General features: G+C 54.1%; 1 protein-coding gene across 1 annotated transcript; it reads left to right on the top strand.

Moving 5' to 3' along the window:
* Positions 1–3,375: 3,375 nt before the first annotated feature.
* On the top strand, positions 3,376–89,746 carry RTN4R (reticulon 4 receptor). Its single transcript, XM_050980721.1, has 2 exons — positions 3,376–3,649; positions 87,887–89,746. The coding sequence occupies exons 1-2, from the start codon at positions 3,628–3,630 to the stop codon at positions 89,311–89,313; spliced, it is 1,449 nt and encodes a 482-aa protein (XP_050836678.1). The 5' UTR covers positions 3,376–3,627; the 3' UTR covers positions 89,314–89,746.
* The last annotated feature ends 50,953 nt before the right edge of the window (positions 89,747–140,699 follow it).

A 140,699-nucleotide genomic window follows, 5' to 3' on the forward strand; every position in this document is an offset into this window, starting at 1 on the left:
GAAATGGGAAGCACAGGTATCACACAGGGAAATGGGAAGCAGAGATGTCCCTCAGGAATGGGAAGCAGAGATGTCACACAGAGAAACAGGCAGCACAGCTGTCCAGCACGGGCACACAGAAGAGCCAGTTTCTGTGCCTTGCCACACGGCCTGGAGGCAGGGCTGGCCCGAGGACACCCTGCAGCATCGCTGCATGCCAAGGTCACAGCCCAGCTGCCTCACAGTGGCCTCTGTGTCACAACTGCTGGGTCAAACAGCCCGAGGAGGGGCAGGGATCTGCAGCAAGAGTCAGCCCCAGCCCTGTACAGATGTGTTCTCTCCATTTCCAGATTAACCTTTCAGAAATGTCAGCCAAACAACCGCTGCCTCCCTGGTACAACCTGGAATTTTCGGACCTGTGACTAGAGCTTCAATTAACTCCTTCAGTGCTCCTGCTCACCTTCCAGACCTCTCCCAGGAAATTCCAGCTCTAGGGCCCTTTCTTCTGCAACTATTTTGATGCCCTGCACGTTTGTGACCTCTCTCTCCTGCTGCACCACTTGGGATGGTGGAGTCAAAGGGCACTGCTGAAACAGGAGTGCTTGCAGGTGTGTTCAAAAGGGAGGAGCAGCACATTCCTAACCTGTGCTAGCTGGGCTGCCACTGCAGCAATAGCAGGGCAGGGTGGGATCATCCTCCCTCACAGAAGATGCTCATAAACCAACAACAGAGTGTGCTGCAGCAGACTGCACAGCAATGTTCCTGGTCTCTTCCCAGAGCTCACCTACCCTGGCATTCCCAGAAATCCCTTTTATTCCTTCAGAGCACACCTGCCATGGACTGGCCCAAGCACCCAAGAGTGGCCCAAGTGTTCCAGGTGTGGCCCAGCTGTGGCCCAGCTGTGCTCCTCTGGCAGCACATTCATCAAGAGCTCTCTTGTTCATGAAGTGTGTACAGGGCTCCTGGAAAATCCAGGATGGGCAGGATGCAGCTGGGAGTCACCCAGAGCAAACAGAGGGAAGGGGGCAGGCAAGGCAGAAGGGGCAGAGGAGATCAGGGGATGCCTGAGCTGGGCTGGAGGTGTGGGAAGGAAGAGGATTAGGGAATCATCTCTGCACCTCTGCACTCTGGAGAAAGAGGGAGACCCCTGCCCTTCCCAGGTACCACCTGCCCTCCCCAGAGGGCTGAAGGAAGGGGCTGCAGCTCTGGGCTGCACAGAACTTCACACGGGCAGCTCTCCTGGATCATTTTCAGAGGGGGTTTCAAGGACCTATTGAAGGTATCCCTGCCCATGGCAGGGATCAGAACCAGATGAGCTTTAAGGTCCTTCCTAACCCAACCCATGCTGTGATTCTGTGATTCAGAGCTCAGCACCTCAGGCCAGCTGAGGCTGTTGGCACAAATAAGGCCCACACTGAGTAAATCACCCCCAGCTGCCCCAAGTGTCCAGCTGGGTGCCTTTGGTTGAGTTTCTTTGTTCCATAGATGATTGTGGGCTGGGTCAGTGTGAGGCACCCTCAGCCTCTGTGTGTGTGGGGGGTGCACACAGGAGAAACTGAACCCTGACTCAGCTTGCAGTGATGCCTATGTGGAAAGGGGGAAACTGGGCAGGCCTTGGAGGGATGTAGTTGTGACAACAACCCTGAGGGCAAGCTGGAGTGATGGCCAATATTGGGGTGACAAACTCAGTGAGGCATGAAGGCTCAGTAGCATTTCTACACCCAGTGTACCCAGGTAAAGATAAATACACACAATGTAGAGTGTCAGAATGGATTGGGCTGGAAGGCACCAGCTCTTCCAGTGCCACCCCTGCCATGGCAGGAACACCTTCCACTGTCCCTGGCTGCTCCAAGCCCCAGTGTCCAGCCTGGCCTTGGGCACTGCCAGGGATCCAGGGAGCAGCCAGAGCAGGGAGCAGCCAGAGCAGGATCCAGGGATCCAGAGCAGCCACAGCTGCTCTGGGCACCCTGTGCCAGGGCCTGCCCACCCTGCCAGGGAACAATTCCTTCCCAATATCCCATCCATCCCTGCCCTCTGGCAGTGGGAAGCCATTCCCTGTGTCCTGGCACTCCAGTTCTTGATGAAAAGGCCTTCCCTGGCTTCCTTGCAGCCTCTTCAGATCCTGGAAGCTGCTGTGAGGTCTCCACACAACGTTCTTTTCTCCAGGCTGAACAATCCTAGCTCCCAGCCTGGCTCCACATGGGAGGGGCTCCATTCCAGACCTGCTCCCAGAGTTTCATGTCCTGTATGTTGGGGGCGCCAGGACTGCATGCAGAGCTCCAAGTGGGGTTTCACATGGATACAGACATATCCACACATTGTCCATGGATCGGGTGGCAGCTGAACCTCTGACTAGCAGGGACAGAGCCACCACCTCCCCATCTGGTGGATGTTCAGCTTTCCCCGGCATAATCCTTCCCTCCTCCTTTCCTCAATGAGCAAATGAGTTCACTTAATAAAAATCCATCTTTCTCCTTCCCAGATGGGACGGCTGCAGATGGGATCTGCCTGTGCAGGAGCCCTGGTACCTCCAGGTCAGGGAGTGGGGGCGGAGGGCTCAGCAGGGTGGGAATCCAGCTTCACCCTGCTTCAGCTACAGTGTAACCCTCGTGCTCTGTAGGTAAACTGAGGCGAGCCGCCGTCCTTCCTGCCCGCGGGAGAGCGATCCCAAAGGGCAGGGATGGCGAGAGGGCTCAGCCACGGGGAGGAGTCCTCCTTCGGGCCGTACCCTGAGGGCTCTCTGACATCCTTCCCTCGGGAAAGCAGCGGCTCCGCACCCGCAGCAGCCGAATCTGGTGAGGAAGAGCAGGCACCGCAGGTTCGGATGTCTCTCGCCGCCTCCCCGGTGCGCAGATCCAGAGCCGGGGAAAACACCCGCCGAGGTCTCCGGTGCCTCCCGAGGGGCTCCGAGCCGCGGCCCCCGCGGTCCCCGGGGCGGTGCGGGCGCGGCTGCGGCGGGAGGTGGGGAGGAGGGAGCGGGCCCGGTGCCCGCCGCCGCCCGGGCGTCCCTCTCTGCCGCTTCCTTTAGGTGGCACCTCTCCTCCAGGAATGAGGCTCCCGGCCCCGCGCAGCCCTGCCCGGGCCGCGGCCGCGCACCGCGGGGGCTCCGCCGCGGAGCCGCCGCCGTCGGAGCGGCCCCTCCTCCCCTCGCCAGCCCGTGCCCGGCTCCCCCGTCCTCCCGCTCACTCCTCCAGCCAGTAAATCCGATCTAGGCTGATTCCTCTCACGTCAAACCACATGATCCCATAAAACATTCATCGCCTCTCCATCCCCGCTCGCTCGCCGCTCGTTCCCGGGATACAGCGCAGCCGGCTCCGCTCCCCGCCGCCGGATCCGCCGCAGCCCCGGCCCCGTGCGTGCGGCGGGCGGGCGGACGGAGGGAGGAGGAGGCAGGCGAGGCGAGGCGAGGCGAGGCGAGGCGAGGCGAGGCGAGGCAGGGAGGGGGAGCCTCGCCTGGATGCTGACTCCAGCTCGGGGGCTGCTCATTCCCCCGATGAGCGAGGGCACAGGGAGCGCCCCCCCCTCCCCGTGCGCCGCCGCTCCCCGCTCGGGCTGAAGTTTGGCTCCGGGATCTGCCCCGCTTTCCCAGGGATTGTACTGCTGCCGCTCCACTTTGCGCCTCCAGACGTGCCTTCCCCGACCCCTAAGATGAAGAGGGCGATAGCTGAAGGTAGGTGCGCCCCGGTCTCCCTCCGCCGCCGCGGCTCCTCAGGGCAGGGCACGGCGGCCGCGGCCCCAACTTCGCCCGGTGCCGGGAACTTCCCTCGCCGCAACTTTTTTCCCCCGTGGGGTCTTCGGGAGCGGCCAAGGTCCCACGAGGAGAAGAGGGGCCGGGCCGGGAGCTGGGGCCGGGAGAGGCGGCGGGGAGGGCGCGGGGGGAGCGGGACCGCCGCGGCTGCGGGAGCGGAGCGGAGGCGAGGCCGGAGGGGGAGCGAGGACCGGGCAGGGCTCAGCTCCAGCCGCGGAGCACGGCAGAGGGATGGAAGGAGGACAGAGGGATGGTGGAAAGGGAGCAGTGGGGTGGAAGGAGAGCAGCGGGCTAAGCCCCCTCCAGCCGCCGCCCAGCCTGGCTTGGCTCAGATCGGCCTTGGGGTGACCGGGCGAAGTTGGTGCCTCCGGGGAGTGTCCCCAGCCCGCATCCCGCATCCCACGGCGGAGGGGCCGGGACAGGCGGGAGAAGGGATGGGGCAGCCCGGCTTCCCCCGCTCGCAGCCCTGCCGCTGGAGGAGCCCCGGCCCCGCTCCCCGAGCGCTTCCCGCTCGCGGAACCTCCGGACGGGGAAGTTCCCGGAGGGTCGGGGCGCCCCGCAGGGACAGCGGGTCCCGGGGTGCGGTGGAGCTCCCCGCAGAGCCCTCCCTTAGGGTCCCGCCGCCTCGTGTTCGGGAGCCAGAGGCTGGGAAGGGCTGGGGGTGCGGAGCTGGACCCCCTTTCGACTCGCTCGCAGCGTCGGGAGAGAGGCGCGGAGCTCGCAGCCTGGCACGGCCGGACTCTGCCTGAACCTTTTCCATGCACTTTGGCGATAACCTTTGCTTCCCCACCCCGTGCGCAGGCTGGGGCTGGGGCAGGGGGCTGCGGCTCCTCCCGGAGCCCCTCGGTCCTGCCGTGCCGTAATCGCTTGCTGGGGCTCCGGGGGCACCGCGAAGCGGCCCCAGCTCGGGAGGGACACTCGCTGCCGGGCTCAGCCTGCTCGAGAAGCGTGTGCCGCCCAGGTGTGCTCGCTGGGAAGCCAGCTCACGGATTGCAGTTTTGCCCATCGTGGGAGCTCCAGGGCTGGCCGGGCGCTGGCCAGGGGAGGTTTGGGCATGCGGAGCCTCTGCCCGCTCTGACTCTGCTCCGGGCTGTGCCATCTCCAGCTCGCTTCCCGTTCCCGTCAACGACACAGATATAATTCTCTTTTCCTTTCTGTTTTGGAGGGCACTCTGGCTGATTTATTTGTGACGATCAAAGGACACATCCAAGCTGTGATCCACACCGCACACTGCCTCCTCGAGAGGCTTTGTGTCGATCTGAAACGTGAAATGGCCAATTTATTCCTGTTTGGGGAACACCTCGGGAGCAGGCTCGGCTACCAGCTTCTCCCCGGGCCCGGAGAGGATGCTGACAGCCGAGCCTCCATTTGCCGGGGCGCAGGGGCTGCCATCGATCCGAGCCCGGGGCTCGGTGCCCTCCTCAGCCGGTGCCGGGCTGTGCCCGGGGCTCTTTGTCACCCGCGGTGCCGGCAGAGCCGTGCAGGTACTGGGTGTGCCCCGATCCCCTGCGCTCCATCCCCGCTGCTGCTGCAGCGCTGCTCTCCCCACGCACTGACACTCCCGGCTGCCGCCAGCATCGTGTGGAATAACACAGGGGATAATGAAATATAAAAACTGTCTTACAACGGCTTTATTTATAGAACAAGGCTTGGAGGAGTTTGGGGTTGAATTATTTGCTTTTTTGCTGCAGTTTATGAATTGCTCCTGTGAGAGGCTGCCTTGCTGGCAGGTTTGGCTGGAAAGTCCTGAGGAACCTGGGGGATTCTGTTTAGCTGAGTGTCCATCCTGCTGGATCTGGACTACATTTCCCACTGTGGGCTGTCAGGATGCTTCAAGTGCCTTGTAAGCCAGAAATAGCCACCAGGGGCGGTTGGACAGGCAGAGCTTTCCCTGGTCTCAGCACTTGCTGCCTTATTAACACGATTCATTTTTACTGAAAAAGGGCTTTCTATGCTTATTCCTTTTTTTTTTTTTTAACCCGAATACAAACCCCTGTAATATGAGAACCTACATCGACATCACAGATGTGAGAGCAGATCTTTTTTTTCCTCTTGAGAGAAGACACCATTCATTGCATTATTCTGTATTTCCTGTCTTTATAATGTAAATTTTTTATCAAGGGCCCGCTGCATTTTCTGGGCTTTGTCCCCCCTTTCCCAGCCCGCGGCACAGACCTCAGACCGGTATTCCATGGGCCCATCAAAGGCTGTGTTTGGAGAGGTTTTCTAAGGAGGAATGTGCTTAAAGAGGAATTTTAGGGCAGAAAGGTAGAGGTGCTGTTGCACCACTCGGTGCCTGGGCGTTGAACTGGTGCAGACATCGTTGTTCCCTGCTGGATCTGGGATGTTTTCCTAGACAAAACTGGGCCAGAGGAGGAGTTAATGAGAAGCAGTGAGGAAGTGTGGAGGGCTGTGGGCAGCACGTGCTGAACCAGCCGGGCCCCTCATGAATTCCCTCAATGCCGAGCTCAGGAGCTCAGGAGCTCCAGGCTTGGCTTGGGAAAACCTCCCGGGAGCCTGGTGTGTCCATAAAGGAGTGGGAAGGAGAGGGAGTGGCTGGTGGGAAAGAGCAAAGGGATATTTGTCACACAGCATCTCTCTCTGCTCTGCCCTGCTCTAGGGTCTGGAATGCAAGGGCAGGAGAGTGGCTCTTGCTCCATCCGCTCATCCTGTGGAGTGGAAGCTGGCAAGGGCCATGGGAATTCCCAGCCCAGATGCCACATTCCCTGTGCCAGGCTGTGCCTGCTGCCACAGGCCTTGTGTAATCTTCTTCTGACCCCAACAACGACTTGGGCCTCAGCTTTCCAAAGGAACAACCAGAATCCAGCAGCATAGATGGGAATTTTCCACATTTTTCATCTCAGAAGCAGCAAGGAGCCTGTGAGCTGGGGGCAGGGCAGGGGAGGATGCCCGAGGCTGCTGCATCTCTGCGTGTACAACCCTGCCCAGCCCTGCCCAGCCCAGCACAGCCCTGCTGCCTGAGGGCACTGGGACCCCTTCCCTTCCCTTCCCTTCCCTTCCCTTCCCTTCCCTTCCCTTCCCTTCCCTTCCCTTCCCTTCCCTTCCCTTCCCTTCCCTTCCCTTCCCTTCCCTTCCCTTCCCTTCCCTTCCCTTCCCTTCCCTTCCCTTCCCTTCCCTTCCCTTCCCTTCCCTTCCCTTCCCTTCCCTTCCCTTCCCTTCCCTTCCCTTCCCAAACCTTCCCAAACCTTCCCAAACCTTCCCTTCCCAAACCTTCCCAAACCTTCCCAAACCTTCCCTTCCCAAACCTTCCCAAACCTTCCCAAACCTTCCCAAACCTTCCCCCTGAGGCATGCACAAGGAGAAGGCAAATGGCCTGAGCCCGAGCCTGCATGCAGAGCAGGACAAGGCAGAGTGCCCAGAGCTGAGCTCTGGTTTCTGCTCGGCCCTGCCCTGCTGGGGCAGCTGCAGCCGGGATTCACCTGCAGGGGCCAGGGAGGAGCCGCTCCTGCCAGGTGTTTGTCCTCTTCCCCTTGGATTTGCAATGCTCTCTGCTGCTGTCACCTTCAGTGAGACAGATCTCTGAGTGCCAGGCACCTCTTTTGATGTTTCTGAAAAGGTTTTCTCTTTATGCAGGGGGCACAGCCCCCGTGGAACAGGAGCACCCTGCACCACTGCACAGGGGGGCTGTCATGGGCAGCAGCTCAGCCTGGGGCCTGCAAGGGCTGCCACTTTCTGGGAGGGCTTGTCCCTCCTGGCTGCATGGGAAGCTCTGTGCTGTGTCCCAGAGCCAGGTGGATCTGTCTGGGATTTGTGAGTAGCAGGGTGTCAGGTCTTCCCCATCACAGACACCCAGCACTGAGGGAGGAAGGAATGAGGCTGATGAGACACAAAGCCCACCTTCTCCTCCCCTTTCCTGCTGTGGCTGCAACTCCTGGAGGTTTCCAGAGGCTGAGGGAAAAGGGGACAATTGTACTGAAAAGTCTTAATCAGCTGAAAGAGGCTGAGGGTGGATCCTGCCGTGCTTGCGCAGAGGTGCAGGAGGAATTCGTGCAGAGTTTGCTCAAATGTGCAAACTCACCTCAGCCTGAGCCGTGTGTGCCTGACACTGCTGGGACACAGGGGAATGGGGGGCTGGGGGGGGCTGCTCCTCCTTTGGGTGGTGTTCAGAGGGGTGTGTGGGCTCAGGGCAGGTGACATGGCTGCTTCCCTTGGGCTGTGGGCAGAGAACATCTGTGGTGTGGCACAGCCCCTGACCTGCTGCTTTGCTTTTGGAGTGCTCCTAGAAGGCCTCTGGAGTCTGCTCTTAGCCCTGCTTTGTATCCTTGACCAGGTCAATGAGCCTTTCTGTGATGTAGTCTCAGCTTTTCCAGCACTGTCCTCGGAGATGATGCTGAGTTATGTCCCAAGGGACCCAGGATATGCTTAAACTCAGCCCAGAGCTGAGGTGAGGAGGCTGAGCAGTCCCTGATCACCTCCTTAGCTGTGCCACAGTGGCAGGTGACAAGACTGATGATCTCCTGAGGGCTGTTGCTGCATCCACAGCAGGTTTGTGTCTCTGGGCTGGCCCACCTTCCTCCCAACCTTCACACTGCAGATTTCACAGCATTTATTGTCCCTCTCCTGGAACCAGGAGATTAGCAAAGCACTTGAGTTTTATTTGGAATCCTCCCTGGTTGTCAAGGAAAGCAGAAACGCTCCACAAGCACATGCAAAGCATCAAGGAGACTGGAAACAAAGAAACACAAACACTCCAATGCTGGGGTTTTCAGTTCAGTTTCTGGAGAGCTCAGCAGTGTGAGGCATCACCCTGATGACTCTCACGGAGCAGTGTTGGGTCCTGTCTGCATGGCTCAGGCAAGCCAGGCTCAGAATAATTGCTTTCATGAAATCATGGAATGTTTTGGATATTATAATCTGGATACACCTGGAGCACCTCTGGAGGTATCTAAAGTACCTCTGGCTCAAAGCACAGCTGATTTCAAAGCCAGATCTGGCTGCTCAGGGCTTGTCCTGTCCAGCATGGATGTCTTCCCAAGGATGGAGATGCCCTGTCCTCCTCCACAGCCTGTCTGGCAGCCCAAGCCTTTCTCACCTGACCTGGGGCAGCACCATGGGTGCTCCCTGTACCGTTGGTGACCTGGGGGTGCCTGGCTCTGTCCCTGGGTGTGGCAGGGCTGGGGCAGGAGCGATGGGGGATTTCGTGCTGGCTCCCTGTGAGGTCAGAGCAGGTGCTGGGGAGGTATCAAAGAGGGGTAAAAGCAGGGGTCACAGCCAGGTGCCATGGGAGGGACACTCAGGGGGGCAGCAGGGACACTCACGATGGCAGTAGGACACTCAGGGTGGCAGCAGAACACTCAAGGTGGCAGCAGAGACACTCAGGGTGGCAGCAGGACACTCAGGGTGGCAGTGGGACACTCAGGGTGGCAGCAGACCTTGCACACAGCTGTCCTGTGCCTGTTTTGCTGTGTGGCTGCTCCTGGGGAAGGAGCCCCTGGCCAGTTTGATGTGGCCTGGTTCCAGCCCCCCCAGCCTGCTGGCCCACATCAATGGTAATTAAACAGAGCTCCCCTGCAGCTCTGCAGTCCTCAGATGCTCCCTGTGCTGGGAGCCTTTCCTGACACCCTGTGGGGACAGGGGCCTCTCTGAGGACACACAGACCTGGCCAAATCCCAAAACCCTGGCGGTGCTGGCGGGAGGGGCTACTGCATCTCAGCTCAGCTCTGCTGTGGGTTTCTGCTGTGGATTTCTCTGTCCAAGCTTTGGAAGGCTCCAATGATGGAGCCTTGCTGGCCTTTCCCAGTACTGGAGCTGATGAAAAAGCTTTTCCTGATGTCTGAACTGAAGCTCCCAAGGTGCAGTTCTTGGCTGTGGCTCCTTGCTATGACACCTGGCCACACAAAGGTGTGCTTTGCTCTGCCATCCTTTCAACTGCCCTGGAGTAGCTGGACGCTGGAATTAAATCTCCCTTCACCTTCTCTTTGCCTAGCCCAACCATCATAATTCCCTCTGCCTGACCCTGTAGGACATATTAGGACATATATTGGGCAGAAATTGTTATCTGTGAGGGTGGGCAGGCCCTGGCACAGGGTGCCCAGAGCAGCTGTGGCTGCCCCTGGATCCCTGGCAGTGCCCAAGGCCAGGTTGGACATTGGGGCTTGGAGCAGCCTGGGACAGTGGGAGGTGTCCCTGCCCATGACAGGGGTGGCACTGGGTGGGCTTTAATGTCCCTTCCCACCCAAACCATTCCATGGATCTGTGGTTCTCTGGTTCTATGACATCCTATAGGCTTCTGGTCATCCTGGGCTGTGGCAGCCCTGGGGTGGCAGCAGGAGCAGGGCAGTGCCCATCCCCTGAGCTGGCACTGCTGGGATACCTCCAGTGCTGGGGCAGCTCTGGGACCCTCCTGCCAGGAGAGACCTGGAGGGGCTGGAGCGTGTCCAGGGCAGGGAAGGGAGCTGGGAAGGGGCTGGAGCCCCAGGAGCAGAACTCCCTGCAGTTCTTGCCCCACTCAGCTGTGGCTGCCCATGGGTCCCTGGCAGTGCCCAAGGCCAGGCTGGACAGGGCTTGGAGCACCTGGGACAGTGGAGTTCCAGCCCAGCCAGCCCAGGACAAGGGCTGGACATCAGCTCCTTCTTCCTTCCAGGAGCTGCATCCTGAGAAGATCCAAACCCTTGTGCCCCAAGGTGCTTGTTGACTGGAGCCGACTCCCAGAAACCTCCTTGTCCAGCATTTCTGTCTGTACTTGATCCGTGGTCTGAGAGCCTTTGTTGTCAGCTGTGCTCTGATCCCGCCCGCAGCTGCAATTCCACAGGGAAGCAGAGGGATCCAGCGGCAGAGGAAGGCTCAGTGCCTGGATGGGAGTTTCCAGCCCAGCTTTTCTCCGTCCCCCTGGAGCTGGACACCTTCCCTCCCTGGCTCTGGGAGTCCTGGTGCCTTTCCAGCGCTCCGTGCTTTGTTTTCTCTTCTCCGTGCTGCACCTTCTGCTGGAAACAAAGGGATGTTTGCATTCCAGCGTGATGCTTCCCTTTCTTCCCTGAGTGCAGGGGATAATTACAGTGCCTTGCACTAATTGATCCCTTATTAGTGATAATTGTGATTTACGTGGTGCTTTAGGAAGGGGCATTTCTTTGGCAGAAGTGATGCTCTAATGTCACACTTGTGATGTGTCACCTCATCTCCCGTGAGCTGCTCATGGGGGAAACGGGTTCACTTTTATTATTTTGTTAAAAACCAATCTTTTGCAAGAACCATCTGGCTGCTAAATTCTCCTCCCGGAGCTGTGCGGTTTGCAGGGAGTTCATTTGCGTCTTTAGCTACTAAAGAGGAAGTAAAAGTGACTGATTAGTCTGAGACTGGGACCATTCACATCAAAGTGACAGATTTTGCGAGCTGGATTTGGGGAAGTGTTTAAAACTGGTGTGTTTTCATTAAATTTTGAAGACTGTGGGCAGAAGTGCGCTCTCGGCGCTGCAGCTCAGCCCTGCACCCTGGGTTGTTGTGTCGCCGTGAATTGTGGGGCTGCTCAAATCTCCCTCTGCTTGTTTGACGACTTTAAATATTGATTTTAATTGTGCCTCTTTCTTAAGGCTGTGAGTGATGGTGGGAGCCGTGGACAATAATCCCTGAGCACAACACAGCCATGTGTACCGGGAGGGGGGAACTCAGCCTGGCTTTCTGCACAGGGCAGGGAGAGAAAGGAGAATGCCTTTGGAGCCCCCAAACTCAGCTTTCCCTGCTCCCATGGGGGCCTTGCAGGGATGTGCTGGCCAAGCTGGGCTCTCAGAAGCCCTTTGGGGGTGCTGGGGTAAGGCTGGGAGAGCTCTACACTCTCCCCTGCCCAGAGGGGTCATTGGAAAGCCTCAGAGCAAATCCAGAGTTTGGGAATGCGGGATTTGTCTGTGCAGAGAGAAATGGTTACCTGGGAGCCACTAGGACCTGTGGGACTTGCACTACAAGGATCTGGAGAGACAGGAGACAGGGAATGGCTCCAAACTGAGAGAGAGTGGGTCTAGGTTGGATATGAGGAAAGATCCTGCCCTGGGAGGGTGGGCAGGCCCTGGCACAGGGTGCCCAGAGCAGCTGTGGCTGCCCCTGGATCTCTGGCAGTGCCCAAGGCCAGGCTGGACAGGGCTTGGAGCAGCCTGGGACAGTGGGAGGTGTCCCTGCCATGGCAGGGGTGGCACTGGGTGGGCTTTGATGTCCCTTCCAACCCAGCCAATCTGGGGTTCTGGGATTGCACATCCCTGAGGCACTGGCATGATTTCAGGAGCAGTGGGAGCTGTGCTGTCCCTCTCCCTGTGCCCAGGTGCCTTCCCAAGCACACATCCTGAGGGCTCTGGCCCTGATCAATGCTCTGAGGCCGTGCAAACACGGTTAGCATTGGCTTTACACTAGAGGGCTGTCTGTCCCTTTCCCTTCTGAGAGCAGCTCCTGTGCTGAGAACCTTCCTGTGGCAGGATCCCAGTTTGATCCCGGGGTTGGGGAGTGCTGCAGGCTGCTGTGTGGCGCCCAGCTCTGCTCTCTGTGCTGCTCAGGGCAGCCCTGCCCGGGGTGCAGGGGCCCTTTGGAGCCGTTTCTGGTGAAGTGGAGCTCTCTGGCTCTGCCTCTGTCCAGCTCAGCAGGAAGCAGCAGTTTCCACAGAGGATTCTTTCCCCTCCTGCTTTTCCAGGCCCCTTTTGCTGTCAGCAGTAGAGCACTCTGGTAGCACAGAGATGCTCTGGGTTTCCAGGAGTGTGGCATTTCCTGCTGCTGCCCTGCCCTGGTGATGATCTGCAGCCCTGAACATCTGCACATCCAGCTGTGGGGTGACAGGAACTGCTCTGGAAATGGCTCTGGGGGCTGGGGGAGCCTTCAGTGTCCTAGGGTTGAAAGAGATTTGGCCGCTTCTGCCTGAAAGTTTAGCTGGGACAGCTCCTCTGGCTCTCCTGTCACCTGCAGGGCTGGGACCTCTGGGGACATTGCTACCATGAAGCCTGGTTGCTTTGGTCCCCTGCTGCCATTTGTTGCATGGAATCCCAGAATATCCTGAGCTGGAAGGACCCACAGGATCATCCAGCCCCTGGCCCTGCCCCCACCAACCCCACCCTGGGCATCCCTGGCAGTGCTGGCCAAAGGCTCCTGGAGCTCTGGCAGCCTCGGGGCCGTGCCCATTCCCTGGGGAGCCTGGGCAGTGCCAGCACCCTCTGGGGGAAGAACCTTTCCCTGGCACATCTTCCTGCTGGTTGAATTGAATTGAAATGTTTAATTCTGTCCCCACTCACCTTTAACCCAGGTAAAGACAGAACTGGCTGGAGCCTGCCTTTGCCTGACAGACATGTTGAATTCAGGCCTGCCTGGAGAATTCCAGCCCCAAACACTATCCCTCAGTGCCTGCCATGTACCTCATGCCATGCATTTGTGGCACTGCTTTTTCCTCTTCCTGGATGCCTGGGCAGTCAAAGCTTGGCTCAGTTTGGGCAAAACTGATTATTGATTATTGAGAGCAGCCCTGGCCAAGGGTGAGCAGGGCTGGGGGGAGATGAGCTGGGATGGCCAGGAGTGAGTGGAGGGGGGCACTGGTGGGTGCTGGGAGCCCTCTGGGGCTGTGCCCAGCACACACTCAAGTGCAGAGGATGGTTCTTTGGCACAAGCTGGTTGATGAGCTCCAGGCACTTCTCTCCCTCCCTCCAGGTTGTCCCTGGTGTGTCCTGAGTGGGGGTAGGGGTGAATGATGGTGATGCTGAGCTCCAAGTGGTGGCACTGACCCCAGTGATGGTAGTAGGACACTGCTGGGCCGTGGGGAACAGGTGTGGGACCTGCTCTGCATCCACCAGCCACGGCTGGCACGGGAGCAGAGCAGCAGTGGCAGCAGTGGCAGCAGTGACCCTGCTGTCCTCAGGGCTCAGGACAGGGATGTCCCCAGGCTGAGGGTCCCTTTGCTGCTCAGAGTCACTGCTGCAGGCAGCATTACCTGTCCTGTCACCCAGGGCACAGCTGGGAGATGTGGGCAGGCAGGGGGCCCCAGCTGGCCCTGCTGGCACAGAGCTGCTGTGCCCTGCCCATGTGTCAGGCAGCCAGGGCAGCTCAGGAGCCACAGAAACATGGAATGGCTCGGGTTGGCTTGGGAGGGACCCTGCAGCCCACCAGTGCCACCCCTGCCATGGCAGGGACATGTCCAGTGTCCCAGGCTGCTCCAAGCCCTGTCTAGCCTGGTCTTGGGCACTGCCAGGGATCCAGGGGCAGCTGCCCAGGCTGGGTTCATGGGCTGGAACTCTCAGCCCACCCTGCTCCCCCCCATTTACACAGCCCTGGGAAGAGCTGCTGGATCCCCCACATGACTGGCTTCATTTCAGGCCACAAAATGGATTTTAGCCCTCCTCGGGGGGGAAGCAAAGGGTTTGTTCCCCCCCAGCCTCCCTGGGTATGGCAGGAGGACCAGGCTCAGCCCCTGCAGGATCGATTTTCCAGGTTTGATGTTCCAGGTTTGAACCTTGATTTCTGACATCAGGGGTGAAGTGAGAGGAGGCTCCAGCTGGGCTTGGAGGCAGAGCCTGGCCAAGGGTGCAGCTTCATCTCCAGGTGACCTCCAAGGCCACACCCTTGGGTTTGATGTCACCCACAAGCCCATGGAGCCATTTCTCCCAAGCTTTTACCAAGACTCAGCTTCTACCTTGACACAAATTTTGCTGCTGAGGCACTGAGGGCAGTGTGGGGTCTGGAGATCAGACAATGGTTGTTTAAACATTGTTCCCACTACTCCTGTTTTCCTGAGGCTGTGTCCTCTGCTGGGTGCAGAGTGGTCCCAAAGCCCTGGGAAGGGGCTCTGGGAGGGGCTGGGGGTGCTGCTGGCCTGGCATCATGTCCAGTCCCTGCCCCCTTCTCTCCCAGGCTGGAAGGGAGCCCCAGGGGACAGCCCAGCCAAGGAGAGACATTTGTACCAGTGGCACCATAAATGACACCCAGCTGCCTTGGGGAGCCAGCCCAGGAGAGCCTTTCATTGGCCATGGTGTTTCATGGGAAATGCTTTGCTTTCTCTGTGTTTATTTTTGGCTTTCCTGGAGTTTCTCAAAGCTTACAATTAATCCTGAGCTTTGGGGTGGCCAGCTGGGCTGCAGGGACAGAGTCTGCCTCAGAACACTGCGTTTGGCCGTTTCCTGGGGAGCTTGGGTTCACTGGGAGCTTGGAGAAGTTTAACCTGGGGACACCTGGGGCAGGTGCAGTGTGCTTTGCATGGAGACACAGCTGGGCCAGGGGAAGTGTCCCTGCCCATCGCAGGGGTGGCACTGGATGAGCTTTAGGTCCCTCCCAATCCAAACCATTCCAAGGTTCTGTGATCCTGTTTTTATAGTCACGAGGACCCCCCAGATCAGCCTGTGCCTGCTCCAGCCCTGCCCCATCCCAGCTTTAGGTGCCACCCAAGGCAGCTCCTGGGTGCTGAGCCCTCTCCTCTGGAAGTGCTGGGACTCTGCTGGTTTTACCTGCATTTCTGAGTGCTCCAACTTGCTCCTCTCCTCCTAAAATTAAGGCCTCAGCGTGGCCCATATGAGCCCATGACTCCTTTGCTGTGACATTTCTGCCCCAGCCCTGCTCCTGAAGCCACCTCTAAGGCTGGGGGTGGGAGCACTGCTGTGACAGCCCCTAAAGCTCCGTGGGATGTCTGGGTGTGTTCCACCCCTCTGTGGCTGGGGGATGTGTGCACTGGGGCTGTTCTTGCCCTGGGGTCGCTAGGACAGGGGGGAGGGCCAGCCCTGCTGTCCAGACCATGATTTAGTGACAGAGGGGCCAGCAGCCCCCCGGCACCTCCCCTGTGTGTGCCAGAGCACCAGGCCCTCCCAATAAATCCCTGCCAGCTTATCCCAGCCTGTCTGCCCACTGAGGAGGGGACACCAGGCTCTGAGTGCCCCTGCCTGTCCCCATGCCCCCTGCTCGGGCTCAATGTCCCCAGGGGTAACCTGGTGCCCTGTGGCACTGCAGGGACGGCAGCAGCTGCTCTAAACCAGGGGCTGCAGCTAAAAAAGCCCTGGGAGCCCTCCCTGCTCAGGGTTGGTGTTTGCTGTACTCTCTGACCCAGAGAGATCTGTGAGGGAAGGGCACGAGCCCAGCACTTGGCATGGGCAGAGGTGGCAAGGGACAGCGGAGACAGGGCTCCAGTGGAACTGGAAATGTCACCGTGCTGGGAGCCAGAACCTGCCTGGGTGTGCAGAGAGGACCAGGAGTGAGCAGGGATTGCCAGGGCACCCACAGCTCCTGGGACAGAGCCTGAGCCACCTGTGGGGCCACCCTGCCAGAACAGCTGCCCTGGTGCCCTGCAAGGAGCAGGGACGGACACAGCCCCTGGCCAGGCCAGGCACAGCCCATGGGACCCAGCGTGGAGAGGCCAAAGTCCCAGAGCAGGGACATGCCAGGTTGGGGGACACTGGGGTTGGGTGTGTGACACTGGGGTTGGGTGTGTGACACTGGGGCTGGCTGTGTGACACTGGGGCTGGCTGTGTGACACTGAGGTTGGGTGTGTGACACTGGGGCTGGCAGTGTGACACTGGGGTTGGGTGTGTGACACTGGGATTGGGTGTGTGACACTGGGGCTGGCTGTGTGACACTGGGGTTGGGTGTGTGACACTGGGATTGGGTGTGTGACACTGGGGCTGGCACTGTGACACTGGGCTGGGTGTGTGACACTGGGGTTGGGTGTGCGACACTCTGCACACATGTGGGGAGCAGGCAGGGCATGGGGACAGCTGCATCGGGGGCTGTCCTTCATCTGTTGTGGTATTTTCTGGGTCCCCCATCACTGGGAGGAATGAGTGAATCAGACTCCATGTTCTTAGAATGTTATTATATTATATTATATTATATTATATTATATTATATTATATTATATTATATTATATTATATATATTATATTATATTATATTATATTATATTATATTATATTATATTATATTATATTATATTATATTATATTATATTATATTATATTATATTATATTATATTATATTATGCTATACTAAAGAAGAGAGAAAGGATACAGACAGAGTGCTAAAAGATAATAATGAAAAACCTGTGACTGACTCCTCAGGATCTGACACAGCTGGCTGTGATTGGTCGTTAAGCTAAAACAATTCACATGAAACCAAACAATGACCAGTTTGATAAACAATGTCTAGACCACATTCCAAAGCAGCAAAACAGGAGAAGCAATCGGGTAATTATTGTTTTCCTTTTTCTCTGAGGCTTCTCAGCTTCCCAGGAGAGAAATCCTGGGCAAGGGATTTTTCAGAAAATGTGACGGTGACAATCTGTCATGGGACAGGGCTGAAAATCGGTGTGGGATGGGCACACAGCTCATGAAGGTGAAGGGGACATGGCTTGTTTGTCACCCAGGAGGGATACGAAAGTCAGGGACATGATTCAAAAGCAATGAAACAAACTGGAGTGCTGCAGTCCCAAGGACACCGCTGGAGCAGATGTTGTGTTAGTAAATGCAGAGGTGGCTCCATGGCCCTTCCCAAAGTGCATCCACGCTGTCCCTCCCTGGGGACAAGGAGATGGTGCTGGTGTCCTCATCACTGCCCTGGGCTGCTCTGCAGAGGCAGGGCCACAGTGCTGTCCCTTCCACTGCCTGTGGCCTTTTGCTTTGCTGCCTCCCAGGACCATAGGCCACTGTGGAGAGTCACAGAACCATGGAATCATTAGGGCTGGAAAAGATCTCCCTGATCATCAAATCCAACCTCTGACCGACACTCCTGGCCACCAAACCGTGCCACGTCTGCTCACTTTTTGAGCACCTCCAGGAATGGTGACTCCAGCCTGCTCCAGGGCCTGACTACCCTTTGAGTGAAGAAATTGCCCCTGATTTCCAACCTGGAGCTCCCTTGGTGTGCAGCTTGAGGCCGTTTCCCTTTCCCACTTGCCCAGGAAGGTGCCTGGTGCCACCTGAGCAGGCCCCTGAGCCCTGCTGGCACAGGCTGCTGGTGCTGCCGTGTCCCAGGCTGGCAGAAGCTCCTGCTGGATGCCTGCCTGGCTCTCTGGAGCAGCACAGGGAATATGCAAATTTAACCTTTGCATTTACTGTGCTGTTCTTTTCCTGGGAAATGTCACCGGGGGCACCAAGCTGGGATCGCCTGGCACTGGGGGAAAGAGCACCAGTGGTGTGTGCCTGGCTCCTGGGGAAGATCCAGCATGGAGCTGGCTCTTCCAGGGAGAGCTCTGGGAGCTGCCCTGCCCTGCCCTGCCCTGCCCTGCCCTGCCCTGCCCTGCCCTGCCCTGCCCTGCCCTGCCCTGCCCTGCGGGATGGATGGGATGGGTTGGGATGGCATGACATAGCATGGCATGGCATGGGTGACTGGAGCCAGCTCCTGAGTGCCAGAGGGAGGGTTGTGTCCGTCATGTCCCCATGGCTGCCGGATCTGTCAGCAGTGACACATCTCCTGCTGCTGGGAGAGGCTTGGGAGCCAGTGCTGTGCTCCAGGGATGGATCCAGAGGCTGCTGTGGCAGGAGGGAGCTCCCTGTTTGCCTGGAGAGGGGAAGGAATCCCACTGGCAGAGCTGGCAGTGCCTGATGGGACTGTCCCAGCTCAGCCCAGGCTGAGGTGAAGGGCTGGGATTCCTGTAGGACAAACAAGAGGGGGGTTGCAGTGGGGACAGGACTGACTGCAGGAGGGAGAGGAATTTCAGCACCAGAATAACCAAAGCCTTTATTAACACCCCTGAAGGTGCCTCCACATTGGCTTTGTGGCTTTTGGCAGCCCCTGCCAGGATGGATGTGCTGATAACTGCACCATTCTCATGGAATAATTCCATAATTCCACTGAGGAGCAGTTGAGAGAGCTGGGAAGGGGCTCAGCCTGGAGAAAAGGAGGCTCAGGGGGAACCTTGTGGCTCTGCACAGCTCCTGCCAGGAGGGGACAGCCGGGGGGGTCGGGCTGTGCTCCCAGGGAACAGGGACAGGAAGAGAGGGAATGGCCTTGGGCTGGGCCAGGGCAGGCTCAGGGTGGATATGGGGAAAATTCCTTCATGGAAAGGGGGGTCAGGTACTGGCACAGCTGCCCAGGGCAGGGGTGGAACCCCATCCCTGGAAAAGCTCAGAAAGCTGTGTGGGTGTGGCACTGGGACATGGCTTAGTGGTGAACATGGTACTGCTGGCTCAAGGATTGGACTCAACAATCTCAGGGGTTTTTTTCCAGCCCAGACAATTCTGTGATTCCCTGTGGCTGTGCCAGCCCCAGCTGTGGGTTCTGAGATTCCCAGTGGGCTGTGCCAGCCCCAGCTGTGGCTTTGAGCAGGCAGAGCACACCTGTAGAGCCCCATGAGCAGCTCAGGGGGTGGCCCTGGTGCTGTGTCCTCTGCAGAGTGACCTCAGCTGCCACTTCAGGTCTGTGTCTGTGTGGGACAAGTGCTCAGGGTCAGCAGGAGCTCTCCAAGGACAACCAAGGCTCCCTCCAGGAGCAGCAGGGGCAGCTCTGGGCCAGCAGGACCCAGAAAAGCAGAGCAGGAGCCTTCCCAAGCAGCCCAGAAGGAGCCAGACAGGATGTCCACGTGGTGGGCTCCACAGGAGAACAGGTTCATCTCCCAGTTCCCAGAGGGGTTGGGAGACAGTAGAGTCACAAAGGGTTTGGAAGCACAACAGATGCCTTGGAGGTAACCCTGGAGCAGCCTGAGCTGGTTGGGATTGCACTCCCACCTCCAGGGGCTCTGGGAGCAGCAGGGGGCCCTGTGGACCCCTGGATCTGCTGTGCTCCTGGATTTGGGCTGCTCCTGAGGAGCAGGTGGGGCTGTGCTGTGTGTGCTGCAGGTCTGTTCACTCAGAGAGGAGCAGGTACAAACCCACCACGAGGTGTATCCAAACCTCCTCATGAATATCAATAACCTCAGCAGTCCCTGGCAGAGGGGCTGGAGTGCAGGAGAGGGCTGAGTGCAGGATGGAGTCATGGAGCAGCGCGGGGGGTGCTGCTGGTCCTCACACCCAGAAGCAGGGCAGGGAAACAGAGGGAGCAGGGCAGGATCCACGTGGGAAAGCTGCTGTTCCCACAGTGCATGAGCAACTTCCAGAGCCCTCGGCTCTGCCAGATCATGGACTGAGACAGGGAGACTGACTCAGTGATCAGAATCCCATTTTATTGTGGGATACAAACACTTATATACTGTTTTAGGGAGACTAGTAATGTGTACTGCAATGATTAGCTTAAAATCACAATCACAAACTATGCATATTACAACATCTCTTGCTTGCAGAGTTTAATGGGATTTTCTTTTTCTGGGAAATCTATTTGATTTCATCTTCTTGTAATCCAGGTCTAATTTTCAATGTTCCCTTTGCTTATGCCAAGGCATCTTGTTATCAAATCTCTTCTGTTAACCAGGTCCAAAGTCCATCATCTGTCTTGTGTCCCCCAGCATTCCAACAATGGACGATCCTGAGCTGGAGGGGATCCACAGGGATCTCTGGGTGGCTCTGGAGGGAAGGGCCCATCCTGGGACTGAACCTTGGTGCTGTCAGCACCAGCTGAGCCCAGCCCTGGGGCTGAGAGGCTGGGAGAGCCCCCAGGCTCTGTCTTGGGGGTGGGAAGCTGGGAGCAGGGCAGGGAGGGGTTTCCATTCCTGGGCAACCCCAGAGTGCCTGGCCAGGGGTGGGGCCACTCAGGGGACACTGGTACAGGCTCCTGGGGACAAGAGGGACAGAGCAGGGACAGCCCTGCCAGGGCCAGGCAGGCTCTGCAATGTGTGGGATTATTTACAGCCAGGGGAACGGCCCCAAAGGCAGCTGGGGACTGGAGCATCCCCAGCACACAGCAGGGGCTGCTGCAGAACATTCCCTGCCCAGCACCCACAGGAGCAAGGCTGTGATATCCACAGGATTTTCTGGTGCTATCCATAGGATTTTCTGATGATATTCATAGGAAACAGTGAGAACCAGGCCAGCTTCTTAATGTCTGAGAGAAGAACCTCATCCCAAAGATGAGAGCAAAATTTATCCTTTTTTTCATGTGAACCATTTTAAGGAATATCTTTAGGCTGTGTGGCAGGTGGGAATGGCCAAGGCCTGAATTATTCTTTAGTCAGAGGGTGGGCAGGCCCTGGCACAGGGTGCCCAGAGCAGCTGTGGCTGCCCCTGGATCCCTGGCAGTGCCCAAGGCCAGGCTGGACAGGGCTGGGAGCAGGCTGGGACAGTGGGAGGTGTCCCTGCCATGGCAGGGTGGCACTGGATGGGCTTTCAGGTCCCTTCCCACCAACCATTCCATGTTTCACTGGCTAATTGGGATCTTAACTGGCCCAAGGACTGGATCAGGGCTCTGACCCCTGGACCAGCTTTGGACTTTGTGTAGGCCTTGACCAGAAGAGCCTCTCAGGTCTGGGACACCCCTTCCTGGTCAAGAGTTCCTCAAATCAGCACTAACATAGAGAGTTGCAACCATACCCACATCCCCTGATCAAACCTCACCTCTGTGAAGGGGACTCCTCATTCCCTAAAAGGAGGGGACACTCAGGGCTGTGAGCAGCAGCTGTGGTCAATCCATGGTTGCCAGAAGGAGGTGGGTGCCTGGGGAGCACCCTCTGGGACCCTCAGGTGTGGTGGGATTTTGTCCCTGGCAGGCTGTGCCAAAGGAGGATCCTGATTTTACTCAGGCTCTCCCAGTTCCCTGCTGGTGCTGGTGCTCTGTGGGAGTGACGGGGGTAGGACAGTGGGGACGGATGGAGACGAGAGATCTCTGAGGCCAGGTCGTGGAACTTGGGGTTTATTGAAAAGGGCCTGGGTGCAGGGCCCTGCTGGGAGCTGCCAGCCACAGCTCAGACCAGGCCCAAGAGAAGTAAAGAGAGTGGGAAAGAGAAAGAGGGCAAGAGAGTGGTAAAGAGGATGAGAGCAGGGTTCCCACTACAATACAATAAATCTTCTTCTGTGCTGAATATTGTAATTCTCACTAACCAATCTAATAGAAGATACAAATCCTGTAGCATTTACACACAGCCTATAAGAATCATTACATTCCAATACTGTGTTACAATTTAAACCTTAAAACTCCTCTTTGGGCCCCTTCTGCCAAGTTAGCAGGGTCTGCTCTGACCCTTGGACCTGCTTGCAAGCAGAGGGTGTTGTTTGATCAAAAGGGAATTACCTTCAGCTGGCCATGCCATTGTTTTCCTGTTGTTCAGTAGCTAACGTATCTCAAAGCTTGCTTTCATTTCAATCTCACTTATAGTTTCCATATTCTCAAAATCTTTTGCCAAGCAATCATATTTATAATGCTTTCCTGTTTCATCTTCCCCAACAGTGCTGCAGCTCCTTCCGGAGCAGGAAGGGAGTTGTTCCCCTTGCCTGGGGGCTCAGAGGTCTCCCTGATGAGGTGGCTGATCCTGGTGAGGTGATTTTGGAGCTTGTTGTCCAGGCTCCCTGTGTGCCCCCAGCCCACGTCCCTGCTGTGGGACAAGGGCCCAGTGCTGAGCTCAGGGCCCAGCTGGGCTGAAGGAGACCTTGCCAGGCACAGAGGCAGAACCTAAACATTCCTCAGGTACCATCTGAGAGCCCTGGTGGCTCCAGACAGGCAGTTTCTAGAAGAGATTCTCCTCTCCACCTTCCCTGGGCAGGACACTGCTCTGTTCTCTGTTGGCGATGTGTGGTGTTTGTGAGGGTGCCCAGGAGGTGAGAGAAAAGAATCTGATTCCAAGTTCTCAGAAGGCTGATTTATTATTTTATGATATTATATTATATTAAAGAATGCTATACTGCAACTATACTAAAGAAAGAGAAAGGAGACATCAGAAGGCTGAACAAGAATGATGATGAATCTCGTGACTGACTCCTCAGAGTCTGACACAGCTGGACTGGGACTGGTCATTAATTAAAAACAATTCACACATTTGGATAAACAATCTCCAGACCACATTCCAGAACAGCAAAACATGGAGAAACTGAGGCTTCTTCTCTTCCCAGGAGAAGAAATCCTGGCAAAGGGATTTTTCAGCAAATACCACGGTGGCAGCCGTGCCCCTCAGGGCCCCCATCCATCGCTGCCCGTTCCTGTCCTTGCAGCCCCTCCAGAGCCTGTCCTGGGCAGCTCCTGGGGCTGCCCTGCAAGGAGCTTCAGTGGCTGGGAGCTCATTCCTAGGGACAGAGGCTGGGCCCTGGAGTGTGTCCTGGAAATAGCAAAATAGCCAAACTGCTGTGCTTTGGTAAAAAGCCTGTCTGGGCTGAGGCTGCCCAGGCTCCCTGGGTGTCTGCAGGGCTGAAGGAGCAGGGGCTGGAGGCTCCCACAGGCTCCTCTCCAGCTGTGCTGCCCTGGGGTGGGAAGTGGATTTGTAGGGAATTCTCAAAGCCCGACAGAAGGCCCACACAGTGTGCATCTGTGTGCAAACCTTGAGGCAAGAAATGCTGACTTAGATGGGATAGGACCATGGGACAGGACAGACATTGTTGGGAGAGAAATGGAGCTAGAAACAAGGTTCAAAGGATGGCCTTGCAAATAAGACTGGATACTTTGGAGAAACAGAACTGTGAAAGGTGCATTGTAGTGGGACCCACGAGAGGCAGTTTTAGATGATTGGTTTAAGGCATTTACAGCCTGGTGTGGCTAAAGCTGACAGGCCAAGAAATGCTGACAGTGTCTTTTAATTAGGAAATTGTTGGTTTCTGATTGTGCTGGTGTGAATTATAACATCTGTATTGTCTCACCCTTCTCATGAGACTGAAAATGGAGTAAAATTTTTAAAACACCTCTCAGTTGCCCCATCTCTGGGTCAGAAAACGGCATAATCCAAAAAACCCTGGCTGCCCCCAGCTGTTCCCAACTGCTGTGGAACACACTGAATGCCATGTCCCTATCCCAGCAAGGGGATCCCAGGGGTCACCCCAGCCCACCTCTGTGGGCACCTGTGCTGAAGGTGTCCAGCCACCACTGTCACAGATCCAGGGAATGGTTTGGGTGGGAAGGGATCTTTAGAGGTCATCTAGAGAGCCCCTGCCATGGCAGGGACAGCTTCCACTGTCCCAGGCTGCTCCCAGCCCCAATGCCCAGCCCAGCCTTGGGCACTGCCAGGGATCCAGGGTCAGCCACAGCTGCTCTGGGCACCCTGAGATTCCATAATGCATGGACCAAATCTCTGGCATTTAGCGGAGGAAGGACAGATGATGGGGGAGCCAAGTCCTGGCTTGTCTGTGCAGAGGCAGCTCCACAGGGATTAGATCTCCCTGTGCTGTGGGAATGGGAATATTTGTAATACTTGTGCCCTCCCAGCCACAGCCATGTGTGCATGGAGGACGGTGGGGTTCCCATATCTGATCACACCTCGTGGGCACACAATGCCACCCATGGCAGACATTGGAGAGGGACAGTTTATGAGGCAATGTACAGACACGACACAGGGAATGGCTCCCACTGCCAGAGGGCAGGGATGGACGGATGGGAGATTGGGAATTAGGAATTGTTCCCTGGGAGGGTGGGCAGGCCCTGGCACAGGGTGCCCAGAGCAGCTGTGGCTGCCCCTGGATCCCTGGCAGTGCCCAAGACCAGGTTGGACAGGGCTGAGAGCAGCCTGGGACAGTGGGAGGTGTCCCTGCCATGACAGGGATGGCACTGGATGAGCTTTAAGGTCCCTCCCAACCCAAACCAGCCTGGGATTCTGTGATTCTGAGCTCTGGGGCAGAGCTGTTGCTTCCCAAATTCCTTCAGGAGGAAACGAGGGCTGCTGGTGCAGATGTGGAGCTGCCCCTGGAAAGGGAGGCAGCAGAGGGTTCAGAGGCACTGCCTGTTTCCCCATCCAGGGAGAAGCATGTCCTGTTGTAATTGCCTGGCTTATTTGGAAAAAAACCCCAGTAGTTCCTAGAAATTCAATATTGAAAGCACTGAGTAGGACCCTCTGTGGATTAATTTTGAGCAGAGAAGAAGAATGAGGAATTTAATGCTCACTCTAATGAATGTCAATCTTCTCTCTTAATGAATAGGAATCACAGTTTGCTGCACGTTGTTGGGAAATGAAAAGCATCCTAAGTTCCATTCACTTCCTTTTTTTTCCCTTCCCCTTTCTTTCTTCTCTCCCCTCTTTGAGCGAGATAATGCTGTGCACAGCAGATGTGAATGTTCATTTGTGAGCACGGAGGATTTTATCTCTCCCTGTACAAGGCAAGGCTCTCCTTCAGCTGAGCTTTGTAAAATTTCCTGTACAGTCCAAACATTGCTTCAGAGCTAGATCCTTCACAGCCAGCTGGGGTGGGGTTTTCCCCTTTTTCTTGGGAAACCATCCTGAGAATGCAAAGCAGAGCTGGCCCAGCGTGTGCTTGATGTGTTCGCTGTTCTCAGCCCTGGCTTTGCTGGTTGGAGTCTCTGGTGCCACTGTCTCCCGGGAAGGGACACAAAAGGACACACACCCACCTTCCCCATGCCATCCCTTCCCTTGGCAGAGGGATGCCCAGGGTTGATGTCCAGGGGGTTTGCAGCAGGAGCTCTGGGTTTGGGAAGGCTGGCACAGGGCTGGGCAGGACGCCGGGGTTCCAGCCAGGACAGGAGAACTCCCCAGCACTGCCCAGGCCCTGGTTCTCAGCTCCTGCCTCTCGTGGGGGATGGACGGTCCAGGGCAGCAGCAGAGCACCCCCATTTCAGCAGGGGAGGGTTCTGTGAGCAGCAGAGCCCTCTGAGTGCCAGGAGCCTCCTGATTCTTGTCCTGCTCCTTGGCAGCTCCATCCCTTGGGAGAGTCACGGGCCAAGGGATCTCCTGGGAACTGCTGAGCTCCTGGCTCAGCTCTGCCAGCCTGCACCTCTGCCCTTCTCCAGGGCTCTCTCTGGATCTTGGGGATACCTCAGACCCTGGGGACAGTCTGGGGACACCCCAGCATGGGCCCTGGCACTGGAGACAGCAGCAGCAGCTCCTGGGGCTGCCAGGAGGTTTTGGGGCTTCTGGGGCTTTGGGAGGGACTTGGGCTGTACATGGGGATTTTGGGGTGTACATGGGGGCTTTGGGGTGGATGTGGGGCTTTGGGGTGTACATGGGGGCTTTGGGGTCTGTGTGAGGTTTGGGGTCTCTGTGGGGGCTCTGAGGTGTGAGTGGAGGTTTAGGGTGTGTATGGGGGCTTTGGGCTGTATGTGGAGGTTTGGGGTGTATGTGGAGGCTTTGGGGTGTCTGTGAGGTGTGGGAGCACACACAGAGGCCCCTCCTGCTGTTACCAGCACCCAGGGCTCGGACATGAAAGGGATGAGTGGCTGTAGGAGAGGGAAGGGGAATTCTGAGGAGCAGCGGGGGACAGAGCTGAGGCCTGGCCCCATCCTCCAGGAGTGAAGCCCAGGAAGCCCCTGGGAAGTGAAGTGAGGTGAGAGCAGAGCCTGGAGCACCTGAGGCAGCCTGGAATCAGTGTGAAAAACGCCAGTTACTTGTTTTTAAAAGTTTAAAAGTTTAATGATAATAAAACATCCGGGTACCTTTTCCAGGCAACAAAAGCCCCAAAAAGGACCCACGTTAACAGAGGATTAACCCTTAAAAGCAACAGCCTGTTGCCTATTCATACACCTCATCCATGATGCATCAATTCCATTCAAACACAGGATTCTGTCTGGTCAGTGTCAGCTTCTTCCTCTGAATCCTGACAGCATCTTCAGAGACGAATGAGGCAGGAAGAAGTTCATTTCTTCTGATAATGGGGGCAGTAATTACTCTTTCTCTGAAAGATTGAGGTGTCCTGTGACTGCTATCTGGTGTGAGCCCTTTCTTTGAAAAAAGGATCCTGCATAGCATAGTTTCTATTGTAACATTTTGTTACAACATGAAACTATATTTAACACACTACTTAAGAAAATTAACACAGCATAAATTTCTAAGACAACACATATAATACTCTAAATATTCAAATATTTGCAAAAAGCCAATCATAAAATAGGCATTTTTCACAGTCAGGATGCAGATCAGGAGCAGGGCCAGGGATCTCTGTGGCCATGCTTTAGGGTGTGGAGAGGGAAGGGGGCAGCCTGGCAGGCAGGGCTGCTCTGGAAGGGGCTTTCCCCTGGTCTGTTCCCCTGTGCAGATGGCTCCAGCTGGGTGGATGCTGGCTCAGTGCCAGGGGAGTTTAGAGTTGCACTGTTTTAAAATATTTATTAATGTGAAGATGTCGTTAGCACTTAAGCCGAGGCAATACCGTAGAAGTCTTTTTGCTGGAGTGGAAGTTAGTGATGCTGAAAAGCCATTAAGCTGTAAATATAAACTATATTAAGTGCTCAGGAGCAACCTTAAATATCCCTCAGCTGGTTGCTCTGCCTGTGCAAGGCTGAGTGTCTGAGAGAGGATTATTCACAGAGATCTCTCTGCACAGGGCCTGGCTCTGCCCAGGGTCTCCAGGAGGGGCCTGAGTGGATTTGCAGGTGAGATTTTCAGCTCAGGGACTGCTGCTCAGTGCCTGATATCCCCCAGAACCACAGGATGCCATGGCAGGGACAAGAAGAGAGAGTGTTCAACCCTGTCCAGCCTGGCCTTGGGCACTGCCAGGGATCCAGGGGCAGCCACAGCTGCTCTGGGCACCCTGTGCCAGGGCCTGCCCACCCTCCCAAGGAACAATTCCTGCCCAATATCCCATCCATCCCTGCCCTCTGGCAGTGGAAGCCATTCCCTGGGTCCTGTCCCTCCATCCCCTGTCCCCATTCCAGGCAGACACGCTAAGCCCAGAGAAGGAGGCTGTGGGTGAGATCCTGGGCTGGCTGCTGTCCCTGGACAAGGCTCACGATGCATTCAGCCCCTGCTGAGGCTCCTGCCCATCCCCATGGGCTCCCTGCCCAGTCAGGATCAGCCCTGATCCTCCCATCCTGCCAGATCAGGCACAAGAGCTGGGATTTTCTCAGAAAGGGCTGCCAGAGCTCAGGGAGTCAGAGACTGCAGTGGCCCTGAGGCCTCTCTGCTCACAGGGACAGAGCAGGGAGTGGGGGGGAGTGGGGCTGCCCCTGCCCTGGGGTCTGGGTCTGCCCCCCCAGTGTCTGCTCAGCATCCCCCTAAGCTGGGCAGCAGAAGCCCCTGAGCCCTCCTGTGCCCGGTGTCCTGCTGCTGTGCCAGCCCCACTCTGCTGCCCAGACTGTGCCCAACCCTCCCAGTCCGGGTTCAGGGGAGGCCATGGATGCTCTGAGGGCTGGAGCCAGGCTGGGAGAGCTGGGGGTGCTCACCTGGAGAGGAGAAGGATCCAGGGAGAGCTCAGAGCCCCTTGCAGGGCCTGAAGGGGCTCCAGGAGAGCTGGAGAGGGACTGGGGACAAGGGATGGAGGGACAGGACACAGGGAATGGCTTCCACTGCCAGAGGGCAGGGATGGATGGGAGATTGGGAATTAGGAATTGTTACCTGGGAGGGTGGGCAGGCCCTGGCACAGGGTGCCCAGAGCAGGTGTGGCTGCCCCTGGATCCCTGGCAGTGCCCAAGGCCAGACTGGACAGGGCTTGGAGCAGCCTGGGACAGTGGGAGGTGTCCCTGACTGTAGCAGGGGTGACACTGGGTGAGCTGCAAGGTCTCTTCCAACTGTTCTATAATTAACAATAATTCCATGATTCTGTGATTCCATGGGTTTTGTTAACCCCAGGGGCTGCTGGGCAGCCTGGCCATGCAGACCCTGCCTCCCTCTGCTGCTGACCCTCCTTTTGTTCTCCAGCCTATGGCTGGCACTTGATTTAGTAAACTGCCTGCACCCAGGAGAGCTCACATTTCAGTCTTTAAAACCAACCTGAATAAAGATTGCGGAAGTGAGGAGCCCCTGCTCAGGCTGCTGAGAGCACACAGTGATATGGATTTCTTAGGCAATTAAATTGCACATAATAGAGTAACTGGATTGTACAAATTTAAAGAGCACCTGGAATATGCAGGCATATTCTGAAATTTCTAATCTCATATTTCAGCTCTAGCCCATTAATCTGTCATATTTAAGGCCTTTATTTCTTTTCTGTTCACCCTGCTGCAGAGTTGGGATATTGATGGGAAATGCAGCTCTTCCTTGTCTGCCGGGATCTCCTGTTCTGCTCCTGGGCCACGCACGGCCTGAGCACCTTTTTCTGCTCACATCCTGTGCTCCATCCTGCTTTTCTGAGGAGAGTGGAGCAGGGCTTGCACAGCTGTGTGGGAGCAGGAGCACCCTCAGCAGGGACAGCCCTTCCTGGGGACAGGGGCTGCAGCCCCACGTCCCTGTCCCCATGCCCAGCCTGCCCACCCCTGACTTTTCCCTTCTTCCCCCTCCAGGCAGCCCCCCCAGCGCTGTGTGCCCCCAGGCCAGCTGCAATGTGCCATTCCCTTTCCTCTGGGCTCTCCTGGCCCAGCTCAGCTCCCTGCTGGCCCCTGATCTGCTCCTCTGCCCAGCTGGGCAGCAGGGGGGTCCCCATGGAGAGGGAGGGAGGGAGCTCAGTGCCTGTGCTGGATCCAGGAACCTCAGCAGCCGCAGCTGCTGCTTATCCTGATTATTTGGGGTCTGAGATGCAGCCAGGGGGGTCTGGGCCCTGAGTTTGGGAAGGATCTGGGGGAACACCTGAAGAAGTGGAACTCCAGCCCTGGCCCAGCTGCTCAGGGCCCGGAGGAGTCCCCATCCCTATGGATGTGGGGGAGCCATGCCCTGGGCAGTGCTGGGGGAGCAGTTGGAACTGGGGATCTCAGAGGGCTTTTCCAGCCTTTCAGACTCCATGATTGTTTGGTTTGTGCCCCCCCCCCCCCCCCCGGGTGTGGCAGCAGCGTCTGTGCCTGTCTCACCTGCACAGGTCCCTTTCCTGCCTGAGTGACAAATCCCCTGTGTGGAACATTCCAGGAGTGCACTGCAGGAACCCCACTGCTGCTGAAGCCCAGCAGGCCCCGTGCCTGGCAGTGGATGCCCCACGCATTTGTGGGTTTGGGTCATGGAGTCATCTGGGGGATTTTTTCCCTTCACAAATCCCAAGACCAGCTCAGCTCTCCCCACAGGAGATCCCTCGGGGATTGTCCTGGGGCAGCCCCTGGGGTGTGGTATTTTCTGGGTCCCCTGTGGCAGGAAGGAATGAATCTGACTCCATGTTCTTAAAAGGCTGATTGTTATGTTATGTTATGTTATGTTATGTTATGTTATGTTATGTTATGTTGTGTTGTGTTGTGTTGTGTTGTGTTGTGTTGTGTTGTGTTGTGTTGTGTTGTGTTGTGTTGTGTTTTATGTTATATTATGCTATACTAAAACTATACTAAAGAATAGAGAAAGGATACTTACAGAAGGCTAAAAGATAATAATGAAAAACCCGTGACTCTTCAGAGTCTGACACAGCTGGCTGTGATTGGTCATTAAGTTAAAACAATTCACATGAAACCAATCAAACAATGACCAGTTGGATAAACAATGTCCAAACCACATTGCAAAGCAGCAAAACATAGGAGAAGCAATCATATAATTATTGTTTTCATTTCTCTCTGAGGCTTCTCAGCTTCCCAGAAGAATCCTGGCAAAGGGATTTTTCAGAAAATGTGACAGTGACACCTGGTGTGGCTCTATGCCCACCTGCAGTGCTGGGCTCTGCTCAGCTGCAGGCTTTGTTCCAGCAGAGTGAGGGCTCCAGGCAGGGCCGTGTCCCTGGAGGCTGCTCTAGGTAACACAGGAATTCCAGCTCCTGCTCACTCCCCAAGCTCAGGCCGTGTGTGTGTGCCTGCTGGGGCAGCCCCAGCCCTGTGGCACTGAACTGTCTCTCAGCTGCCCTGGGGTCTGGTGCTGGGGCAGCCTTGGTGGCCCTGGGCCGCCTCCACCCCCCCTGACCCTGACCTGCTCCAGCCCTTTCCACAGAGACTGTGCCTGCAGGAGCACTTCCATGGGACCTGGCTTTGGGATTCCATCTGCTTGGAAAATCATAAAGTCATGAGCTGCTTTGGATTGGGATGGACGCCAAATCCAACCCAGTGCCACCCCTGTTATGGCAGGGACACCTTCTACTCTCCCAGGCTGCTCCAAGCCCTGTCCAACATGGCCTTGGACACTGCCAGGGTTCCAGGGGCAGCCACAGCTGCTCTGGGCACCCTGTGCCAGGGCCTGCCCACCCTCTCAGTATTTTCCTAATATCCCATTGTCAGGAAAATTAACCCACAAACACCAAGCAGAGGATTATGTCCAAAAAGGAGACAAAGGAGCCCTGTAACTTTATTTGAATAAAGGGAGAGCATGCGGCGTTCCCCTGGTTCTCTCACATTGCTAGAGGGCACAGCCTCCTTGTTATCCCAATTTCCCGGCTGCATTTCCCTCTCTTTCCCCACTGGTTGAGGTACCTGCAAGGTACAGACTTCCCAAATGGCCTGGTACAGGTCCCTTTCTAATGGGCATCCCCCTCCTCCTTTTTCTGAATCTCTGTTCTTGTTCTCTAAGTCCAGGGATTTAGCACAGCCTTGGGTGAGCAACAGTCTGTGTCAATTAGTGGAACTCCTCTGGAATTTATGGTTCCTCCCACTGCTTCTTTCACCTCTCAGTCTCTGGCTTTATCTACCAGCAGGCCCACAGGTTGTTTTAGAAACACCTCATTCCTTTCACCATCCATCCCTGCCCTCTGGCAGTGGGAGCCATTCCCTGTGTCCTGTCCCTCCATCCCTTGTCCCCAGTCCCTCTCCAGCTCTCCTGGAGCCCCTTTAGGTCCTGCAAGGGGCTCTGAGCTCTCCCTGGATCCTTCTCCTCTCCACGTGAGCACCCCCAGCTCTCCCAGCCTGGCTCCAGAGCAGAGGGGCTCCAGCCCTTGGAACATCTCTGGTGCCTCCTCTGGACTCTCTCCAGCAGCTCCGTGTCCCCCCTGTGCTGGGCCCAGGGCTGGGGCAGCTCTGCAGGTGGGGTCTCACCTGGGCAGGGCACAATCCCCCTGCCCCAGTCCCTGCTGGGGTTAAAGAAGGAGCCCCTGGGAGCTCAGCTGCCCCCCAAACACATCCCAGGCTGCAGGAGAGTCCTGGCCCTGCCAGCTCCTCCTGGGAAATCCCTTTGGGTACCCCTGAGTTCAGGCATCCCCAAAAGGCTCTCTCTTGTTTTTGCCTCTTTGGGGCTGCAGGAAGGTGGAGCTGGGAGCTCCGGCTGTCCCCGGGCTGGCTCTGGAAGTTCTGGGAGTCAAGGTCACGGGGGGAGCGGTTCAGGAGGCTGTGCCACACATCCCACCCTCCTGGGGCACCCACAGAGCCCTCTGGGGCTCAGGGTCTCTGCAGCCCTGTCTGACACAGCATCTCGCAGCCTCAGATGGAGCAGCACTAGCCCTGGCAGCTCCTCTGAAACCCAGCCCGAGGGAAAGAGGCAAAAACCTGACCCGCTTTTGTTTGCTGTGCACAGCCCAGGCTGCTTTCAACTCCTGGCCTCGATTAGTGAAAGCTAAATTGTTTTCCTGTGGAATTGTTTGAGAGTAAAGAGAGGTCTGGGGTGTTAATTTGCTCTTTGCTTTCGCTAGAGGAACCACGGGGGGTTGGAGCCCGGCGGCTCGGTGAGCAAGGCAGGCAGGTTTGTGTTGGTTTGTTTGCAAAACAAAGTTTCAGGGATCGACTTTGCCGAGCAGAACGAGGCAGGATGGAAGAAAAGATGTGAGCGCTCTCTCAGGAGAGCTTTAAAAGTCTGCACATCTCGCAGAAGCTTTAGAAATTCGGAGCTGACCCTGCTTGCTTTGTTTAAAAAAATTAAAATATAAATAAAATTCTGCTGCACAACTCCGCCCCCGTGGCTTTCTTTGTGAGGAACTTCTGACAGACTCGGAAATGCTCTGGCTGCTGAATAAATTATAAACCCCATCCTCGGGCAGAGGCTGCACAGCCAAAAGCAAATTAAATCCTCTTCAGCGCAATATCGAATGGAGATGTTTGCTTCAGTTTGAGGAGTGTGGGTTCAGTGTATTTACCTTTTGCTCAGGCTGCTCAGGAGGGGAATGTCTGCCTGGGAGCCCGGCTGGGGAGGGCTGGGTGGGGCAGGGAGTGTGATGCTCTGAGAGAGGGCTCAGGAGCCTTCAGAGCCAGGGGAGCCAACTGCCAGGGCTGGGCTGGCAGAGGGCAGCCCTCGGCATCCCTCGGGATGGGGCCCGGGATGTAGCTGGGCCTCCTCGGGGCAGGGGTCACCTGTAGGGGGGCAGAGCTGCCACACAAACTCCTGGTGTCACACCAGCCCTGAGGGCCAGAGCTGTCACACAAACCCCTGGTGCCACACAAACCTCTGGTGTCGCACCTCCCCTGGTGGCTGCTGGGCTTTGGGAGCAGCCAGAAATGGCTCAGCAAAGATTTGGGAAGGTATCACCAGAGTGGAGCCCAGAGAGCTTCACTGGGGGAGCCCAGCCCTGTCTCAGGGACAGGAATGCCACACTTGGAGGGGGGTGCTGCTGTCCCTGTCCCTGAGCCTGCTCAGCATCCCAGGGATCCCAAATCCATGTGGCAGGGGATGCTCCAGGGCTGCTGAGCACCTCTGAGCTGGGGGTGAGCTCCTTCTGGGCACCCAAAGAGGGAAAAAGTGTGTCCAGAGCTGCTCCAAATGTTCTGATTCCCCACAGGTGACTGGAGAGGCAAGAGCCAAAGGCTTGTACATTAAATTGTGCCAGGATTTAACAGCACTTGATGCTGCAGAGCAGTCCCAGCTCCATCCCCCTGCTGCCTGCTCCCTGCACCCACTGGGATGTGCCACTTCCAGCCGGGTCTGGCCGCAGCCTGGTGCCAGCAAAGGCTGGGAGTTCATAGGGAGCACAAAGGAGAACAGCATCCCCCTGGATCTTCTCCACGAGCAGGGGCTGTCAGAAATATTACAGATTGATCTGTATTTTATCTGGGAGGGAGGATGGCTCCTTAACATCATTAAGTGGTGACCTTTAAAACTCATCTTCTGCTGCCAGCCCGGGCAGGCAGTGGATGAAGCGGAGACGGATGGCGGCGGTGGGGAATCAAATAAATTGTTTGCTGAGATCACTGCGGGTGTGTTTGCAGTGGTGTGGAGGTCCCTGGGCCACTGCTCACTGTCTCTTTCTTTTTTACAGCAGAATAAATCCAGTTTAGTGCCCAAGATGAATTTTCAGGGCCATATGTCATGTTTTACAAGGGGCTGACAGCTCAAATTGGGGCAGAATAATGGTGCCCAGCCTGAAGTCACCTCAATGGCTTTATTAGATTCCTCATCCCCCAGCAGAAGAACAGGCTGGCCTTGGGGGGTGCTTTCTGCTGGGAAGCTGATCCTGTTTAGTTTCAGCTTTGAATGTTGGTGTGTGGGAAATGCTGCCAGGCCAGGTGGCAGCTCCAGGGCCAGGCTGGGACGTGCAGTGGCTCAGATTGGGGTGCCCCAGGTCTGGGGCCTGTCCCCTGCACCCCTGGGACAGGGGGACATCCCTCACAGCCTGGGACTGTGAAGGGGTCGGTCCCACAGGGGTCTGGGGGACTGACTTGCACCCTGTGAGCTCCTGGCAGCCAGGGGTGGTGGGGATCTGCTCCCTCGTGCCCTGGCGGGGACACCTGCTCCCTTGTGCCCTGGCTGTGCTCTCCTGTGTTTGGAGCCCCTGAAGAATGCTGGTGCTGGGAAAGCAGGATTTCCTCAGGGGTGGCAGCTGGATCACAGCTGGCAAGTGCTGTCCCACAGCAATGTTCTCATGCTGCTGGCTGCCACCTCCCAGCTCCTGCAGCCTGGCATGGTGTAAGGGGTCCCTGCCCCTGGCAGGAGGGCTGGAACCTTTAAGGTCCCTTCCAACCCAAAATTCACAATTCCAGGACTAATTGTTGGGGCAGGAGAAATTCCCAAGGAGAGGCAAGAAAGAGTGGGAAGGAATGAGATGGAAGCAGAATGCCTGTAACTCCCTGAGGGGTTTCAGCTGCCTCAGGGCACTGGGGGACTGCTGGATCCCTTTCCCCCCCCGCCCCCGAGGCTGTGGTCAAGATTGTTATTCCTGCCATAGTCTGGAGCTGGATCCAGGAGGGTAAATCCCAGTTTGGGTCCATTTCCATGAGAGTAAATCCCATGGAAATGGACCCAAACACCAATGGTCCATTTCCATTGGTGTTGCTCTCATCCCTGGGGCTCCCAGCACAGCCTGGGATGGTGTTTGGGATGGGGGGGGCGGGGAGGGAAGGAGAAGATGGCACAGGGAGCTCAGGCAACCATGGTGCAGTGAGGGTCAGCCTGGGGCTTCATCCTGAGCTTGGATGAGGAGGAGGAGGAGGAGGAGGAGGAGAGAGGGTCTATGCTGGCCCAGTGCTGCTTCTGCTCCTGCCAGGGCACAGGGCAGTGACATTGGAGGGTGAGGTGCTTGCAGAGAGGAGCAGGGAAGTGCTGCATCCTTTTCATGGCCTTTTCCTTGACCTCTGAGAGGCCAGTGACTACTCGGAGCTCATTCTGTGCACTCAATGAGAACAAACAAGGGGCATGGGGACAGAGGAGCTGCATCCCAAGGGGTGACAGGCCCTGAGGACACAGGAATAGCTCAGACAGCAGCCCTGGTCCCTCTGGGGACAGAAACTGAGGGTTTACCCAGGCCCTGGGCTGCTGGCACAGCTCCTCTGCCCCCTGGGCTGGGGTGTGTTCGTACCTTGTCCCCGGGCCCTGCTTCCAAGGGAAGTGAGGAGGACAGAGTTCCAGTGTCTCCAGCAAGGATGTGCCTGACTTTGGGATGTCTTTGCAAACTCAGACAGCTCTTAAAGCAGAAGGTTACCCTAATTTATGGGCCCTGGATTTATGGGAGATATATATCAGGCACAGTGTAATAGCTTTCCTGTAGCCCATCTCCTGGGGGGACATCCTGGAGTCTCTGGGAGCAGGGACAGCAGTGGGAACACTCACCAGTGGCACTGCTTTAACTCCTTCAGTCCTGCCACTGCCCCACACTGCCCAAAGTGCCCAGCCTGTGCTGGGGGGAAGCTGGCAGTGGGATCCAAAGCCCTTTGACTTCTGGCAGTGAATGGGAAACTTAAGAAGGGGAGATCTCCCAAAGCTCAACCCACCCAATCCGTGCCCTTCCTGCAGTGCCCTGTGCCCACCTCTGTCGCTATGGAACACGAAAGAACTAGATGCACACCACTGCTCTAAGGTGAAGAACAAAAAAAGAAGTTTATTTCCTGACTCCAACATTTATAGTTTTCTAAAAGTGACAGTGGATTGGAGGGTGACAGTGCCACCTCTCCAATGCCACTGAGCAAACCAACAGTCCATCAAGTCTCTCCTCCTCCATAAAAGAATGCAAAACAATGTGTTATCTACAAACAGTGTGTGAGAAAGTTCTCTACAAGAATGTAAACATCAGAAGGCTTAGAAAATCCTAGAAAATCAGGGCGACACACCTCTCTGCATGCCCCTGCCCCCACCAGGGGCAGTTTGTCCTTCCTGTCCCTCCCTGCTCGTACTCAGAGCTGCTGGTGCAGTTCCAGGGCTCTCTGTGCCTCCTGGCCCAGGGACCTGCCCCAAGGTGTCCCTTCAAGCAGTGTCACCTCCTGCTGCTCCTGCCCGTGGAAATGCCCCCAGTGCCCCTTAGTTGGTGGAACAGGCAGAACGCTGGAGAGGCAGATTGGCTCCTCTCTTACTTCCCATTCCCAAAGCTCCTGGGAGCAGCCCTTGGGAGGATGGGATGGAACTGTGGGGACATGCCTGTCCTCTCCTTCATGCTGCTGTGCCCCACTATCTCCCTACTGAGGGATGGCCCAGGGGCTGCCCAGGCTGGGGAGGTGCCCAGGCAGGAGAGATGAGCTGGGGGTGCTGGAACCATCTGTGGAACAGGATCCTGGGGGCAGCCAGCGGCACAGGACAGCTGGAGTTCCTCTGGGAGCTGAGGATCCCAGCAGCTGCTGGAAACCTCAGCAGGACCCAGTGGGAGCTGCTGGGTCAGCCTGGAGCAGTCGAGGGCTGGCAAAGGCTCTGCTGGGTTCGGTGCTGGGAGTGCTGGGGACTGAGCTGGGCTGGAGGAGGCTGCACTCCCTGCAGGATAAATCCCTTGGTGACTCATTCCCGATGCTGCAGGCAGGGCCTGGAGCAGCTGATGGTGCAGAGGCACCGGGAGGTGTGAGGAGAGGGAAAGAAAGGTGAGTGCATGGGCGGGGGTAGGCGGGGTCCCAGGCGCCGGCTGCTGCACCCCCGGCCCCACACAGGGTAGCACACAAACCTTCCTCACATCCCAGAAAGCAGAAATGGCTGGAGCATCTCTGCTCCCCGAGACTTTGCTCTCACTGACATCCAGAAAAGCCTGAAATCAGCAGGAATTCCTTGGATTTCTTCTCAGACCCACCAGGGCAGGCTGAGCCCTTTCCCATCCCACCGCCCCCTCCAGCTAGAGCTGGACTTTCAGAGCTGCTTTGCTGCGGCTGTAGGAGGAGGGGGGTTGAAAATCTGCTATTCCTGGGGCCCAGGCTCTCCTGTTCTTCCTCCTCCTCCTCCTCCTTCCCTGCAGTCCCTGTGTGGAAATGGCTGTGCCCACTCAAGAAGTTGGCACTGCTGCTTGAAGATGTTCTGCTTCTTTAACGGAGCCTCAGCAGTTACAAAAACTTGTCTTTAAAAATTCATGCTGTTCTGTATCATGTTAAATATTTATTCTAAAGGAACAATGCGTTCTCCCCTCCCCCCTTCTGCTATGATACCTATTTTGCATATGAGCTGATTAATTATTAAGCATCTACATTTTATTTTGACAAACAGAAGATGTGCTCCAGTCAGTTGGATGCTGTTGTGTTCTGCTGAGCTGTGAATTCACCTTCCCTCTCCTGGCACAGAGATGCTCCCTGGCTGTGTCCTGGAGCTCCCCCACACTGGGAACCCAGGCTGCTCACAGCCAGTCCTGGACCTTCGTGTCCTTAACCCTGCAGAGCCCCGGCCATGGAGAAAACTGCAGGATCCCCTTTCCCTGCTCACCCAGCAGGGAGCCAGGGTAGCTCCTCAGCCCCAGCTGTGTTTTTACCTGCCCATCCCTTGGCTGTGCTCAGGTGAAGGTGACGAACCTTTCCTAATGGGGACATCCCCCTGGGCTGGGGCAGGAGAAGGTGCTGCTGGTCCAGCTGGGCGCCCAGGGTGTGCCAGGGCAGCAGGGAGAGCCTGGTGCCAATTCCCAGCCCTGGGGACCAGAACTGGGATGCGCGGGGCCCAAGGCAGCTGGGTCCCTGCTGGGTCCCAGCACGGAGCTGCTCCATGACAAACGTGGATGGTGGCACGAAGTCCCAGGGGACACTTCCTGCAGTGGAGCTTGGAGGTCCTCTGGGGATGCCAAGACCCAAATTCCCTGAGTGATTCCTGGGGGTGGGAGGGCAGAGCCATGTCCTTGGAATAGAGAGCTGCCCTGGGGACACAAACAGGCCTGTCCTCCCTGAGCCCGCTGGGCACTGCCCTGCTGGTCCAGCTCTGGAGCTGGAGCCTTCTCCCAGCAATTCTGTGGGAGAGGGAAGCACAAAATGTGCAGCTCAGTGGGACTGGAGCCTAGCTGTGTGTTGTCCCAGCAGGAATGGGCAGAGGTGGGATAGGTGGAGAAGAAGAGCTCTGGCATCCAGGGGCCCGTCCTGCTGCAGGGGCACCCCATGGCACCGCGGCTCCGACCTTGCAAACTTGGAACAAGGGCTGAGCAAAGATCTGATCCCAGGGCAAAGCCCACTCCAGGATTATCAGGAATTAATCTTGCTTAGAGAATGGGATTACTGCTTAGGAGAGACACTGAAAATCCAGCATTTGTATTCCTTGTGAGATTCCAGTGTTAGCCCCTCTTCTCCCCGCCCCAGATTTCCCAAGGAAGAACAAAAATAACTCTGAAGTTTTCCCATGGAGATGTGATCTCGGCTGCTTTGCAAACATGGGAGCATCTCTCTCTCTGTGCTTCCCAAGCAGGCTCTGCACCAATAAAAATGCAGCCACAGGATCCATTTTGGAATTGATGCTCAGGAAAGCAGGAAAATGAAGCAAATTGGGTTGAGGTGTTAGTTTGGGGAGCTCTACCAGAAGAGATGAGATCCCTCAGCGTGTGCCCTTCTAAAGGGTCTGTCAAAAACCCCTTCCTCCTCTGGCTCCACCCTTGGGGCTGCAATCACAAAGTGAAGAGACTGGGCAAGGTGGAGATTTCCAAAGCATTTGGAGCAGATTCTCGGGGAACCTTTGTCTCGGGATGAGTTTGGGAGCTCTGTCACAGAGACTGCCCGGGGGGCTGCGGGCAGGGGCGTGCGCTGGGAAGCGAATGCTCTCATTAACAGCTGGGCAATGCTCGCTCTCATTAACAGCTTCATTAGCGAGCGGTGGCACCCCGGGGGGCGGGGGTGAAAGGCAGCACGGGGCTGGAAGGTGGCATGGAGCAGAAAGGTGGCACAGACTTGAAAGATGTCACGAGGCTGAAAGGTGTCGCGACAGCTCCGCGCTTCTGGCGCCCCGGGAGAGGCTGCAAAACCGGCCCAACGGGATCGGGATCCTGCTCGGTTCGGCAGCAATGGCCCTGGGCAAAGTGGCCATGGGCCTCGGTGCTCTGTGTGCTCCTGGGGCACATGCACAGCTGCACACCCCCGGGGTCACTCTGCCACTGGCTGCACTGGATGGAATTCCAGCAAACCCCTGGAAAGGCGGGGGTGGAGAAGGCACCAGGCCGGAGCAGGGCCCTTGTGCGGTCACTCCAGAAGGAGCTATGGGCAGTGCTGGGTTTGCTGCCTGCCCCACTCCTGCTTTTAGGGAATGTTGGCAGTCCCACCTTGAACGAGGCCGTTTTGGGGAGTCAGGCACTGGCTGGAATAGAAACAGAGCTGTGTAATCCCCTCGAGGAGCCAGAGCAGGGAGCCCTGACCAGGGAGCTGCAGGTGCTGGGTCCGGCCTGGGCCTGATCGCCTCTGAGGGGCTCTGCTGGGAGGGGGATGGAGCAGGGGTTTAACAGTGGAATGTCCCAGGGGAGTGACAGGGACACTGACATGGATTTGAGCAGCCAGAGGGCAGGGATGGATATGATATTGGGAATAAGAAATTGTTCCCTGGCAGGGTGGGCACGGGCTGGGATGGAACTCCCAGAGCAGCTGTGGCTGCCCCTGGATCCCTGGCAGTGCCCAAGGCCAGGCTGGACACTGGGGTTTGGAGCAGCCTGGGAAGGTGGAGGTGTGCCTGCCATGGCAGGGGTGGCACTGGATGGGCTTTGAGGCTCCTTCCCACCCAAACCACTCTGTGACTCGGTGTCATGGGAAAATGGGAAGACTCTGACAAAGGCAGGCCCAGAGCCCACAGCTCTGTGCCCCGGTTGTGCATTGCAGACACTGTCTGGGGGGGGCAGGGCTGCCTGGTGCCTCCTGACCAGGCTCAGGAGCAGGGCCAGCAGTTGGGCTCAGCAGGCACAGCTGCAGCCACTGGGTGCAGGAATGCAGGCTGGGTTTTGGACAGTGCCTTGGAAGGTCCCAGCTGGTCGAGCAGCTGCTGCTCCCCCCAGCCTTTGGGGCTGGGGTTGATCACTGTGACTTTCCCTGAACTGAATTCCCAGCTGGAACCTGGGTCTTGCTTTGCCACCTTCTGCTGGATTAAAGAGCCTTTGAGTGTCCACTGGTTTCCTCCCCTGGAAGTGCTCAAGGACTGTTATCAGGTCACCTTTTAGCTTTTCTTCAGGGCACAGTCAGATCAGGTGTCTTTACTTCACACCATTTGTCCTGGCCCCTGACATCATTTTAGGCTCTTCACAACTGGTCTGAGTCTTGTGCCTTTCTCTGAACTCCCTCGGGACAGATTTCCACTGGAGCAATATTCTAATCCTGCCTTCCTTCTGGTGCAGTGTGAGCCAGTTCCCTTCGGGACTTGCAGAAGGCCACCCAGGTGGGCTTAGTGGTGGAGCTCAGTCCCAGCACTGTGGCTTGAGCTGGTGCTGGCTGCAAGCTGCACTTCTTATGAGCAGTTGCTGGTTTTGGACAAACCATGGCAGACTCGTGGATGGGTGGGGCGGGAAGAGCTGGATCTGCTGTGTTTGGGCACAGAAAAGGAAGCTTTATTTTACTTTATTCCCCTCTCTGGGAACTGAATCTTGGCTCGAGGCTCATCCAAGGACATCCAGTGCAGGGTGGCAGAGGCAGGCCTGAGCTCCATGCCCACCCCTGCCCCAAGGAGTGACTGCCTGAGGCCCAAAGCCATGAACTGCATCCTGGCTGTTTGGGAGCTGCATCCCTAGGTTTCCTGGGTGAAGGGAGGGAAATGTCATTCCCCTGGAGGAGCCAGAGATGCTGGCTCAGCTGGAGAGAGAAGAGGGCCTTTGCCAGGGCCTTTGCCCACCCCAGAGAGCTGGGGACCGTGGCCAAAGCAGGGAACAGCTTGTGCAGCCCAGGCTGGTGGGATGGTGATCCTGGGGAAGAGGAGCCAGCCCCTCTTCTTTGGGCCAGGACCCTTTCCTGAGGCTGCCAGCACTGCCTGGGGCAGACTTGAGACATTGGGTGGCTTTCCTTGGGGCTTCCAGGACAGCCAGGACTGCCCTGAATCCCAGAATCCCTGAGCTGTCTTCCTGCTGCCCCTGTCCCCAAGCAGCTGGGCTGGGCTGGGCTGGGCTAGGCTGGGGGTCCTGGCTGCAGGGAGGGTGCAGAGCTGTGCTTGTGTCTGTAAGGACACAAAGCCCTGGCAGCTGGGCAGGACAGTCTGATTTTAGTCAGAACGGTCTCAAATCCTACAAATCCTCCATCCTAGGAGGGACAGCACCCACTGACCTGTGCTCCACCCCGGGGTACCTGGTCCTGTGTCCTGCTGTGCTGAGCTGTTGGGGTCTGTGTCCTTGGTCACTCTGAGCTTCACTTCCCTTGTTCCTGTTCCTCTCCAGGGATGCTCTGTCCCCAGCAGCAAGGAGAATTCCCTCAGCTGCAGGGAACTCCACATCTGATGGTGGAGATGGTCACACCACATCTCCTGATGGTGGACATGGTCACACCACATCTCCCTCAGTCAGGGGCTTGTCCTGCCCCAGGGGACACAGACAGGCAGTGACACTCAGGTCTGCACAAAGCTCCAAGCAGACACTGCTTGCTTCCCTCCTTTCCTATGCTTGGCCATGTTTCCCACAGGAATCCCCTGCCCCATGGATCCTGTAACATCCATTTTGGGTGTTCCCATGGGTTTGGGGCCAGGGAAACTCTCCTGGACACAGTGTAGGGAGGGTGATGACTCCATCCTCCCCCTGCCTGCTCCAGGCCCTCTCCCGGGAAAGCCCCCTCTGGAAATAGCAGGCTGAGTGTTTCCAGCTTGCAGAGTGCTTCAGCAAAGAATCACATCAAGGGCTCTTAATGCTCGACCTTTCCCATCTCCCTGCAGCTCCTGAGTGCCAGGCTCAGGCTGGGAAGTGCCTGGGGACACTTCTGACCCCACCCAGCCTGTGCTTGGCAGAGAGCAGAGCTGCAGCTGGACCAAGGGGCTGCTCTGCCACCCCAGCTGCTGCTGTAGGGGACACCTGGGCCACCCTCTACAGGGCTGCTGAAAGGTGCTGGCAGGCTCTGCCACGGGCACTGCCCTGGGGAGAGACACTGGTGGGTTGTACTGGCTCATACTGGGTTGTGCTGGGTCATGCTGGGATGTGCTAAGTTGTGCAGGGCCAGACTGGGTTATACTGGGTTGTGCAGGGTTCTGCTGGGTCATACTTGGTTGTACTGGGTTTCCCTGGGTCATACTTGGTTGTGCTGCTGGTTTGGGTCTCTAAATTTCCCTGCATGAAGTCAGGGGAGCCCAGTGATCGCAGAAGTGTGGCACTGGGAGCTGGAGGAGGCCTCTGGGATCCCTGCTGGGAACTCCACAACTCCTGTCAGGAGGGGACAGCTGGGGGGGTCGGGTTCTGGTCCCAGGGAACAGGGACAGGAGGAGAGGGAACGGCCTCAGGCTGGGCCAGGGCAGGCTCAGGGTGGACACCAGGGGAATTTCCCCATGGAAGGGGGATCAGGCCTTGGCAGGGGCTGCCCAGGAAGGTTTGGAGTGCCCATCCCTGGACATGGCACTCTGCTCTGGGCACAAGGTGGGATCAGCACAGATTTGACTTGGTGACCCTGGAGCTCTTTTCCAGGCTGAATGGTTCCATGACTCTGTGATTCTGATTCCACACTGCAGGAGCAGCTCCCAGCAGCACTGTGCAGAGGCAGGGGCTGTGTGGGGCAGAGCTATGGGACAGCAGCCCCAGCTCAGGTTCCACCTTGGAGCTGCAGGGCTTTGGAGTGGCTCAAGTACTGAGACACCAGAGTGCAGGGAGCTCCTGTGGTCAGGCAGGGCTTGCTGTCTGAAGTCTGTGTTTGAGGAGCAGGAGGTGCCTGCTGGGACAAGGTGGGGCCTGGGGCAGCTGGAGCAGAGGACAGAGTTGGCATTTCCCTCCTGACCAGCTGTGAGAGAGAATTCAGTCCAGGGAGTTCTGTGTGTCTGCTTTGGAGGAGGTCAGAGGAACAATTCTGTCCTCAGGCTGTGCGGTGCCTCCAGGCAGGAATGGGACAGGCTGCTGTGGCCAGCATTCCCTGCTCACCCTGGCACACTCAGGGGCTGCAGGACCAGGCCACAGCTCCATCCCTGCAAGGCTGGGCATGGGCATGGGAATGGGCATGGGGATGGGCATGGGGATAGGAATGGGGATGGGCATGAGAATGGGGATGGGTATAGGAATGGGGATGGGAATGGGAATGGAAATGGGGATGGGGATGGAAATGGGGATGGGAATGGAAATGGGAATGGGATGGGGATGGGAATGGGAAGGGTTGGAGCTGCTGGTCTTAGAGGGCTTTTCCAAGCAGACTCCATGAGTGCGTGCCCAGAGGAGGAACATCTCCCCAAAGGCACACACCTTGCCCTGGCCACTGCTCCCGGCCCTGATCCCTGGGGGATCTGGTTATCCAAACCAGCTGCAAAATCCAGCTATGCACAGAATTCCCTGGGTAGGAGGTGGCAGTGGCTGAGCTCTGGCCCCGGGCTGTTTTGTGCAGTGAAACCAGGGTAAGCACAAAGCAACTGGGGAAAAAAATTAAAAATAAATAATTTTTTAAAAAAGTTTTTAAAATTTAAATGAGTTTTATTTCTTTTCATGTTGCAAGGCTGCATTTTCTTTCCCTCATTTTCTGCTCCCTCTTAGAGGCTGGTACTGCTGAAGTGGTTGTTTTGTGCTAGTTCCTTTAATTAGTTTCTTAGAAGCTTCCCATCTTTCCTATGGAGACTTGTTCTTCTGAAGTTGATTTCTTAAGGTTAGGCTTAAAAAAAGCTCATCCATACAGAAAGACATGGAGTGAAAGGGAAAGCCAGGCTGTAGGAATGATCTAGGCACAGTGTCCAGTTCTGATGCACTGGGAGAGATCCAGGGACTGAGATTTGACCTTACAGGTCACAAAGATTGATCATCATCAGTCATCAATCACCACAGAAATGGTGAGAGGACTGAAGCACTTTTCATCTTAGGAAGGGCTGAGAGATTGGAATTACTCAGCCTGGATAAGAGGAAGCTCAGGAGAGAGCTCAGAGCCCCTTGCAGGGCCTAAAGGGGCTCCAGGAGAGCTGGAGAGGGGCTGGGGACAAGGGCTGGAGGGACAGGACCCAGGGAATGGCTCCCACTGCCAGAGGGCAGGGATGGATGGGAGATTGGGAATTAGGAATTGTTACCTGGGAGGGTGGGCAGGCCCTGGCACAGGGTGCCCAGAGCAGCTGGGGCTGCCCCTGGATCCCTGGCAGTGCCCAAGGCCAGGCTGGACACTGGGGCTTGGAGCAGCCTGGGACAGTGGGAGGTGTCCCTGCCATGGCAGGGTGGGACTGGATGGGCTTTAAGGTTCCTTCCAACCCAAACCATTCCATGATTTTATATCCAATCAGAGTTTCCAGGCTGAACTTTTTGGGACTTGGGCATCTCAAGCGTTGAAATTCTTCAGCAACCCCTCCCTGTTCCCTTTGGCTGGAGCACAGGGATGATTTTATCCTGCTCCCTTTGGAAGTGTCAGCCCCTGTGCTCTGGAGTTTTACAGCCACCTTGTGCCTTGCAAGCCAAGATCACTTTTTAATGCTAACAAGGAATCAATTTGTTTTGAATGTGCAAAGATTTTATGCCACTAAGAGAGAAGGGTTTTTAACATGGATATAATAAGCCTTATGCTATGACCATGGTTTGAATAATCCATGGATTTCTCATTGTCCTGCCTCAGAAAAGATGCTGAAGTAAAGGAAAAGCTGCTGAGAAGGGCAGCCAGGGTGATCAGAGGGCTGGGGTGGGCACAGACCCACAAAGAGGCTTTATACCTTTTTGCCAGAGGTGTCCAGGGCAGGGCAGGGGGCACTGAGGAACTGGTCACAGTTCTAACCCTGGTGGCACTCTGGGAACAGGTGAGGCTGGAACCTCACCACACATCAATCACCTGTGGAGGGCTTTGCCCCAGGGTGCTGTGGGAGCCAAAGGACAAAGTGAGTTTGAAGAGAGGAAAGGCAAAGTGGCTGTCTGGGATCCACTGTGGCCGTGGAGGGGGTGGTGCTTGTGAATAATCCCAAATCTGAAGTCTCCAAAGCTCTGCCTGTTCCCTGTGCCTGTGCCAGGGCACACTCTGCCCTGCCTCACCTGCCTTGACCCACGTGGAGCCTCTGCTGAGCCAGGGCAAGATGAAAGCCCCATGATCTTTGTAGTGCTTCAATATTCCAGTGCTTGTACAAAAAGAGAGTTTTAAACGGAATCACAGGAGCAGGCAAGGCCCAGATTCCAAGCTGCTTGGGTGCTGCAGAAACAGGGATTTTACTTTTAGAAGCTGCAGATTTCATCCTGGCTCATGTCTGCCTTTCTTCTTTTTCTTCTTTTTTTTAAATGGTTTTCTAAAATTACAAAAAGCACCCACAGATGGTAGAGCTCTGATTGGTTTATTGTGTGTGAGTGTGAAAATCCACAGCATGTTGGTGCTCCCTGCTTGGTCTCCAGAGACACACAGACCCTGCAGTTGATTGGTGAAATGAATATCACAGAATTGTGGGATAGATTGGGTGGGAAGGGAGCTTAAAGCCCATCCAGTGCCACTCCAGCCATGGCAGGGACACCTTCCACTGTCCCAGGCTGCTCCAAGCCCTGTCCAGCCTGGCCTTGGGCACTGCCAGGGATCCAGGGGCAGCCACAGCTGCTCTGTGCCAGTCATGGATCACATGGCCAGCACAAATATCCTAAATCATGTCAGGTGTTCTGAAACAGCCAGAACTCTTTTAAATGGAAGCTCCAAATAACCTCATTGACTTTGCCAGTTCTCCGTGCTCTGCTCTCTCAGCTGGAAGTTTTGCTGGGAGTGGGATGAGAACAAGAACCACCCCCCCCCCGCCAGTCTTGCTCTGAGCCAGGGCCTGGTTGTCACCTCCTGAAGACATTTCTGTGCTTAGGACACCTGATGTCACCAGTCCACAAATGCAGGGTGGTGTTGTATTTGTGGAGTGCCCCATGGCAGGAAGGAATGATGAATCTGACTCCATGTTCTCAGAAGGCTAATTTATTATTTTATGATATTATATGATGTAAAAGAATTCTAAACTAAATTATACTAAAGAATACAGAAAGGATACAGACAGAAGGCTAAAAAGATAATAATGAAAACTCTTGACTCTCTCTCCAGAGTCTGACAGAGCTTGGCCCTGATTGGCCAATAAGTAAAAACAATTCATATGAAACCAATAAAACAATCACATGTTGGATAAACAATCTCCAAACCACATTCCAAAGCACCACAACACAGGAGAAGCAAATGAGATAATATTGTTTTCCTTTTTCTCTGAGGCCTCTCAGCTTCCCAGGAGAGAAATCCTGGCGAAGGGATTTTTCCAGAAAATATGACAGTGACAGGGTGGTGATAAATCTGTCCCAGATTTCCATCCCCTCTCTGTGTGAGCTGGGGTCAGAGTCTCTCTGTCTGGACCACGTGCCACCTTCAGCAAAAGGCTGTCACTGCTGTCCTGCTGTCTGTCACCACTGTCCTGCTCTGCTATAGGACAGGATCCCTTCCTTCCTGGAGCTGGTGCAGGGCCATGTTTGGGACTTGGTGTGAGGATAACACTGAGAACACCCTGAGCTTGTGGTTGGTGCCCAGCTGTGCTCACTCCAGATCCAGGACTTCTCTGGATGCCAGGCTCTGGCAGTGAGCTAGGATGGAAGTGGCTAGGAGAGCTGACCCACAGTGGCCACAGGGATGTTCCACACCACAGAAGGTCCTGCTTGGGGTAGGAACCAGGAGAGGGGTGGAGTCTCCATCCTGCACGTGCAGATGTGGTGATGGAGGAACTGTGCTCAGTGATGGCCTGGGCAGTGTCTGGTTAATGAGGGCAGTGCTTGGGCTCCATGGCCTTGGGGGTCTTTTCCAGCCTTAACTCTGGGACTGTTCAGTGCTTGAAGGGGCTCCAGGAGAGCTGGAGAGGGACTGGGGACAAGGGCAAGAGGGACAGGACACAGGGAATGGCTCCCACTGCCAGAGGGCAGGGATGGATAGGAGATTGGGAATTAGGAATTGTTCCCTGGCAGGGTGGGCAGGCCCTGGCACAGGGTGCCCAGAGCAGCTGTGGCTGCCCCTGGATCCCTGGCAGTGCCCAAAGCCAGGCTGGACAGGGCTTGGAGCAGCCTGGGACAGTGGGAGGTGTCCCTGCCCATGGCAGGGTGGCACTGGATGATCTTTGAGGTTCCTTCCAACCCAGACAATTCCATGATTCTCTCGTGTATGCCCTTGGCAGGGAGAACTCAGAGCTCACATGCAGGATCCAGAGAAGTCCTGGGGCCTCTGGAATCCCATCCATGCTCATGCCAGACACCATCTCAAGGAGCTTTTTATTCTACTGCTGGAGCTTCCTTACACTGGCATCCTGCTGCTGCCCCTTGAGCAGCTGAGGCCCTGCTGAGGAAATGCTTTTCAGTCGATTTGAGAAGGAATCTCTTGGATAAGGAAAAGAGACCCTCAAGTGCTGATTTTCTGCCCGGTTGCCTCTTCTTGCGAGAGGCAGTTGAACTTCAGTGGGAAGAAGGTTTTGCAGCACTTTGCAGCTCACACGCTACACCAGGCCCTCAGTGTCCCCACTCATTTGAGCTCATTTTTCTCCTCCTTCCCTTTCCACAGGAACCTTTTCACTCCTTCACAAAGAACTTGCAATAAGAGTATTTCCGAAATCATTGTTTATTCAATATTTATGACAACCTTGGAATGCAAATTAAGTTGTAACAAACGAGCACACAGGTGGGTGCTTTGCTCCTACACAATTCCTGGATTACCCTCCTGGAGCCCTGATTTTCCATAGTTTCCTTGCAACGCTCTGATGGTGCCTGGGAGCTCTGTACTTCACCACTCTCTGTGAATTTCCTTCCATCCCTGCCCTCAAGTCCTCCAGCAGGAGTGGGATGTGTCCCCCTGAGCTGGACTTGACACATTTTGAGCAGGAACACAATGGAATCATGGAATGCTTTGGGTGGGAAGGAATCTTAAAGCCCACCCAGTGCCACCCCGGCCACGGCAGGGACACCTCCACCTGCCCAGGCTGCTCCAAGCCCCAATGTCCAGCCTGGCCTTGGGCACTGCCAGGGATCCAGGGGCAGCCACAGCTGCTCTGGGCACCCTGTGCCAGGGCCTGCCCACCCTGCCAGGGAACAATTCCTTATTCCCAATATCCCATCCATCCCTGCCCTCTGGCAGTGGAAGCCATTCCCTGTGTCCTGTCCTTCCAGCCCTTGTCTCCAGTCCCTCTCCAGCTCTCCTGGAGCCCCTTTAGGTCCTGCAAGGGGCTCTGAGATGTCCCTGGAGCCTTCTCCTCTCCAGGTGAGCACCCCCAGCTCTCCCAGCCTGGCTCCAGAGCAGAGGGGCTTCAGTCCTTGGAGCACTGGGATGTCCTGCTGGGCTATCTGAGGTTTCTGACTTGACATCTCCAGCAGCTTGAAGTGCCCAGGATGAGGTAACCACTGTGCCACAGCCAGGGAAATCTGTTATTTGCACCCAGAGGTTCAGGATATCAGTGTAAGCTGTCCCAGTGAGTTCTTGGTCTGGACATTTGCTGTGTAAGCCCAGGCCCAGCAAAGCCAGGTGTGGGTGCTCTGCCTTCCCTTCACCCCCCCAGTCTCCTGTGAGCACCTCTTAGGAGCCCAGCTGGCTTCTGTTCCTCCTCTCCTTGTGCACACACACAAACTCTTCCTCTTGGTCTTCCTGAGGGATCCCTTCCCCATGGCACTCCCTGGTGCCCAGGCCTGTGCTCTCCTGCCCAGGTCTGCCACCAGGGTGCCCGTGCCTCTGTGCTCACAGAGGCTCTGCTGGGAGATGCTCCCCTGCTCTGTCCTGCAGAGGCCCAGCCTGGCATTCTCCAAAGCAAACACTCAAACAGCAGCACCAAAATCATGAAAAAAATCCTGTATTTGTAGGTCCAAAACTTTGGTGCCTTCTGGGTTTCCCTCCTCTGGCAGCTGCAGCACGAACGAGATCATCAAGATTTAATTCAGCCCGTGGCTTGAATGTGATCTCTGTGCTTGTCCTGCAGCCCTTTCCCTTCTCCATCTGCCTCCCTGCCTGCATCTCAGCATGGATCAGATCCAGTCAGCTGGATGGAATGGAGCTGTTGTCCACCCAGGAGCCACCTCTCGCTCTCTTTTATTCCTTGAACTGCTTTTTAGTGCTCGGGTGTTGTGGAGAAGGAGCAGCTGTGATGTCCCTGTCCTCAGCCGCACTCTGTGCCTGCCATCCCTGGTTCCCAGCTCTTCCCTGGAGGTTGGGTTTGCAGTGTGGGATGAGGTGGCAGGAACAAGAGCTCTGAGCTCCTCCCTGTGCCCTTGCTCCAGCTGGGATGACATTTTTTCCTTCCCTCGTGCTTACCCCGTTTCCAGAGGCATTCCTGACACCTGCAGAGAGTGTGGCACTCCCAGCCCTTCCTGCAGCTCCGGAGGCTCCCAGATAAGGCAGGACTGGGGCTGGGGCAGGGGCTGCCACCCCTCCTGCTGTCAGGAACTAAACCTCTGTGGGCAGAGATTTATCCCTTCCCCTTGCTCCTGAACAAAACCCTTCCAGGCTGCCTGAAGTAAATCATATAAACATGGAATCTCCTGAGCTGGAAGGGCCTCACCAGGATCATCCAGCCCAGCTCCTGGCCCTGCCCAGACACACCAACAACCCCAGCACGGATTTCCTGTCCCAGCTCGAGTCCCTCCCTGCACCCCCAGGGCAGTGTTTGCCCTGGGGGTGCAGGGAAGTGCCTGGAGGAGATGACCAGGAAGGTGAAGGGAGACGATTTAAAGGGCCTGGAGAGCCAGGACAAGGGGAAAGGGATTCACAGTGATAAAGAGTGGGGTTAGATGGGATATTGGGAAGGAATTGTTCCCTGGGAGGGTGGGAAGGCCCTGGCACAGAGTGCCCAGAGCAGCTGTGGCTGCCCCTGGATCCCTGTCAGTGTCCAAGGCCAAGTTGGACATGGGGACTTGGAGCACCTGGGACAGTGGGAGGTGTCCCTGCCATGGTGGGGGTGGGAATGGATGAGCTTTAAGGTTCCTCCAACCCAAACCAGTCTGGGATTCTGTGCTGACTCCATGAGCTGACCCCGAGGCTGGTGGGGCAGCCCTGGCAGCAGAGACAGAGCTCCCTGGGGCACTGGACATGCCAAGGGGATGCATTCCCTTGGTGCTGGTGGATCCCAGTGTTGAGAAGGCTTGTCTCTGTGTCCAGGCAGCCAAACCCCTCATGCTGGCCCTGTCCCATGTCCTTGGATGGGCCCTGAGCAGGGCACGACATTGTGTGGCTCCTGGGAGAGCAGCGTCAGTTCCAGGCGAATATTAATCCTAACAGGAGGAGGCAGAACCATTGTTTACCCTGCTTTTGTTAATCAGTTTGTTTCCCTTCGTGATCCCAAAATGAAATTAAAAGGCTCTGTTTACATTGCTGAATTATCATCTGCTCCAGCAGGTAAAGCACTTTGGTGGAGAATTAATGGAGCCACGGAGAGATTTGTGTCAAAAATATGTGCATATTTTCCCAGCAAAGGATTTGTTTAACTGAGCTAGAATCTCATGGCTTTGTGTTTAAATAAAACATCAGCCACCAGCCACCCACAAAAGCTGCTGGAGGCTGTGGCCCTGGAATGAGTTCACCTTTAAAACAGCTGAGCTGGAGGCTTTTCTCCTGCTGCATTCTGAGGTGATGCTCCAGGAGCAAAGGCACCCTTGGAGTGCAGCTGAAGGATTTGTAATCTTCTCCAAGGAAACATCCAACCATGATGCCAAGGAAACACAAGGGAGTGTGCACAGGGACAGAGCTTGTCCTGAAGCTCTTCTGCTGAATTGTGCTGGGGGCAAGGTGGGTATTTCTGTCAAAATTCTCTCCTCTCATCCCACAGCACAACCCAGCACAGAGTTGGGCCCTTCCACCTGCCTCAGAAGGCTGAAAAATATCCAGTTCTGCTCATTTTTGCTCCTGCTGCACTAAATTTATAAGCCAGCACAAGGAAGACAAGATCTAAAAAACAATTTAGCAAAAAATAGCCTTTGCAACTAAAAATTAATGCTTGGAAAGGCCTAAATGAAGCTTGAAAATAGCTTTTTTTTTCCCTCTCCAGTCGATGATTCACGTGCCTATTTACAAACAATTCAAATGCAGTAAATTGAGAGGAAATATAAATCAGGTTCCTAAGTGAAGCTGCATAAATCCAATAAATGATTGATGAGAGAGATCCTTTTTTAAGGCGCTGCTGTCTGTCTCCAGTTCTGAGGCAGAAAATAACGGGGCCTCCTCCTCTTTGGCCCTGGCCAATGGAGCAGGGTGCAGTGTCCCCTGATCCCCTCTGTGCCCCTGGCCAAGCTGCCCAGGCAGAACTGCACAGTGAGGCTGTGCCCACCCTACGGATCCCTGTGGGCTCTCCCTGGGGAGGAGGAGCAGGGAACAGGCAGAGGAGCCAGAGCTGGCAGTGCAGCCCTGCAAAGGCTTCAGTGGTCCCCAAGAAATGTGGCACTGTGCCTTGGTTTGAAAAGCCAGCTGTCCACTAAGGCGGGCAGGAGCCTCCCCTGAAATGGAAAATGCAAACCCCTTCCCTCTGAATTTTTATCATTTTGAAATTAAGGAGCTCTCAGGCAAAGATATGGGAGCAGGAATAACAGTTCTTCATCCAGTGTGGTATAAATGGGCCTGCTCTCCCTCTGGGAATGCAGGGCAGCAGAAAGCTGCTCCTCTGGGAATGCAGTGGGCAAAGGCTGCTGGGCTGTTCCCAGGTCAGATTGGATCCAGGTAGGAATGCTTGGCTCCTGCCCTGGGTGGAGCATCTCCCCATGGGATGGTGGAATTGGATCAGCCCTGCAGGGACACTCAGTGGCCATGGACAGCAGAGATCTCCTGGAGGGAGGGTTGGCTGTGGGAGAGATAAAGAAAAAACTGCCCCATGGACAGCAGAGAACTGCCCAGCTCTGACAGATGGGGACAGAGCACACACATTGCCTTGCAATCTAGGACACACTGACTTCTCGCAAGGGCACAGAGTGATGGGACAGGGGGCATGGCTGTAACTGGGATGGAGTAGATTTAGATGGATATTGGGCAGGAATTGTTCTCTGGCAGGCTGGGTAGTTCTGGCACAGGGTGCCCAGAGCAGCTGTGGCTGCCCCTGGATCCCTGGCAGTGCCCAAGGCCAGGCTGGACACTGGGGCTGGGAGCAGCCTGGGACAGTGGAAGGTGTCCCTACCATGACAGGAGTGGCACTGGATGAGCTTTAAGGTCCCTTCCCATCCAAACCATTCCATGGATCTGTGGTTCCATGGAGCTGACGCAGTGGGTCCTCTCTGGCTCCAGGGGAAGGAACAGCCCTGTCCTGCAAGAGGAGCTGCTGGTTCTGCAGTAGGACCGTGCTGTGTCCCACTACTCTCATGGCAGGTCCTGGGGAGAAGCTCTGGTCCCTTTGTGCTCTTGTGGACACCGAGCTGTGTGTGTCCCCGGCTGGCACAGGGGAGCTGCCCAAGGGAAGCAGGAAGGGTGGCTGGAGCTGATGGCTGTGGCAGATGAATGGCAGTGCAGAGACCTGAAGACACTTCCAAAAATTCATCGAGGAGCTGCCCCAATCCAGTCAGGGCTCCTGTAGTCTGTCCTGAGACTGGTGGCATGCTATGGTATCCAAACCTCTGCTTGGAGCTCAGGGGGTAACCAGTGTCCAGCTTCAGGGTACGTCTGGAGGCACAGGGAATAGCCAGGGCATGGCACTGGTCACCAGGCAGGGGCTGTGGCCACATCATCTTTCTCACATGAAGTTCTTGGTCACAGAATCCCAGGATCACTGAGGCTGAAAAATCCCCCCCAGACCATCAAGTCCAAGCTGTGCCCAATCCCCAGCTTGTCCCCAGCCAAGAGCACTGAGAGTCCAGGCCTTCTTTGGACATCTCCAGGGATGGGCACTCCAAACCTCCCTGGGCAGCTGTGCCAGTGCCTGACCACCCTTTCAGTCATTAGAAATATTCCCTAATATCCACCCTGAGCCTGCCCTGGCCCAGCCTGAGGCCGTTCCCTCTCCTCCTGTCCCTGTTCCCTGGGAGCAGAGCCCAACCCCCCCGGCTGTTCCCTCCTGGCAGGAGTTGTGCAGAGCCACAAGGTCCCCCCTGAGCCTCCTTTTCTCCAGGCTGAGCCCCTTCCCAGCTCCGTTCCCTGGAGCCCTGGACACATTCCAGCCCCTCAAGCTCCTTCTTGAATTACAGGGCCCAGAACTGTCCCCTTGAATTGCGGGGCCCAGAACTGTCCCCAGCCCTCGGGAGCCTCAGCAGTGCCCCAGGATCCTCATTCCTGGTGCGCCAGCAGCTCCGGTGAGCACAGCTGGAGTGGGGGGGTTTGTGTCCCTGGTGAGAGCTCCTGCAGGAGGGGCAGGGCAGTCGGTGGATCCTGCTCCTCCAAAACCCCTCTAAACCCCCCACCAAACACCTCCAAAGCCCATCCCATGAGCGGGTGCTGCTGTGAGCCCAGCCTGCAGTGAGTGATGGATCTGCAGCAGCAGCTGTTGGAAAAGCCCGCAGGGCAGAGTCTGGAAATAGAGATTCCAGCTGCCAGCACCCTGCCCCCAGCATGGAGCTGAGCCCAGAGCATCCTCCCCAGTGCCCTCAGGTGCCCTGGTGCCCGTCCTGCTGGGATTGAACGGTTCCAGAGGGCTTGGCAGAGTGGGATGGGTCACAGCAGCCCCGAGGGCGCGGCAGGAGCAGCTTTTTCCATCCCCACTGAGATGGGAGCATCGGGAACAGGCCCAAGCTCAGAGGAGTCACTCTGCAGCCGTGTGGAGCTCCATCATTTTGGGGTGCCACCTTTTCCATGTCTCCCTGAGCCCTCTGAGGGACCGTGGGGACCGTGAGGGGCCAGACTGTGCCACGCCAGTCCAAAGCAGATCACTGTACAGACCTTTCATCTCACTGCCCTCATCCTGCCCCACCAGCAGCATCCCAAAAACATGAGCTGTTTAGGAGATATTGGTGCAGCCAGCAATGCAACACCAAGGTGCTGAGAAGAGCCTGAACAAAATCAGAGCCTTGGCATTGGGAGGTTCAAGTGCTTTTTCATCATGTGACAGGCCAAGGCAGCTGCCACCAGCTCCTGCTCCCAGCCTGGCATAAATCAGCAGTGGAGGAACAAGGTGACTTGTCTCCACTCCAGGTTGTCCCTCTTTGGAGCTGGCACTGACACAGTTTTCATGAAAAATTTATTTTGCAAGAAAATGGGTTTTCAATCAAAGCAAGTGTTTCTGCATGAAATACTATTTACATTGACATTTCCCCATTTTTTCTCAATGATACACTTCCCTTCTTTCCTTCTCCCACTTTCTTCCAAAGAGATAAGCCCAAAAATAATTCAGAGGCAGTGTTAATTTTTCAGTGAAAGTGTCTGGCTTTGGGTAACAGAGGACTGCATATTTTCAGAGAAAATCAAATATTTTCTCTCCAAAGTGAGGAAAAGTGAGTTTTCAGAAATGAAACCATCAGCTGGTAATGGAGTGGGGTTATCAGAATGATCTTGGGAAGGGTTTGCAGAGAGGAATGGGAGATGCTGTGTCCCAGAGCAGCCCTGAGCACGGGGAGGGGACAGCAGTGTCCCTGCCCTCGGGTCCGTCCTCCTCCTCATGACCCAGAGCCCACGATGTGCCTGGATTCCCTGTGCCCATCTCCTGCTCCTGCCAGTCCTTGGTTTGAGCCTAAGGAGGCTGGATGAGGCACCTAATTAAGGCACCTAATTAATCCACTCTGGTGGCACGGGAGGGAGGAGGCACCATTCTGGTGCCTGGGGACACCAGTTCCCAGATTCCCACAGGTCCCACATGGACTGGCTGCTGCTGGGCCCATGCCAACCCCTGGTGCCCTGGATTCAGCTTCCTCTGCCCCATTTCTGCCTGGCACATCGAAGTGCTCAGCTTTCCCGTGGTGTTCCACAGGCAAAGGCTTTGCTTCTCTCAGCCACAGTGGATCATCCCTGGCTGTGCCTGGGAACCAGAGAGCAGCACCTGCAGGTTCTGCATCCTCTGGGTGCTGGGCTCCCGTGGTCTGGGACTCAGGGTCAGCCTGGGGGACTTCAGGGGCACTTGGAATGTTCAGCTGGAGCAGAGGACACTCAGCTCAGTCCTCACCAGGGGCTGCAGCTCCTCCCGTAGGCAGCTCCAATCTCTGCTCTGGGGCAGGAACAGCACCCAGGGCATGGCTGGAGCTGGGCCAGGGCAGCTCAGGCTGAGATCAGGGAAAGGTTCTTCCCCCAGAGGGTGCTGGCAGTGCCCAGGCTCCCCAGGGAATGGGCACAGCCCCGAGGCTGCCAGAGCTCCAGGAGCCTTTGGCCAGCACTGCCAGGGATGCCCAGGGTGGGGTTGTTGGGGGGGCTGGGCAGTGACAGGGGTGGGACTGGATTTCCTTGTGGATCCCTCCAGCTGAGGGGATTCCATCATTTTGTGTCTCCTTAACCTGTGTTCCCAGAGCAGCCCTGAGCTGGGTGTTCCCTTTCCCTGAGCCAGAGGGGAACAAAGGTGCTGGAGCCAGAGAGGGTCTGAGGCCATGACCATGCAGAGCAGCTGGATCTGGAGGCACTCCCCCTGCTCCTGCAGGGATCCTGGGGATGCTCCCAGCTGCCCTTCCAAGGAGCAGAGCCAGCTCCAGAGGGGCCTGGGGGAGGCTCCCCGTGCCAGCTGTGGCTGGCAGCTGGCTGGGCATGCAGCCTTGGGAAATTCTTGCTATTTTCCAGCTCTTGCTCTTTTGCAGGGCTAGCAGAATTTCTCAGTGTGGAGACATTTGTCAATTTGCATAATTAAAGCACTGCAAACTCATCCAGATTCACAGATCCCCGAGCTGGCTCCCTGGAGACTCCCCACTCCTCTCCCATGAATTATTTATCGGCACTACTGGTTCTAACAGGGCCCTTTGTCTGCGCCTTTGCTCCACATTTCAGAGCTCCCAGGTGGAGATGAGGAGGCTCCCCTGAGGCAGAGCTGGGGACAGGAACAGATCTGTGTCCCACAGCCCTGTCCTTCCTCTCTGCCAGCTGGGAACCACGGGAATCCCTGGAAGCTGTAGGGCTGCCATTCAGAGGGAGCTGAAAGTGTTTGGTCCAAGGCTGGGCTCCATGATCTTGGAGCTCTTTTCCAGCAGCAGAGTTCCTGTGAGTGAGCTTCCTGTGGAGATGGAGATGTCTGCAGCAGGGCAGCCCCAGGGCTGAACCCACACTGCTTCAGGCCTTGGGTGCATCATCAGCTCAGGGTGCCTGGCACCTCTGTCCCCATGTCCCAGCCTGTCCCTGCATGGGACCTGGGGGCTGGGAATGTGCATCCTTATCCCCTGAGCTGGCACTGCTGGGGCACCTCCAGTGTTGGGGCAGCTCTGGGACCCTCCTGCCAGGAGAGACCTGGAGGGGCTGGAGCGTGTCCAGGGCAGGGAACGGAGCTGGGAAGGGGCTGGAGCCCCAGGAGGGGCTGAGGGAGCTGGGAAGGGGCTCAGCCTGGAGAAAAGGAGGCTCAGGGGGGACCTTGTGGCTCTGCACAACTCCTGCCAGGAGGTGACAGCCAGGGGAGTCGGGCTGTGCTCCCAGGGAACAGGGACAGGAGGAGAGGGAACGGCCTCAGGCTGGGCCAGGGCAGGCTCAGGGTGGACACAGCAGGAATTTCGTCCATGGAAAGGGGGGTCAGGCATTGTCAGGGGCTGCCCTGGGCAGTGCTAGATCTCCCATCCCTGGAGGTTTTCAACAGCCACGTGGATGTGGCACTTGGGGACAGGGGTCAGTGGTGGCCGTGGCAGTGCTGAGCTGACAGTTGGACTCAGTGGTCTTACAGGGCTTTTCCAACATTACCAACCCTGGGATTCCATGGTTCTGGAAGGAAAGGGACCGTCTGAGTGATCACTCTGACCCTGTGTGCTCCCAGTCTCAGGGGCTGCTTTGCCTCTGGTGTGAACACCAGTGATGACTTTTTCTTTCCAGAAACCACAATTCCCTGGGTCAGGCACAGGAAAAAATGGAGATAACATGAGGGAGAAGCCAAAGGGAGGGAGAAAGGCAGGAGCAAGTGGTGAGTACACAGAAACCTCGCCTGTGTTTGCAGGCTCTCCCTGCTGGAGTTGAGTGTGTGCTTGTAAATCCCACAGCAGAGGAACACAAATATTTGTGCTGCAGAAACACTTCCCATGAACTCCTGGAGCTCCCCTGCTCAATTCCTTCTAGCCTTTCACAGGCCTGTTGTCCTTTCTGGGCTGTGGGACATGGAGCTGCTTTTGCAGGGACAGGAAAGGGGTGAAAATGGTTTTAAATTTAAATAGGAGAGATATTAATTAGATGTTAAGAAGGAATTGTTCCCTGGGAGGGTGGGCAGGCCCTGGCACAGGGTGCCCAGAGCAGCTGTGGCTGCCCCTGGATCCCTGGCAGTGCCCAAGGCCAGGCTGGACATTGGGGCTTGGAGCAGCCTGGGACACTGGGAGGTGTCCCTGCCATGGCAGGGGGGGAAAGAGATGGACTTAAGGTTCCTTCCAACCCAAACCATTCCATGATTTCTCTGGTTCTCTGGATCTCTCAGTGGTGCTTGCAGAGCAGTGTGGGGCTGAAGCAAGAATGAAATCAGAACTCAGACCCAGGGCTGAGTAATTCCAGGTAAATCTGGGTGGCAGCTGCTGGGTGCAGCTTTGCTGGGCAAGGGTACAGATCCTGGGATGGATCGGGGAGCAGGGGATGATTGTGGTATTCACATGCCCTCTGAACAGAGAGAAGCTGTGAGACAAGCAGAGAAGAAGGAAATCACAATTCTTATCTCGCTTGCTGTGCCTGTGTTGTGCTAAAGGAGAATGCAATATGGAGATTGTTTGCCCAAAGTGAGGATGTTTTGTTCCCTTGGCCTATCATGGCCAAGCAGTGTGTGTGTGGGACTGTCACGGGACAGTCACGAGAGAATCAGGGATGAGTGCAGTTCTGTGCAGGTGTGAGCCAGGGTGAGTGCAGGGCAGATCAGTTTAGATGAATTGTACATAGTATAGTACAATAAAGTAATTAATTGGCCTTCTGATGATGGAGTCAGATGCATCATTCTCTCTCCCCTTCATCGGAGTTGTCTTTGATTTACAATAGATGATGCTGGCACATGGAGGGCTCCAGGGACACCAGAGTGGCACTTTCCAACCCGACAGCCCAGACTGCCCTGTCACCCTGGGGCTGGAGCTGGACCTGCTGAGGGAGTTGGCATCTTCAAACTCAGCCCTAAGAAGGTGCAGTGTGCCCAAATTCCAGGTGCCTGTGCAGTTCTCATTTCTCCCTGCTCAGGAATAGGGATTCAATAGCACCAGCACTTGTTCTGTAAGCTCCTGGGCTGTGCCAGCCCTGGGTTGCCATAGGCAGGACTGGCCCATCCCCAAAGGTGTCCAAGGCGGGGCAGGGCTTGGAGCAGCCTGGGACAGTAGGAGGTGTCCCTGCCCTGGACAGGGAGGTGACATGAGACAGGCTTTAAGGTCCCCTCTGTTAGGAAAATTCACCCACAAACACCAGAGGTTGATGTCCAAAAATGAGACAGAGGAGTCCTGTAACTTCATTCCAATAAAGGGAGGGGCCATGGGGTATTCCCCTGGGGTCTCTCCAATTTTTGGAGGACAGCCTCCTTTTTATCCCAATTTCCAGCCACATTTCCCTTCTCTCCTTCCCCCTTGGCTGAGGTACTTGAGAGGTTCAGAATTCCCAAACACCTGATACTGAAGACTTCCCTCTAACGTACAACCCTCCTTTTAATTCTTACAGAATTTAGGGGTTTTTCCTCCCCACTGTTTCTTTCATCTTTCAATGTCTGATTTCATTTATCAGCACACCTAAAGTTATTTGTAAAAGCAAATATCTTTTTCCATTCCTCATGCAGTGGAATCCTTCCCATTGTTTCTTTTACGTCCCAGTTCTGGTTTTATCTACTGGCAGACCCACAGCTTGTTTGGAAAGACAAATCTGCCATTCTTCTCACCTGCCCCTCAAACCAGTCTGGGATTGGCCTAACTGAGAGCACTGGGAGGCACTGCCTGGGAAATTCATGGTGGTTTCTTGTCATGAGCCCTTGTGGTCATGGCAGGAGGCTGAGAGGCCTCCTGGGAATGCTGGGGAGGTTTCCCTGCATGGAGAGCTGCAGGCTGGCCTCTGGGGGGCTGCAATGTTTATTTTGGCCAGCCCAGCTCCGCTGTGCTCATCACAAGGTGTGATCACGCCTGCAGAGAGAGGCCCCCAGGAATCATTTTCAGCTCCCATCCCCTTGGTTCCAGCAGACAAGGCGAGAAACGGTACAATGCAGTTGGGGGCTATTGTGAAAAGCCTCTGCAAAGGATTTCTCACAGTGTGATGGAAGCTGGAATCCTCATCTGGGCTCCTCTGGTTCTTTATTTCTATTTATTTATTTATTTATTTGGTTTTCCCAGAGCCTGCTGTTGCTGATGTATTATTTATACAGCAGGAAATTAGACTCTGAGGACTCAAGTATTCTTCAAATAAGCTTCCTAATTCTGTCAATTAAGAATGCACAGGCTGCTGGGCTTCTGGCAGGGGATGAGCTGTGTAGGAGTGAAAGCTGCCCCTGGTCATTGCTCTGATGTGCTGCTGCAGAGATTTTCAGCTGGAGGAAAAAACCTCTTGGTCCCAAAATCAAAGGTGTGAGATGCTGGGAGTGTTATATGGAGCAGCTCTGGCTGGTCCCAGGGGGAAAGACACTTCCCTGTGCTCTGGCAGGGGAATGCTGAAGTGCTGAGTGTGTGGTCACTCCTTGTTCTGCTCTGCAGTGAAATCTGGGGCTTTTCCTTGCTGGTAACAAACAGCTGCCAGGGCTGGGAGCCTGTCAGGGATGAGTTTGAGGTCATTTACTCCCTAATTAATGCAGTAATTCTTCATGTGCTCCTAGTGTAGCTCTAGAGGAAATTAGTTGATGTGTAATTAATACATAAAAGAGCATCTTCCCTCCTTCAGTGCTTTTCCTTGACCAACCACTTATAAACGAGTTTGGAATTCTCCTTCTGCACCAGGGCTGGACACAGGGCTGTTCCCACCTCCCTCAGGAAGGGGAAGGTGTGGGCCAGAGGGAGCAGGGAGAGCCTGTGTCTAACACCCAGCTGGGAGTGCTCCCTTCACCTGCAGAGTGCTCAGCCCAGCTGAGCAGAGACAGGGAAAAGCCCCGGGCTCCCTGGGCCCAGGGAGTCTCTCCAGCACATTCCAGTGCTCTGGTGCATTCCTGCACAGGAATCCAGCACGGGCAGAACTGGATGCTTGTCCTGCCCCCGGGTAGCCATGAGAAAGGTGATACCTCTGAGGGGTCACCCGTGTCCCCTCCTGCCTGTCCTGGCCTGGACAGTGTCCCTGCCACTGCAGGCACTCCCTGACTCTGCCTGAGGGAAGGAGCTTTATGGCTGCAGCACAGTTTTTCTTTTTTATCATTGCTGTGGATTTAATGTCCACTGCAAATGCAGATCTCTGCATCTGGACGAGGGGTGGAGGCTGCTCTGCCTGCTCTGCTCAGGAACTCCTCAGGAGGACACAGCCCTCAGGTGCTGCCAGGAGACAGGACAGGACTTTCACAGCTGCCCCGGGGCAGGGTGGGCTGGGTGATCCCTCTGCTCCTGGGGGACTGCCAAGGACCATTCCAGGGGAGGATGGATTCCCGAGTGCCCCTGGGAATGTGGAACCAGCTCCTGTGCAGGCAGAGATGTCCTCAGCACCCTGCAGCCCTTCCCAGTCCCCAAAGGCTGGCAGGGGACACGGCAGGGCCTGCCTGGCACAGCCTGTGCCAAGTGACCTGGGGATCCCCAGCCACAGGGCAGAGAGAAGTAATTCCCATTAAGGGTTCTGTAACCCTTTGTGCCCTTGGATCCCCCTCCCTCTCCTCTGTCAGCTAAACAAGTGTCTCCTCCCAGCCCCCTGCAGCCTGCTCCTTGTGGAAAAGGAGCAGCTGGGAGCAGGGCTGTGACTGTGGAGGCAGTTTGGGGTTCTGGTGGCAGTGCAGATGAGATGGGATGAGATGGGATATCCCAGCCCTTTGGATTCCCACCGAAGCACAGCTCCCAGCTCCCAGGACTGGCGAGCTGCAGGAGGTGCCATCAGCTGGGTGGTGCCCAGAGGTGGATGTGGGGAATGTCCTCTCCTGCTTTCCATGCAGCCAGAGCCAAAGCCTGGCTCTGTCCCTGTGCAGGCAGCTTGGCACCAGCAGCAGAGGTGCTGCTGGGTGGCAGTGACCCTGCAGTGCTGGGGGAGCACAGTGTGGCCCCTGTGCTGCTTTCCCAGCTGCTGTGGGAGGGGGAACACCCTGGGCGCAGCCTCAGGGTCCCTGGGAGCAGGGTGGGACAGAGCAGAGCCATGAGGGGAATGTCTCACCACCCCTGATCCAGGGGCTCTTACCTTTTGTGGCCCTGGCCACACCCAGCCCCTCCCTGGGGGTTTTCCAGGGCCTTCATCCCTGGGAGTCCTGCCTCCAGCGCTTCTGGCCATCTCCATCCCCCCTCAGTCCTCCCACTCCTGCCAGGACCTGCCGGTGCCTTCACTGCCTCTTGCCCTGGGCAGGTTTCCTCTGTGCTTGGTGGGGCTGGAGCAGCCCATCCTCCCCCTGGGCATCTCCTCTGGGAGAGCAGCAAATCCATAAATTGGGAGCAAACCTCAGCTCAGAACCACAAAGGCTTCAAGCCCCGGGTTGAGCAGGAAACAAAAGCTGCCAGCAGGCTCTGGCTCCCAGGCTCTCCCTGCTGAGAGCAGCTCATGGAATCTGAACCACACGTGGCACCAGAGCTCTCTGTGCCCTTCATGCTTGTGGGGGAATAAAGGCTTTTCTTCTGGGCTCTGTGAGCTGGGCCTCTCCCTCTGCACTCGTTTGCTATGGAAACCTGGCCCTGCTCTGCCAGCTCAGCCCTCAGCAGCGAGGAAGCAGAGACAGGGCTCCAGGGTGGGAGACAACAAACACCAGAGAGACTCTGAGCCTCTGCTGCACCTCACCAGGGCACTCATGGGGCAGCTCCCTGCCTTTCTGGCCTTGCTCCCACTTTGGGAGGGCAGGACTCGAGAAGGGGACGGGGTACAGGGAGGGCAGAACCACAGAATTCTCCCCATTCTGCTCTTTTCTAAACGGATCCTTTTCTTCTCAGTATTTCCCTTCTCAGTGTTTTCCAGCCCCTCCAGACAGGGATGGACAGAAATATCAGGCAGTGTTTTAAAGAGGCAGCACACTTACAAACTAGGAGATGTGTCATTAAAAGTTTGGATTATTCCTGCTTTTCTGCCAGGAGCGTGGCAGGGACCTGCCAGGCAGATCCTGGGAATGACTGACTGTGGCTGAGAGGAGGAGCTGGGCAGCTCTAGGGATCATTTTCCTGTCATTCTCAGACACCTCTGGCATGGCAGGAATGTCCTGCAGTGCTCAGGAATGGGGGAACCCAGGCTTTGCCTGCCCAGCCTCTGCTGCCAGGGCTGTCCCGAGTGGAGCAGCTCTCTGCAGAGCCAGGAGAGAGGGGAGGAGGCTCTGGAAAACAGGGGGCAAAACCTCCTCCCTCAGGACCTCACTGGGGGCTCTTGTAGGGGTGTGTGGAAAACACCTTCGCTCTCCTGGGAACATTTAAAAAATGTAATAAAGGACAATAAGGGACAAGGAGCACAGAGCAAAGGTTATTATGGCTGGGTGCATCTTGGCACTCTGCTGAGAGCACCCTGTTATCTTCAGGGTACCCCTTAAATACCTTTAATTACATCAGCCTGGTGCATATTCATAGACCCTCATGCACAGTAAACTTTCCCCCAAACCTGTTTACATGTTCCAAGATCTGTTTAGCCTGGCTCCTCCTTGGATCCACCTTTTTAGAGTGTGTGAATTCCCTGGCTTTGATTTTAGTCCTTTATTACCCCCTCCTGTTTCTGGGCCCTGGCCCACCCTGCCTTCAGACAGTGAGTGCTGATGGCTGGCAGATCTGTACAGGGCCCTCATCCTGTGCTCACTGGGTGTTATCCCATCCCAGCTGGCATTTTAACACAAGCACACTGATATCAGCTATTTCACTGCTATGTCTAAGCTTAATTAACAGCAGAAATAAAAACTATATCAAAGTTACTTTAACACTGCACAGATAAATCCATTTTAATATTTGCAAAACCCAAAGTTATGTGTATCTATAACAGGTGTCATTGCAAAAAAACAGTGGGATCAGCCCCACGGGGATGTGAAAATCCAACCTCCTTGTCCAGTGACATTTATTTGATCGTTTGAAAGTCCCTGCAGGTCCCCTGTGCCCTCAGTGGAGTCCAGGGGTGGTGTTTCCTCGTGAGCAGCAGTGTCCCAGAGTCTGGAGCCCAGAGTGATGCCCTCCCCAAAGCTGAGTGGTGAAATGCTGCAAACATCCCCCGACCTCTGGCATCTATGAGGCACAGCAAATCCGTGCTTGAACCACAGCTGGCCTCTGAAAAGGGGGAGAAGAATTCACCCTTCCATGGATCAGCACCAGGAGCCGTTCTGGGCAGTCCCGGCTCTCCAGCAGTCCCACATTTCAGGCAGGAATGCCTGAGCTGCCTCTGCGGCTACTCCAGCTCTGTAAATCACCTCCCTCCCCACCCCCCCCCCGCCCTCCCCAGGAGTGCTTAAATCAACCCTAAATGAGCTCTTTTAAGGAAATGCGGGCAATCAGCGCTGAGTTATTGCGAGGCACAAGGGCTTTCTTAAAAGCGACGAGCACTTATTGGTCATCTGCACTCCAGAAGGCACAGCCCTGTAAATCAGAGCCCGCGGGCCGAGCCTGGAGCTCAGCCTGTGCTGGAGGATTGTCGGCATTGTCCTCCCTGCCTGCTGGCTTTTCAAATCATTCTCTGTCCTGTCAAACCATTTCCTGTCCTTCCAAAACATCCTCTGTCCTTCCACACCATCCCCAGTCCTTCCACACCATCCCCTGTCCTTCCACACCATCCCCTGTCCTTCCACACCATTCCCTGTCCTTCCACACCATCCTCTTCAGTGCTCAGGCTCTGGTTTTGAGTCCTTCTCCTCCTCTTTCCACACTGCCCTGCTTAGAGCCCACACGAAATCAGAAAATCATGGAAAATGGTGCCCTGTTCCTGAGGAAGGAGTGTTGCTCTCTGCAGGGCTGGTGTGATTTGGGAGCCTGTCCCTGAGCCTTTCCTCATCCACCCTGTTTGCAAACAGCTGCAAACATCAGGAAAAGGGAAGGAGATTCCCAGAGAACACAGTTTGGGATATTTCATGCCCCTCCTTCTCTCTGAGGTTCAGGTAGAGTTCATGTTTCATCTTTTTTGCCAGAAAATAAAATAGCATCATGAAGTTGGGAGGAGCCCCTGAACCCAGAAGCTGTCACTCAAACAATGTGCTCAGCACCCTGAGATCAGTGGCAAACCCTGAAATGTGCTGAGAGCTGTAGTGTGGGAGTGCCTCACATCCCCTGCCTTGGGCTGAGCTCGGGGGGCTCCTGCCCCCTCCCTGCCTCTCCTCCTGAGCCTGAGGAGCAGGGATGCTCCAGGGATGCTCCATCCTGTGTTTAACAGGAACACAGACACTCCCCACAGCCTGATCCCATCATTTCTCTGCCGGGACTGCAGTGAGTGACAGCTCTGTCATCTCCCTGGGGGGAGTCATCCCCTGGGTCAGCCTCTGCCAAGGAAACCACAGGCCATGTTTGGAGTTCCTTCTCTGGATTCTCCTGCTTTAAAAGCATTTCAGAGTTCCCTCTTGTCTGTAATGTCAGGGGAGTGGTGATAAATGTCAACCCTCCCCAGGATATCGTACCTGCAGCCACCTGTGGGTTTCTGACAGTCTGGGGCGGATTTAGGGTGCAGAAAGGGGAGCAGGAGCTGGAGTTCAGCACAGGAAGAGGCTGCAGGAGCAGTGGGAGAGCAGAGCTGAGTGGCAGCTGTCACAAAAACAATGTCTGAGGATGACAATCCCTCGGTGACCTTGCTCTCTCCAGGGCCTGGCACTTCTCAGTGAAGTATTTATTATTGTTCCTGACCGAGTGTGCCCTCTCAGGTGCCCAAACCTGGTCATGGTCCCCTAACCAACCCCAACTCCAAGGCCTTGCAAGGGGCTCTGAGCTCTACCTGGAGCCTTCTCCTCTCCAGGTGAGCACCCCCAGCTCTCCCAGCCTGGCTCCAGAGCAGAGAGGCTCCAGCCCTTGGAGCAGCTCCGTGGCCTCCTCTGGACTCTCTCCAGCTCTGAATCCTTCTGCTGTTGGACCCAGGGCTGGAGGCAGTGCTCCAGGTGGGTCAGGGGTCAGCAGAGAATGTGAACTCCAAATAATTGGTGTCAGCTTGGTGGTGACACCTCCCTGAGCTTTGCCAGCAGGCTCAGACGTGGGGGAGCCAAGGCAGAGGCTGCAGATCGGTGGTCCAGGATGCTGCCAGCAGCCACCCCAGGAGATGGACAGGTGGGAAGGGAGAAGGGAGGGAAGTGGTGATCTGCAGCTCTTTCTTCCCATCCCAGATGCATCCAGCAGTGCAGGGATCCTGAAGGAGCAAGCAGAGGACAGCAGGAGCATGCAGGGAGGGAAGGAACCCTTTTCCCCTGCCCTTCTCAGTGGAGCATTTCTGGTTTTTAATTCCCAGCTGTGTCATGCCAGATACAGAGGAACAGTCCTCAGAGCAGGGCCTGGAATAAACCTTCTCCTTCTGCTCTCTGTCCTGCTCTCAGGTTCATCTCCTGCCTCATTTTCTGCAAGCTCTGGTTGTATTTGTCATGGCAGAACTGTTCCAATTTCCAGTCCTCCTTGACAAGGCTCCTGACCCAGCCCATTTACTGCTCTCAAATCCACTTGGATGTGGCTGTGAGCTGGACAGTTCCATGCTCAGTGTCCCCCCTTTCTCTGGAGCCTCCCACCAAGCCCTGAGATGCTCAGGGATGCACAGGCACAGCTTTAAGCTTGGGGATTTGCCTGGGAAGTGCACTTGAACACAGTTTCACAGGACACCAGGAGCCTCTCTTCTTGCTGTAATGCTCCTGCATCAACATTTTCACTGTGAATTGGTGCAGGGGCTGTCTTTTGGAAGAAACTGGTGATTTTTAACCTGCCCGTGGGGTCTGACAGCTCTGCTCCCAGGATTTATGTGCCTTGGAGAGCACCTGAGGGACAGCTCTTCTTGCCCAGCAGTTGTGGGAGTGTGTGAGAGTGTGTGTGCAGAGCTGTGGTGCTGGGACACAGCTGCAGCTGATCGTCCAAGAGGGGCTGAGTTGTTAAAAAATCATGATTTACACCCAGGGGCTTTGCTTTCCACCCTTTTAATTCACCTTCCCATTTTCCCAGGATCTGTCCCATGCTGTGCTGCTGTTAACAGTGTCTGAAATGTTCAGATCTCTTTATGAGCAAGACTTTCTCCATTTACATCTTCATTTTTGCTTGGGGATGGAGCCCAGCAGCATCTGGGGTTGTTTGTGCTGTGTTTGACACTGGGGAGTCAGGAACAGGAGTGAAGGTGACACAAACTCTGGGTCTCTCAGAAGGCTAATCCAAGTTTATTAAAAATCCATTGCTTTTTATACACCTTTCCTGATTGGTCATTTAATCAACACCTCTCACACCATGGAAAGGACGTTTTGCTCCACAAAAAGAAATATTTCAGGAGAAAAAGCTTGGGGAAAGGGGACAACAATATGTCACCTTTCCAAGGCAGAAATGTGGGCAGAGTGTGTCTGCCCCAAGTTCTGCTCTCCCCACAGTCAGAACTTCCCTGGAATCCTCCAACTTAAACCAGCTGCAGTCCAAGTGCTCTCTGAAACAGCAGTGAAAGACTAAATGACTTAAACCCTTTTCCAAAGGCAGGGAAAGTTTATCAGGCTTTCTCTCTCTACCCAGGCTGTCAATCTCCACATTCCCCAGTGTGGACTGTCACCCCAGCCTGGGGCTGGCACTGGGCTGGCACCAGCCCTGGCTGTTCCCTCCAGCCCAGGTGTCTGCAGCTGATGCAAACTTCCTGTGAAGAACGCCAGTCACTTGTTTTTAAAATTTTAAAAGTTTGATAGTAATAAAATGGTTATAAAAATAGCAATATAATCACAGTAATAAAATTTTCAGCAATTTGGATGAGGACAATGTGAGACAACAGAAACAAAGAGTTACAGACATCTGGATACCTTATCTGGGCAACATAAGCCTGAAAAAGGACCCACGTTTACAGAGGATTAACCCTTAAAAGCAACAGCCTGTTACATATTCATACACCTCATCCATGATGCATCAATTCCATTCAAACACAGGATTCTGTCTGGGCAGTGCCAACTTCTTCCTCTGAATCCTGACAGCATCTTCAGGGCTGAGCGAGGCAGGAAGAACTCGATAAGAGCATTAAATTCTCTTTCTCTGAAAGACTGACGTGTCCTGTGGCTGCTATCTGGTGTGAGTCCTTTCTTTAAAAAGTATCTTACATAGCATAGTTTCTATTTTAACATTTTATTATAACCTAAACTATATTTAACACACCATTAAAAAAATTAACCCAGAATAACTTTCTAGCATAACACATAGAATATTCTTTTTAATATTTGCGAAAAGCCAATCATAAAATACACATTTTTCCGCCTTCCCTCACAGTCTGAAGTTGTTTTCTCTGCCTGTAATGTCAGAGTGGCCGCAGAGGCCGTGCTCTGAAATGTCACATTGTTTGTGCTTCCTCCGGGGACATCGGGGCAGGGAGAGCAGCTGAAAGTCAGCTCCCACCATTCTTTTAAAGGTTGGGCCTTCATGCAAATGTTGGGAATGATCTCAGGCAGAGCTGGGGCCCCTTCCCTCGCCCTGCTGTCATCCCAGGACAGGGTGAGGGACAGAAAGCTCATCCTGGGCTCCAGCTCCACATCTCAGGTGGGCAGGAAAATGCAGAAGAGGCAGAGGTGGGGCTGGCCCTTTCAGCTAGTGTCCCACTCTCTGGAAAGCTGGTGGGACCCTCTGCCCCATCAGAGCCCATTCAGACGTTCTTTGAAGTGCCACACATTCTCAGAATCTCTGAAATCACAGTTACAGAATCCCAGAGTGATTTGGGCTGGAGGGAGCCCAGAAGGTCCCTGGTGTCACCTCCTGCTCCAGCAGGGCCATCCCAGGGCTCAGGGCACAGCAGGGTGTGCTCACAGCTCTGCCATGGCCCCAGGGAGGAGCCCCCAGAGCCTCTCTGGGCTCTGCTCAGGGCTGGCACTGCCCAGGGCAGCAGTTCTGCCTCCTGGGCAGGGGCAGCTCCTGGGCTCAGCCCTGCCCGTGGCTCTGGGGCCATGGCTGGGCCTGGAGCAGAGCCTGGGCCTGCTCTGCCCTCTGCACACAGGGACAGACACACAGGGACACACAGACAGGGACACACAGACAGGGACACACAGACAGGGACAGACACACAGGGACACAGGGACACCCAGGGACAGACAGGGACACAGGGACACCCAGGGACACAGCCAGGCCCAGCCAGGCACCCCCAGGGCTGAGGCCCCTCTCCCTGGGCTCCTCTCCAGGCTGAGCAGCCCCAGCTCCCTCAGCCTTTCCTGGCCCTTGCTCAGCTCCAGGCCCTTGCTCAGCCCCAGGAGCTCCACCCCAACCCAAACTCAGCTGAAGCCCCTTGGTCTGTCCCTCTCGCCCTGGCAGGTTTCTCCTCTTAGATTGGGTGTTTCTAAAAAGCTCATTAGTCAGAAATGCAGATTTCATGTCGTTTTTCTTTAACTCCTCTGTGGTGCTGAGTTGCTCGTGCTGGGTGAGATCTTATCAGTGGTGACACAAAGTGGATTCAAACAAGTGCTCAGGAGCTGACAGCCTCTTATTTATATATGGGTTTATTTTTTTAATCAGAGCCCTACACCACTGATTTATTAATTTCTGCACGTCTCAGATGCACCAAGGCTTACAAGCATCTCAACAGAAACCTTTTGTGTCTCTGCTTGCCAGGGCTTTTCAATTCTCTCTTTCTCATTTAGATTTTCTTCCCAGTCTCCTGTAAATGCCACTCAGCCATGGGCTTTGCTCCTATTGTGATTGTCAGGAATGGTTGAATTCCCTCCCCCAGGCAGGAGGGATCCCTTCCCTCTCCAATTGTGGGGCTGCTCCTCCCAGCATCCAGGGATTGTTTTGACAGCTTAGAGAAATTGCTTTGATTTTGTGCATTAATGCTGCTCTCAAGCCTTAACACCTTTTTTTTTTCCCTCAAAGCTTGCTTTATTGCCTCCTCTCTGCTCTTCAGGAGCTGTTTTAAGTAGTCAGACTTCCACATTTGCCTTGAATATCTTCTCTCTCTTGTTTGAACTCCCTGCCTTTGGAAAAGGGTTTAAGTCATTTAGTCTTTCACTGCTGTGGTTTCAGAGAGCACTTGGACTGCAGCTGGAGGATTCCAGGGAAGTTCTGACTGTGGGGAGAGCAGAACTTGGGGCAGACACACTCTGCCCACATTTCTGCCTTGGAAAGGTGACATATTGTTGTCCCCTTTTCCCCAAGCTTTTTCTCCTGAAATATTTCTTTTTGTGGAGCCAAACGTCCTTTCCCTCCTTTCCCTTGGAGAGGGATGACAGAAGGGAGGCCAAAGAAGCAGTGACAGGCTGACCTGTGGTGCTGTGCTGGTCTGAGGGATGATGTTACAGGCAAATCACAGAATCCCAGAATGGTCTGGGTGGGAAGGGACCTTTAAGATCATGGAATTCCACCCCTATCAGGGGCAGGGACACCTTCCACTGTCCCAGGCTGCTCCAAGCCCCTATGTCCAACCTGGCTTTGGACACTGCCAGTTGCTGAGTCCCATTGTGGACTTCAAGATGGGACTGTTTTGCCCATAATTTCCTGGATTTTTTTTTGTTTCCTAGCTCTTTGCAAGCTGCCTCCTCTCCCTCTCCTCTCCCTCCCCTCCCCTCCCCTCCCCGGAGTCCTGGAGCTCCTCCTCCTCCAGTTTAGTTATTTCACTGTCCCACACTGCTCCATCCTGTACTTCCAGGATCCTCCAGTGAAAAAAGCCACAGGGGCTGCTTCCAGATGGATAACTGGATTCCTGCAGGTTCAGGGTGCCCCAGGAAGCAGGCAGGCCCGGGTCGGCCAGCCCAGCCTTCCGGAGGCTGGGTGTCCAAAACCCGAACTGCTCTATGGCTGTGGCCACCCTTAGCAAGCTCAGTGATATTCAGCTTTTAGTGATATTCAGCTTTTAGTGATATCAGCTCTTTTCTAGTTTCAGCTCTTTAGCTTGCTAAGGTGCTCTGGCTAGCCGTGGCTTCCAGGAAAGCAGATGAGAGAGAGAGAGAGAGAGAAGGCAGCCTCCGGTGGTTCCACGGTGGTTTTATTGAGGAGTCTGTGAAGGGTTCCAACGACAGCTCCTCTGGCAGAATGGGCTAAAGTAGCCCCTGATAGAGGGTTAACAGGGCTCAGGAACTGACCAATTGTAAGGGTTAGGGCAAATAGCCCATGGGGTCACAGAAAGATAAGCGGGCCTGGAGGACTGGAGGGAAGACTTCTGGCTTAGTTCCTCTGACTTGGCATTTCCTTATCTCTAAGCCTCTGTCCTCCACGAGGCTGTAGCTAGCCCCGTGTCTGCTACACTCCAGGTCTTGGGACACACAATTAAGATATTTCCACCTGTGCTGCTCCAAGTTCACCTGTGGATAAAGCTCTTTCTCTCCCCCTTTCTCTGAGTGTCTTGGTGTTGTGGTTGAGGAAGAACATCAGCACCTAAGAGCTGCTGGAGCAGGGATCAATAACAATTGGATTCTTTCTGATCGGCTCCAGGAGCCCCAGGCAAGGAGTAACATTTGGCAGCACAAGCTCAGAGCAAAAATTCCCTCCCAGTCCCCCAGCTCTTCCCTCTCTCATTATCAGGCATCACCTCTCAGCTCCTGGCAGCTCCTCACACACAACTCTCTTATCTGCAGCCTTTCCCCTTCCTGATGAGCTGGAAGGAGGCTCATTTTCCCCATAAGGAGCAGTTTTCCAGCCTAGAACAATCTGCCAGCTCTTGCCACAGCCCTCCCTGTCACTTATCCATCCCCAGTAAAGCTGAAACCTTCCCCAGCTCAGGAGGGGCAGGTTTAATTAACCTGCTGTTTCCCGCCCTTCTCATTAGATCATTAACGAGAGTTCTAATGAGCTGGGTGTGATGGTGGCCCTGGTGGCCTGTCCCAGCACGTGTCCTTCTCTCCATCCATCAGCCACTGAACACTAGGTTGGATCTCCCAGGCAGAGAAGGGATTTCTCCATGCAGTGATGTGGACCAGGGTAGATGCTGGCAGTTGGGCCAGGGAAAGAGTCATTACTCTGGGAATTGTGAGAAACAACTGCTCACTTTGAAAATTTAAAGAGGTTTATTAAACCTTAACAAAAATACAACAAAGGACTGCATAAGGAAAAAGTTGCAGCGCTGGGAACTGTCCCTCATGGACACCACGGGGCCAGTCCCTCTTCAAGATGGATGCTCAGTCTTTTATACCCCTGGGGGTGGCATCAGCCAGCCCTGGCCCCTCCCAAAGCCCGTCAGGCAGCTCTTCTGTGCCATTTATCAGTGCAGACTGCTTTGGAACTGGGTTGGAGGGCAGGGGCTGCCATGCTGCACCCCCTGAGCACCAAGCTTTGCCATTCCCACCTGCCCCAGGTAAGGGACACCTGTGCAGCCTTGTTTACCTGTCCTGGACAACAATACAGGGGGGAAAGGGAACTGTGGGGAGAACAGAGGAGATCTAAACTACAATAACATAACTGCACATCACTAAAGCTTTTCTTAACATTCACACAATAGTCATCCCTTAATTGTGGGAGCCAGTCATCTCATTATCCATCTATAACAGAACTTTTGACAAAGTTCAGAAAAAAAATTAAAACAATCCTTAATATTTACAGCTAGTGTTTTAAATGTGTTGTTTACTTGTAAGATGTATACAAAAAAAAGTGTTATTCCTAATTAACTGATAGTATAAGAAGTATTAATTAAGAACCAATCAAGTCTGGCTTTGTCAGAGCTATCTATTAAAAATGTGCAATATCTAATAAACTGAGCATTTTACCTTCTAAAACCATAAGAATTTCTATCACTTCATTCATCCGTCCTTAATACAAGAACAACAGAGCAGTGGTTCCAGTCCAGCAGAGCTGTCAGGAAGGAGCTGCTGGTCCTGCAGCGTGGTGTGGTCCTGCCTGGGGAGTGAGAGTGCAGGGCTCTCCCTCAGGCCAGGCTCTGGAAGGCTAGAATAAACAGATCTCCCTCCCTCGTGCTGCTGGGTGCCTTAGGAATTGTTAAGGAATGGTGGCACAGCCCTGGACACCTCTGCAAGTCTCACCATGCTCAGCTGGCTAAGCAGACCCTGCATGCTCCACTGGCACCTGGGGATGGAAATGTGCACCCTCACACTGCTGGCTGGCAAGAGAATTCATGTGCCACAAAAGTGCCTGGAATTTCATCTAAATTTGACAGCTAAACTTTCCAGGGAGCTGGGATGAGTTGGAGAGGTGCAGTGGCAGCTGCAGTTCAGGTACTAGCAGCTCCTGGGGACATCTGTCACTGCCAGAGGTCCCCTTGTCCCAAGGACAGGTCACTGCTGCTGCTTCACTCATGGAGCCCCAGAACAGTCTGTGTTGGAAGGGACCTTTTAAATGCCACCCCCTGCCACTCCTGCCATGGGCAGGGACACCTCCCACTGTCCCAGGCTGCTCCAAGCCCTGCCCAACCTGGCCTTGGGCACTGCCAGGGATCCAGGGGCAGCCACAGCTGCTCTGGGCACCCTGTGCCAGGGCCTGCCCACCCTCCCAGGGAACAATTCCTAATTCCCAATCTCCCATCCATCCCTGCCCTCTGGCAGTGGGAGCCATTCCCTGTGTCCTGTCCCTCCAGCCCTTGTCCCCAGTCCCTCTGCAGCTCTCCTGGAGCCCCTTCAGGCCCTGCAGGGGGCTCTGAGCTCTCCCTGGAGCCTTCTCCTCTCCAGGTGAGCACCCCCAGCTCTCCCAGCCTGGCTCCAGAGCAGAGGGGCTCCAGCCCTTGGAACATCTCTGGTGCCTCCTCTGGACTCTGTCCAGCAGCTCCAGGTCCTTCCTGTGCTGGGGCCAGGGCTGGGGCAGCTCTGCAGGTGGGGTCTCACCTGGGTGGGGCAGAGGGACAGAATCCCCTCCCTTGGTCCCCATTCTGTAGGATCAGGCCAGGACATGCACAAAACAGAGCAGGATGTGTCCCTGGTTCCTTTGTCACCCTGATTTGCTGTCACCTTCCTGCAGAGCCCCGTGGGGTCTGAGCAGGCTGTGTACAGGGGAAGAGGGTTTGGGCTATTTTCCCAGAAAAAGAGCTGTGTGAGGGGGTGTCACCCCAAATAACAGCTAAGGAGGAAAGTAGGAAGGAAGAGGCCACAGGTGGTGAGGCAGAACCAGCAGCACCACATCCTGGGAGGAAACATTTCCACGAGCAGTGATTTAGGATTTGGGCTCTGGAACTGAGGGGAGATTGGCTGAGTTTGCTCTGGAAAAGTCCTCAAGGAAGGGAAGGCAGAGACAGAGGTATCAGAAGTGGTTCAGCAGCACTGGGCTGACACTTGGACTTGGAAACCTTAGAGGGTTTTTCCAACATTACTGTGACAATTTGGAATTCCCAGCTTCACTCCAAAGCATTCCTGCTTTTCCTGTGAGAGGTCCCATGATGCCCCCCATGAGGCTGGGAGGGGATTTGCTGGACAATTTTTGCAGTTTTGGGGTTGAGAGGTGGGAATACTGAGCAGGACTGGGAAGCAAGGCTGGCACCAGGAGCATTTTGGGAAGTGATGTCTGGAGAGCTCCTGTTGGAACCAGCAGGGCTTGTGCTCCTTGTCCTTGCTCCTGTCAGAAGCTGCACAAATCATTTCCCCAGGGAAAAGAGAGTTGGCTTTCACTTTGCCAGGAAAAAAAAAAGAGCAGGAGAACGTGAGGATATGGGTTTTTTTACTCTTCGTTTTCCTTGACTTGCATTATATGAGAAATCTCCCAAAAAAACCTTGTGAATATCCTGGGATGAGGCTTTTCCAGGCTGGAAGAGATGGGATATTCTGCTTGGAAATCAATATATTACCCCTGAGGTTCCATTTGGATGCCTGATGTTATTGCTCCTGCAGGTTTGAGCTTTCCAGTGGCATTTCTGTGATTCTGCTGTAATTTCTATTCATAATTTGACCAATTTCTTCCTTTTTTTCACTTGAGTTCATTCCTTTGACAAGATTATTCATATTTCCCCCACATCAGCAGTTGGTCCTTGGTCTCCCTTTCATGCTGCAGGAGGTGAAATAAACAAAGATGGCAAATGAAATGGAAAGAAATTCACTTAGTCCCATGAAATATTAAAAGGCACTTATGGGCAGGGAGTCCTGATGCTGTGGAAGGGCTCTGCTGGAGGGAGGGAGGGACCTGCAGGGTGGGAATTCTCTGTCCCCCTGGACACTTGTAGGGCCTGGCTATGGGATGGTGATTGTCTTCATTCAAATTGGTGGTTTGGTCCTTCAATGGAGTGTGGTGTTGTGAGGTCCCTAGCATGAGGGGAGAGATGAGAGTTTGACTCCAAGTTCTCAGAAGGCTGATTTATTATTTTATGATATGATATTAAAAGAAATATACTAAAACTATACTAAAGAAAGAGAGAGGAGACATCAGAAGGCTGAACAAGAATGAATAATAAAAACCCGTGACTGACCAGAGTCCTGACACAGCTGGACTGGGATTGGTCATTAAATTAAAACAATTCACATACTGGGTAAACAATTCTCCAAATCACATTCCAGAGGAGCAAAATATGGAGAAGCTGAAGCTTCTCATCTTGCCAGGGGAAGAAATCCTGGGGAAGGGGTTTTTCAGAAAATATCATGGTGACAATTGAGGAACGAGCCCCAGGGGCTGAACTCAGGTACAGGCTGAGCCTGTGTGCCTGGGGTGGCAGGGGAAGGACAGGTGGCCCTGCCACCAGGGCTGGAGGCGTGACAGCAACACCCAGTCCTGGGGACAAACAGCTCCCGTAGGAAGGAGAAAATACTGTTTATTCAAGGAAATCTTTCCTTTCTCTGCAACAATCCTGAATGCTCCAACAACTGTGGAGAGGGATGTCCAGCTAGGATGAGAGCCCATCCTCCGGGATGGTTTATGGACAGTAATCCCACTCCCTTTTTCAGGACTGTGTGTGGGAGCATGGCTAGAACTTGCTGGCAAGATTCTGGCTCTAATTCCTTATAAACCTGAAAACAAGAGGATTCCCAGAGCCAGGGAAGGCCAGGGAAGGTTGGAAGCAGTGTGAAAGCCCTTGAGGTGAGGAGAGGCTGCTCAGCTTGGGAGCTGTGCTGTGCAGAAAGAGGAGATGTTAACAGAGCTAAGGATCAAAGGCACAGAAATCCAGAGAAAAATACCTGGAAAAGCACTGGACCAGGCTGTCCAGGGAGTCACCATCCTTAGGAGTGCTCCAGAAACGTGTCCCAGTGGCACTTGGGGGTGTGGTTCAACAGCACTGGGCTGACACTTGGACTTTGAAATCTTAGAGGGCATTTCCAACCTTATTGATTCTACAATTCCATGAAACACCAATAATTTCCACTAGTATATTTCCCAGAATTTTTTTCTAAACCCAGTTGTCTTATTTTCTCTTTTTTTTTTTTTTCTGATGTTGTTTTTAAAGGTATTGCTGTCACAATTATTGATTAATGGCATCACCTCGATGCCAGTAAGCTTGGGCTTGGACCGATGTCCTGTTGGACGAGATGTGCACCAACTCCCCCAGCCTCTGCTCATGGATCTGGATTATCATAATACATTCAGATTTATGTCAGGAGCTAGATTTCCATGGTGGAGAATATCCTGTCTCTGGAATCAATGGACAGTTATTAAATGGATTAAGAAACAGGCAGCTTAAAGCCCTCAAAATGCGATTGTTGGTAGAGGATCAGTGTAGAACAAGCTGCTTGCACAGGAGCTTTGCAGGATTCAGCTTCCACCCTGCTGTATTTCCCTATTTTCATGAGTGATCCAGAAAATGTCTATGAATTACTGCCTGTGCAGTTGGCAGGTGGCTGGGATTTTGCCCTGAAAGATAAAGCTGAAGCCAGGGCTCCAATGCAGAGCAATGCAGCTGCCTGGGAGAGGGACAGCAGGGAACAGGGAACTGAAATCCAGCACGTGCTCGGCCTGGGAGCAAGGAATGGGGGCCTCTCCAGCAGCCTGGGAGCAGGGAATGGGGCCCTCTCCAGCAGCCTGGGAGCTGCAGGGCCTAAAACTGATTTAAGGCCCCATTGGAGAGCAGGTGATTCTGGACATTTAATGCCCTAGAGTGGGGAAATGGATGGACACAGGGAACAGGGGAGGCTGCAGGTGGAACAGGAGTTATATCCACCTGGAATGAAAAGCAGGAGGGGGCTCTCATTTCTCTGCCTGCAATGAGACCTTGAACTGAGGACCTCAGGCGTGCATGTCTGGTGTGAATTCCTGGTGGAATTCTGTGGAATCTTGGGGTGGGTGTGAGGTGAGGGCAGCTCAGCCCAGCGCCAGGGGCTCAAACCCTGCTGGGCTCCTTTCCCCATTTCTCACATTCCCAGGAAAACAGGGAGCTGTGTAATTAGCAGCCTGTTGTGTCCTTGCTCAGCTTGACACGTTTCAGAGGAATATGTTTATTTATAGAGCTGTGGGTGTCATGCTCCTCACCTCGGGAGGGTGGCTGAGTGAGCTGCACTCACCTGAGACACACACACCTACCAAAAACCAGTCCCAGCTTGATCTGGGAATGAAAGGATGAGGCAGGGATGTGTGCCAGGAGCTGCGAGAGATGCTGGGGGAAAGGAGGGTGTGGCATTCACATTTTCTGGAAAAATCCCTTTGCCCAGGATCTTTCTCCTGGGAAGCTGAGAAGCCTCAGAGAAAAGAAAAACAATTCTGATCTCATTTGCTTCTCCTGTGTTGTGCTGGTGTGGAATGTGTTTGGAGATTGTTCACCCACAGGTGAATGTTCCCTTGCATTCTGCTGGGAGTTGTTTCGGCTCTTTGGCCAATCAGGGCCAAGCTGGGTCAGGGCTCTGGAGAGAGTCAGGAGCTTCATTATTATCTTTTTAACACTGAGTAAGTATCCTTGCTGTATTCTTTAGTATAGTTTAGTTTAGTATTCTTTAATATAATATTGTGTCATAAAATAATAAATTAGCCTTCTGAGAACATGGAGTCAGATCCTTCCTTCCTTCCTTCCTTCCTGTCCTTCCTTCCTTCCTTCCTTCCTTCCTTCCTTCCGTCCTCCCTTCCTCCCTCCCTCCCTCCCTCCCTCCCTCCCTCCCTCCCTCCCTTCTCCCTTCCTTCCTCCCTCCCTCCCTCTGGGGGGAACCCCAATACAATAGGAGGGAGAGGGGGAGCATGGCCAGGCTGGAGGGGCTGGGTGTCCCAGGGGACTTGAGGAACGTCCTGAGCCTGCTGAAGGCCACTTTAAGGTGGAGACCTCATAGCTGTGTTCCTCCTGCTACAGGTGACAAACCTGGGGATATCTGGAGAGCTCAGGGCCTCCAGGCTCAGCAAGGGGAGCAGCAAGTTGTGAGCAGGACAGAGAAATCTGATCTCCAGTCCCTTGTGTCCCTCTCTCCTGCGCTCATTCCCACTGTTCTCTGGAACCGTGGCTGTGTCCAAGGCTGGGTTTGGAATGTTCTCCCCTTCCCTGTCCTGCCTGAGCTGCCTGGGGCTGTTTGCTCACTCTGCATCCACACACATGACCAAACTGAGGCCATGGGGGATGTTTGGAACAGCTTTCCCTTCCAGGCTCTTTCCTGAACTTCATTCCTGCACTCCACATGATGCAGATGCTGGGGCTGTGAGCAAAAACTGAGATAATGTTATTTCAGAGGAAAACCAAGGAAAATGCTGCCTTGGGCTAGGGGGCTCTTCCAGAAGCTGTGGGGGTGGGATTTGCAGCTGGCAGGGGGTGCAGTCCCAGATGGCTAAGGGGGAGCAGGTGTAAATTCCATCTGGAGCTTCACCTCTCCTCTCCCTGAGTCACTCACACACGGAGCAGCCACCAACGCCAGGTTTGGAGCTGCAGGAAACTCTCCTTCTTCCTGAGAAGGTTTTGAAGATTCCTGAGGTTTTTTGTGCCCCATGGGAGACCTAAATCATCTCAGGAACCTGCATTTCCTTCCTTTGCACACCTGTTTGTCCCTGATTTTTTACATAGATGTCACAGATAATCCCAACTTCTGGAGGAGCTGCTTGTGATTCACAGTGAATATTTTGTCACTTCATTCTTCCCAGCGTGAGGATGGGATGGTGGCAGGATCACACATGATCCTGCTCGTGCAGTGTGCTGGGTGCATCCCATCTGGATAGGATGGCAGTGAGGACTGGGATGAATTGGGGTGCCCTGCCCTCAGCAGAGTGCTGGAACCAGGAACAGCTTTTCTGGTCTTGTTCTTAGGGATCTGCTGGGTTTGGCATTCCTGGGCTGGGTGTTGGTTTTGGCCATGAGACTCTTGGCAAAAGGCAGCATGACAGGGACAGATCTGGGGAAAAAATCCTTCCCTTTGAGGGTGGGCAGGCCCTGGCACAGGGTGCCCAGAGCAGCTGTGGCTGCCCCTGGATCCCTGGCAGTGCCCAGGGCCAGGCTGGACACTGGGGCTGGGAGCAGCCTGGGACAGTGGGAGGTGTTCCTGCCATGGCAGGGGTGGCACTGGGTGGGATTTAAGGTCCCTTCCAACCCAGACCATCCCATAATCCTGTGACAGCTGTAACAATACCATGGCCATTGGTGGCTGTCACTTGGAGAAAGTGCAGCTGTGACATTTCATGTACCCTTGGAATGGTTTGAGTGGGAAGACACCTTAAAGATTAACCCATTCCAACACCTCTGGTTCTCCTAGGCTGTGAGGAAGGACCCCTCCCTCCTCCTCCTCCTTGGCTCCCTGTGCTCAATGTGCCTGGGCCCAGCCTGGCAGGTGCCCAGTGCAGCCCTGGGAGGTGGATCAGGATCACAGCAGCTACTCAGAGCTGTTCTCCAGGATGAATTCAGTGGGATTTGGAGAGCTCAGAAGGTGCCTGCAGCCTTTCAGGGATCTCCCCCTGCCCTGCAGCCTTCCTACCCATTCCCTTCCCCTTTTCGTTCCCATTTTTTTCCCAGGAGTGCCTCAAGTTTTCCAAATGCACATTCCAGGCCATGTGCTTTCACCTTTTCTTTTGGCTTCTTCTGCCTCTCATCCAGCTCCCACAGCCTTGGGTCCCTGCCTTTGGCACAGCTGGCCCCTGCTCTGTGCATCTCCAGGAGATTTTGCCCTCTCCTCCTGCTGTCACTGTGGAATTTGGTACCTGGCAAAAGGCAGACTCACCTGCTCTGACCCAAATCCCCACAAATCCCATGTGCTCCCAGAGCCCTGAGCCTGCTGCTGTGCTGCAGGGGCTCTGTGCTGTCCCACTGGAGGAGAGGGCACCAGGACAAGGCTTTGCATCGTGTGTTCAGGAGAGCTGGACATGTCCATGGTTATTCCAGCTCCAGACATGATCACATCCTGGAAAGGGCCACATTCCTGCAGGCACTGGGGAAACCAGTTCTGGGGAAGGAAATGGGAATATTGGGAGTTTGGGTGGGCCACCAGCATCTGAGACCTGCAGTGCTTGCACAGAAAGGAGCAGGGTTGATCTGTGTCAAGCCCAAGACTGGAATAAACCCACATAAGAGGCCTTTTCCACAGGAATTCTCCATGGTTTACTTTAAGCTCATCATTTCCTCCCTTTAAAAGGTCAGGAGCTTTCCCCTTCAGATGTGCCACAAATGGAAAGAGGTCAGGTGGCAACCATGCAGATTTGTTTGGTACTACATGAGAACAGCTGAAAATTCTGCTTGTGCTGATGGGCCTGGCAAGAGAGCCCCCCACAGGTGAGGGGCAGAGCACTGGCAGGAGCACTCACTGCAAAATGGGCTGCTGTAGCCATTGGATTTCCCAGTGCCTATCCATAGGAAACAGGAATAACTAGGTCAGGTTTTCAGTGCTTAAGAACCTCAAAGATTATTCCTGATTTAATGAAAATAATTTTAAATACCATCTTTGACCTTTGTGGGTTGGCCAAGTCCTTATTTATTGTTGCCTGTAAGGGAGGGGAGGTGCTAAAATGGAATTTCCAGAGAAGCTGTGGAACTTCTGTAAAAGTCCATCTGAAGCATTGTATACATTTGTTTAAACCTCTGCAGCTGTCCATCTAAATCTGTGCAAAATTCCATCTGAATGTCTGCAATTGTCCATCCAAAGCTCTGCAAAGTCCATCTGAACCTCTGCAAAACTCCATCTGAACCTTTGCAATTGTTCACCTGAACCTCTGCAAAATTCCACCTGAACCTCTGCAAAATTCCACCTGAACCTCTGCAATTGTCTACCTGAACCTCTGCAATTGTCCACCTGAACCTCTGAAATTTTCAATCCCAACACCTGGAAAATTCCATCTAAACCTCTGCCATGGTCCCTCTGAACCTCTACCAAACTCCATCTGATCCTCTGCAATTTTCCATCTGAACTTCTGCAAAATTCCCTCTAAATCTCTGCCCAATCCCATCCGCACCTCAGCCATGGTCTGAGCTGCTCCTGAACCCCAAGTATTGCACTGTGGAGTACAGCAAAAACATCTGGAGCAGCATTCCTACAGGACCTGGTGTTGTGGTGTAAAGCTAAGTTCTTCCCCTCAGCTGTGACTACTTCCTCCTTGCCTGTCTCCTTACCAGTAAGTTCAAAAGATGCCCCTCAGGCCTGCGGTCATCGGCCTGTCCAGGTGTCATTGTTCCCTGAGACCCTCCCCCTCCCACCTGGTTGGTAGCTCACCTGTCCTCCCCCCCCCCGACCTTCCTGTGAGCTTAAAAGGGGTTGCGGCCATGCGGTGGGGGTCTGTTCGGAGCAGTACTGAGATTCGGAACTGTAATACCTTGGAATAAACTCTGGATTTAACTCTCCGGCAGAACACACTCTCTTCCTCTTCACTATCGCCTGGACTTTTCTGCTAGAGGTAAACTGAGTTTTGCTTTGCATGGGCCTATCTCGAGTGCTTAATAGTAACTGCTTGCGAGCCGAAGGTGTCTCTGAGGAGAAATATCCCCAGTAGCCACTTGTAGCTCGAGAGAAAGCAATAACTGGCGCCCAACGTGAGGCACATCGAATTTGAATGCCCAAGAAGTAATCTCAGAACCTCGGAAAACCTTCAAGGCAGCTGAGCATCCGCTAGAGAGCTTTGAATGCATCGCTCTCAGCAAAGACTTAGGGATCAATCTCCCAGAAGAAGTCTTGTGGACTGTTCGGTACTCCTAGAAAATTAGCTCCTTTCTGGTGAGCAATTTTCCAGGGGAGAACAGGGGAGCCCCCTTTTTTTGCCCGCGGGGGTCCTGTTCCAGTGAAGAGACGTCCTGCTTTTACCGCCATCAACAACTTCGATTTCGGTGAGTATCTGTGCCCTTTAGAGGGAGTAGAATCTCAAAAAAAAAAAAAAAAAAAAAAAAAAAAAAAAAAAGTTTCTGCCGTGAAACTGTTCGCTTTTAAACAGTCTCTGCCGTGAGAACTGTTTTGACCCTGCCGTGGGTTGTTTGTTTTAATCCGGAGCGATATTGTGTTAGACATAGCTCACTGCGGTGTGTCTTTGCCACTTTTATAATTCGCGGCGCCAGTGGAAGAGCGGGAGAGCTCTCCCAACCCTTCCCTCCCTGCTCGGCACTGCGGCGTGTTGTCTCTCGGCGTGGGGGAGGGGGGCTGCTCCCTCCCGACTTAGTGTGTGGTGAGCTCTCTACACGTGGCGTGAGGGGTGGGGCTGCTCTCTCTCGGCTCGGTGTGTGGTGAGCTCTCTACACGTGGCGTGAGGGGTGGCCTGCTCTCTCTCGGCTCGGTGTGTGGTGAGCTCTCTCTCGGAGGAGGGGGAGGGTCTCAGGGAACAATGACACCTGGACAGGCCAATGACCGCAGGCCTGAGGGGCATCTTTTGAACTTACTGGTAAGGAGACAGGCAAGGAGGAAGTAGTCACAGCTGAGGGGAAGAACCTAGCTTTACACCACAACAACCTGGGGCTTGGAAGAATCCCCAGGAGGAGAAAGGAGGTTTTCTGTCTTGGTAGGGAGCCAGGGAAGCTCTGCCTCAGGCCACTGTTTGCCCAGGGCTTGGAGAAGGTGCCAGGGAAAGGCTCCCACAATTTAGAGCTGCATTCCCACCCCTATCTGCTCCTGGATCCCATCTCAGCCCAGCCCAGGTGTCCCTGGCCTGGCTCCCTGCAGCTCTTCTCACCTTCTTTTATTGGAATCAGGACTTTTCCCATTCCCTGGCCTCCCAGGGCACTACTGGGCTGTAATAATTGATAATTGTTATTGTTAACCAGGACCTGATAACTCCCTTGATATTTCCCTCAGAAGGGTTCTGTGACCTTTTCTCTGAGCAGCTCTCACACCTCCGTGCCTTGCAGCAAGCCTTGGGAATGCAGCAGCATGGAAACCCTCTGGCTACAGAACAAACTTTAATTTTTGTGCTCCTCGTTGGGTTCTCATTCAAATGGGCTGAAATACAAACTGTTCACTCTGCCCTTCTCCTTCCTCTCCCTGCTGCTGCCCAGGGAAATGCTGGCAAAGCACTAAAAGCGTAACCCTGACCAAATGTTCTTAGGCTAAACCCAGGATGCTGCCAAAATTTTGAGAGTGAGGGAGAGTCACTGGCAGGAATGGGGAGCCCCTCAAGTGGGAGCTGCTTTGGCACACGCCAGGGAAGGACGGAGCTGTCCCAGGAGGGAAGGGTTGTGCTGCCTTGAGCTCCTGGAATGAGCCGTGGAGCTCAGCCCCCAGCCGAGCTGAAGAACAAGCGTTCAAACCCCCCTGGAGGTTTGGGAGGATGGAGTGGAAGAATTGCACAAGTTATAACTCGTTTTTACCTTCTTCCCCTCAAAATATCCCTGCAATATTAAGTCTAGAAACCACATTAAGGGAGTGTGATATAAGAGGGGAAGATGAAGACCCGAAGTGAGGAGCTGGCACATGCACTGCCTGCCTCCCTGCCAGGATGCATTACGGAAATGACCTTTCAGCCCTGACCACAGCTGGGATTTTTCCTGCTCAAACCCTGTTCAGGATGTTCCAGAGGGGCTGTACTGCCAAAGGCAAGGAAAAGAACCTCAGTCCCAAAGGTTAATGGGCCTGGATGCAGTCCCAGAGGATGATCAGGGACAAGCCAGGGGTGGGGTTCAGGTGCCTAAATCGCTGCTCCCAGCAGCTCCAGGCAGGGCTGGCACAGGTCTCACATGGAGCTGCCCCAATCCTGCCGGCGGAACTCCTGCTGCCTCAGGGCCCCAGGTGTGCTCAAAAGGGAATTAGCTCCCTATTTTCAGGCTGCTGGGATTCATCACTGGTGTTCTGGTGTGAGCTGGGTTCGAGGTCCAGACCCTGGACCTGGAGCATCCCCAGCAGAGCCTGGGGAGCCATTTAGAGCCCCAGAGCTCACCAACCCCAGTGACCTCGCTGAGTAAGAGGGGTGTCTGACACCCCAAAATCCCCATGGAGATACAGAGGTGCCCCAGGACCTGCTTCAGCCCCAAAATTCTGTGCTGCAGCTGCCTGAGGGCAGCAGGACCTGCTCTGCCCCACAGCTGTGACTCTGGTACCTATCCCAGGTGTTTCATGAAGGCAAACCTTCACCCCCATCCTCTCCTCCCAGCCGGAGCCACACCAGCTGCACCTCTATGCTCCATCCATCCTCTCCGCAGCTGAAGGGAGGGAAATTCCACACTTCTCCGAGCCGATTGTCCTTCCTCACTGACCTCCCGATCCAGCTCCACTTGAAATGCATCAAAGCGCTGCCCTCTTCCCTGTGGCACAGGCACAGCCCCACCTTTGGCCACAGGACAAAGCGGGAGGAGCCAGGAGCAGCCAAGGGCGGAATTTCAAACGATGCCCACGGAATTTCAAACGATGCCCATTCCTAGTGGGGAATTCGGCAGCTCCAGTGTGTCCCTACTATAAACAAAAGCGAAACGCTGTGTGCATCAGCAAAAGGCTTTTTATTGTAAAATGTTCCCTCTTATGTCCGAGCAGGGGAGAATTCTGATGATTATTGACCCTGCACTGCAGGAAAGGCACATTAGAATATCTCCGAATCAATGGCAGAGCGGAGCAGCGGGGAGAGGCCGGGCTCTGCAAAGGGCATCACATTGCAGCTCGCTCTGGCTTCCTGAAAAAAGTTTGCAAAGCATCTGTTGGAGGCCCCCGGAGCCTTTTCTTTCTAATTGCCACGTTTGACAAGGCGATGGCCCGGGGGAGCGGAGGAGAGGTAGATAATGGACCCACTTTAATTGCTTCCAGTTCCATGAGTCAGAACACTCGGGAATGGCAAAGGGGAAGCGCTGCAGCTTCGCTGAAGGAGCTTTCTGGCTTTCAAGAAAGCTCTGGAGGAGCAAATGCTAAACTTAAAGCCAAAGTCTTGGAGGGACTGAAGGTTCCAGGTTCTGGAATTTCTTTCATGTTTTGCTTTTGACAGGAACTCTCAAGTTCAATTTTAATCCTGATCTGAAAGAGGGAGGGATGGTTTCTCAGCTAAGAGAGGAGGGGACAGGTGTCATTCCAAGAGCCTTTTCCTCAGGGATGGGCACTGAGCTGGGAGCTGAGGTGGAAGAGTCCAGCTGGAGGTGGAGGACCAATATCCATTGGTGGTGGGGACTCACGGCAGATACAGCAGTCGGGATGGATTTATCTGGAAGCTGAAGGGAGGATGCTGTTTCCCCACGGGGAGCTGAGTGTGGCATGTTCTGGGAATGGGCAGACAGGGAACCTTCGGACCTCCCTCCTGCCTGACAGCCCTGAATCACAGAATCCTGGAATGCTTTAGGTTGGGAAGGACCTTTAAGCTTATCTTGTTCCACCCCCTGACACCTTCTACTTACCCCAGGTTGCCCCAAGCCCCTTCCAACCTGGCCTTGAATGTCTCCTATCCTTCTGGCCTAAGGGCAGGGTTTCTTTTCCTGGAAAAGTGAGGAGCTCACAGCCAGAGCTGAACCCAGTGCTCCAGGAAAACAAATTCAAATATCCCTGTGCAGGGTCTGGATGGCTGATGGCACTTGGTGTCCACTGGGGTCTGGGACACACTGAGACCAGGCACAGCTGCTGGTTGGACACCACTCACTGGAGAAGGGTTTTGGAGAGGCAGGAAAAGCCATGGCAGGGTCCCTGGGGTCTCTGTCACGGCACACCCAGCCTGGCTGGGGACAAAAGGGTCACCTTGGCTTTCCATGGCTTCATCTACTCCTGCCCTTCCCCCGGCCCTGCCCTGGCTGGGACTGACACGGCTGGGCTGTGCCATGGATCAGCCAGGACACGGCTGGGCTGCACGGTGGGAAAGCCACTGGAAAAAGGCTTTGGGGGATGATTGACAGGAACTGTCTCACTGGAAGGAGCTAATCCAAGCAGCTCATGAACACCAGGTCCCTAATTAAAGCGCACAGCCTGGCCCTGCTGTAATTAATTTCCCAGCAGCTCTGAGTGCCACTGACTCAGCGCTGCTGGCAGCCTCCAGGGCATGGGGGCGGGACAGGGGGGCCGAGCCTGGCAGGAGGATGTGCCCCTTCCCTCCTGGAGCAGCCGTGCTGCAGCCCTGGGCACAGCCAGGAGCTGGGCAGGACGCTGCTGCCTGGCTGGGAGCTTCCCAGAGAAAGAGAGATCCTGTGGGTCACCTGTGCCCGCTCAGCTGTCGGGACAGCTGGCACAGGGCAGGGTGATGCTCATGGCTCACCTCTGCCAGCAGCTCTCTCCCCGTGTACACATGGATTTACATGGATTTACTGTGTCCTTAGCTGGAGCTGGGACAGGGATGGTGTCACTGTGACTCCTCTCTCGGCAGTGCGGTTTTGCATTCCCTCTGCTGTTTCCTATTTATTCCTAAGGTCTGTGGGATGCACCTGGGCTGTGACTGGATTGTCCCCAGGCCGTGGCAGAGAGGAGAAGCCTGGGGACAGCTGGATGCTGCCCCAGTGTCCCAGTCCAAGCTGTTTTGCCAGAGTGGGAGGTGTTGCATGAGGAGGTGACTCCAGTGTCACCTCCAGCCCCATCACCCAAATCACGGAGCTGACAAGGGAGGCTCCAGCAAGTCCCGTTTCTCTGCCCACGGGGTTTCATTATCAGCTGCAGAGGGATGGCCAGAGAGTGGCCAGCACTGTTTTAATTTCCCAGGAGGCTGCTCTTGGTGTGCCATGGCTGCAGCAGGGAGTCTCAGCTGTCTCATTTTACTGTGCTTCATGCAATGGGACGTGACACGTCAAAACATGACAAGGCAGCCAAAATGTGTCACAACTCTGCACTCAAACTCTGCCTTGCAGGGTTGCTCAGCAGCTGATAGCATCAGGCTCCAATTATCTCTGCATGCTGAGCTGGGGTTTTTATCCCTTGTGGAATATGATATATGGGAGTCTCCTGCCTGTATTGGATCACATCAGATTTACTAAGCACACACGGTGAATTGTTCTGACCAGACTGACACCCAAAGCTGGCATCCCGGCCTGCTCTTGCAGGAAGGAGACTTTCTCACCTCGGCTTTTCAAAGTGTTATTCCTTCAGCAAAGATTTGGTGAGGTTTCTGTGTGATTAAAATGTGTTATTGTTGGTGTTTGATGTGGTTTCATTGGCCACGTCAGCACTGCCAGGCTCTAAGGCAGGCGCAGCCACTGCCTTCAGATTCCCCCTGGAATCTGCAAGGCTGGATTTGGCTCCAGTCTTCCCAGTTCATCCCATTCTGCTCTGCTGGGCCTTCCTGCCTGGCTTTTTGCACTCTGCTTTCCCACCTTACTTTGGAATGAGGCATCAACATTCCAGAACAACGTTTTGAGTTTTCCAAAGGAAAAACCCTCCCACAACAGAGGCAAAACCCTCCCGGGCTGGAGAGTCCCAGCAGTGGGGAGGACTTGTCCTTTAGCCAGAGGTGCTGTCTGGCTACTTTCCATTCATTTTATCTCCCGTTTGGAGGAATCAGACTAATTACTGGCTGCTAATTGCTGGGAAAGCAGTGCTGGTACTTCCTCTCTTCCCACCAGTAGCAGGGAACAGCCTGGCTCCCCTCGATGTTCCTTTGGGGAAGGTGCTGCTCTGTCCATCCCCTCCCTTCTTCCAGGCTCATTCCCAGCTCTCCAGCTGGGAAATTTGGTGAACCAAAATGCTTCCCTGGGATTCCAGTGCAGCCCAGCTCCTAGGGAAGTGAGTGGGCATCACCAGGAAAAAAATTGTTCCTCTCTGGGGTTTTCCAGCCCCATGGGGCTGCCAGACTCTTGGGACACATGGAATCTGTTCCTGCCTTGCACACTTGGTGGGATCCCTGAATGAAGCCTTGCACGTGACTTTCTCCTACAACAGCACGATGGAAAATCCTGCTGTTTCCTCCTCTTCCTCAGTGGCTGAACAGGTTCAAAGGAAAAAAAAAATGGGGAGAGAGGAAGAAGGAATATGTGGCTTAAAGTTTTGAGCAGGAAAAGGAAAGGATCCTTTTGGCCCTGAGACTTCTCCAGGCTGGTCTGACTTGAAAATTATTCTGGGAATGTCTCACAGTTATTTCTCCCAGGAGATCAAATCAGTCCAAAATTATTTGTGGAAAGTCACAGTCATTTTTTGAGAGCAGTGTGGGGACACCTGCTTGTTTGGAAGAGTTGTTCTGTGACCCTGCAAAGTGAGGAGCTGGTGGCACTGCTGGGATGGGATTTGGGGTTTCCTGGTGCATCCCAGGTGCTTTTCCAGGGGCTAAGCTGTGCCAGGTGTGCCCATGGCAGAGGGAAATGCCCCAGAATTTGGTCCCTTTGCTCACAGGTAAGATCTTGGGAACAGGGCTGGTGTTGGATGTGCAAATCCAAAGCAAGATCCCACTCTTCCACCTCCGGAGGTGCAGGGCAGAGGAGGCACTGGGACGCCATCTCTACAAGTGTACATTGATTTAAGCTCTTGAGCTGAGCGACAGAATGCCATTTTTAATCCTACATTTTAACCGCTGGCTGCCCAGGTATCTGTGGTCGGTGGTTCCACACTTGGAGGGGGAATTTCAGGCTCCTCTGCCAGGAGAAGTGCTTTCCATGACCCTGCCTAATTCCCACCCTATTTCTGTCCTCAGGAAGCAAACTGCTGATTTTGGTGCTTTGCTTGAACATCCCATCAGAAGTGGAGTCCTGCCCCGGGGCGTGCGTATGCTACAGTGAACCCAAGATCACCATCAGCTGCCAGCAGCAGGGGCTGACAGCCATCCCCACGGAGATCCCCATCCAGAGCCAGCGCATCTTCCTGCACAACAACCGGATAACCCTGGTGAGGGCCACCAGCTTCACCTCCTGCCGCAACATGACCATCCTGTGGATCCACTCCAACAACATCAGCCTCATCGAGCCCGGGGCCTTCTACGGGCTCACCAAGCTGGAGGAGCTGGACCTCAGCGACAACACCAACCTGAAATCCATCAACCCCGTCACCTTCCGGGGGCTCGTGCACCTCCACACCCTCCACCTGGATCGCTGTGGGCTCCTGGAGCTCTCCACAGGGCTTTTCCGAGGGTTGTTCTCCTTGCAGTACCTCTATCTTCAGGATAATAACCTCCAGATCCTGCTGGACGACACCTTCATCGACCTGGCGAACCTCACGTACCTGTTTTTGCACGGGAACAAGATCAAGAGCTTGTCGGAGAACGTCTTCCGCGGGCTGATCAACCTGGACCGGCTGCTGCTGCACCAGAACAGGGTGAGCCTGGTGCACCGGCGCGCCTTCCACGACCTGGGGAAGGTGATGACTTTGTACCTGTTCAACAACAACCTGACCGTGCTCACGGGGGACACCATGGCCCCCCTGGTGTCCCTGCAGTACCTGCGCCTCAACGGCAACCAGTGGATCTGCGACTGCCAGGCCCGCTCACTCTGGAACTGGTTTAAGCAGTTCAAGGGCTCCTCCTCGGAGCTGGAGTGCCACCTGCCCCCTCGCCTGGCGGGGCGGGACCTCAAGCGGCTGCAGAGCTCCGAGCTGGACAGCTGCGTGGACTCCTTCAACCAGATCCGCACCAGCGTCTTCAGCACCAAAACCAGGTTGGGAAAGCTCCCGACAGGGCTGCCCCCGCTGGGCTCCCACGATGGCTCCTCCAAGTGCTGCCAGCCAGAGATGGACAAGTCCTTTATTTACGAGGCCAAGGGCAAGGCAGGGCCCTCCTCCCACAGCAGTCGCTCATCCAACAACCACCTCAAGGAGAAGGAGAACATGTCCAGGCCCAAGTACATGGAGACGGACCCTTCCAAAAATGGCAGCAACAAGCACATAAACGATTCCCCCTTTGGGACCTTCCCCAGCATTGTAGACCCTCCTTTGACCAAGTTGAGACCCGAATTTCTAGAGCCCATTGAACCTTCCACAGTCCCAACCAAAAAGAGGCAGGGCTGCTCTAAAAAGAACAGATCAAAGGCCCAGTGCCGCCTCACCCAGCAGGGGAACAGCTCCACATTACAGCTCAGCCTAAGCCTTTTGATCCCCCCCTTGGTGTGGAGCTTACTGTTATTCTGCTAAAATTAACTCTTTTCCTGGGTTGATGACACTTTAATACTCGACTTTTGCTGACCTCCATAAATGTTGCAAACAAAAGCAGGACTCCCATCCACCCTGAGAAAGCTTTGTTACACAAAACTTAACTGGATGCCTTTATTAAAACAAACAAACAAACAAACAAAAACAAAACAAGACAAAAAAGACAAATACTGAGATGTACATAATTTATTTGTCCTGAAACCTGTGAATTATACCTTTGGTCTTTGGAACTGCACTTGCCCACAAAGCAGCTTTTGCTACAGCAGATGGTAAAGAAATATGATTTATTTACAGGAAAAAAAAAAAAAAAGAAGTGTAAGAAATGCTCTGAAAAGAATGTCTAAAATCTGTTTGTAACTCACCATCTCACTGAACAATGTTGCAGGTTCCCATTTGCAGAGGTAATGGATTTGATGCTGTTTTAATCCTATGTTGATGACTCTTGCAGTTTTTCCGTCTCCATTCCATCCTTCACACCACGTTTACGGGCAGCATTTGTTAAAGAATGCTGCCTGCCCCTTCACAAGATTGCAGTATATATAGATATGCATTTTATTTTACTTGTGTACAAGTATACAAAAAAACCCTATAAAATAAAGATTTCTTTTTCCTAAGTGGTTGTCATCTGCGAGGGGTGAAGGACTGGGAGCAGCTGAAAAGCTGAAGATTTAAAAGGATGTGGAGTGTGATCTGAGCGTTTAACACCACAGTGATAAATAAGGCATTTTTGGATGGTTATGCAACATATAAGTGGTGCCAGCAAAGGGTTTAGTTGTGTGAAACATGCCCTGCTCATGCTCCTGTTTCCCTGCAAACTGTCCCACCTCCTCCCAGCATCATTCAGGTTCCAGAATGATCTGAAGAGCAGGAAATGCTGGCCCAGCCCCTCAGAGCTGGGGTAGAGGAATGTCAGAAACAAGCCCAAGCTTTGGGCAGGGCTGTTTTTCTCCTGCTCTGCACAGATGGGCTCAGCTCTGTGGTAGGTCCCGAGTGGAGCAGCACTGGAATTTAGAAATAGGGAGGTTCTCCCCAGAAACACACGGCCTGGCAGCTCAGGTGCCCAACCCTGGAGTCACTGTGCCACTGGCTTCATCTCCAGGGTGACCCTGGGATGCTGAAAAAATAAACCATTGCTGTCCACGTGCAGTGGATGCCACCCCATGGGACCTTGTGGGCCATAAAGTGGAGCTGGCTGTGCCCCCTGGCACTGCAGCCACCCCCTGGGCCAGGCTAGGAAGGGCTGGGCACTGAGCTTATCAGAAGACTGCTTTTCCTTATCAAAGCACAGAGATTGTCTGTGTCCCTCTCTCCTGCTGGGGTTTGGAGGTCTCTGAAGGCAGGAGCAGCCTGTCACACACAGGGGAGGGGGGCCAGAGAAGGGCAGTGGCACAGTGCCAAGGGAACATGCACTCCAGGATTATGTGTGGAAGACAGACTGGGAGGCTCCAGGTTGCACCCTCCCTTGGGGTTCCCACCACTGTGACTGGTGCTGAGCTTCCCAGAAGAATGAGGCCCTGCCAGCCAGGAGTGAAGGCCATCAGCAGGGCCATGGCTGCCTTCCAGCCTTGTCCTAGGCCTGGTGACTCACAAGGAAGGAGCAGAGACCATGGGGAGGAGCAGGAGGATGATTGGATGGCCGATCTCCCACCTGGGGATGCTGTGGGGCAGGGCCTGAGCCCCACCCTGGGGTGCTGCTGGCTCTTCCCACCTCTGCCACAGCCAGTTCCCAGCTGGGTGAGTGACAGCGTACCCAAAGTGCTGCAGTTGTGATCTGTCTCCAAATCCATCCCTGGGGCTGCCAAGAAGGTGTGGCACAGACCCCTGGCAGTGAACATCTCCCTTGTGCCACCACGATAGAGACAGGCCTGTCTGCCAGCTGGGCAGGAGCTGCTCTGCAGGACGGCCCTGGGATCCCAGCAGATCCCATTCCTGCCAGCCCAGCTCCATGACCCAGCCTCTGCAGAGGCTCCAGGTGTGTTTGGATGCAAATTCATTGTCCTGCCAGAAGAATGGAGCAGGAAATCAATGCCTGTGCTGGGACAGTGCTGGGTGAGCTTGCCAGCCCTGCCAGCCCTGCTGTGTGTGCCCATTTTGGGGCGCACTTGCCCACGCTCACAGGCCACTGACTGGGACCTCCCTAGCCCCTTCCTGCCATTCCTGCTTGGATCTCTCCCATCATGCCAGTATGGAAGGATTTCCCAAGGTCCTGCACTCTCTGTCTCATCCCTAAAAGCCCCATCGAGACTCTCAAAGGACTCAAACCTGAACTGGAATCTGAAGCTCAGGAGAAGAGAGCAGCTTGGTCAGCAGTGCCCCAAAGCCCGTGGAAAAGCTGGAAGATCTGCTGGATGCTGTGATGGGCTCCCATGGAACCTCCTGTTTGGGTCATAGGCTCAGTGTGATTGAGCAATATACAGCAATTAGTGAATCTTGTGGTCCAAATTCCTGCTCCTTGGGCATGAGGAAGCTAGAACAGGTGGCAAAAATTCAGGATGAATCTGGAAGGAAAAATTTGAGAAAAAAAAGGCCATTGTGACATTTCCCCCAGCAGCTGAAGGGCAGAGCTAGGAGCTGGGCTTGCCCGGCCCAAAGCAGGATCTTGGGGAGTTTGGCTCCCTGTGGACAATGCAGAGCAGACAAGGAATTCCTGCCACTCATCCTGAATGGAGCAGGAACTGTGCTCTGCCAACGCAGTGACACCATTCCTGCTTTCTAGAGCTCGGCTCTGCTGTGCTTTCAGTGGCTCCTAGGACTATACATTGGCCACAAGCCCAGGAGAGTCCCTCGTGCTAATTTCCTAGATTTCCTGCTGTCCAGATGCCAATTCCTGTGTTTACAGCCATTCAAGTGACAAATATTGGAGAAGGGGATGCAGTGGGCAAGAGGAATTCCTGTAGAAGCTTGGTCTTCCAGACGCTGAGCTCTGGAGGTAGGAAAGGAGTTCAAATGAAGGGAGTTGCACCCCAGCTTTGTGCTTTGCTGGGGTTGGCACAGTTCTTTCAGATATTACCAGACTTATTTTACACTCAGAGATTGCTGAGTTGAGTGGGATTCACCCAGCAGGGCTCAGGACCTTGTTGGCTGTTCCTCATCTCAGGATCCTTCCCCTCCCTTCCTTTCTCACTGTGCATGTCACACTCAGTTTTCTGCTCCTGTTACTGATGCCAGCAATGAAATCAAAGAGACAAAGGCAGCAGCAAGGAGCCAGGAGGGATGTGACCCCTGGGAAGAATGGGCTCCTCATCAGCAGCAGAGAGCTGCAGCACTCAGCACCCACTATGCCCTGGCACTGCCCCCACCAGACCCCTGGCACTGCTGAAGAGGCAACCACACCACAGGCCCTCAGGCAGTGGTGGGAACACACCGTGTTCATCCTTAATTCTCCAGAATTTGTCTCCATGGATTGCTGGCTGGTAGTTCCAAGCAGGAACAGAAGCAGAAGAGAAACCCTTCTTCCAGGTTTTCAGGTCCATCTGGAAGGACAACCCAGGCTGGCAAGGAGATGATTGTGCCCCTCCTTGTGGTCACACGGAAGGGTGTTTGTCCTCCGCCCCTCTCTCCCCCTTCCCATCCTCCTGCACAGGGGATGGGGCTGTTCCTCTGTCTGGGAACTGGGAACTGGATTCCAAAGTCTTGTGCAGGTGAGATTTGTCACGTCCTGAATGGGGTCCCTGGCACACAGGTGGGGTGACCCCCCCAGTGCAGGGTACCCCATCTCTGCTGCCAAGCTACCACACCTGATGTGGACAGGTTTTATGGAGAGGAATTTCATCCAACTGGTTCTGAAAGATTTTCTTTTCTTTTGCTAATGGATAACTGTGATTCACTGGGATGAAACCTTCATGGAGGGATGCTGTGGCTCTGATGTAATTTTCATCAGCGAGACCTTTCCCATCAAAGCTGGAGACAAGAAAGGGATAATGCAACGTGGAAGAAGCCCCCTGATGGCCTGATTTAGCAGATGTCCTGGCCATGGATTAGGACAATATCCTGGCCATGGATCAGGAAGGACTGAGCTGCTCTGACACCTGTGGCTCGGGGAGTTCAAGTACAAGCTGTGTTCTCCTGAGGATCCCTCCCTGTTCCTGTCCAGAGACCCTCCAAGCCTTTGGAATATGAACACTCTGAGTCTGGGCAGTGACAGAGCCCCACGGGGCTGGAGCTGGAGCTCGTGGCTGCAGCAGCTGAGTCAGCCCTGCTGGAACACCCAGCAAGGGACTGGGAGAGATGGGGAGCAGGACAGGGGCAGCCAGAGGGATCACGAGCAGGCAGCTGGGGCACAGCCTCTGTCCACTGCCCACAGCAGGCTGTGTCCCCAGGAGTGTTCCAGGCATTTTGCTCCATGCAGAATGACAGAATCACAGAATATGCTGAGCTGGACAGGACAAGGGTCATGGAGCCTTGGTCAGGTCCCCAGCCCTGCCCAGACCCCCCACCAACCCCACCCTGGGCATCCCTGGCAGTGCTGGCCAAAGGCTCCTGGAGCTCTGGCAGCCTCGGGGCCGTGCCCATTCCCTGGGGAGCCTGGGCAGTGCCAACACCCTCTGGGGGAAGAACCTTTCCCTGATCTCAGCCTGAGCTGCCCTGGCCCAGCTCCAGCTGTGCCCTGGCTCCTGTCCTGCTCTCCTCGGTGCCTGCTCTGGTGGTGTCTCTTACCTTCAGACCTGAAGAATCCACAGTTGCCTCAAATATGTTTGTTTCCCACTTCTCTCTCTTCCACTGGATGTGGGAGGAGCCGCCTTTGCCTCTCCTGCCCTTCCCCTGGGACAGGGAGTTCCCATTTCCAAGCTGTTCCCCCCAACAGCAGTGCTGGGTCTCAGCTCAGCTTCCTGAGCTGAAATCAGCTCCTTAGCAAAGCTCACCTAAGTCCTGCTTAGCTGCAAAAGGGTCTGGAGACCCTTTTCCCAAGCTTTTCTCATCTGAGGCTAGACTCTCCCCACTCTTCCTTGGAGCTGAGGAACCAAATGAAAAACCCCAAATCCCACAAGAATGAGGAGAGCACTGAGAGCTGCATCAGGGACCTCCTGTCCTCACCTGTCCGTGGGGACACCTGGGCTGCAGGCAGATGGCATCTCTGCTCCATCCTTCCCCAAAAGAAGATGCTGGGGCAGATTCCCAGCTGGCTGTGGCTCCACAGGGATGAGATCTCTGCTCCTGAAGAGATTCCCCGTAACCCTGTGAGCAAGCTGTGTTTCCACATCTCTGCTCTGACACGGAGCAGATTATCCGAGCTGCTGAGTTTTGCTCCAAACAAACATGATGCATAGAAATAATAAAGGCTGGAAAGGTTTTTAATTCCAGGCTGTGTATCTGGATTAGTTCCCCATCATTAGGCAGTCAGGGAGTAGAGTTTTTGCTGTTCTGCTTCCTTCTCAAAATCAGGAAGGGGTAAAAAAAATCCCAGAGTCATTGAGAGCTGGGGGTGGGCAGGAGAGCAGAGAGCAGGCAGGAGAGACAGGAGTTTTTTTAGGGATGATATCGGACCACGGTGCATGGTTGCTGGTGGGAAGCTCTGGAGACAGCAGGAATTCTGCCTACAGCCATGGTGAGGGCAAGGAATCTGTGAAACCTTTCTTATAAATCCAAAGTCAAACATTTGAGTCTGGCTCGGGCCAGAAACTCTAATTAAAGCCCCCTTGATTTGTGCTATAAGTAGGACACTGCAGGGGGAACTGCTGAGGCAGGTGAGACTTATTGGAATTGCATCCCAGGGTATCTATAAATAGGGATAACAGAGCCTGGGCAAAAAGAGGCACAATGAGAATAAAGGTGCACCCTGCCCACTCGCTGAAGGATGAGGCACTTCAAATCTCAGAGTGACCCACCTTCCATGCCGGTGGAGAGACTTGTTCTAGGTCAGCAGGTACCAAAACGGCCCAGCTGTCATCAAGCACAAAAACAGGGCCGTTTTTTGGGATGAAATCATCGCTTTTGATAGCCTGCTGCACTCCACATGGCAGCGACACGGGCGCTGCTCGCATGACTCACGGGCTGGGCTCCTGCACAGCCTCTCGCGGGTGGGCGGCTCCATCTGCACGGATTTACTGGAGTCAGGGTCCTCCTGCAGGGCCCCACTGGAGTCAGGGTCCATCTGCACGGATTTACTGGAGTCAGGGTCCTCCTGCAGGGCCCCACTGGAGTCAGGGTCCATCTGCACGGATTTACTGGAGTCAGGGTCCTCCTGCAGGGCCCCACTGGAGTCAGGGTCCATCTGCACGGATTTACTGGAGTCAGGGTCCTCCTGCAGGGCCCCACTGGAGTCAGGGTCCTCCTGCAGGGCCTTACTGATGTCAGGTTCCACCCTCAGGGGTTTATTTGTGCCCAGTTCCACCCTCAAGGGTTGATGTGTGCCGGGACTCAGGGGTGAGCTCTGGCTCTGGCTGTGGGCAGTGCTTTGCTGACTGTTCAGCTCCTCCCTGCTGCTGTGGTTGGGGCTGGGTCCCAGCTGCCTTTGTTGTTCTTTGGCTGGTCTGAATGTTATCCCTGGAATTTCAACGAGGGAGGGAACAACTGCAGAGTCTGGTGTGAGGAAGGAGGGCCGGACTGTTCTGTGGGAATGGGTACCTCACAGTTTTGAAGCAGTGAGGCTGCACCTCTGGGGGTGGTGGTGCTGGCTGGGGTTTAAACTGGAACTCCTGCAGCTCTCTGCTGAGCTGGGACATCCTGCTCTGCTTTCTGCTCCAGCCTCTCCAGTGCAGGTTAACCCAGCACCTCTGGAGAAGGAGCAGGAGTTCCCTGGCACGGACAGCAGGAGCACAGCAGTGATACAGGGAACCTTTCACCAGGTGCCCCGACAGGCTGGGGACCCCCCTGCTGCCCTGGGCAGGGGCTGTGCTGGGCTCTCCTGGGCCCATGGCTGCCAGGAGGGGCCCGGCACCTTCCTTCCACAGCACCCACCATGGGCAGTGCCCCCTGACCCTCTGAGCCCTGGGGCACAGCCGGGGAGATGCTGCAACCCCCAGCAGTGTCACCTGTGCTTGGTGACACCATGGGTGTGTCCTTCAGTCCCTTCCCAGGGCTGGCTGGGTGCGTGGGCTGGCTCTGCAGACACACCCAAGCAGCAGGAGAAGGGCAGGACGCTGGGCTGCTCGCTGCTGTCACGGGAGCCCAGGCCTGGAGTGGCTGCCTGAGGACTCGGATTGAGCTGCACGCTGCTAAATATGGGCAGAGCTGCTCTTTTCTCCCCAGTGTTTCTATTCAAACCAAAACAACAATGGAATATTTATGAGCTGTCTGCAGAAATGTCAAGAAGAGCCAGCAGTTGTACGAACACCCTCTCGGAGCAGTGGGCTGGGAGAGTTTCCCTGTGTGATTCTTGCTCCGAGTGCTGCGTGGAATGGTTACGAACCCCTGTGACATTCCTGTGCCCTCACAGCGAGACAGGAATCGATCACCATCGCTCCCCCAGGAGCATCCCCACGCTCTCCCCAGCCAGCACTGGGGCCTGGGGGCTCTGCCCGCCCGGGAGGGCTCCCAGGAGGTGCAGGAGGCTGGGCAGCAGCAGCTCTTCTCCCCTGCCAGGCGCTCGCACCAGCTCCAGGCTCACTTCAAGGCTCCGGGACTAAATGTTCCCGTTGGCTTTGGGCAGTAAAAGCTGAAATTCTAACGAGGTTCTGAGCCAGACTGTTACATTCTGTATTTCACTAAATGCCTTTTCTTTGCTCTTTTCCTGCCTTGCTGCCAGACTGACCTTGCTGGGACGTGGGGACGAAGGAGAAGCAACTTGAAGTCTGGGAATGCATTCTCACACACATCCTGATCTCTATGAATTTAGGGTGGGAGTGGAACCCAGGATGTTTAACTTTTCTCTGTATGTTTTAATTTGTGTCACTTTTAGGAATTTTCCAACAATTCCAGCTTACCAGGTGTTCAATCCCGGCTTTTTCCACATGCCATGAGTGTAAGTTCTAAATTGTTGGTTTGGTATGACCTGGGAGGTGCTTTGGACTTTGACCACATTGCTCTTGGCCAACTCTTGTCAGCTGGAAGGGTCAGGAATATCTAGGTGATGTCAGAGGACCCTTCAGTTTTTGATTTGTTCTCTCCCTTGGAACATATTCTTTATTTCCAGCAGATTTATGGGCTTTAAACAACCTATGAGATGATTTCCAGCCACTGGGAGAAGCAGAGCCATCCCAGAAGGAATGGAGGTTTTGTAGAATCATGGAATTTCCTGAGTTGAAAGGCACCCACAAGAATCATCAGTCCAACTCATGGCCCTGCACAGACACACCAACAACCCCAGCCTGGGCCTGGCTTTCTGGGAGAAAATATTTGGGAGAAAAAGTGGCCTGAGAGTTCAGGGAAGGAGCAAAGTGACCCTCAGCAGGCCCGATTTCCCTTGTGCTGGTGGTGCAGCTCCCACCTTGCCAGGGCGCTGCTCTAACTCTGGGTGCTCCTGGTCCTGGCCAGCCTGGTTTGGTGTCTCCACCCAAACCCTGGGCCCAGGAGCTCCAGTTTTGTCCAGCCTGCTGCCTCCAGGCCATACTGAGGAGTGCTGCTCTGTACTGGCCATTGCCATGTCCTTCCTGGCTTCTCCATGGACTGATTTCATGGCTTCCCCTTGGAGCTCCTGGCTGGACCTGGCACCATCCCTTGATTTGCTCCCTCTCCCAGGGCCTGTGGGAAAAGGTGTGGCTGGAGGGGCCTTTTCCAGTGGTGGCATTCTAATCATGACCTTCCCTGGGGGAGCAGCTGCTCCTGCTGCTCCCTGACACATCCCAAACCTCACAGACTCCAGCTCAGAATGGGTGAGCAGAAGAAAAAGCCACACAGGGGACCAAAAACTGCTCTGAAGCGGCCTTAGCTTTCTCCAGAGCTGCTAAATTCTGCTGCTCGCAAAACCTTTTGTGGTGCTGGAACAATGCATGTGTGTATAAGGAGAATCTAGGCAAGATTTCTACTTTCCAGTTATTTTTGGTTTGCTTGGAAAAAATGAGGAGGAGAGTGGGCTCCAAACCACGTTCCAAAGGCTGGAAAGGAAGCATCTGGTGTGCCCAGGGGTTGTCATAGTGAAGATGAGTGACACATAATAATGATGAATCCAGAAACTTTCACCTTGATTTCCCTGCCTGGTGGAGCTTTGAAGTGAGCCTCTAATATTATGTTAGCAGTTTATTGTGTGTGCTTCATTAAAAATACATCACAGGCCTCTTGGAGCTGGAAGGGACGCAAATTAGGTCAGCGAGTCCAGGCTCCTGCTGCTCTGCCAGGGCTCTGATCTTGCTAATGACTCCAGCCCAGCCCTGGCAGGTGCTCGTGTGCTGCCAATTCCAGCTCTGGGCTGACAGGGAAAACACGATTTCACTCTTTAAAATGTTCAGTTCTTGTTAAAAGGGGTTTATTTCATGTTCCCTGCCTGGCCAGTGTTTGAGTGTGAGGGGGCAGCTCTGCCCCAACCCTGAATCCCGCCCTGAGCCTGGGCTGAGCCCCAGGGGGGCAGCAGGGGAGGGGGGATTCTGCTCCTCTGCCCCACCTGCAGAGCTGGCCCAGCCCTGGGCCCAGCACAGGGGGGACCTGGAGCTGCTGGACAGAGTCCAGAGGAGGCACCAGAGATGCTCCAAGGGCTGGAGCCCCTCTGCTCCAGAGCCAGGCTGGGAGAGCTGGGGGTGCTCACCTGGAGAGGAGAAGGCTCCAGGGAGAGCTGAGATGTCCTGCAGCTCCCTCTGTGCTTTCAGCCAGGCAGAAGCAGGCTCTGGATTCAGCCCTGGAGCAGGGCAGGTGTTGGGGTGTGATGTGGAGCTGCTCTCCTGTGGGATATCTCTTCCAGGCTGGAAGCACTTCAGTGGAGGAGTGAATCCAGGAATGTGGCTGTGGCAGTCCTTCCTCATGGCTTGGCCCCAGCCCTGCTGTTCCCTTGCCCATTCCTTTGGGATATAGTGCAGGTTTAGGTGCCTCAGCAGCACCAAGGGAACAAGAATCCTTTGTTCTGAGTTCTGTGGTACGAGAGATGAAGGGTTTGCCTCCAGCTCTTTGTCACTCTGAGCTGGAGGACATGAGGGACTGAGGAACCCCAGGGCTTGCTGCCACCCCACTCTCCTTCTGGCTGACTCTGGAGGGGTGAAACTCCTGGGGTCAGTGACACCACAGCATCCCCCATTTCATGTCTAGACTGGGCTGCTGGTGCTGTGACTTCCCAGGGTTAGGTGGGATACTGGCAAGACATTCCTCCCTGGGAGGGTGGGCAGGCCCTGGCACAGGATGCCCAGAGCATCTGGGGCTGCCCCTGGATCTCTGGCAGTGCCCAAGGCCAGGCTGGGCACTGGGGCTGGGAGCAGCCTGGGACAGTGGAAGGTGTCCCTGCCCATGGCAGGGGTGGCGCTAGGTGGGCTTTAGGGCCTTTTCCAACCCAACCATTCTGGGATTCTGTGATCCACCAACTCCATCAGCTCTCCTGTGGGCATCCCAGGGAATCCAGGCACTAAGGCCTGCACCTGGAGCTGTGGGTCCTCCTGATGTGGGTTTGGATCTCAGCAACCTTGGAGATGCATCTGAGATGTGACTCAGGGCAGAACAACCTGACCCAGAGTTCTCTGCTCCTGGAGCAAGGTTTGGCCGGGGTCAGTGTGGGGCTGGCACTGCTGGGAGGAGCAGAGCAGGTCAGCAGGAAAGGCACCAGAGGGGTTATCCCTGAGGGACCACCACAGCCCAGAGCTGCTGTGCCCTGCACTGAGGTCCATGAGCAGGGCCTGACCCTCTGGGGAGTTCAGAGCCCCAGAGAGCTCAGGGACCCCTGACTCTCACCTGCCTGGCAAGCCCCAGCACCCCGAGGTGTCCAGCCTGGGCTCTGTGGCAGGGACACCCATTCCAGCTTGATGATGCTGCTGTTTTCCACTCTGGCTCCCCAGGAGAAGGAGAGCACAGCCCTTCATTAGCTCTAATGACTGTCTGTCTGTCTGTCTGTCTTGGGCTGGGGCCACGGCAGAGCCCAGAGCCGTGCTGAGCAGCCCGGCCTGACCCAGAAAAACCTCTTAATGTGGTGTTCGTTCTGCAAGGGGCAAGGCTCTTATCTAATCAGCAGCCCCATCCTTCAGCAGCACAGCCACTGCAGCCCAGTTAACTCAATTAGGAAATCACCACGGCGAGCTGTTTCCAGGCTGGGTGTAATGGCTGTAGCAGCAGGAGACAGTGACAGGGAAACAAAGGGCACAAAGGGCTGGGATGGGATAACCGGCATCCCCTGCACCCCCAGGCCCTGGCCAAGCCCTGCTGCTCCAGAGGGCTCTCTCCTTCCCACCGAGCCCCTCTCCCTGGGGCTCTTTCTTTGTCATCTCTCAGCCTCAGAGAAACATTTCAGCTGCGGGGGGGGGTTGCCTTTTTTCTTTTTTTTCCCCCAAGAACTTTATTTTAAGGCTGTCCTCTCCCTCTCCCTTGCTCCAGGTCTTCTTTGCCTTGTGCTGCCCACTGGAGATGTCAGAGGTGCCCCTGGGTGCTGCCTCCTGCCCGGGGGATAGAGCCCAGGTGCTGTGCTGGACATCCCTGGAGGTTCCCCAAGGAACAGGTCAGCCCCTGGAAGGTTTGGGAAGCTGTTCCTTTAGGGCTTCCTGGACCTTTCCTTCCCACCTGCAAGAGCAGCCAAAGCAGGGTCACCAGAGCCCTGGTGACAGGAATGTCACAGAGACAGAGCTGCTCTTCCTCACCCCTTCCCTCCAGGAAGGGCTCAGCCCTAGGTTGTCACTGCTTATAGAGCAACAGAGGGTCTGGGGGTAACTGAAGTGCCCCAGGTGGCCTCAAAGGGTGAGAGCAGAAGTGGGATTTGGGCACAAACTGCTGTGTTTTCATCTTGGGCTCACATAATCATCAGCATTTAAATCCTGAATTGAGCAACCACCAGCATCTTTCCCAAATATAAATCCATTTATATGTGGTTTGTCCTTTGTGTTTCCTCTCATGTCTCACCACCAGAGGAACAGATCAGGTCTGAGTGAATTTTGGAGACATTTTCCCCTCGGGATAGGCAGCTGGAGCTGGAAAGCCTGGCCTGGGGAGCAACCTTGTGGTGGGATGAAGCAGGAATTCCAGGGCTGCCCCGTGTGGGGTCAGACTCCTGGCAAACATTCCTTCAGATGAGGAACGAAATGATCTCATCGTTTCCCCAGTGGCCTCACCTCACTCAACCTCGAGAGCACCAGGGGTGGAAGAGCAGCTCTGTTCTGCTTCCCACAGGCACCGTTCCATGTGTGGCCTCTTCCCCCCAGCCCTGCTCTGCAGACAGCACCACAAATGGGCTGCTGCTCCCTGCCCAGCGCTTCCCAGCCAGCCAGCAAGGTGTGCCAATGGTGGGAAATTGGGAGGTTATTTATCAGCATTGTAGACAGTGCTTTTTTCCAGGTGCTTGGAGAGCAGTGTTGGGGTTGGTGACCTCTCAGCTGCCCAAAATGCACGTGGGTTGTTGGGTGGTTAGAGCAACAAAAATGCCAGGAAGCTGCTCCCAAACTCCTCCTTTTCAGCAGACAAAATATCTGTGATTGGACTGCTCTGAGGATGACACACAAGTTAAAAAAAAAAAAACCTAAACAAAAGCCACAAGAATAACAAAAAAACCCGTCAAAATTGTGGCATTTCTATTGTTTCCATCTCAAACATGCAGCTATCAGACAGCATTTAGAAAATCATGGAATGGTTTGTGTTGGGAGGGGCCTTTAAAGGACATTTGCTCCCACCCCCTGCCATGGCAGGGACACCTTCCACCATCCCAGGCTGCTCCAAGCACCAATGTCCAGCCTGGCCTTGGACACCTCCAGGGATCCAGGGGCAGCCACAGCTGCTCTGGACAAATTTCCCTGTGTCTCTGATGAGAGTGTTTTGGGGTGCAGGTCCATTCCCTGAATGTGGACCCCATACCAACCCCCAGCATTTCCATGGCCACATCAGTGTCTTGAAGCATTTCCAGCATTTTTTTTGCTCCCAGTACCCCCTCCCAGGGCAGTTTGGAAGTCTCAGTGCTCCTGCCTCAGTCTCAGCAGGGAGCTGAGCCATCCAACATCCCAGTAATCTTTGAGGCCAGAAGAATTGGACCAAATGAAAATATCAGCATTTTTCCAAATTATTTTTTTTTTTTTTTTGCCTCAGGAGGACTGGAAAGACAAAAAGTGTGTGTTCAACAGAAAAAAAAAAAAAAGCTGTGGGATTGATTCTATTTCAGGTTTGACATTGGAAGCAGAAGCTCAGTAACAGCAGTCTGCAGTGTGATGCCAGTCCCTGAGAGAGGTGGGTGGAAGCCGCCTCCTGTCCCCCAGGCCAGCCCTGGGAGCTCTGCCAAGGGTGAGGAGCACAGGCCTGGTCCCTGCTCTGTTTCTGCCCCTGTGAGAGCGTTCTCAGCAGTGCCAGGCAGCAGAGAGGACACAGGAGGCCCGGGGAGGTCCCAGGGCATCCCCTTTTCCTCTTCTCACAGTGCACGTTGGGCTCGGTGTGAAATCCCCCAACTCCCTTCTCCTCTGGGGTCATTTCCCAGCTGCAGCACCGTTCCAGGCTCTTCCCATGGACATGCAGGTGGGCAATCCCACCTGTCCCTGCACCCTCAGCAGCACCCTGGCCTTGCCCTCCTTTGTCCAGAGCCCTGCTTTCCCACATGGAGCAAAGACTGCGTTTGTGCCTCAGTGTCCCCATGGTGCCACATCCCACACTGGACTCCCTGGTCCTGGTGTGCAAATTCACACCCCAGCACCACCCTCAGCATTCCCATGGGTGCCCATGGGTGTTGTAGACTCATGGAAACATGATTCTGTTGTGGAATCATGGAAACAGAGTCACCAAGTTTGGAAAAGACCTCCAAGGCCATCGAGTCCAACCTTCGGCCATACCAGTAGTCATCAGTACCACCTGTGCTAATTTTTTGAACACTTCCAGGGATGGTGACTCCACCACTGTCCTGCCAGCCTGTGCCAATGTCTGACCACCCTTTCAGGGAAGAAATTTTCCAAATATCCAGCCTGAACCTCCCCTGAAAGCTGGAAGCTTCGCAAACATTTTTGTGCCCAGAGTCACCACGCGTGGAAGCTTGGAAGGCTCAGTGCTCCCACATCAGTCTCAGGGAACTGAGTCACACAAAGACTAAAATGTCTCCAAAACATCTCAGTTCCTTTCAGGAGCTTCTTTTTTTTCAGCCTCAAGAAATGTTTTGCATGTTGAGAACAGCCTGGGCGCCTCCTCCCTGAAATCAATGGGCTTTTGGTCAAGATGGAGCTGAGGGAAAAAATCCCCCCCAAAAAATGGGCTTTTGCCCAAAATGCCTGTGGACATCTCTAAATCTGATAAGAATCTGGATTCCTTTTCCTCAAGTTTTTGCAGGAAATATTTGCAACAGGAACATGCTGATGGATTTCTCACAAGGGCACAGAGTGACAGGACACAGGGAATGGATTTCAGCTGGAGGAGAGGAGATATAAATTGGATATTGGGAGGAATTTCTTGCCTGGGAGGGTGGGCAGGCCCTGGCACAGGGTGCCCAGAGCAGCTGTGGCTGCCCCTGGATCCCTGGCAGTGCCCAAGGCCAGGCTGGACATTGGGGCTTGGAGCCGCCTGGGACAGTGGGAGGTGTCCCTGCCATGGCAGGGGTGGCACTGGATGGGCTTTAAGGCCTTTCCCAACCCAAACCATTCCATGATTCCATGAATCCACAGCACTGTAACTGTCACTGAAAAAAACCAAAAGACAACAGCTTTAAAAAATTAAAATTTTAGTGGAAAACTGCAATCCCTGTGTGATTTCCTTTCCCAACGCTAAGGGGAAATGTTGAAAAAAGTGGAATTTTGCTGCGAAGGAGTGGGAGCTGTTGCTGTTCCTCAGGCAGCTGGAGCATGAGCTCATAGAGGCAAAATAGAAGTGGAGCCTGTGCTCTGGGGGCGAAGGCGTCTGGGGAACAGGAGCAGATTGTTGCACCAGGGAAAGGCATTAGGATTCAACAAGTGCAAACTGACAGTCACGAGGAAGGAGCAGGGAGGGAGAAGATCAGGTTAATTAGCAGCCCGGAGGAATTGGAGGCCACGAGCTCAGCAGAACTTTGTGGAGGAATTAATTAAAGGTTTGTTTGGAGCTGAGCTTGATGATAAAGAAAAAACCTAAAAATCCCTTGTTGCATCCTGACACTGGAGCTGCTCCTGGAGCGCTGCCAGGCACTGGCACAGCCCCTGTTTACACCTCCAGGAGCCGGTGGACAGCAGGGAGAGTTAATTGCAGAGAGGCAGACGAGACTGTCAGAGGAAGCCCGGCAGAGCTGCCTCATCCCTGCTCCCTGCTGGGTGGGCAGGATGGGGAGAGGGAGGACAGCAGGATGGGGAGGGATCGTTCCAGGGAGGCTGGCATGTGCCAGGCATCACTCGGTGCTGCAGCGCCACCGGCCACAGGGACAGCCCCACTCTGGGGACAGGGCAGGAGCACAACCCCTGCAGGCTCCACTCCCTGCTCCCCATGGATAATCCACTCACTGTGCTGGAAAAAGCACGGGGGCAGGGCAAGGACTTGCAGAAAGGCTCTGCTGGGGCACCAGGAAAATTGCCTCTGGAGGAGCAGTGGGAATGCAACTCCAGTCCTCAGGGCAGAGGGAATTCCTGGCTGGACTTGGATCAGAGAAGCCCCAAATGGTTTGGGCTGGAAGGGGCCATAAATCTCATCCAGTTCCAACCCTGTCTCAGGGCAGGGACACCTTCCATTATCCCAGGTTGCTCCAAGCCTGGCCTAGGACACGTCCAGGACCTCAATTTTTGCTTCTGAGCTGCTGTGAGGTTCAAGGACCTTTGTGTGTGGTGTGACTAAAGCAGGACACAGTGACACAATACTGGACTCCAGGCCACTGAAGTCCCTCTCAGCTTGGAGCTGACAGATATAACCATGAAAGGGGCCTGACATCATCCTCTGTTTTTAAACATTATTATTTGGGCATTACCTAATCCATGTGAAATGGGTTGGGATGTGACAACAAACTCCTGAACACGAGTAATCAACACAGAACTGTCACTGAATGGGGACATTTCTGCTGGGATCGCAAGGAAACACTGAAGCCTTTGTACTTTTCAACTTTTCTATCAATTATCTAAAAATAAATGCGAATTTGCAGATAACATCGGGCCTGGCAGGATGGATGTACAGATAAAAGCAGGCAGCTCTGCAGCCTGAGATAATTCCCAGGAGCAGAGCAGGGCTGCTCCATTAAAATGTGTTTTCTCACCAGCAGATGAGTGTTGGATGGTTTGGGGCAGGGCACCTGGAGCTGCTGCAGGCTCCACCTCTGGCAGGGAGCAGAGAAAGGGGACAGTGCTGGATGTCACTGCCAGGCCAGCACCTTGGGGTGGGATTTCACAGCACCCAGGACAGGGGAACAAAGGAGATTTTGGCTTTGTATGAGGTAAAATTGCTTTTCCTTTGACACTCTCTGCTTAGTGAGTCCAAGGAATATTGATGCTGTGGGGTTAACTAGTGCTGTAACTGGTGTTACTGGTGGGCAGTGTGCTGTCAGCTCACAGCCAAACTGGGGCTCTGCTTTGGACAACTCCCTGTGCCCTTGGGGTGATGCAGCTCCCCTGAGGAAGGAATCACAGGGAGATGCCATCCCCAAATTCCTGCAGGATGTCCCTGGAGGGGTGTTGAGTGCTGGGCTTTGTGCTAGGGAATGCCCAGGGTGCCCCACAGGGATCACTGGAGGTGTTTCCACCAGGCTTGGATGCACCAGGACAGCCCACCCAGAGCCCACCCTGGTGTGACACAGAGCCCTCAGTGGGACCCAGCTCTGGGCTCCCTCTGAGCCAACAGAGGAAGGAGTCAAACACAACTTTTCAGTTCTTTTTCCCAAGGAATGAGTGCCAGGTTGGACCCTGGTACACACCAGTGTGGGATCCCTGAGGAGCAGCAGGAGTTGGGAATGCTCCATCCTGGTGGTGGGGATGCAGATGACTCTAAAAATGTCCCTCAATGCATCACAGGATCATGGAAAGGCTTTGGGTCCATGGGACCTGAACAAGGCTTTGGGATGATCTATTTTGTCTCAGCTCTGTTGCATTTAAATCATTTCAATTTTACACCTGAGTAGGAACAGCCCTGGCTGAAGCTGTGTCCCAGGGGCTCCTGCAATTCTGTATTTCAAGTCTGTTCCTGCTCTGTGGGAGGTTACAAATGTCCTGTGAGGGCATTTATGTGACATCAGGTACAGCTTGTCCAGCTTTGAGGCTAGAGCTGGACCTTCCCTCTGCCTGATCAGCACGGGGATAGAAGCAAACTGCCATTTCCATGGATGCAGGGCTCCAGCACAGGCAGGTGATTGGAAAAGAAACAGCAAAGTGCCCCTGGAAGAAGAATTTTAGTAGGAATATCACATTTTGCAGGATCTGTCCATGCAACCTTAGGGGTTACAGAGGAGGGGCAGGGTCTGGCTGCAGCCAGAGCCACGAGAGCTGCTCCATCAAACCAGGCTGGGAATCCTTCCCCAGTCTGTCCAGAGAAATAAATATAGGGAGCTGAGGCCAGAGGAGAGGAAGGTGGGGATGCTTTGGGATGCTGGGCTGGTTTCAGCTCTGCAAGAAGGCTTTTCTCAGTCATCTGTGGACAACTAATGGTACATGTAAAGAGGGAGCTGGAATGTTACAGGGATCCTGAGATCAGAGGGAAGATAAGCAGATGTAAACATCTCCAGTTCCTGCAAGAGGGGGATTCTTTTTCTGGAGGTGCTGAAGAGAAAAGAAGAATTTTACCATTAGCCCCAGAGCTGACTGGGGGTGACACAGCAGCCCTGAGCCTCCTGAGAGAGGGGGATTTATTTAGAAGACAACCACAGGCAAATATGTTCTTTTTTCTTCCCTTGCTTTTTGATGAGGAATATTGCTGGAATCAGCTCAGGGGAGAGAGGCTTTGATCATCCTTTCGGAGAGTGAAAAAACTGCTTTGAATTCTGCTGCAAAGCAGGTCCCAAGAGGGGCTGTGGGAGGGATGCTCACCCTGGGGCACAGCCCTGGGCAGGTGTGGGGCTGTCTGGGGAGAGGGAGCAGCCCTTGTCCCCATCCTGCCCTTCAGACAGACTTGCAGGGGCAGAGGAGCCTTAAGAGCACAGAATTATGGAACTGTTTGGAATGGGAGGGACCTGAAAGCTCATCCAGTTCCACCCTTGCCACGGCAGGGACACCTCCCACTGTCCCAGGCTGCTCCCAGCCCCAGTGTCCAACCTGGCCTTGGGCACTGCCAGGGATCCAGGGGCAGCCACAGCTGCTCTGGGCACCCTGTGCCAGGGCCTGCCCACCCTGCCAGGGAACAATTCCTAATTCCCAATCTCCCATCCAGCCCTGCCCTCTGGCAGTGGGAGCCATTCCCTGTGTCCTGTCCCTCCATCCCTTGTCCCCAGTCCCTCTCCAGCTCTCCTGGAGCCCCTTCAGGCCCTGCAGGGGGCTCTGAGCTCTCCCTGGAGCCTTCTCCTCTCCAGGTGAGCACCCCCAGCTCTCCCAGCCTGGCTCACCCTCAAAGGGCTGCAAACGAGGTGAGGAGCTAAAGGTGCCACACAAACCTGAGCTGCTCCATGAGAGGAGCCCAGAGCACAGGCACCTCCAGAAGACAACACAGACCACCATCTTAGGCTCTGTTTCAAGATAAAACCATCCAGAATCCAATCCTGGTGTGGAGGAACCCAAGGTCCAAGTGGCCAAGGCTTCCTTGGTGGCAAAACCAGTGCCCAGATGAGCTCCTCAAAATGGGAGGGAAGGAAGAACAAAGGGTCAGGAACAGATTCCTGGCAGGAGCTGCTAAATCCATCCCTGCTTTGCATGGAAAAGTTGTGGCATCAGGAATGTCCCAGAAGAACAGAAATTTGGTTTGAAGTGGGTCATAAACACCCTTCCCCCAGGAAAACACCCTTGGGATTTTTAGAGTGGCTGAGGACAGAGAAGAACCAGCTCCAGTGCTGTGGGAATGTAAAAAACGAAGTGCTTGTGGATTGCCTGCTTTGTCCTGCTCTCAGAAACAAGTGTTTGTTTAGATGGTGCTAATCGGAGGAGCATGAAAAAATTCCCAAAATAAATGTCTTTCTTAATTGAAGAGCCAGTGTTTCTCTGAAAGAAATTGCTTTGAGGGACTGACACTAATTTTCAAATTTTTTTCATTCTCTGCTTCTATTTTAAGCAAACAAAAAGAAAACCTCACAAGGCTTTGAAAGTGCACTTTGTTGAGTGGGGTTTTTTCCCTTCTCTTTGCCCACTGAAAACCCCATGAGAATGGTGATAACTCAGCCTCTCTCATGTGGATATTGGCTCTCACCTGATAAAATTCCAAAAGTACCTTTATGAAATCGTGAATATTCAAAACCAAAACTTCACTTGTTAAACATGAGGAGCTCTCCTCTGCTTGCCCATGGTTTTGAAGTGGACAAAGCTCAAATGAGAGGGAAACTCCACATGGGAAAATTAAACCCTCCCATGAAAGGAACTGTAAAGAGATTTCTTTGCTTCCTGAAAATGCTGTAATTGAAAAAAACAATCAGAGGCCACCTCAGTTCTCCTATCAGTTTTAGTGTTATTATTTCTCTGTACCATTTTCCAGGATTTTTCTCTGACTGCTGGTGGAGACAAACCAAGGAAAATTTATTCCCAACACCTGCACAATGTGGCAAACTGATCCTGCTAGGCATCCCAGATAATTGCTATGGAATGCTTTCTTTTTGGGAAAAGCCTGCTCTGGCACCATCACTGGGGGCATTAAATGACATTTATCTCCCCCCATGGGATGAAACCCTGGGAAGGGTAGTCTGGGAAAACCCCAGGAGCAGAGCTGGGCAATCCCACGGCTCAGCCTGGAGAAAAGGAGACTAAGGAGGGACCTTGTGGCTCTGCACAACTCCTGCCAGGAGGGGACAGCCGGGGGATCGGGCTGTGCTCCAGGGAACAGGGACAGGAGGAAAGGGAACGGCCTCAGGCTGGGCCAGGGCAGGCTCAGGGTGGATATTTTGAAAATTCCTTCCCTGAGTGAGTGGTTAAACTTTGGCAGGGGCTGCCCAGGGCAGTGGTGGAATGCCCATCCCTGGAGGTGTCCAAGGAAGACCTAGATGTGGCACCTGGGGACAGGGCTCAGTGGTTGAAGAGTGGTTGGGCATGGTGACCTTGGAGATCCTTCCCAGCCTTAATGACTCCATGATCCTGTGATTCCATTCCTTGTGGGCTCAGAACCCACTGGGCTGTGCCACCAAGCTCTTCCTCAGCTTCCCACCTCAGCCTTTGCTGGAGCTGATCCTGGAGCTGCTGCTCAGAAGTGTGGGAGGAGAAGCCAAGGACACCAAGCCCAACCACTTGGTGCAGCCCCAGGGGTGCTCTGGGTGCAGCCCCAGGGATGCTCTGGGTGCAGCCCCAGGGGTGCTCTGGGTGCAGCCCCAGGGGTGCTCTGGGTGCAGCCCCACGGGTGCTCTGGGTGCAGCCCCACGGGTGCTCTGGGTGCAGCCCCAGGGGTGCTCAGGGGGCAGCCCCAGGGATGCTCTGGGTGCAGCTCAAGGGTGCTCTGGGTGCAGCTCAAGGGTGCTCTGGGGGCAGCCCCAGGGATGCTCTGGGGGCAGCTCAGGGGTGCTCTGGGTGCAGCTCAAGGGTGCTCTGGGGGCAGCCCCAGGGATGCTCTGGGGGCAGCTCAGGGGTGCTCTGGGTGCAGCCCCAGGGACGCTCTGGGGGCAGCTCAGGGGTGCTCTGGGGCAGCCCCAGGGATGCTCTGGGGGCAGCCCCAGGGATGCTCTGGGTGCAGCCCCAGGGATGCTCTGGGGGCAGCTCAGGGGTGCTCTGGGTGCAGCCCCAGGGATGCTCTGGGGGCAGCTCAGGGGTGCTCTGGGTGCAGCCCCAGGGATGCTCTGGGGGCAGCTCAGGGGTGCTCTGGGGGCAGCCCCAGGGGTGCTCTGGGTGCAGCCCCAGGGATGCTCTGGGGGCAGCTCAAGGGTGCTCTGGGGGCAGCTCAGGGGTGCTCTGGGGGCAGCCCCAGGGGTGCTCTGGGTGCAGCCCCAGGGATGCTCTGGGGGCAGCTCAAGGGTGCTCTGGGGGCGGCTCAGGGGTGCTCTGGGGGCAGCCCCACTGAGTGACCCAAACCCAGCCCGTGTACCGGGATCCTCCTGGGCCTGGCTGCTCCTCCAGGAGCTGCTCTGTGCCCCGGCCCTGTCCCTGGCTCTGTCCCTTGCTGTGTCCCCCCGGCTCTATCCGCACCTCTCTCCGTGGCTCTGCCCCCAGCTCTGTCCCCTGGCTGTGTCCCCACGGCTCTGTCCCCGGCTCTGTGCGTGGGTCTCTCCCTGACTCTGTCCCCAGCTCTGTCCCCGGCTCTGTCCCCACATCCCCGCCTTTGTACTTTGCCGCTGCCTTTGTTCTCCTTTCATCTCGCCTTTATCACGGCAGCCAGGCAGCGCTCCCAGCCCCGCAATTAACAGCGGCAATTAAGAGCTGCCGAGGTAGGTGTTTCCCCTCCGAAGGGACCTGATGTTTTCCGTGCTGAGCAGGAGAGATTCCCACTGAGGGAGCTCATTTGTGCTGATTAGGAAGTGTTGTCCTTGCTGCAATCTGAGCTCAGGATAAAAAATTGCAAAGTATCAAACTGGCTTTGGTTTTTTATCCACTGCCAGTCCCAAATCCCTGTCAAAATAGGAAAGCACAGCAATTTCAGGTGATTGCTGCCCAGCCTGTGCTTTTTGGAGCTCGGGAAATCAGGTGAGGAAAAGCAGCAGTCACCCAGGCAAGGCCTATTCTCCCACATCCGCTGGAAGGGAATGGCTGTTATGGAAAGGGAGGATGCAGCCACTGCTGAGTAAATGCTGCCTCAAAAGGTGTCTGTTGAGCCTCTCAAACCCTTTAGTGAATGATCAAATGGAAAAATCTGGGAAATAATGGGAAAAGATAATCTGGGCCCAAATGGAAAAAGCCATCTGCAAAAATCTAATCAAGCCACCGGTGACACTGAACCTTCTCAGGGACTTTTAGCTCGGAATTCAAACACTCCTGGTGTCCAATAATGACGTTTTATGTCCTGTGCACTGAGTGCCAGTGTGGAATTAACTGGGAAAATATGGATTTTTATAAATAAGGCTGACTTTCAGTACCTGGAAAATAAGTTTAGGTCTCACCCTGCTTGTTCTCAAAGTGGTCTAATGTTGAGAGGGAAACAAGAACAGCTTCCACCACTGTCTGGGTGCTGATGAGAAATGATTAATCCAGTCCTGGCTGGAATAGCTTCTTAGGCATCCTCAGGACAGCTGGATGGATGGGGTACTCCACAGAGACAGAGCCCTGTGCAAATAAAACAACGAGGAAATAAGGGAATGTAATTGATGGAGATTATTTCTCCCCTTACTCGATCATAACAGTTTTATATCTGTGTAAAAATGAATTCTGCTCGGTAATGTGGTCTCTGGGAGTTGTATTTATCCTGTTTATTGCTATCAGGAACTTATTCCTTTGCATAAATTATTCATGGGAATTAGATGTGCTTGTGAGGCCTCATTTGTGTGGGGAGGGATGGGGAGCAGGGAGGCAGCAGGAAACTTCCTGGGCTGGGTTCTTTGGAGGAAGAGCACTTGGACACCATGGGAAGTGAGGAAGTGTGAGAAATAGCTCCTCACTTTTCATAGTTTAGGAAGGTTTATTGAACCTTATCGAAAATACAGGAGGAGACTGAATAAAGAGAAAAGGTTACAGCTCTGGGAGCAAAAGATTTTCGCCACCATGTGCTCACCCACACAATGGAGGTTTTTCCCTTTTAACCCTTTAACCCCTCCCAAAGTTCTGTCCATCAACCCCTTCTTGGCTGTCCAGTGGTGGAGATCTCTTCCTCAAGTCCTGGCTGGAGCTCAGGTGTTCCACAGTGACAGCCAGCCCTCCCAGCTGTCCCTTGATAACCACACGAGGGGTGCAACATCACTGTAAATCTATAAACTTTTCTTACCCTATATCCATGAGATTTGTCTGTTAATTGTGAGAGTCAATCAGTACCCATCTACCACAGAAGCCAGTGGGAATGGATCCCACCACCACGTTCTCCTGGGCACAGGAGCCCTGGGGCTGCTGGGGTGTCTCTGCCCCTCTGCAGAGCTCGGGGGGACACGGAGAGGCCCTCGGGGCAGCAGAGAGCAGGAGAGGAGGAGCTGCCCCCTTTAGAGTGGCACAAAGTCCATCCCCCGCCTCCAAAGGTGCAGCATTCAGTGCAGACAGAGCATTTGGGGAATTTCAGGTCCTGCTGGAGCAGCTGCTCTCCCTCAGCCATAAAAAGGGGCTGGATGGCCATGGGTGAGAGAGGGAGATGGGAGAAGATCAGCACTGGTGTCCCCTGTGGGGAGGAGTATGTGACAGGGCACAAGCACTGCCAGCACAGGTGCCAGGCAGGAGCAGCCTTGGCATGAGGGACTGGGAGCAATGACAGATTTGTCTTTACAAACCATCTGTGGGTCTGCCAGGGTTTTCTGAGATAAAACTGGCACTGAGAGGAAAACAATGGGAAGGATTCCACTGATTGATGAAAGGAAAAAAAGATATTTGCTTTCACAAATAAACTGTAGGTTTGCTGATAAATGAAATTGGATATTGAAAGATGAAGGAAACAATTGGGGAAAACCCTAAATCCCATAAGAATTAAAAATTAAAAGGGAGGGTTATACATTAGAAGGGGCCTTAGGTATTGGGTGTTTTGGGAAGTCTGAACCTCTCAAGTACCTCAGCCAGTGGGGAAAGAGAGAAGGGAAATGTGGCTGGGAAAGTGGGATCAAAAGGAGGCTGCGTCCCCCAAAAACTTGACAGACCCCAAGGGAAATGCCCCATGGCCTCTCCCTTTATTGGAATGAAGTTACAGGACTCCTCTGTCTCCTTTTTGGACGTGCACCTCTGGTGTTTGTGGGTGAATTTTCCTGACAGGGACAAACCCCTGGGATTGTGCCCTCAGCCCTGCCCACCCACAGGGCAGGGGCTGCTCCTGGCCTTGCCAACCAATTCTCTTCTATTTTAAAGTGCATTTTTATACTCAAAAGCAAATTTCTTCCCTAATGTGATGGGATAATGATTTCAGTATTGTCCCAGTGTGGTTTTGGTGCCAGGAGCTGTGTTTGCAGGGCTACTGCAGCTGGAGGGAATGGAGCTGCACCTCTGACCACAGATCTCTCCTCCCTTGGTTTTCCTGCAAAATCCTCTCCCAGGTGGCTGCTGTTCCATGTCCTGTTTCCCAGTGGTAATTCAGGAGGCCTGGGTGGTTCTGGGGAGCGTTCCTTGTGCTGCTGGGGTGTTCTTGTGACCACCTGAGCCCCGTGTGTGTCCAGCACAGCTGGGCCTGCATGCATCAAACCCCAGGGCCATGCTCAGCCTGCCTTGATATCCCACCTGGAGAAAAGCTGGGAATTTGTCTGGGATTTCTGCAGCTGCTGGGTGGATTTTCTGTGCAGCATTCACAGGGCTGTGGTGCACACAGAGCCACAGGCACAGAGCTGAGGCTCCCATGGCTTTGTCCTTGGAAAAGAGCAGCTCCCTGTGAGCCCCACAGGCATCACGTTGCAGCTCCAGGGCCCGGGTGTCACTTCTGAGCTGTCAGGTGGCTCATTCCTCCTCCAGGAGCCTGGGAAGCTGTGAGGGAAGTGGCCAGGTGCTCTGGGACTTGCTCTTTTCCAATTGGCAAGGGAAGAATGGAATATCCTGGCAAAAGCCATGATGGAAAACACAGAGCAGGGAGGAGAAAGGTGTGATATGAGTTACTGGCAGCTTCCTCTCAATGCACACAGGAGTCACTCAAAATCCTCCTCTCACTGAGGAAGAGGGTGAGGAGTCACTTCTTTCCCCACGGTTTCATTCCACATGGGAAATCTGGTGAAGCAAATCCCCACAGAGCTGCCCAGCCCCAGCTGGGAAGTGCCCCCCTCTGCTGCCTTGGGGATGTTTCCAGCCCCAAACCTCTCAACTCCTTCCCAGCTGAGCTGGAGGAAGCTACAGGAAAAACACTGAGAAATCCAGGTCAGCTGGGAAGGGTCAATTCCAGCTGGAGCATCTGAGGACACTTGAATGTTCAGCTGGAGAAGACTGAGGGGTGATTTCACAGGGGCTGCAGCTCCCATCTCTCCCATCCCTCTGGGCCAGGGCAGCTCAGGCTGGGATCAGGGAAAGGTTCTTCCCCCAGAGGTGCTGGCACTGCCCAGGCTCCCCAGGGAATGGGCACAGCCCCGAGGCTGCCAGAGCTCCAGGAGCCTTTGGCCAGCACTGCCAGGGATGCCCAGGGTGGGGTTGGTGGGGGTCTGGGCAGGGACAGGAGCTGCACTGGATGATCCCTGGGGGTCCCAGCTCAGGATATGCTGTGATTCTGTGATTTCAGATGTGCATCCAAACCCACCAGACACAAGAGCCTCAATCAGGGCACAGACAGCACAGATCAGATTGGTGATATGAGAAATGATAAAGCCAGGACCCCACCAATGACTGGGAGATGAACAGAGATAACAACTTAATGGGAGCTCACTCTGAGATAAGGAAATGGGGATGGTGAACAGGAGCCAGAAATTCATTCATAGGGAAATGCCAAGTGGAGAGAAAGAGGTGCTGTGATTTCTGCATCCAACAATAGGGAGAGATAATCTGTGCCCCCAGAGTTGATATCCACATTGTTCAAACACCGTTGTCATGCTGCAAAAGGGAAACAAAGCCTCACAAGGATGAGTCAAGGCTTGGAAAACCGAGTGTGCCAAACAGAAGCAGCTCCATCCTTCAGTTTATTAAAGTGAAGTTTGTGAACAATAATACAGCACAAAAATCCCCCCAGAGGGTGCAGATTCCTGATAGCAAAACAATGTCTAATTTTGCAGATAAGCACAGATCAAGATCCACGGGTAGGAAATTGCAGGCATGGGAGGCTGAGGCTGGGAATGACGCAGGGACTCCGCTCCTGATAACAGGAGCTCTTTAAAAAGCTCAGGATCTGTTGTTAGAACCTCTGAAAACCTGACACACTCTGCACCAGGGGGCCCAGGCTGGAAGGGCTGCAGAGAAATCCAGAGCCCTGGGGCTACAAAGAGCCCAAAGTGAGATTTTTTTTTTTTTTTTTTTTTTTAGGTAGCATCCTGAGATGGCATTTTAGGAAATTTTGGATATTCCTGAATTACAGCCTGAGGCAGGGCCACCCACGTGTTCCTGGGTGTTGCTTTGGTGGACCCCAATCCTTCAGTTTTCTCAAGGAAGGAGGGAATTCTGCCATAAATTCCCATCTCAGGCAGAAGGAGCAAGGTTGTGCTGTGTGGGATGCCAGGCTGCTTCCCCAGCTCTGAACCCCAAATATTCTCTGCTCGCTGGGGCCATCCTGCTGCCAGCATTCCACAAACCAGGAGCAATTAGCTCCTGATCATGGATATAAAAATGAGAAGATCCTGCTGTCAGTCCCTCCTTCCAAGGTGTGATTTGGCTCCTCAGACAGTCCTTTTCCACAGGGATGGAAATGACACCAAAAACCCCAGGGGACACAGTGGAAAGCACTGGAAATCAATCCCAGAATGAGCAGTGAAAAGGAAAACCCACCTTCCACCCATCCTGCCTGGAACCTGCATCCCCGTCACCACTGCACAGGTGCCAGGGCTTGAGCAGACATGGGGCTTCCTCTGGAATCCCCCTGTGGAAGGAGAGATGTGAGATTTGCTAGAAAAAAGATGAGACCTGCAGCTGAAATCCTTGGAAAATGTTGTTCCTTTTGTTACATTGAACTCACAATGTAATTTCTCCCTGTTTTCTGAATTTTTCAGATTTGTGCGCCCTTGTTGGCTGAAAGCAATGGCAGCAACAGGCACAGAGCTGTCCTGCAGTGGAAAAAAATCCCCAGGATGTCGCTAAGAAACTGCAAATATTTAATTATCGATAGCTCTGGGCCAGGATCTGTCGTGATTAGATCCCCTCTGTAATCAGTCTAATTGGGAACAGCCCTGAATGGAGGTGCTGGGCTCTCACTGAGGGCTGCTCTGCCTTTCCTGGAAACATCAATGCTGCTTCTGACGTGGGCTCTGCCTGCATCTCATTTCCCTTCCGTGAATCTCCAAACCACATCCATTCTCTGAATCACAACCCCGCCCGCCCTCTCTGCTCCGGGCAAGGAGCTCAGAGAATAATTCACTTTCCTGCACAATCCCTCTGCTCCTGGGCCCTGCGGGGAGCTGGCAGCAGTTCGGCTGTGCTGGTGAGGCTCAGATCTTCCACCTCCTTCTGCTCTTTGCAGATGGGGGCAAGGCTGCCTTGTGGGATTGTCAGGAGCAGGGATCTGCAAGGAATTGTTCCCTGGATTTGGCCAGAAAGAGTTACTAGTGTGAGACTGACCCAAAACTACAACTCGACAGAGATTTTGGTGAATTGAAACTGCTCCTTTTGGGGTAAAATGCCAAATGAAACATTTTGTCTGACAACAATTGGGTTGTGTTGGGGGAGTCGTTTTTGTTATGATTTGTAGGAAAGGGAGAATTTTAGTCCCCAGCTGCTCACCTGACTTGTGTTGGAGCTGGGATGGGAACCCAGAGGCTGCATGGACACTGTTCACACTGAGATATGGGGAAGAGATACAGAATCCTGGGATGGTTGGGTTGGAAAGGACCTCGAGGCTCATCCAGGACCCTCCCTGCCATGGCAGGGACACCTCCCACTGTCCCAAGCTGCTGCAAACCCCAGTGTCCAGCCTGGCCTTGGGCACTGCCAGGGATCCAGGGGCAGCCACAGCTGCTCTGGGCACAGGGATGGGGAGTAGGGGAGTAAGGAGGATGGAGAATTCTGTGAAATGTGACCCTCAGAGCAGGGGAAGGATGGGGCTCCCTCTGGGCATCTGTGGGTGCCAGAGGGATCAGGCACCCAGCAGGCTCCATCTGCATAGGCACTGGGGCAGAATGGAGAAGTCTGCATCCCAGAAATGATCCAGAGTTCCATCATGGTCAACAGTGAGGGATCCTCCCTGCCAGGAATCCCTAAATCTATCCTGCTGCCAGCAGAGAGATCTCTAAGCAGCCACAGCAGTGATTTTCCTGCTGAAACCTGGAGTTTTCTCCACTTGGCTCCATATGCTGAGGCTGTTGAAGGATAAATTTGGGTTGATACATTTCTCCTTTCCTTGCTGCTCTCCCAGTTCCCAGTTTCCTCCTGGAGGAGCGGGTCCAGGACTGGAGGAACACTCTGGTGTGGGGCACGGTCACCCCATCCCTGGGGGCTGCTCTACCCAGGCAGGAGATGCTTCTTGTCCAGTTCTCCCGCTCCAGCTTTGCACCTGCAGCTCCTCACAGCTCCAGAATCCTCATTTGGAAGCAGATTTCCCCCTCAGCTACAGCAATTCACAGATTTGGGTCCTGCTTTGTGGTGCTTCCCCAGCACTGGGACATGGCCACCGTGGGCAGCACAGCGACGGGGTTGTGCCACTCTCACTGAACACTTGGTCATTTGGGAATTGCTGAACTTGGAAAAGGAGGGAAGCAAGAAGAATCGAGCACAGCTGGAGGTCAGGAGAGAGGCAATCTTCTTTGGGAAGGCCAATACTTGCAGTGGCCTTGGTGTCCAGGTCACAAATCCGCCCTCCCAGGCTGTCCTTGGTCTCTGCAAGGGGAAGCTGGAGCTGAGAGAGGAGTGGGGAGCACAAAGCAAAGGCCCTGAACAGCTCCAGTCCCAAACAATCCCACCTGGAGTTTGGGAGGGGTTTGGGAGCTCCCACCTGGAGCCAGAGTTTGGGAATTCCCACCTGGAGCCAGGGTTTGGGAGCTCCCACCTGAAGCCAGGGTTTGGGGGCTCTTTGTCTTTCCCCACTCCTTGGTGTCTGATTCAGAAAATCCCAGCCATGGCTGTTGGGTTTCCCAACTGGAAATCCAGCTTTGTCAGGAGGGCTGGGAGCATGAATGAAGGTTGTCTGCTCCTGAGAAAGAGAAATATTTACTTTATTCCCACAATAAATGTAGGATAAGCCTCAGGAGCTTTGCTCACCCAATCAGGCATTGCACACTTCCTTCCTTCTTTTTTCCGTTGTTGGGGTTTTTTTTCCCTTTCCCATTGCCATCTGCCCAGGAAATGGAAACACTCTCCTGCCTTCCTGGGTGATGGAAATCTTCTCAGAAGAGCTGGGAGGCACCTGCTGTGCTCCACAGTCTGGGCTCTCTCCTTCCTTCCTGCCCAGGATCTGAGGGATGCAGAGGAGTTGTGCCATGGTCCCAGTGCCCCTGGCCTTCTCCCATGGAAACTCTCATGAGTTCCCTCACTGAACAGCACATGGAAAAGTCCTCCTGGGAATTTTGATGTCCATCCCCTCGGCCCCCTCCTCCAAAGCCTCAGATTTCCCCCATTTTCCCCGGGGATTTCCCTTCACACCTGTGGCTCTCCGAGGAGGGGTTCCATGGAGGGTCTCCAGTGGAGCTCTGCTCCATCCATGGACAGCATTCCAAGCACAGGGAGATGCTGAGCACCTCTGGGGAGGGAGGACAACAACCCACACGTGGCTCATCCCCAGCAAATGCCAAAATGTCAAACACAACAATTTTCCAGGGCTTTTCTCAGGAAAAAATAGCTGGGAGTGGAGAAGGTCCCTTCCTGTGTCCTTCAGTTGCCAGCCCTGATGCAGATCTCATCTAGGTTTTGCAGAGGAAAGGAAGAAGAAAGGAAGGAGAAGAGCCTCTGACTGATTTGCTGACTGAGTATTTATTAAAATAGACTGGAGCAATTAAAGACAAAAACTCCCCAAACTTGGGATGCAAATTGAGGAGCTGGAAAACACAAAAGAAAAGGATTTGGTGGCAACTCGAATTCTGTACAAACCCAGATCTTTCACAGAATCACAGAACTCAATTCCAAGCTAAAGCCAATCTGAAATTTTTGGAAAGCCAAAGAAGAATTTCTTATGGCTAAAATGAAAATTAGTTTGACAAACCACATATATTTCAATTGAAAACTGGGACATCCTCTTTTCTCTCTCTCCTTTTTTAATTAACCTCAAACTCTCAAAAGCACAATGACGGGAACCCAAGGAATGTGACATTGCCCAAGTGTCTCTAATAAATGCACAAGCTGCAAAACAAATATGGATTTGCAAAACATTTTGTTTTCCCCACATTTCCATTTTCCCTGACTAGAAGTATTCCTGCAAAATTTCAGCCAATTCCCTCTCTAATATTGGGCTGCCTTAATGCAATCATTTAATCCTGATTTAAGGGCTGTGAAATGAAGGATGAAGAGCTGATATTTCTCTGTAACCTTTTGAATTTCTATATTCTGACTTCGGTCCATTGGATCCATAACATCCAGATTGCAGGAGCAGAAGGGATTTTTTACATTTATTTTCATAATTTAATGTTTGTTTTAGAAAAAGGAGAGGAGGCAAAGCTGCTAGGGCTTAATCATGCAGCCGTCTTGAATCTCACCACGACTGGGGGAGGCAAAGAAGATTTGGCATCTTTGCTGCAGTGCTAATTTGCATTGGGGAGGATCTTTCCCCTCCACAGCTAAAAAAGATGAAGTGCGAACTTCCAAAGTGACATTTTGGAGTTTGTGTGGAGCTCCTCCCGCTGCCAGGGCTGCAGTCAGCACTCTGACTGCTGCTTTTACTGGGGCAGGTTTGTCCAGAGCAGTAAACGCTCTGGGGGGAGGGCTGCTCTGGGGGATGGCTCGGGAAGGGAAGCTGAGCCCACAAATAAATGCAGGTGGTTGAAAAACCAGAGTGTGGACACGCAGGAGGTGGAAAGCACTGATCACCCAGCCATGGGGTCCTCAGCAGAGACCCCCTTGTGCCCAGCCAAGGGCCCTTCCCTCACGAGACAGAAAAAACAGCTGGGTAAATCCCAGGGCAGCCAATGTTCTGTACCTGCAGCTGAGGCTGCTCCACTGCCCCTTCCCCACTGGGAGGTCTTGTCCTTTTGCTCTGCCACAGAGCACATCCTGCCCCTGTCTGGGGCGATCCACAAGGAGCCAGGAATGGCTGGAGAGAAGCTCTGGGAGAAGATTTGGGGTGCTGCTGGGTGAGAGCTGGACCTGCCCTGACCCTGAAACCCCCAAGCCTGGGCTGAGCCCCCAGCATGTGCAGCAGGGGAGGGGGGATTCTGCTCCTCTGCCCCACCTGCAGAGCTGGCCCAGCCATGGGGCCAGCACAGGAGGGACCTGGAGCTGCTGGAGAGAGTCCAGAGGAGGCACCAGAGATGCTCCAAGGGCTGGAGCCCCTTTGCTCAAGAGCCAGGCTGGGAGAGCTGGGGGTGCTCACCTGGAGAGGAGAAGGCTCCAGGGAGAGCTCAGAGCCCCTTGCAGGGCCTGAACGGGCTCCAGGAGAGCTGGAGAGGGACTGGGGACAAGGGATGGAGGGGACAACAGGACAAGGGGAAATGGCTTTAAACTGAGAGTACATTTAGATTGGATATTGGAAAGGAATTGTTCTCTGGGAGGGTGGGCAGGCCCTGGCACAGGTCCCCAGTGCAGCTGTGGCTGCCCCTGGATCCCTGGCAGTGCCCAAGGCCAGGCTGGATGGAGCTTGGAGCAACCTGGGACAGTGGGAGGTGTCCCTGCCATGGCAGGGAGGTGGCACTGGATGGCCTGTGATGTCCCTTCCCACGCAAACCATTCCATAATTTTATGAAGGCCACTGGAGCACCCTGGTCCTTGCTCCTCACGTGATGCTGGGAGCAGCCATTGTGCCACCAGCACTTCCAGAAGCTCCTGGCTCTTCTGGGAGCTATATCCATAAGGGATTGTGTGAATGGATGTGGGGACATGTCACCGACATGTTTTATGAAAAATCCTCTCCTTAGGATTTTTCCCGTCCTGGGAAGCTGAGAGGTCTCAGGAACAAACTGTAAACAATTCTTATCTGCTGCTGTGGGATGCAACGGGGGGGAGTCTGTGATTGGCCTCCTCAGGCTGTTTCCAATTAAGAGCCAATGACAGTTCACCTGGCTGGCCGGTCTCGGTCTGAGAGAAGACTTTGTTATTTTCATTCCTTTTCTATTCTTAGCTTAGCATGGTAGTGAAATCCTTCACTCTATTCTTTTAGTATAGTTTTTATATATTATCTATCATATAATAATAAATCAAGCCTTCTGATACATGGAGTCAACTTTGTGGTCTCTTCCCTCATCCTGGAACCCCTGAGAACGAGGTAACAGGGATATCCTCCCCTTGTCCTCCTCTGCAGCTTCACCCCCTCACTCTGGCAGGTCCCTGGAAGTGGAGTGTCAGAATGCCAGGATGGTGTCTGCTAGTCCAGGTGGTGCCCTTCCATTTCCAATTCCTCAGGCTTCCTTAGAGCTCTTTGTTAAGCATTAATGAGAAGCCTGAGGAACAGCTGCCATGTGGTGCCAGCGTGGAGCAGCCCTTGCAGCTCCTGCTCGTGACAGTCAAACCTTTATTACAGGAATTTGGGCAGGAGGACAGAGATTGTGTGGAGCAGAGCAGGAATTCAGCTGTGGTGGGCAGGGAGCTCTGCTTGTCCCTCCTCAGAGCCCTGAAACAGGCCCAGAGCTCCTCTCAGGACATTTATTGGTGGGTCGTGGAATTTTGGAACACAAATTATACATGGGCCTGGTAAGAACAAACTCAGAGTTTGGGGGGTTTTGTTGTAGTTTTTTAAAGGCAGTCTGGTAGAGGGGAATAGTTCTCCCAGAGTGGTAGAGGGGAAAGGCTTTCCCAGCATTTAAAGGACTTTGACCATTTTTATGGTTATTGTGACGAAGAAGAGGATGGAATCCTGGATTTGGGGTTGTATATAATGGTTGGAAGCTGTATTCCCATTTCTCTCCCTCCTCAGTGTCCCTCAGCCCAGCTGGCTCTGGATGAGCCACACATTCTGAGCGCCTGGGCCAGTGGTAGGTGTCCCTGCCCATGGTAGGGGCTTGGAATGGGATGGGCTTTGGGATCCCTTCCTACCCAAATCATTCCATGATTCCATGATTCTGCTTTGAAAAGGTCTGGTTTGGGTTTGTAGCAGCTCCAGGCCCTGCTGGAAGAGTCCCAGGAGGGTGCCAAGGGGAGCAGCAGGTAAAGAATTCCATTTCATCCCCAATGTTTTTTCAATTCATGGGGGAAAAAATGCCCCCTCAAATTAAAAGAAAATACCCAGCACTCCTTAAACCCTTCACAAGGCTCTGCCATGTGTTCCATTTCCAGGGACTGGCAGGAAATCCAGGCAGATGCTGAGCTCTGCTCCTCCCAGGCATGGCTGCAAAGGCCACCCCAAGAGCCTGTTTTGGTGGCTCCTGCCTCAGTTTGTAAAGACAGGAGTCTGCTAAGGAAAGCAGGAGCCTCCCCTGAAATGGAGAATGTAAACCCTCCCCACCCCGCTGAATTGCTATGAATTTTAAATTAAAGGGCTCTTAGGAAAAAATATGGGAACAGGACATAAGAGCTCTTTAATAGGGAAGAAAATAAAAGGATAAACAATGCAGCGAACTAAACCAACCCTGACAGAGCCAGAGCACAGCCTGACACCCTGTGGGTCAGGGGGCTGGCGGCAGTGCCACTGGAATTGTGGCTCAGCCCTCCTGCAGTGCCAGGGGTGGTTCTGCTGGAGCAGGGATCCTGGAGAAGGGTGCACTCTGCCTCTGAAGGGCCAGGGGAAGAGGCAGCTGCTGTTCCTCTGGGAAATCCAGTGGGAAGCCGTGCTGGTGTTCTAGAATCTCCAGATTATATCCAGGTAGGAATGCTTGGCTCCTCCCCCTGGGCTCACATCTCCCAGTGGGATGCTGCAGTTCTTACCAGCCCTGCAGTGACATTCCATGGCCTGTTATCAGCAGGTGTCCCCTTCCAGAGGGAGGAGTGACTGTGGAAGAGATAAGGAGAATTGCCCACTTGACAAAAGACAAACACATACAGATGGTGATAGAATACATCTTGTTCCCTGCAATCTGGAACAGCTCCTCACTGGGACATCCTATCCCTTGGATGGGCATTGGGGAAAAGCCACCATGAAGAAAAAACAGGAAAAGACAAAGGCTTCTGTTATCCTCAGTCCTTCCCCTGCAAATCCTGGGAAGAGGAGCTCAGGGAACCTGCTGAAAGCCTCAGGAGCCAAAGGTGACCCAAGGTTGGTGGAGGGCTTGTTATGGAAAAGTGATAGGAGAAAATCCCTGTTCCTTTGGTTTCTTTGCACTGGAACGCAGAGACAATCCTTGGCCGGGGCCTTTGGGTGGTGGGAGAGACAAATCAGAGAAGCTTAAGAACCAGAAGAGGGGATTTTAGACTGAATCCATCAAGGGAATAATGACAAACTGTCCATCCCAGCTGGAGTCCCAGCCTTGTCAAGGAGCCCAGATATGGAATTGCTGAGCTCTCCCCTGGCTGGGAACCCCTTGCTGGGGTTCTGGCCCCGGTGCCAGAGGGAAGGGAGGTGGCAGAGGAGTTGCCAAGGTCTGAAAGGAGCTCCCAGGGAAGCTGGGAAGCACAGAGCAGTCTGACTGATGCCCTGGGAACACTGGGAAGTGTCGGAACCTAGGATATTCCTCTGGCTGCTCTGGGTGACTCGAGACCCTGGCAGGGGCTCAGAGACCTTGGCACAGAGTCAGAAACACCTGTGCCTTCGATTTTAGCCCATGGAAACAATTCCCAACTTTGTGTGAGGAGTTACAAGCCACAGGAGTTTGAGTAGAATGACAGTGAATTTGTCACAGGTGAAAAAGTAGAATTTTGGGGATTTAGAATGGGGGTTCAAGAGGCAAGATGGAGGGATCTGGGCATGTCCTGTCCTTCTTCTCCTTCTTCTTGTCCTCCATCTTCTGCTGTGATGGTGGCACTTCTGGGTTGGTTTAGAGCAGGGATTGGGAAATTATTGTAAATAAAGCACAGGTAGTTCTCAGTATGAAAGCCAACAGCACCCCAAGGGCAGGGACTGTGCCACAACCCGACCTGCTGGGCAGAGCTCAGCAGGGCAGAGAGAGAATGGAACAGATAAGGGAAAATAAACAACCTTATTCCAGAGCTGAGGAATTCTGAATTCTTCAGTTGTGGGGCTGAGGAAAAAGAGACTTTCTGATACCTTGGGGTCATCTCAACCACAAACCTAAGAGGGAAGAGCTGCAGTGCACAATGGGTGAGCAGCAGGGAGAAATGCTTCAGGCATCTGAGCCCTTTGAAAGAGCTGGCAAACACTGAGAGGGTGATCTTGGATTTCCCAAAGGCCTCCTGCATGTTCCCTCATTTGGAGCTCCTCAGGAACCTTGGCTTGGGTGGGAACACATCACACGTTCAGGAAGAGGAATAAAGAGCAGCAATAAATGGAAGTGGTTGCCAGGAGTGTTCCCCAAAGGTGTCTACTGGGATTTGGGATGTGTAATATTCCTAAACTACCTGAAAAGGAGCGAATTAAAGGGTGGCAACATTTGCATGAGATGTGTGTTAGAGAGCAGCCAGATCTGAGGCTGCTGGTGGGAAAGGGAGCAGGAATCAACAACATCCATAGGCTTGGAGTTTATTGCTCAGGATAAAGGTTGATTAAGGCAAAAGAAAGTAAATGGGGAAATAATCATCAATCCTTCCCACCTGAGTACAGGAATGAGCTCCAAAAACTCCTTGGGAAGGGTAAGAGCTGGACAAGGCTGGAGGGCTTTGGTGGGCTCTGATCAGCAGGAAGCAAAGGGAACTTAGAAGGGTGAGGAATGAGGAGCAGAGCAGCAGGAAGGGATCTGCACCCTGCAGGCCAAGGGCCATCCTGGTTGTCCCATTTCAAGAGATTATATAGGAATTCAGGAAAAAATCAGTTAGAAAAGGCCAATGGAGATGAACAGAAACACAAATCTACTCTCAGAGGGCAGAGAGTACTCCAGCTTCCCAAGGAAGGGATTTGATGTCTGGATGGAGCTGAACTGGGAATGTTCATTGGCACAAAGGTTTCTTGGGTCAGAAAGTGCAAATGGTGATGTCAGAGTTTTCTTTTAAGTTTTTTTACGGAATCATGGAATGGATCGGGTTGGAAAAGGACTTAAAGCCCATCCTATTCCTACCTCCTGCCATGGGCAGGGACACCTCCCATTGTCCCAGGCTGCTCCCAGCCCTGTCCAGCCTGGCCTTGGGCACTTCCAAGGATCCAGGGGCAGCCACAGCTGCTCTGGGCACCCTGTGCCAGGGCCTGCCCACCTTCCCAAGGAACAATTCCTTCCCTATCCCACCTAACTCTGCACTCTTTCCATTCAGAGTCACTTTTTTTTGCTTGTTTTGTTTCTTTTGGTTTTTTGTTTTGTTTATTTGGTGGTAAAACAAATAAACAAATATTTGGGGGGTGTTGTTTGTTTCTTTGTTTCAGAGGCTTTTTGTGTTTGGTGTTGCTTTGGCAGAGTTTCTGGGAGCTGTCCTGCTTGCCAGTCTGACAAATTCAAACCTTCCCTGAGACAGAAGCACCAAAGTGAGATCCAGTTCCCTACCTGGAGACAGCTCCAGTACAGCCACTTGTGTGTGGGTCACCCAGGGCCACCCCTCAGCGCCAAGGAAAACCCGTGGGCTTGAGCCAGTGACTCTCCAGTTCTTCCTCCAAGAAGGATGAGGATGCAGCCCTGGATTCCCTAGGGACTGGAAGACCCTTCCTGACCCTTTCTCCTGCATGGATGTGGCCTTGCTGCTTGAAGGCAAATTCCTATTTTTCTGGAATATTTTTTAGATATGTTCTCCCTCCTGCTCCACCCCCAGCAGCTCTTCCAGGTATCTTCACCTCCTGGGCCTGGTGCATCACCTGGAAGAGGCAGTTTTCCAAAGGCAGTTCCCCAAAGGCCATGGCCAGTCCTTCAGCTCAGAGGAACAAGTTCCCAAACGCTTCTTTCCAAGCCCCAAGGCAGCTCTGGGAGCCAAAACAATCCAAGCCTGAGGGCTTGGGCAGACCCACCACGGAGATGCTGAGGTGTCCCAGTTCATAGAATTCACAGAATTCACAGAATGACTGGGTTGGAAGAGACCTTAAAGATCAAGTCCAACCCAGCCCCAACACCTCAACTAAGCCCTGGCACTGAGTGCCATATCCATCTTGTTCTAAACACATCCAGGATGGGACTCCACCACCTTCCTGGGCAGGCCATTCCAAAACTTTATCACCCTCTCTGTAAAAAACTTTTTCCCTAATATCCATCCCTTGATGCAGCTTGAGACTGTGTGCTCTGGTTCTGTCAGTGCTGCCTGGAGAAAGAGCCCAGCCCCAGCTGAGCTCAGTCACCTTTCAGGAGCTGTGAGAGTGATGGAGTTGTGACGTTCCCACTGCCTCCGGGTCCGTGGGGCACCACAGCACATCACTGGTCCCCCTGGGACTCCTGCTCCTGGCAGGAGCCAGGCTCTGGCAGGAGCTGGCACTCATTCCAGGCTCTCCTGAGCAGTAGGGGATCCCTGGGAACCCCCGGCTGCAGGAGCTCATTAACAAGCAGGGCACATTGCCCGGCCCAGCAGCAGCCCCGAGCTGCAGCGGTGTCACATCAGCTGCTCAGCTCTGTGACAAATATTCCATGGCTCATTATCCTTGAGAGGAATCTCCCTCTCCAGTGCTTTTAAGACCTGGAGAAATTGGCAGGTGCTGTTTGCTTTTTGCTCAGGCGGCATCGAATTCTCCAATTAGGGATTTGTTGGAAGCCCCCTCGTACACGGAGCCCGAGGCCAAACCCGGCTGTGCCAGCGAGGGGTTCCCAGCTGACCAAATCCTTGCCTTTGGCACAGCTTCCATGCAAAACCTTGCACTTCAGCAGGGAAGTGTCAGCATTTTCCTCAGCAGCACCTGCCTGCCTTCTAATCAGAAAATGGGGATGGTTTTGCTCTTGGAAAAAGCCAAATTAGGAACAGAGCAGAGAGGCCCTTTGATGTTGAGGAAAGCTGGAATGCTGCATGTGGAGAATCCTAGGGGATCCTTCCTGCTGACTGCTGAGGGCTTCTCCATCCACTGCCTCCTTGTGCTGGGAATTCATCCTGAGTGCTCAGGATCAGGGGAAAATTCAGGGGTCAGAGAAAGCTCTGGAAAGCTTGCAGCTCATGCAGCTGTCCCAGCATGTCCATGATGCTGTTACCAGGCATTCTCTGGGAATGCCCAGCTCAGGTCCTGTGTCCCCATCCCAAAGCCACACCAACCCAGAACTGGTGAGGTGCCATCAGTTATTCCATGCACAGCACAGTGCTCAGGGATTTATGGCAAAACCAGCTCCTTTGGGCCACTCCCATGAATATGCAGCTCATTGGATAAGGATCAATATTTGAAAGAGACTGTTATGCTCATTATGGCCCCAAACCCCAACAAAAACAGGAAGACCAGATGCCAGGTGAGACTTTCATCATGCTCAGAGGAGAAAAAAAATCAAGGGACAAAAGAGGGAAACAGTGAGGAGGGAGTAAAATCCAATAAATGCTTGATGACCTCTTTGGGGACTCCGAGTATTTCTGAACAAATGCACCAGCAATTCCTGGGATGGGCAGGAGAAGGGGCTGGGGATGGGAACAGGATGCCACTGCAATGTGGACAGATGGGCAAGGATTTCCTGCCCAAACCCTTCCTGGATGGAAAGCTGGATTCTTGACTAAACCAAATTGATTTCAGAAAGTCCCTGATTCCTGTAGGGATAGGAAATCATACTTTCAACTGAAATTTTGAGGCAGAAGAAAAAGGAGAGCTTTGATGAAAAATCAGCTCCAAGAAATGAGCTTCTGTCTGCAGCGATTTCTCTCCTGATCCAATATTGCTACAGCTGCTTAATATTTCCCCAGTTAAGTCCTATTTTGATGGAGAATTGAATATTTTTTCCTAAACTACTCCCTTTTCCCCCCAAGTTTTTCCTGTGCAGGCTGTTGAACTTCTCACAGAACCACTTCAGACAAACCCGCGGCTTTAATTTTTTAATGACTAATAGAAAATGCTGAGAGAAATATAAAATCATTTTCTAGAGACATTTTCATTCTGACAAAACCCTGCCCTGAAATCCAAATTTTCCTGGCTGCTGATGCCTCTTCAGGCTCTGGTTTTTTGTACAGCTGGTGCTCCCCATGCACCCAAAATCCTGGGATCAGGCAGGCCCTGATGGACACATGCATGGTGCTAGGTGTGCCAAAGCTTTTCCTTAGGAATGTGGAGGGAAGGCTGGAGCCCCAGGAACAGCACCTGGACGGGGATGTGTGAGGTCCAGCTCTGGGTTTGGGGATGCTCCACTTGGCTCTTGTTCCAGGAAAGGTGGGATGAGGCTCTGGATAACCCTGCAGATGGCAGAGAAGGTGGTGCACCCTTCCAAACCAAACCACTCTGGGATTCTGGAATTCAGCACCACCCCAGCACCTCTGGTGCCCCATCCCGGGGGAGCTTGTTTAACACACAAGTCAGTGAGCAAGAGAGGATCAAAATGAGGCAATTCAGGGCAGTACAGCTCAAAATAAACTGGGTTTATGAGATACCAGACAATGATTTGGGTTATTGCCTCTCTTGTCTTACCTGCTCTTTGACCTGCCAGCACTGTTAAACTCCCAATGCAGGGCAGCCAGGAAGGTTTGAGGGATTTATGATGTGCTGAGAAATGGGTGGAAGTCAAGGGGAGGGAAAACTCATGGAGGGAAAAGCAGAGACTGCAGGGGAACGGGAGACTCGAGGCAGAGGTGGCACCTCAGGAGGGCAGCAGGGAAGGACATGGGCAACACACAACAGGGAAGAGAGGAACAGGCTGAGGAAGGGGCAGGGAGAAGGGGAGCAGGGGACACTCTGGGGCCCAGGACAGAGCCTTTCTCCTTGGAAATAATGGCAAAATCCAGTGGGGACACGTCCTGCAGAGGAGAAGAAGGCAGCGAAGGATAACAAGGGAGCCTTGCAGCAGAATCAATTAATGAGCGAGTCAGCTGCTGCTGAATGAGATTTGAAATTCACACCAGTGCTGGAAACCCCAAAATAAACCTTTCCCCTCCCTGGTGAGTCAGAAGCTCTGCCTTTTAAGGCAGCATCGCCCGCTGGATGTTGGAGGGGCAGACAAGGGACAGAAAATAAACTCCAAAGCCCCTCCTCTTGTATCTCTCCAGCCCTTTATTCTCCTCTAATCCACAGCTCCTGGTGGAGTTGGGAAGGGCTCACCCAGGAGGAAGGAGAATTCCCATGGGATGAAGAACAACAGAATTCCAATTTCTGATTCAGTGCCTGCAGCAGTCCTGCAGCTTAGTGGGGGAAAAAGGCACCTGGCAAGGTGTGCTCCCCTGGGAGCTGTCCTGCCTGCCCTGATGGAATGGTGCTGGAAAATAGAGCTGGGGGCAGGGCAGCCTGGGGGCACCTCAGTTCCAGGGATGGCCTGGGGAGGCTGAATTTCAGGGGAGTCAGCCCCAGGCAGAGCAGGGGCAGGTTTGTAATGGGATTTAAGGAGGCAGAGAATCCATGTTGTCCTCAGCATCAAAGAGGCTTCCATTTCCAGGGGCTGGTGAAGATTTCATTCCCAAATGAGCATGGAAATACCTGAAAATCCTCAGCATTTCCTGAGCCCTTCCTAACTCCAAACAGCTCTGCCAGCCCCAGGGAAAAGCCTGCCCAGAGCCAGAGCACATGGCGTTGCATTGGCACCTCAGTGACATCATGGGCCAGGGACTGTGCCAAGGAACATCCTTGGATGGGATGTTCCACAAGGATGGGATCACCCACTGATACCAGTCCATGCAATCATGGAATGGTTTGGGTGGGAAGAGGGACCTTAAAGCTCATCCCATCCCACTCCTCCCATAGGCAGGGACACCTCCCACTGTCCCAGGCTGCTCCCAGCCCCAGTGTTCAGCCTGGCCTTGGGCACTGCCAGGGATCCAGGGGCAGCCACAGCTGCTCTGGGCACCCTGTGCCAGGGCCTGCCCACCCTCACAGGGAAGAATCTTTGGGGCCATGAGATGTTTTACCAGGAATTCTTCCCAGGATTGGACACCTCTTGAAAAGGGGATGTCCACTCAAACCTCTCTTCTGCTTTTGAAACAAGCATTACTCCCAATCCTCTTCCCTCTCACCTGGATTTATGTCTCTCCCCATGGCAATCTGGCAAAATTTCATCCCTGTGGACATACTTTCTTGAAGCTTCTGATTCCTAAAGCCTCCTTGACTTCTCATCCATCCTCTCCATGTGGTGACAGAGCCAAAGACCTTCCCATCACATGGAACCTGCTCAGTACCCCCTGCAACAGCTCCAATGGTTTTTCTTCCTCTCCTCAGCTCCTGAGCCACCCACTTGTGCCATGTCCCAGCCTCCAAACCACTTTTCCTTTTTTCTTCTGAGCCATTTTTCCACATTCAAATTGCCCAAGCCCTGAGTCCTCTGGATCATTTAGGAAAAGCCAGAACTTGTGACCTGTAATCAGTTTTCATTCCTTTAAAGCTTCTTTTTGGAGAAGACTGAGCTGATAATTCTATGCCACATGTAAATAACAGTTTTTACCATGTCTAAGACATTGGAATTTATGGGCTTGTGGAAAACCTCCTTAAAGAGCTGAGAGAGTGAATTCCTTTTGCCATATTATTGTTTCTGGAATGTTTACTTCCAATGCAGAGGGACAAAACCACTGCATTTATTTTCCCTCACAGGAATAAGCACATGAGTGGTCCCAGCCCCCCTGTGCTTCACCACAACCCCCTGTGCCTGTTCTGGGAAGTCCCATGGTCTGGATTCCCCATCCTTTTCCATAGGAAAGGATCACAGGGTTCCTTCCCTGCCTCCCCCACCCACCTCTGCTCTCCCTGTCACAAGAGCAGAATCTGATTCCTCCCAGCGGGGCTTTTCTACTCTCTCTGTAAAGCTCCACCAGGACTGGCCCCATTCCTCCTGCTCCTGCCTGGAGTCATTCTCTGGGGACTCCTGTGTCCCTCTGTAGTTCTCTCAAAAATCCTCATGGATTTATATCTGCATCCTCCCTCCCAGTCTGGATGGATGGATGGATGGATGGATGGATGGATGGATGGATGGATGGATGGATGGATGGATGGATGGATGGATGAGGGATGGATGGATGGATGGATGGATGATGGATGGATGGAGGGATGGATGAGGGATGGATGGATGGATGGATGAGGGATGGATGGATGGATGTGGAGGAGGGATGGATGGAGGATGATGGATGGAGAGGGATGGAGAGGAGGGAGGCGGATGGATGAGGAGGGATGATGGAGGATGGACGATGGATGGAGGATGGATGAGGGAATGGATGGAATGGAGGATGGATGGATGGATGGATGGATGGAGGGTGATGGTGGATGGCTGGCTGGATGTCTGGATGGATGGAGGATGGATGAGGGGAGGATGGATGGATGATGGATGGATGGATGGATGATGGAGGGATGGATGGAGGATGATGATGGATGATGTGGAGGGAGGAGGAGGATGTGGATGGATGGAGGGAATGGGAGAGGGATGGATGGATGGAGGATGGATGGATAGGATGGTGGAGGAGGATGGATGGATGGAGGATGGATGAGGGAGTGGAGGATGTAGGATGGATGGATGGAGGATGGAGGATGAGGATGGCTGGGATGGATGGATGGATGGATGGATGGATGGATGGATGGATGGATGGATGGATGGTGCAGTTCTGCCAAAGATCACCAACAAGTCTGTGCTCCTGACTCCACCCTGCAGCTCCACCTCCACCATCCCTGTCTCCTGAGGATCCTGACTTGGTTCCCAGCAGCCCCTTCAGCTCCAGCAGGATCATTTCCTGAGGATGAAAGGCTGAAGTTTTGCTGTGTGCTGGAAGGGAACCAGCAGCTTCCCAGGACCTGCCTTTGGACTGGCAGGGACCTTCTACAGAGGGAATGCAGCAGGATCCACCTGGCAGGTCCCAGAGTTAAGCACAAACCTCCCCTCTCCCACATCAGCTGTTCACTGCTGGCCAATCCATCCTCCCCTTCCAGGTGACTTATCTCCCAACATCCCAGCAGAGGTCATTTCCATATGGCACGCACTGCTGGAGCGGGCATTTTTCAGGATATTTACAAGCTAAGTCACTTCCATTGGCATAGTATTTCTAAGTGTTGAAAACAGTCCACAGGAGAAAAACAAAAGGGTGGCTCATAAATTCCTTTTCCTTTGCCTCTGGGTACAGGGAAACTGGTCAAGGTGCATCCTGAATCAGTGCTGGAAGAGCAGGGAGCAGCTTTGGAGTCGAACCTGGTGGGAAAAGGGAACCTGTGGAGAGGGAAATGAGCACCTGCCCATGTAAAGCAAGGAGGGGGTGTCTGACTGTTCCCTGTCAGAAAGGTTGATTGGATCTGGGAATTCAGCTCCATTCCTTCCTGTTCTTCCCTGACTTTATGTCCAAGGAAGCATCTCCCAGTGCTTCCTTGTCTGACCAGAGAGCCTCATCCTTTCAGTTCCCTGGTCTACACAATTCCTCTGAGCTAGGAGCTGGGAACAGGGACACGGGACATGTGGAAATAGGGACTTGGAACACCTGGGAACAGGGACAGGGGACACCTGGGAGTGGGGGCATGGGACCCCTGGGAACAGGGACACGGGACACCTGGGAATGGGGACATGGGACACCTGGAACAGGGACATGGGACACCTCCCACCACACAGCTTTGCCCAGGTGAGCAACACCCCAGTGCCAGGGCAGAGGATTCCCAGGGAAATCACACACAGGTTTTCCATCAAGGCTGGATGCACTGGAGTAGATCCAAGCTTGCTCCCGAGCTGATCCCTGCAGCAGCCTCCATTCCATGCTCCAGACTGTTTTCCCTCTGAAGTTCATCCCAAGAAGGCTCCTCACTGTGTTTCATCCCAAGCAAACCTCTTTTCTGTTTACCTTGGATAAATATTTGCAGATTCCAGAGCTCAGATCCTTGGGAGGGATTATGCAAAAATCCCTGTGGCCCCTCCACCTCCCAGACAGGATCTGGGATGTGCTGCCAAGCTGGGCCCTGCTCCCAAAATCCTTAAGCTGTGCTTTACCTGCCCACTGCCTGAATACCTGAGTGCCTGTGTTTCCCCATGAAGGCTCTGGGAAACACTGGGAAGAATTTATCCATGGATTTTGCTGAAATGGCATAAATAGAACAATGACCAAAACCACTGCAAATCCTTTTCATCCCATAGGCTTTGATAGAGATACAGGGTTTGTTTGCTGTTTAATTTTTCACTTTAAATATATAAATAAATATGGGATTCAAGCGGGATTTTTTTCCCCCATCCCTATCCATCTCCTCCCATGCCTGGATTTGAGGCATTCTGTAACTCGTGGAAAGAGGCTGAGTGGCAATTTGGCTTCAGTGGGCACCCAGTTCTCAGCAAGGGCTGGGAATTGGGGCAAAGAAGTGGGCAGCAGGGAGAGGCTGTAATTCATGTTTGAGGGAATGGGAAGCACCTCCCAATCTCCTCTCAGCATCAGCTCTGCTCTCCCAGAGAGCTCTCCCAGCTCTGCTCTCCCAGAGAGCTCTCCCAGCTCTGCTCTCCCAGCTCTGCTCTCTGTCTGCTCTCTGGCTCATCCCTAATGACTCCACTCTCAATAAGGGGAAGTTTTGTCTGGGAGCTGTGCAGCCACTCAGAACTCACCCTGCATCCTGCTGAGTGTGAGGCAGGGTGTCATTGATCCCCTCCATCCATGGGGATGGTGCTGAGCAGCAGAATCCATGTCCAGCTGGGGCTCCCAGACCTGCTCTCCCCCTTGCTGGGATATGGGGGTGCTCTGCTCAGCCAAGCTCCTGAAGCTCCTGGAAGGCTCCATCCCCACCTGGATGAGGAAAAAGGGGATGCTGACCATGGGTGAAGCTCCTGGAAGCTTCTGGAAGCCTCCTGCTTCACCTGCTTGATGGAAAAGGAGGTGCTGGCCCTGTGTGAATCTCCTGGAACCTCCCAGAAACCTCTTTCCCCACCGATGGAAAAGGGGGCTGATGGAAAAGGGGGTGCTGACCCTGTGTGTCCCAGGTGAGCCCATGGATCCCATGTCCTCCAGAGGGGCATTCCTTTGAGCAGCCAGTTGGGCTTTCTATATGCCAGGATTCTGGGAATCTCACAAAAGGCACCTTTTGCATCCTACTGCCATGAAATGTCTCAGCATTTCCCCAAAGTACATTCAGGACAGGATAATCCCTCCACACTCCATGGCTGGTTGATTGCAGTCACCTCTTTTCCAGACTTGGAGCTCTTTGGAGAAGAAAGAATCTCATTTTGTTTCCTCCAACCCCAGCAGGGTGGCATCTTGGCCCATGGTTGGGAAACTGGTGTGTTCTGTGAATATAAATGTAATTAATTAATGAGAAGAACCAGTGGGGAGGCACAGCTCATGGCTGGAGGGGCTGATTCTGGGCAACAAGATTTATTTTATTCATTCCAAGCTCTTCTGTGCAGGAAGCAGCTCTGGAGCTGGCACGGACCACCAAAAGTTCTTCCACCTGTTCCCAGCATTAACCTTGCAGCTCCAGCTTAGCTGAAGTGAGATCCCAACCCCCTGCGTGGCCAGGAGTGTCTTGAGCAGAGTCACTCAGCAGCTCTGGAGAGCTGAAGGGCCCCTCTGGCCTCTCAGAGCCAGGCAGGAAAGAGCTCAGGGCTCCTCATTAATCAAACATCACACAGGGAAATTCCAGTGTCTTCCAGCAGGCTTTTTCCCCTGGATGAGGAAGCAGCTGCCTCTTAATTAGAGGCCAGCTAAGTGCTCCGTGTGCTCTGCCAGGCTGTGCATATTTAATAGCTCAGCTCCCAGCTGCTGCTGTGTTGGAGGGAGCACAGGCTGCAAAGTCCCCTTTGATGTTTCCTCACACAGGCTGCCCTTGGAAACAGGGGGAGCACAGCCACTCAGGCACTCCAAAATCCACGGTGGGCAGGGAGGGGCAGGGAGGGGCCTTGGCTGCATTGATCCGGCTGCTTTACCCGGGCAGGAGCTGTGGGTGCTCCTGGTGAGGAGCAGGACCGACCTGGGATGGGGCAGTGGGAAACTGCTGCTGCCCTTCCTCACCCAAACACATCCAGTCTGGGCTCTGCCAATGGATTCCTTCTCCTGGTGCTGCTGGGGACAAAGGTGAATGTCAGTGTGATTGGGGCTGCTCCAGTTCCTCACACAGTGGCCATCCAAAGGTGGCCACCACTGTGCTGTCACCTGTGGTGAGCCAGCGGCAGCAGGAGGTGGCAGAAGGAGGTGTGGAAGTTCTCCTGCCAGGTGTTGAGAGCCTAAGGATGCCCAGAGGAATTCTGCTCATCCCTGAGCACTGCTCGTGTTCCAGCCCTTGTTAACTGTGTTTGAGGACTCTTCTGTCTGTATTTTATGCTTTCCAGTCCGTGTTCTCTATGTAGCTCCCTGGATATTTCCATGTCTATCTTCCCCTCCATTTCTTGATCCTCCCTGAGGCATTTTGCAATTTTAAATTGCAGCGCTTTGGCTCCTCACCCTTTCCAACCCAGTGCATTGAGGTGTCACCAAATTGCTCTCAGTATCTTTATTTTTCCTCTTTAGATGTCAGGAAAGGGCTCCACAATATCCAGGTGAAATTTGTGTTCAGGAACTCATCCATGGAGGATTAAATCAGCCTGGTACTTGTAATTTCTTAAAGACTTACAGAATTCCATAATCCCTGAGGCTGGAAAAGCCCTCTAAGTTCATCGAGTCCAAACTGTGCCAAATTCCCACCTTGTCCCCAGCCCGGACTCTGAGTGCCACATCCAGGCCTTCCTTGGACACCTCCAGGGTTGGGGACTCCACCACTGCCCTGGGCAGCCCCTGCCAAGGCCTGATCACCCTTTCCATGGGGAAATTCCTCCTGGTGTCCAACCTGAACATCCCCTGGAGGCCATTCCCTCTCCTCCTGTCCCTGTTCCCTGGAGCAGAGCCCGACCCCCCGGCTGTCCCCTCCTGGCAGGAGTTGTGCAGAGCCACAAGGTCCCCCCTGAGACTCCTTTTCTCCTCCTTTGCCCCCTGTAGCAGCCCCTCCTGCCCCTGGAGCTGCTTTGTCCTGCCAGAACCCTTCATCCCAGAGAGCAGCACCTGCAGTCCATGAGATCCAGAGAGAGGAGAGCCAGGACAGTCTGGCTGCTGCTCCCCAGAATTTCCCCCAGGCAGGGGTTTGCTCCTTCTCCATCCCCTCCAAGGTGTTGTTCCTCCTCAGCCAAATGGATTCTGAAGTCCAGGACCAAGCTCAGGTCTTTCCTCTGCAGGGACCCCAAATCCACAGGGGCTGTGAGGCACCAGCAGTTGGGAGGAACCACATTCCCAAGCAGGAGCAGCTCTGGATACAGCCAAAACAGGCTTTATTTGCAGGAACAGAAGCACATTTTGGTTTGGGATGGAGACAGCCAAGAGGCTGAGCAGGGAATTTGCTAAATACAATATTTTTTTTGCCACCCTTCGCTTGTTTGCTTATTTTTTTGTCAAAAGTGAAATGTCTTGCTGGAAAGTCTCCATTAAAGCTGAACTGGGAAAGCTGCCAAGATCTGGGATGGGATCTTAGGTCAAAAATGTGCTAGGGAGTCAACCTTAGAAACAAGGCTCTGGTGCAGAGGATTTGCCATGGAGTGGGAGCTCCATGCTCCAGTCCCTTCTGGAGGATCAGGATTTCCTTGGAGTCCAATGTCAGGGCCCCAAACACAGGGCAAAGTGTTCTTGTAGTCTGTCACTCACGGATTAAAAGTTTGCTCCTGGATCAGAGAAACAATTTTCCCATTAATATTTCATCAAAACCGATGTGTTTGGGTGGGAAAAAAAAGAAAAAAAAAGGATGAAATGGTGTTTTCTACAAAACAAACACACACTGCATCCAAAGCAATTCCATGCTGCCCACCCCATCCAGCAGTGCTCTCCTGGGTCCTGCAAGGCTCCTGGAGCTGAGCCCGGGCAGGAGACCCTGGAATTAAACTGGACATTGGCTGGATTGATATCCCTGACCTTCCATTCCTGTCCATTGCAGGAGGAAGGGAATTCTGGCAGGAGGAGACTGAGGGGTGAATTCAGCAAGGGGCAGCTCCAATCTTTGCTCTGGGACAGGAACAGGAGCCAGGGCTCGGCTGGAGCTGGGCCAGGGCAGCTCAGGCTGGGATCAGGGAAAGGTTCTTCCCCCAGAGGGTGCTGGCACTGCCCAGGCTCCCCAGGGAATGGGCACAGCCCCGAGGCTGCCAGAGCTCCAGGAGCCTTTGGCCAGCACTGCCAGGGATGCCCAGGGTGGGGTTGGTGGGGGTCTGGGCAGGGCCAGGGGCTGGGATGGATGATTCTCTGGGTCCCTTTCCCACTTGGGAGATTATCTGATTTTAACATTTCACCTGGAGGAAAAAAACCTCAAAAAATAAAAAAATTAAAAAAAAAAAAAAACCACCAAAAAAAAACACCCCAAAACCAAAACCAAAAAAACCAACAAAAAAAAAGCTCTGTTGGAAGAAGAGACTGGGAAGTTTCTCTCCTGGGCATGGATGCAGCTGATGGCATTGGGGTGGGATGGAGGGGATGTTCCAGGGGTGCTCCTGGTGCTGAAGGACAAGTTGTGGCTGGAGGTTCCTCAGTCCTCCAGCACAGCTCCTGCTCAGCCCACTCTGGGCAGGAACTGAGTTAATATTTCACAAGCAAATCTCCTAAACTCGGGCTTCCTGTGGGGCTGGCATTGATCACTGATCCTCAGAGCTCCCCCCTTTCTTCCTTCAAACCTTCCCTGGGCTGGAAAGGCGGCTGCTGATTGATATTCCAAGGCAAACATTGCAGTCTTTCAAACGCTGCCAGGCTTTATGAAGAGCTGTTAATAAAATGGATTCACCCGGCAGGAGAAGCAAAGGGAAAGGGAAAAAAGGCTGGAAGGAGCAGAAGGGTCATTTCCAGACAACTGAGGGTTTTCCCCTACACTGCCTCCAAGGTCTTGACTTGGGATTGTTCAGGAACAAGAATTCCAAGGGCAAATTGTTGGGATTTTAGCATTGGAGCAAAGAGCTAATGTTGAATTTGTGAGAGGGGCTTGGCTTGAAAAATTTGGATTCAGCCATCCTCAGATGTTCGAGATTGCAAAGCACCGGATGATCTCTGGGGAGGAAGTTGTCAGCTATCCATGTTTTTTTCACGGGGGCAGATGTTCTTTAAAGAAAAGAAGAGGACGTGGCACCTGAACCCCCCCAGCAGGAGCCCTGTCCCTGGGGACTCAGCAGTTCTCACTTTGTGCCACTTTCTGACCTCTCTGTCTTTGTGGGAAGGATGTCTCTCCCCTGTGGGACAGCCACAGAGAAACCCTCAGAGCACCTTGGTTCCCCTTCTTTCCAGCATCCCTCAGTTTTGTCTTTGGCAGTGGGGAGCCAAGAAAACCAAGTGATTTGAGAGAGATCAGCTTGGAAGAGCAAGTGACAGATAAAAAAGGCATCCCAGCACTGCCTGCACCCGAGGCATTTCCAAGGTGTTGACAGTGAGGAGGAGGAGGGAGGTATACTTGGCTCCCAGCAGCTGGAAAAGAGAGCAGAATATGGTTTCTTTCCTCCCCCACAAGGAGAAGGGCTGGAGGTTCCCTTCTCTGGTCACAGCTTTACTTGGGGTCCCTGTGGAGAGGGAGGGGACCTGCCCTGAGCAGGGACTGACCCTCAGGGTGGGAGCTGGGGCAGTCCCACACTCACTCCTCACTGGGGACTGAGGGTGCCCTGCTCCTGAAACCTGCCACCAGCTTGGGATGGCCCAGCCCATCCATGACTCTGCTCCTGAAACCTGCCACCAGCTTGGGATGGCCCTGCACACCAACCACGGGCTCTCTGCTCCTGCCCAGTCCCTGGGCTGGATGGCCTGAGTGGGTCACACACGCCTGGGCTGGCAGGGGAGCAAAAACAGCTCCAATTCCAGAGCTCCAGGAGTGTTTGGACAGTGCTGCCAGGGATGCACAGGGTGAGATTGTTGGGGTGTCTGTGCTGGGCAGGAAGCTGGACTAGATGGTCCTTTTGGGTCCCTTCCAGCTCAGAATATTCCATGATTCACTGTCCTTTTGGTACCACACCACGCTGTCACCTTTGGTGATTTTTAAAGGATTTTAAAAATAGATTTAAAGGACTTTCAAACCCACAGATTGGGATCTGCAAAAGCAGTGTCTGAAACCCAGGGCTCTGTGGTGGAGCTGGGGATGTCAGGGAAGGCCCAGGCTGTGCAGTGCTTCCAGACCCTCTCCCCATCCCCTTCAGTGCTCTCCTTGACATTGGAATGATGGTGCAGCCACCGCAGGGCTTTGTCTGACAGCTGCTCCACTCTGGGATTTCCTTACTTGATTTCTCAATTTGGGAAGTCTGGGGGGACTCAGTGCCTGAATGGCCATTGTTTACTCCAGGCCTGGAAGGACATCAGGACATGTGCTGGCCTGGGAGACTGCCTGGGACACGTGGCACAAAGAGTCTGGGAAGGCACAAAACACAGAGTGACTCATCCACCTTCAGGAAGGGCTTTCTGCCCACTCGAAGGTCACTGGTGTCTCTCCCACTTCTGCAAGGGCTGAGGTTGTTTACAGCAGGGCAAAATCCCCCTCCAGAGTCCCAAGGAAGGCACTGGAGCCCTTCCTCAAGGTGACCATTGCTGGCTGTGCCTCCTCCTGGGCCTCAGGGGATGTGGAGGGGCCTCCAGAGTTCAGCCACTCTGCTGTGGGAGGGCCAAGAGCTGCCATGAACCCAAGAAAGAGACCCAAGGGGTCTGCTGTGGCTTCCAACCCTGTATCCCATCTCTGCAGGGATGGGACCTGCAGCAGCCCCTGCTCCTGGCACCTTCCTGATGGACACTGCTGGGAGGAGGGAGCCAAGCCAGGAGGAGCAGGGCCCAGTTGTTCTTCCAGCCCAGGACCAGCTCATTAGCAAAGGATCTTTGTTTTTAATGTCTGAGAGCTCCGGCCAGGGGAGAGGTCAGGAATGCCTGGCAGCAAGGCCCTGCTGAGCTGCCCTTCAGCCCAGCACAGGGACAGCGTGGGGACGGAGAGCTCACACCCACAGCCACAGCAGCCTGGCACAGACGGTCCCTGGGCTTAGGCTGGCATCTGCCAGGGCCTCTGCTCCTGGGACAGCACAAGGACAGGAGCAGATGGGGGAGAGTGCAACCCTGACTTTTTTAGGATTTTTCTAAGCCTTCTGATGTTTACATTCTTGTACTGAACTTTCTCACACACTTTATGTAAATAACTTATTGTTTTGCATTCTTTTATGGAGGGGGAGAAATTTGATGGACTGTTGGTTTGTCCAGTGTCATTGGAGAGGTGGCACTGTCACCCTCCAATCCACTGTCACTTTTGGAAATCTATAAATGTTGGAGTCAGGAAATCAGAAGTCCCTTTTTTACCTTGGAAAGAGCAGCGAGTCTGCGTGGTGTTGTTTCGTGTGCTGTAGTGACAGGGGAGGGCACTGCCTGGGCAGGAATTCTGTGGTGCATCTCCTGCTCTGCCTTTGGCCCTGCTCCTCTCAAACTCCTGGGACAATTCCCTTTGAAAGGGCATTTGTGTGAAGGCTGTTCCATGGCTGGGATGTTTGGAATGCTGGGATCAGGGGGCTGAGCACTCTGCAAAGTCCTACTGTGGCCTTTAGCAGCAAGGGAGCAGCACCCTACAAGAAACAGCTTCTTATTTGTATTATTTGTATCCCT

Source organism: Serinus canaria, chromosome 15, assembly GCF_022539315.1.
Source record: "Serinus canaria isolate serCan28SL12 chromosome 15, serCan2020, whole genome shotgun sequence".
Classification (NCBI taxonomy): domain Eukaryota; kingdom Metazoa; phylum Chordata; class Aves; order Passeriformes; family Fringillidae; genus Serinus; species Serinus canaria.

Coding starts and splice junctions, on each gene's coding strand:
- RTN4R (XM_050980721.1), top strand. CDS start 3,628: ATGAAGAGGGCGATAGCTGAAG. Junction 3,650..87,886: donor GAAGAGGGCGATAGCTGAAG/GTAGGTGCGCCC, acceptor TTCTGTCCTCAG/GAAGCAAACTGCTGATTTTG.